The following is a 144,179-nucleotide window of genomic DNA, read 5'->3' as shown; positions in this document are numbered from 1 at the left end:
TTTTGATTTTTGGCTATCCATTTGCAGTATCTCATTTTGTAGTTCAATTTAGTGAGCTGCTATATAGGTACACTTTGCTCTTTATGTTTTTGTGTGTTTGCCAAAGAGAACACTGATGTATTACATTAGTTAATGTTTTGAAATCACTCTAAATCCTTTAATAAAATAATCAAAAAACAAAAACAAAAAAAAAACAAAAAAAAAAAAACCCAGAAAAACAGAAGTGATGCAGTTTTTGCAGCTCCCAAGGAGTTATGCACATCAAAACTCCTGTGATGTCTTAGGACTATTAGAAAGACTGTATTTGAAGAATAAAAAAATCATATATGTAGTTAACACCTCTACTTGAATCTGGTTGCCCAGAACCCAAAGAGACCAGCTAACTGGCCCACTTTGCTCTCTGTGGTTTTGACCAAGTCAATGGGTCCTACAGAATAATGGTTCAGCTGAACTGAGACCTTTTTCTAAAAGGAGAAATGCCTGTTACAGATTCCAGTTCTTTTCTAGCATTTTATGCATGCCTTCAACACTTTCTGTAGACCAAACAACACTTGAGGCATTTTCAGGTTTAATTTCAGGTTTAAAGGGTATGTACTTTAGGATACGACTTTAGTGCCTTTAATTGTCATTTCCTTTATCTAAAGTAAATTTCAATTAAAGAAGAGGTAGTGTGTATGTGTGCATATGGAGCTAGGAAGACACTGCAGTGTCTTCCTAAGCTATTCCTTATCTCTGTGTGCTGCCACACAGTCGTTATAGAATAAAATTCACTTTGGTTCTTTCCAAACAGGTCTCACGAGAAAAAGATAAATTTCTCAGAAGTTTGATGCTGTAAATTACCTTCCTGACCCAATGAAGTGAAGAGAGCTTACCATGACTGTATCTAGAAGGTATACGTTTAAAAACAAAACTTAGCGTGTTCTTTGTAGCGACTGTTATTCCAAACAGGGAAGGTGTAGAAAACTGACATCCAGAGGATTTTTCTGTTGCTGAATTTGCTGTCCCTCTCCTTTAAGTGATGTCCCTGATGGAGCTGATTGATAGAGACATAGATGTACTATATTGAGGAAGAGTCAATGTGTAAGGAGAAGTCTTTTATCATAAGCCTATTTGAAAGAATTGCTGTTCCAGTATTTGATCACCCTAATAGTAAAATTCTTTTGTTATGCTTAAACAGAGTTTCCTGTATTTCAATTTGTGCCCTTTGCCTCTTATCTTTTTCACGTGATCCAGATTCTTTATTTCTCTAAAATAATGTTTAAGATGAACATAGACGTTCATGATGTTTTGTTCAAAGTGGTGATCTAATGGTTACAGAGGACTTTAATTAAATGGATGCTGTCAGATATGAATGGACCTATTCGGAGAAGGAACAAGATGGCTAAAACACATTTTAAAAGTAAAGAAAATCCCTCAAAAAGTCAATTAAGCCTGTACAGTTTTTAACTAGGAGCACATCGGGTAGGACATAGTCCCCACACGAGGCAGTAACCTACCTGCAGGACTCTGCTCACCACAAAACAGCTCTGCTGGCTGCACTGATGAAAGGAAGAGAAATTAGGGGAGATTTTTCAGGGAGGAAGAAACACTGTCCAAAATGAGAGTTGAAGAGTATCAGCTGCAATATTTATCCTCTGCCATGGAACAAAATGTACGCTTGGGAAACGGGCTATTCCGTCTCCAGAAGTGCTCCTACGAAAGTGTCCAGCCTCCGAGGGCACCCACAGGCCTCACTGTCCATGCTCACACCCCCGAGCCTCCCCCACCCTGCCCAGCCCTCACCCCCATTTCAGCCCACCATGATGCTGTCATGGAGCCAGTCTCCAGCACCCCCTGACTCTGACCCTGACCGCAGTCCTGTGGAGGTGCCCAGTGCCCGGGGCTACCCCCAGCTGCTCTGCTCCCTTGTGGGGTAGCAGGACAGGACCTGTCTGCTAGCTTTGTCCCTGGCACTGCCAGAAGCCCCCACAGCTCCTGGCTCCTGACCCCCAGGGAACTGCTGGCCCCTGGGGCCTCCTGAGGGTTCAAGAGGTTAAAAGGGCCAATGCACCTAAGTGTAACCGCTAGGTTAATTTCATCTATTCTCACCACTGAGAAGCAGACATCATTTCTTGGGGGCTTCCAGGGGTTTAGAAGCTCTTCAGCACTCAGCTGTGAACCTCCTCATGGCACTTGGCCGTAAGTATGCGGCAAGGGCTAGCACGCATCGTGTAGAGGTACACACAAAATTTGCACATGGTCAGGCATAAGGGCAGGATGGAGCAGTCAACTGCAAAATCATACAGACAAACCCAGAGATCCTGATGATCTACCAGAAGGAGGACGTGCCTGAAGCTGGTGCCCTCCAGCCTCGTGTGGCAGCATCCCTCTGCCTGTTCAGAGCTATCTCAGGAGACTACAGAGGGGTGGCATTTAACTGGGGAGGAGTGGCTTTGGTGCTTTAGTGAGACTGATACTATTTGTCAATATACATTGAATTTTGCAAATAGTTTTAGATTAAAAAAAGAAAAAGCACATGGGGAGAGGGGTGGAAAAAGAGTTTTAACATGAATGGATTTTTCATTCAAAAATTTTTTAACGTAAAAGTACTTTTTATGAGAAGTTTCTGCTTCTTCTTCTTTAGCTAAAATGAACCCAGAGATTTCTGCTTCTGTTCAATTAAAACAAATTATTTTCACCTTAAAATCTTTCAGCTTAGTGCAAATTCATTTTTCACCCTTCTAAAATTTTAGACTGAAGGGAAACACACCACCCAGGTTTTATTATTAAATCTCCTTACAATTTTAAAGAATATATTAGTCATTATGCAAAGATATCCACTCACCAAACAGCAAAAAAATCTTTCTACGATGTGCTTATTTGATCCAAATTATTTTGCTATGATTAAAATGGCATATGCTATGTACATAACATATGGATCTTAGAGATACTAATCAGAGAGCCTCTAAAAATTGCTGAAACCAATGGCACTGCAAGATTCCAGTGGGCTTTCACTTTTAACCCTACCAAGACACCACAAATCAGTACTTATCCCAAGTAAAAGGAGGATTCCTATTGCTTATCAGGGAATATGTTAAAGTATTGAGCTGTATTAGTGCACCCACTGATGACAACAAATTAATAATTTACTGGGAATGCAATATCTCTACTATAAAAATATAAATTATAAAAATATGATTGCTTGCTAAAGAAATCATAGAATCAGTAAGGTTGGAAAGGACCTCGAGATCATCTAGTCCAACCTCCCCGCTCAGCAGGGTCACCTACAACATGTTAGACAGGGTTGCATCCAGGCGGGCCTTGAATATCTCCAGAGAAGGAGACTCCACAACCTCTCTGGGCAACCTGTGCCAGTGCTCCGTCACTCTCACAGAAAAGGAATTCCCCCTCACGGTCAGGTGGAACTGCCTGCAGTTCAGTTTCTGCCTGTTGCCTCTTGTCCTGTCACGTGGGACAACTGAAAGGAGTTTGTCCCTGTCCCCTTGACACCCTCCCTTGAGGTACTTGTACACATTGATAAGATCCCCCCTCAGTCTTCTCTTCCCCAGGCTGAAGAGGCCCAGCTCTCGCAGCCGTTCCTCACAGGGCAGGTGCTCCAGCCCTCTGATCGTCTTTGTAGCCCTACGTTGGACTCTCTCCAGTAGCTCCATGTCTCTCTTGTACTGGGGAGCCCAGAACTGGACACAGGACTTGAGATGAGGCCTCCCCAGGGCTGAGTAGAGGGGCAGGATCACCTCCCTCCACCTGCTGGCAACACTCTTCCTAATGCACCCCAGAGACCATTGGCCTTCTTGGACACAAGGGCACCTTGCTGGCTCATGGTCAACTTGTCATCCACCAGCACTCCCAGGTCCTTCTCTGCAGAGCTGCTCTCCAGCAGGTCAGCCCCCAGCTTGTACTGGTGCCTAGGGTTATTTCTCCCTAGGTGCAGGACCCTGCACTTGCCCTTGTTGAACCTCAGGAGGTTCCTCTCCACCCAACTCTCCAGCCTGTCCAGGTCTCTCTGAATGGCAGCACAGACCTCTGGCATCTCAGCCACTCCTCCCAGCTTGGTATCATCAGCAAACTTGCTGAGGAGGCACTCTGTCCCCTCATCCAGGTCGTTGATAAGATTGTTGAACAGGATGGGACCCAGCACTGAGCCCTGGGGGATGCCTCTAGCTCTCACTCTGTATCCCTTGTCACCAGGTCCCCTGCCCCATCCAGTAGTGGGCCCACATTTTCCCTAGTCCTCCTCTTGCTGCTGATGTATCTGAAGAAACCCTTCCTGTTGTCTTTGACATCCCTTGCCAGACCCAATTCCAGTTGGGCCTTAGCCTTCTTTGCAGCATCTCTGCATACTCCGACTGCATTCCTACAATTCTCCCAAGTAGCCTGTCCCCTCTTCCACATTCTGTGTATTTACTTCTTCTGTCTGAATTTGGCCAGGAGCTCCTTGCTCACCCATGCAGGTCTCCTGCCCCCTTTGCTGCACTTCTTACTCATAGGGATGCACCGCTCCTGGGCTTGGAGGAAGTGATGTTTGAATACTAGCCAGCTCTCCTGGACCCCTCTTCCCTCTAGGGCCTTAACCCATGAGACTCCACCAATTAGGTCTCTGAAGAGCCCAAATGCCTGTTTGAATATGTATACATAGATATAAAGAAGGTAAGGTTATAAATGCAGAGGAGAGAGAAAGAATGTATCGGGAGATCTGTATAGTTATCTATCTGGAAAAATCAAATAGTCAAGACATTTTTAAGGAAAAATCGGGATATCACCAGGCTCACGGCCAGCAGCAGCTAATAGGATGGAGTTCAGTCTTCTCTTCCTTATCCTCTTGAGTTTCCTGCTAACCTGGTTTGGCTATATCCATCTTTATTACTCCTTCTTGCAATTTTGAGGAAGAAGTACAAAGACTTCCATTTCAACCAATATTTTTAGAAAATCCTTATTTTTGATTTTTTTTTTATTTATGCCTGGTTTTAGCAGAAGGTTTTCCTCAAACAAAAACTGCAAGAGTGTCTTAGTAGCTGAAAATGAAGTAAAATCAGAAAAAAACAGCCGCAGAAGATCATGTGTAAAATCAGGAAACTTTCCCAGATGATTTGTAAAAGCAAATTTTGAAGAGACTCTATTTTTAAAAGTCAGCTTTTTGAAAGACACAGGGCAGAATGAAAAGGTGAGCACCTTGAGGAGGCAGGACATTTGACTTGCAAAGTTTGCAAACCTTCATCTTTTTTAATAAAAAGGTAACATATAAATGTGAATAGCTTTTTATTAAATAACACAAGTCCAAATTTTGATGAATCTTAGACTGAAGCAGAAGAAGGCCATTATGTCCTAAGCCTGGAAAAGAACAAATGGAAGAAAAAGCCTCCAGCATTCAATGATACTTTCCCATCGTCTGCAGCTCCATCAATAACACTGCAAATTTTCACTCCTTATTCTGAAAAGCAACATGGGTTGCCTAAGTGCATCTATCATATTGTATCAGAGTAGAAGCAGGAGTACACTGGGATACCTGTTTGTTTTTCAGTATCATTTGGAAAAAAAATAGCATTTTATAAAAGTATTGTGTTTTGGTAATTTTTGTTCTCCAAAATATGCTACGAGTGAAAGCAAGCTGTAAAAATTAGCCATAGGAAACTACATAATCACAAGGCACCTGCACACAACAACCTCTAACAACTCAGCATATTCAGGGTTTAAAGTGCGAACATTAATGGGTATACATACAACATATGGTTATATGGATGTCTTGTGAGCTGGTCAGAAAACTCATGGCAATATTTTTGGTTTTAATAAGGATATGACAGATTGTTCTGTTATCTACATTCATTTCTTCCCAAGTTGCTATTACAAATTCCTTTTTTGCTCGAATAATGAGGTGACCACTCACATGACATTGCCCTCACAGGAAACATGCGGCAAAGATCCAGAATCATTAGCTCAGTGATGTATTTAGTCAGAGGAAATTAACCAGAAATCATTCTCCTGCCTCAATCCAACTTTCATTTTTCATTTATAAATGTGAATTTCATCAGAATCCGTTGACCTAGGTTGTCACTTTTAAAAAGAAAGTCTTCCATGAGTACAGTGATGGTCTGGCCATTTGGAGGGAGGAGAGTGCAGTACAGCGATTTGTGTGGTTTTGCTGCAGCCCTTGTAGCCTTCTTTCCCATGAAGATAAGGTTCAAAATGTTACCTAGTCTGGCTGTCCATCTTGCCACAGTAGAATTGCAACACTTTGGGCAATTTCTTCTGAATTGCAACACTTTGGGCAATTTCTTCTAAATGTGATGGAGAGGTAGAGGTCTCAAAGTCATGAGGCGTCTCTCCAGATCAGTGCGGGGGGGGGGGGGGGAGAGAAATTTAATGCCCTGCGAGGGGCATTTCTCTGTGAGAGAAAGGACGGGCTGCGCGCTCAGCTGTGACCTGTGCTGTCTCAGGAGACACATCGCATGGACTCAGCCGCAGCACCCTGTTCCTCGTGGGCTGCAGAAACACGGGACGTTTTGGAAAGAGATCAGCAAGACGGAGGGGAAACAACTGGAGTTTTGTAGGAAGCCCAGGAAGGAGTTAGGATTATTAGAGTAGGTTCCTGGGACACAGGACATGCAAATAACTTGGAAAATAGGCTTGACAAGTTGAGAGAATCAGGATCAACATTTCTTCTCACTGGAATTATCTTCCTGAAACCAGTGCCAGAAAAAGAAGAAACAAGCCATGCAAATATCAAAATTGTAAGCACAGGCTTTCTTATATTAGGCAATACAAGTCACGTTTTCCAATAGGTTTTTTTCTTTGTATTTTTGTTCTCAGCCTCTTCTGGTGTTCTAACAACAAAAAAAGCCCATTTTTTTGAGGAACTACCCCAGATTTCATGTTGCACGAAGGTCACATTATTAGATCGTTATTAGATTCTGAGGGGCCCCACTTCTCTATAATCATAGTTTCCTAGAAAAGATCAAGAAACTAATTATCAGATGGGCTCTCTTCTCCTGTGTCAGGTGTGGACATATTTTTTTTAAGGAAAAACATCTTTACAAAGTGATAAAAATTGTGATTACATTTCCTAACCGTCCTGAAGCACCTCTATGCTAACCTTAGTATTCTATTAAACCTTCCTATTCAAATGGTAACGTTCTGTGTTAAAAACGTGTTCTAAAGTGTTAAGAAACAAAAAAAATGAATCAGATACTGTTAGGGAGAAGATGAAAATGCTATGTTTTTATTTCTAAACAAGTCAAAAAATTTATTTTAAGAATTAGCCTCCATATGGGCTTCATTTCTAAATGTTCTTGGGTCATGATTTGTGAAAGAAAGCATACCAAAAGAGACCTGTCCAGTCTCTTAAGTTAAAAACATTTTACTAAGGATATATCTAAATAACCTTTCATCTGAAGTATTACCTTTTTTTCAATTACTTTCCGTAAGTGCGTTCCACCCATGAGCATTTTGGTACCATTATTTTGGTGCCAGCACTATTGCATTAGTTGAGCTATGTAAATGGCACACAGTTACCACATACTGCAACGTCTTTGAAATCATCGCAGCAGATGAAACAGAGTGAGGAGGAGATTTGCCATGTGGGACAGAGAAAAGACCTTGTGAGTTACAGCAAGCAAAATTTTATGGCACTGTAATGGGTACAAGTATCTTTCAGATGAGCTTGTTCTGCATGACTCTTGGAAACACTGAAGAGAAGCAGAGATAATTATTGGAATGCAGTATATTTCTATGCTAAAATCACTAGTTATTTCTGTTGGTCTTCCAGTTACTGTCTTTTTTTTCAAGGGGCTGGGGGAGAGGGGAGGAAATGTTTCCCTTTTCCAAACATCTGAAAAGTAAATCAAACAAAAACATCTTATGAAGGCAGGAATTAATTTCTTCTGTTCATTTCTCTCCATTGTCTGCATGCTTGTATTTAAGATAGCAAGTATTTATCTAAGCAAATCCTTTCCCAGGAAAAATACTTAAACCCACAGACTAAGTGAGCCCTCCTGCAGGACCCTCCATCAGAAATACATGCAAACAGAGCATCTCTCATTGCTGTGGAGCTTTGTAGTTGATACCGTCAAAACACACCCCATTTCCCCCTCCTAAGGATACTGGAGAGAAAGAAAAGGGGAGAAGGAAAGGATATGGAAACTGAAGGATCCACAAACTACAACTTCAATTCATCTCTAGTCTGGCGTGAGTCTAGAGGGTCTTTATACTCTAAATAATCTCTCTCTGAAGGACCCGAAATCCCTGCATGTGGCCTCCCATTGAACAACAGGGTCTGTCTTTGTATTCATTATGATTTTTCATGGCAACTGCTAGTAAAACAGACAATCTTAAAATAAGCCATCACCAGATCAGGATTTCAGCAAACATTGCTAATGCACTCTTAAGGGACAACAAACAGCAGAAAATTGCATGGGAGAGCCCTTTCATCTCTTCATACTGATGAGTTTCTTCTTACACATGCTGTCCAGGGTGAGTATTCACTCCTCCAGAAGAACATTAAAGCTAGAAAGCATTCATTAACCAGCTGTAAAGCATGACTTCACATCTGGCACATCTGTCTCATAGCAAAAACCCTAAACCCCTATCCTGAAGAAACTCAATTAAAAAGAAAATTAAGAATGATTTCCAGGACTTTCTCCACAACAAGGTCTGCTCCTGTTAGCTAAGAACCTTCTGTCTATTCTAATGTCTACTCTGAAGCTCTGTTTGTCTTCACTTCACGCCAAGAAGCGGCAGGGAGTGTGGAACTCAGAATACCAAGAGGAACTAAGTGCAGGCTGGGAAGAGAGAACGTGCAAGCAGAGAAGGCAGCGGCTTTCCACTCATTTTAGAGATGCTTTTGCCAGAAAATGGACAGAGGTTTATGAGAACCATTCATCTGTAAATAGAGAAGGAGAAATGCAATGAAAAGATCAGCCTGAAGCAGGGGCAAGGGTGGAAAAAGAGAGCTCCCTTTTTCTACTTGCCATTGTAAGGCTGACTTAGGATGACCCATGGCTGGTTGATGAAATGGTATTACTGCCTTCCCTTCTTGCTCTTTTCTATCAAACATATATGCCACATTCACCCACAGTCCTCATTTTCATTCAGCCCATTTCTGAAAACGGTGCCTTAAAATTCTAGTTACCCCAGTTTTGTTTCTTCTTAGCGGGAGCTCTTGTTTATGAAGGAGTATTTTTTCTATCAGCCTGCAACATTCCTCTTGGGTACTGTTGACGAGTGTATGGAATAGCCTCCACGGCTGCCTTCTCTTCTTTTTCAAAGCTAGGGATAAAAGCAGGACACAATCAGGACATGAGATGATAAAACTTTCACAGGCAGCTCCTTCTAAAACAAAAGAGATCTGACTTCCTTAAGAAAATTGCTCACAGCCTGTTGGCAGAGTGGAAGGCCTAATCATAAAAGAAACATGAATAGGCTGAAATTACAATGTATTATGCTGGAAAAAAGAATAAATACTGGGGAAAACTGGAGTTTTCCCTCCTCAGAAGATACCATTGAAGAGAACTGCAACCTCCTAACACAGAGAAGGACAACATACAATTTTTTTTTTAGCATCTGAACAATGTTCTGCCTGTAGTCACTTCTCTTGAAAAAAATAAGTTTCAAAAATGATTTATGTATAATGAAAACATGTGAGTGAAGTTTAGAAATGCCTCTGCTTCGTACATGTGCAGAAAAGCATAAGAGAATGTACACTGCTCTCAAGAAAATACATCAAGCTTCAGTGGGAAGGAAAAAACCACATTAATTGTTACAACTCAGTGAGACAGCTACTATCAGCCATGATTCAAGGCAACTTATGTTTGAACTTCTGCTACAGAAAACTGACAACAGCGCAGTTACAAACAAGAGATGATGTTTCAAAACACAATCTCCTTTTGGTTGCCTTGCTTCCTGCTCCTCTCTGGCTCATGGAGTGTTCTTCATATTTGTCCATTTGCCATATATTACTTAAACTTAAACAAAGGTTTTCGTAAATAAATATTTCCAATATAGCTCCTAAAGTCAAAAAAAAAAAGAATTTTCATGCATTCATTGAATTGCAGTTTGCTCTTACATCCAAAAATCAGTAGGCACTGTATCAGAAGAAACATTAAAACTCATTTGTATAGTAGACTAACTACATGAATTCCTATTTTTAATCTCAGCATTTTGTTTTAATATTTTTAAATTCTTATTCTGTGATATTATCATCCAGAGAATTAGAAAAAGATTTTGGAAGATGTTACCAAAGCAACAAGACTATTGCAACATCCTTCCTACATACCCTGCAGTTCTTGTTATCTTCAGATTACAGCATTCCAAGAGCAGAAGTAATGAATGTCAAAAGCTTTGGTTTTGCTCACTAATACACCATTTTTTCTCATATGAGATTTCAAATTCTGCTCTAGGATCATGCTAAGGCTGCCATAACAAGTAGATTCAAGCTGACGTTGTGCCTGCCTGCCTAACAGAGTATATTATGGTCTATACAGTAGTACAAGCCAGGAAAACCTGAGAAACTTCGAGGTTCCTCTTCATTACCCTTTAGGAAACACAGCCCCAAGGAGCCCTGGAGATAATGGCCTGGAAGTGCTCCCCTTGATGACTCAAACACAGGTCTCAGATGGGTGAAAACAGGCCTCACAGTCCTCGCGCAGCCCTGCCTTGGTGCGCGTCCTGCTGGGCAGTTCCCCAGTGACCCCCTGCCCGGAAACTAGCAGTGAAAAATGAGCCCTGTGCTTTGATTTAGTGTTCAAACCAACTGATAACTTTGGCAGGAGGAACCACAAAAGTGACTGCCACCAGTGACTGACTTCCTCAGGTTTATTTCTTCTTTCTCATCACATTTAAGTCTTCATGTAATAAAAAAGTGGAAATTTTATTTTGAAACATAATATGGCACTTGGAAATTTTCAGACGTGCATGATTGATACACAATTTTGGGTGACTACAAAGTTATGTTTAAAACACAAGAGTAATATAAAGGATATATATTTATGTATCATCTAAAAAAATAGACTTGTCTTAAAATACAAAGCGTTAGGCTGTCCATTTTTAATGTCTATTATGCTCCAGTTCTACTCTTTGTCTTTTAAACAAATTTCTACCAATTAAACAAAAAAATCTTGTTGAAAACACCCAACAAGGAGAATGCTTCAAAAGTATTATCTTGTTCACCATTAATTCCCCAGATAGTCAAACAATTATGTAACAGACTTACATATATCTTTCACTCTGAAAGCTGAGACTGCTGCACTTTGCTTTGAGTTCTTCTGGTGGGTAGCTATTGAGGTCACCTGTTCAGAATATGATAAGAAAATTCATTAGTGTTGTGGGATTTAGAAGATTTTGGCAATCAAGCCTTGCCTGATATCCAAGCATAACTGCAACTCAGGTGACTTCATTAATTTTATACACATATCACAAACACTGCATATAGTAAGATGAATGCCATGGAGGTTTGATTCTTCACTCATCAATAAAAAAAGTGCAATCCACTTGAATGCAAAAATGAAGGACCTGAATATACTTAAACTTAAGTGAATATGAGGACTTGTTCATGTATTTCCTTAGGAAGTTATCAGACTGCTTATCTAAAAACCACTAATGAAGTCTATAAAAATTGTAATGATGTCAGGTGTCTTTTTACATGGTCTACTTTCACAATGTAACTTGCTTTGTAGAGTTACAATCACTCACTTTGTAGAGGCAATCATTATCTGTTCTCATTTTCATTACAGATTTTTTTTTTTATTTTTATACAAGCAAAAAATCCAGGTCTGGGATTTCCAAGGGTGAATGATGAGGCAGAAGTGCCAAGATCCCACTGAAGACCAGCTGAAATTGATCTTTAGTGGGAGCTGGGCACTTCTCAATATTCCACTCCAGTTTTCCAGTAAGGCAGAGAGCATTTATCCTGACAGCCAGTTCTCTCCTCTAACTCCTAGCAGTGTAGCAGGATTTCCACATACACATTACAGACTGAATACTGACTTCAGTTCCCATTTGCATTCTGCTATGGCATGTATTTAAACAACTCTGATGATGGCTGATTTTCCTCTTTATGTTTTCCTTTCTGAATATATAATGTGCCCAGGACGAAGTTACTCAAAGAATTGCACTGAGGATTTTGTATCCTGTTAGAAGCCACAGATATTTCAGTGATGTTAAGATCTAAAGACAATGACAAATTCTGTCTGATGGCTAGTGTTCTCTGCACGAGAAAGTTAGTGGTGTCTGTGCTTTTGAAAAGAACATATTTATAGCCATACATTTATGTCTCAAAATCAGGGATATTTTTAGACAAAGGACAGGGTTCCTGAGGGTGCCTGAGACAGGCAGCTGTGCTGTGTGGCAAAGACAAGTTCAGTAGGGCTTATTTCAGTATCAAAGTCAATTCCATTGCATTAGCTGTTCCTCCTTAAAACTCTCTGTGAAACAGACAGCAAACAGGCCTCCTAGATACCTGTTGTCAAACTAAAGACTCATGGAATGAAGCAGCAAGGATATAATCTCTAGTTTTATGCAAAGAACAAGGTTGAAGACCTCTGGTAAAGGCGAATGGGGAGTAACTCCCATGAGGACACTCATGGGTAATCGCACACATCCATGAGTACACATCCAATCTCATCCATCCAGTGCTTTTGTGGAACACTGAAATGTCACAGGAAAACAAAAAAAAACACCTATGATGTAATGACTTACTCCTGAGGAAATATATGAATGGCTTCAAGAACCTCGTTACGTAGTCAAGTGCTGGCTTGTGGATTCTGCCAAGCTGAACCAGGTGCTGTTCCAGAGGAGTGCTTGCAAGCTCTTCCAGCTCATTTCTGTCAAAGGACTTTCCTAGGGAAATGGTGAGTAGTGCATAACCTTGGCACTTAGCTTCCAAGGAAGTTCTCTTTAGTGTTTCCCTGTCCCATTGACTTGTTTTTCCAGCAGACACAATGATGATGACCTTGAGCTGTCTTGGATTGGGAACTCCTGAGAAAATATTAGCAATTGTCCATTTTATGGCATAGCCTAAAGCAGCCTCTCCATTCCGCTGTTGAAGAGATTCTTTAAGATATTTTCTTATTTGCTCTCCACTGCCGTAGGTAATCAAGTCAAATTCTTTCTTTATGGGCTTTCTCCCTGTACCTGGTTTGAAATCTGGTAGTGTATGGCTCACCACAGCTATTCTATCCCCTACAGTGGAGGTCTTGGGATCAGAGGAAATGTTGAATGTAGTGACTGCTTTGCTTATGAAGTCTTTGACTTCATCAAATTCAGCACCACTCATTTTCTGTGAGCTGTCTAAAACAAATGCAGCATCCACATATGCCCTTGGTAAACGGCGCCTGGGACGTTCACAAAAAGCACCTGGGTTACATTTGTCTGCAAAAGAATGTAAAATTAGTTAGCTTTTTTTGACAATTCTGAAAGTAAAGCTGTAACAATGAATGTGGTTATAGATATGAAGCGTCAGAATAGCTAAATAAAAAAAGCAGAAAAAGAAAAAAAGAAAACTCTTAGAAAGTTTTCTAAGTGATGTAGAAAAAAAAGGCTAACTCAAAACATAGAACTATGCCCTAGGTTCTGCAAGACAATTGGCACTCTATTTCCCATTGAAATCACAAAGGATAAACCATGTTACTCAAATAAAGATCCAAAACAAGTCACAGGATTAAAGTTAATTACATTATAATTGTTTATTTTTTGGATAAGTATAAAAATAAAGCAAGATCTAGAAGAAAAACATGAAATTAAGTCCTTGCTTCCCATTACACCACTAAAAAATAAAACCTGTCCTGTTTACTTCATTGGGTACTTGATAAAGGCCTTAAATTCTTTGTTATGACAGAGATCACTACACACAACAACTGCAGCAGCTTTTTATCTTTCATCATACATTCTGAACTTGTCATAATGTATTTCATTGGCTATTTAAATAGATATTGTAATTATCATGAATATAACTGCTGAGAGTTTTTTTTTAGGAAACCAGATCTCTTCAGCCTTACATACTGATGGAAAGACCATAAAGAATCATCCTAAGAAGAATGGAGAAAAGGATGGTAAGATAGATGTAGGCACTAGCCCTAGCACCTTTCCTCACCAGTCTGGGAAGATTATTTGTTTCACAGAAGACAGCACTGATTACCACTGCTACAGCTTCTTAAAGACTAGTCATCTTTCTAATGCACAGTGTTAAAACTGAAGGTAATTGGTAATCTTGCTCTGTTATACTTAACCAACATTGCTTTTAGGATACTATTAAAATAATTTTTTTCAAGAAGGCATTCTCATCAGACAAGGATTCAAATTATGTGGATGGAAAAGCAGATGTTCATCCTAGGTAGAAGGTCCTATTCCCTCGAAATGGATTTGGCAGCTGTGATAATGCAGATGATAAGCTGCTTGTACATAATGATGAACTGCAGTATTCATAGGAAATGCAATCTATCCAGGGAATTCAACACACCAGTAAGAACCAAGAACAATTAATTGTTTTAGGGTTTTGCAGAATCAGAGGAAAACCTCAGCCTTCTCTCTTATCTCACTGCTCTTCACCAAGGAACTCTAAATAATACTATATATCTGCTTTATTGAGAATTTAAAATATTATATAGGTCTTACCATAGCACAGAGTGCAGAGATGAAAGCTTTGTAATGTTTCGTTATAAGACCAACCACGAACATTTAGCACCTGAAACAAGCCAGAATCATCCATCTAGAAACAAAAAATAAAGATGTCAGGTCAGTACAGCTAGAGTACATACTCCATGACTTCTAACTGCTGATGAAAGTTTAGTGCACAAAATTGGTCCAGAAGCTCCATTTAGGGAGGTATGCACCATCGACAGTTAGCGTATATCCCAGTTCTGGTAATTTTCTATGGACTTATTCCTAACTATGACTTAAAATGAGATAAAAATCATTTTTCTAGTGTTAATATACATGTACAAAAACAGAAGTCCTATCTGAGTTAAATATAATCAAAAGTAATTTTGTATGATTTTCTCAGCACAAAGTGCCAGGGTTCCTGCAAATTCCCTTGTTTTGAAACTAGCAGAAGACTTCAGATCCATCTGTGTGTATGTTAGGTCCTCACCTGACAGAGCCCAATGGAAATTCTGCATTCTCAAAGTGTGGAAAAATGTGTGAGACATGATTGTCATACAGAAAATATTGTAACACAGTCAAAATTTCTGGCAACAGATTCAAGTAAAAAAATTATCAAAAGTATAGGCCAACTAAGAAATCTGAACTGATGGCTATGCCTTTAAAATACAGAGAAGCCTTACAAAATTGGGACCTATCTGAAACACTACTAAGAGTTTGTGATATCAGATTTTTTGTCCTGTTCTAAAACATTGCTTCAACACTTGGATTCTAATAGTTGTTTCTTCCTGAAAAGAAAATCAAAAAGCTACCAATGACACAAAAAGAAAATCATGAGAAAAGTGAGAAAAAATTTACATATTTCATAAATGTCCACACATATGTTTAGATATATACCTTTATATATGCGCATTGCTTCCATACATTTATATATAGTACTAAAGTGTGAATAAACTGTCATGAAGTCTGCCAATGAAGTCCAGCATACACATGAAGCTATGCACAGTAAATCTGAAAAAAGTGGCAGGTCAGATCCTGCTGGGCTTGCTCTTGTGAGCAAGACATTTGCACAAAGCCAGAAATATTCTGTAGGCTTCAGTCTCACATCTGTAAATCTCTGAGTTCAGCATAATATTTGAAGAAAAGCAAGTTTTTCCTTTCCAAAAAACTCAGCTGCAATAGAAACCACAGCAATGGGACTAAAAGTCAGTCAGTCCAACTGAGAAACACAGTTAGTCTCCCTTTGGGGGTTTCACACAAATTGCCACTGCACCTAATATAGTCTCTTACTTACACGATGCATGATGTGGGAGTCTTTGTCCCAGACACAAGTATTTAATTATTCAAGTCAGAATCAAAAATAATAGGCTAAAATAATCTTGGGCATTACACCATGAGTTTCAACTGCGTATTAGAGAAACAAAACCTAACTTTAAAAACTAACAGTTCTACTTTGTAAAGTAGGGAAGAAAGGGAAGAAACAGCTCCTTCAAATTCTCGAAGTCCTTCCTATGTGGCAGCGTTATAATTTCTGCAAGATCAGTTATTATTTATATTTTCAGCCTACATTAACAAAACCTAAATCAATAACTCCATAAACTTAATGTAAAAATCTTTCATGTCCCACTCGTGATTCCTTTTTTGTGTAACCTTTCTTTTATTCCTTACTAGACAGAAAACTAATTTACTCCTAAACCCAAAGTTATTGTCACTGCATATTCTTTTTTTCATGCTTCCATAGAAAAACATCCTGCTTCAAAAGATTTTTTAATGCCAAGTACATGTCATTGACTTGGAGTCTTTCTATCTAAAATGAAATCATATGATTTCTTAGGAAATTTTTAATACATAAATCACATTTTTCCTGCAGGGCCATTTGGCAGCATTAAATGAAATTATCGGTTATGAAAAAAAAACTCAGTTATGAAATCACTTCTGACATTTCTTCTTTACAGCAAGTGACCGCAGAATAATATGCTTTCAGAAACTAGACAGCCGAATAACAAAAATTAATGCATACTTTAGTGAGTTTTCAGTATGCACCAACCCACTTTAGAGGAGAAAGTGTTCTTGCAGTACTTGTACAAAAGCCCTATTAAAGGGAATGTGCCTACTAATAATTCTGAGCTTTATTTTTTTAAAATATAAAAGACAAAAGCAGAAATCACCTCAGAATAGGCTTTGAATCTTAATTAACTGCTCTATGAGCACCCTTGATTCACCTCATACTTTTCAAGAGGAAGTTTGTTGGTTGGATGATTTTAATGTCATCATGATAAGAGCCATCTACCTTAATAGCATAACTCTTATTTCATAGAAAAATGAATTCCAGCAGATGAGCCTTTTGCTGCTGTCAAGAGCAGAGTGCTTCTGAAATACTTTGCCAGGAAGGTAGAGCTCTGAGTCCTTGGGAAAAATGACCATGCTCCTCTATTACTCTGTGTACTCACATTTCATTCATTTTTAAGAAAGTACACTCTGAAAGGATGATGAAAAGAAATCTCAGTAAAAGCTTTCAAGTCCCATTGGCTAGAAGCCGAGGTTTGTTTTTTAATCAGAGATGTTTTAGTGTCTAATATCTAGCATCCTCAGCGTTGAAAGTGGATGTGCTTTACTAATGCTTTTTCTTATCTTTATTAAGATTGTTTATATCTAGTAACAGGGCCAAAGGAGGAGGTATGAGCATGTTCCAAGTGCACTGGAAGAATTGTCAGAAACCTCCAGTGCCAAAATACTACTTTTTTATCCTCCCAAAAGTTAACTTATGAAGTCCAGACAACAGGAAAAGTTGTCCTTGTTGTGTGTGACACAGAACGGTCCTAGTGTTTTAACTATTCTTGTGGTTAACTCTTGAGAAAACTGAGTATCAAAATATGCCAGCATCAGACACTAGTGATGTTTTACATAAATTACGCAATATCATTTTTGTTTTTAAAATTTTCTCTTTCTATTCATTGCTCCATGTATTTCATATAAATTAAAATTGTAGAGATCTTCATATGGAGAACAAGAGGGTTTTTTAACTCTGTATTTTGTATCAGAAGCCTTTTGCACAGTTCCAGCTTCTTTTGGTAGCTTCTTTGCTAAGGAATAACATGCGGAATTTGCACCTGGTCAGTGTAGCCAGTTACTGTATAAAACTTACTGGTTGCCCTGAGGTTATTTATACTAAACAGGTTTTACTGTAGAATGAACCATCTACTGAAAGCTGAGGAAAAGACGGCCTCCTGTTCCACGGTCTGCCTTTGAGGCCTATAGCCAGATGGGAATAGTCCCAGCACATTAGAATTGTAAGACATGCTGCAATAGGTAGGTTACTGGGCAAGAAATATCCCCTCCCTCCATTTATAAAGTTACCCATGTAACTTTTATTGTCCACACATGTTATCTTTGCTGAGGTCTGCTAAGATATGCTTACCAGATCTCCAGTATTTGCACACCTTTCATTAGCATCACTGAAGATTAACTGACAGAGGGCAGTTTGCAGAATTTGGATCAAAGTTTAATACAGATGAGTCACTATGCTTATCTCACACATAACACTGTTAAGTGTAACCTAATATGTTTAAACTTTCTTGTTTTAAACTAATTCTACTGAGCATAAAGAAGAAAAGTTTGGAAAATTTCTTACCAGGAAAGCTTGAGAGACAGAGGGTGTGTCTTGAAAAGCAAAAACTACTGGAACGACTTCCATCGCACTCATCTCCAGGACAGCTTGTTTAACAGAAGCTGCATTTTCACTTGGCCCATGGCTAAAAACCACAGCTATTTTTCTCACATTAGGACCTTGGATAGTTCTCTTGAAAACATTCCTGGCAACGAACGTCATCGCATTGCCAATATCCCGTTCACTTGAAGAGCTCTCATAACGAATACTTTTTAGTGCATCGAGAAGCTTATTCTTGTTGCGAAACTCTGAGAAGCGGATCAGGTGGTGGGCAACCGAGCTGTAGGAAATGACAGCAACTCTGGCTCCCACTGGGCAGTCGCTGTCTCTGATTTTGGCATGATTCAGTATTGCTATCATAATCTCTCTCATTTGTTCAAACATCTCAGGGGTGACAGTCCTAGAGATGTCTAAGGCAAACACCAGATCTGTTGGATGTAATGGGCATCTGATTTTTCCTAGAAAATAAATAAATAAATAAAAGGGCAATTATTTATTTATTTCCCTTAGATCTCAGATATGGAGAGCAATATATAAAAGATATATCTGCATCTCAGATATAGAGAGCAGTATATAAAAGGTATATATAAAGTGACATAATGCCAAACAACATCTTGCGCCTCATGGGTGCACAAAGAAAAGAGGGGGGCAGATAAAAGTCTGTCCAAGATGATACTGAAGGTAGGTATAGAAAAATATGAGTTCCCTGTTCTTATGAAGTGGTTTTACAAAGATGTTTGTAAAACAGTGCTAGACTATGTTGGCCCTGTTTTTAAGCTGGAGTAAGGTGCAGCACAGAGAGTGGAGTGGCTTTTTCAGCATCACCCAAGCAGCACAGGAACAGTGCCAGGAGTAGAACATGATCTTCAGTTTTGTTTGAAGTCCGACTAGTGCTGCCTGTACCTGCACCCCGAGCCAGCAGGATGTGAGTCAGCTGCAGTCCAGGGCCCCTGACTGGGCACATCTGCGGAGGTTGAACCCATGCTGATGTGCTCAGAGCAAGCTTGCGACCACCTGCATCAGCTTGCATACCGGTGTCCTGTATCACCCGCATACAACATTCCCTCTTAAAGCTCCTGTTGGGCACAACATGGGCCAACATGTAGTACTGCAGTGCTGCTCAGGTGCTACTGATTTGATGTTATTATTACCACATCATTCTCTCAACAGAGTATTTTAACCCCTGTGAAGTGAACAAGCATCTCAGAATCAGATGAATTAAGTAAGCACGGTTGCTTGAGTAGAGCCTAAATCCACAAAGCCAAAGTGTTTCACAGTTCGTGAGGTCTCTGCTACGTCAGTTTTACAGATGAACACCCCCATCCCATCTACTCACTAATAACAACATAGGAATAAGTAGTACTTACCATCCCAGCAACCTAAGAAAGAAAAAAAAGGAAGTTTAATCGAAAAATTTTGCATGTGAATAGGTTTAAAAATAGAAGGTGAGAGGCTGGTGTCCCTGAAGCCACTGGTGGACCTTGCACTGAATTCAGTTTCCCCCAGTTCTAAAGACCTTAGGACTTTCAGTGACTTACGGTGCATGCATTTTTGTCTTATACTGCATGTACGCCTTCAAAACTCTTTGAGGTTTTACTGGAGAATGGAATATAAAGGACAAGCAGGACTTGGCCCCACTCTAGACCGAACATTTTCACAAGGTTTCCACCAGAATTCAGAGATATAACAATAACATTAGTTGTGAAAACTCCCACCATTTGGCATTGGCACTAGGATAGAGAGAATAGGAAAAAAACATCTAGCAAAGTTATTTTGTGGTTATATTCTAACAAATGTTATTACAGTAGCTTTGAGAAAAGGAATTATCCTGAATTTAAAAAAAAACTAATATTTTTTGCATACCAAACCCTAACATTATTTTTCAAGGATCTACCTGCTAAGACCGAAAACACCAAGGAATGCTGAAAACAGAACTAATAAGATATTAATATGACAGGGTAGGAAGTAAGTGCTGACTGTGAGGCTTGCAATATCAAAACAAGATTAAATGCTTACGGCTGTGTCTGCGAATGTAGTCAATGAGTTCACATGGCTGCAGCACAAGAACAAAATAAAGACAAAAATAAGCAAATTATTGTGAATAGAAATGGTGCATTGTGCAAGTCTGCAACACAGAGTGTGCTAGAGAATACATACAGAATATAAGGTTTTCCCCGTCAATCCTTTACTCCCCTAAAAATAGGAAAAAAAAAAACAAGTTATAAGAATACCTTATCTTCATCTCATCTAATTGCTTAAGCTATTTTTCCAATTACAGGAAGGAAGAATTCACAGAATTAGACAATTATATCGAGCAGTAGCTAATTGCATTACACATTTTGTATTTTTTATATAATATGTACCAGGACTTGGAATTATTGAAAGCCTTTACTGCAGAACAGGAGGTTTCTGCTACCTGTTACCTGTATATGTTTTTATTTCAGGCAGGGTGAGAAAAGACCAATTTCGCAGTTCTGGATTTCCAGTGTTTTGAAGAATTTTTGTATATGGTTGTTGTAGCTAATTACAATTATGATCTTATTTTGAAGGTATAAGCTATTCACAGCACGTCATTACATGTCTGATAATTTTTGACAAACCATTTTTTCCCATTTTTGAGTGGGAAGGGTACTTTTAGTGTAAAACTCATTTCTACAAGGTGGCTAGAGTAACGACATTTCTATCAAGAAATCTATGTAATTGTTGTGGTCAAAGTCACATCTGTTCAGTCCAGGGCCAAAAGTAAGTTTCTGCTTTGTTTCACTTTCGCATTGCGGAGTTTACAAAGCAAGAAAGATGAGCTCTTCATTATAGTGCTTATTTGACAGAAATGACTCCAAAAACTCCAAAAAAGGCAAACTTGATATAAATGAATATAAAAGAATGTATTTTAAAGGACATGCAAAGTATAAAGAGTCTAGGTCTTACCCTGCGTCCCGGAGATCCCCGGTCTCCTGGACTGCCTATCAGTCCTGGAGGACCTGAATTCCCCTACAAATATTGGCATATGTTACATACATGGTATTCAAATAACATTAACAGCAGACACAAAATTTACATTTTCTAATGGAAATGAACTAACATCCTTCTCTTTTCATTTACTTACTAAATGCTTAAGTTCCATAGTCTTGTGTGTAAGTGAGAATTAGAAAAGAGGAGCATCTGGCATGATATCATTTTCATTTTTAAAAGAGAAAAACTACCTGGATAGTGCCATACCACCAATTTTCTTCTAATATTTCAGCTCATTTTTGTCAAGCATGTTACTCATTCAGTCAGTTCAAAGCCCATTTAGAAACACAATCCTCAAAATAAAAATAGTACCTGCCTATCTTTGCTTTCGGTGGCAATGGTCTTGTTTAATTTCTGATTTATCTTGGTGGGGTTAGTGTTCTGCTCTTTTGATGAGCAAAGTCAGCTCACAGTAACACTCAGAAAAAGCTGAGACAAGATATAGAGCAGAAAGGAAGGGTGAGAGGTGGGGAGCAGGACTTCGGACAAGCAATGAGTTAATTCAAGTCCCTCCTTACTGTGAAGCTCCTTTTTCCTGTTGTGGCCCCACTGGCCCGACACCACCAGCAACGCTTGCCCTGCCTGCTTTTGTCACGGCACACTTGCGATTGACAGATTCACTGATGCTAGTTAAGATGCTAGTTGAGTCCAAGCCCTCAAGCAAAAAGTGTTAGAAGAGAGAAACACCGATTTGCCCATGTTCTGAGTGAGTGCTGTAGACCACACATTTCTGTTTCGGAAGGTATTTAAAAAATAAATGTGTAAAAGACCTCTTAACCAAAAAGATCAACATATAGGTATCCATTATATATATATATATATATATATATATGTATGTATGTATGTATGTATGTACGTATGTATATACACAGGCAGGGTTAAAGCTCCAAGTAACATCTGGAGGCAAAATCCCATCTACCCGAGGCCATATCACAAGATAATTTTAAGGTTTTCTCACAGGGTGGCATGTGGTATTTTTGCTGCTCGTCGCAGAACTGACAAGACCCACCAGAAAGCCCGTCTGACAGCACGGCAGGACCCTTAGCACACCCCCCACAAGGGGTTTGGTGCCGGGGCTCAGGGCCAGCTCCGAGCCAGCACAGCTGGGTGCTGCCACCCTTCCTGCTGGCACCACGGGGAGAGGCTCCCAGGCAGCCCCACCACATCGTGGCCTCTGCCTGGCCACGGCAGATCCCGACTCCGATCCGCAGACCGCCTACTTGGCCCAGCCCTGTCACCACAGCTTTGCCCAGCCATCCTGGGGCCGCATCAGACCGTGTTACCACGTGGGTATCCAGACCTGATCCAGCCCCCAACCTGTGGGCCAACTGCCCCAGCTTCAGACCAGCTCCATCCACAGAGAGGTGACCGAAGCCCAGGACTGGAAGCTGCCCCTGGTTGCCCACCAGCCTGCCCTGCTCCCTTGCTGGGGTGGTGGGACCAGCTCCTCTCGGTGAGGGCACTGCCCTGCCTGGCTTGTTGCCACCCTCAGCTCCTGGCTCTCCTTCCCATGGGAAGCAGCGGGCCCTCACTGCTCCCTGTCACAGCAGAGGAGATCTCATGTTAATATAGAGTCATGGAAACTTGGAGAAAAAAAAGGAAGAAACACACAAGAACCTGGGGAAATTAGGACAACAAAATTAAATGGGGAATAAATGCGGATCCTTACAACTCTCTTAAAACAGCAAATTTCTTCTAATGTAGCTTTTTATCTAAAAGACACAAAAGAAAGGCGATGTGGAATAGTAGGTAGGACATTCATAAGTGGTTATTGCTTCTGATTAGTGCGACATACACAGGCAGAGAGTAGGGGCAAGATTAGCAGCCTTTGAAAATCAAAGACATAACATTTAAAATCAATACAAGCGTGCAATCAGAAAGGACTCCATTAAAACCAAAACAATCCATAGAAGAATGACCTATGATAAGGTACTTGCCATTCTTCCTCTATATCCTTTCGGTCCGTGTGCCCCTTTAATTCCTTTGTTCCCAGCTTCACCCTAGTTATTTGGGGGGAAAAGAATTAAAATATAAAAACAGGTTCTTCTGATAAAAAAGGGACTTCTTAAGACATTATGGCAGTATTTTCCTACTGAAATGAATGCATATGAAAGGCTATGCAGACAAAAGATTAGACATTGGCTCATACAAAAGAAAGAAGTACACCTACCAGGGAAACAGGAACTGAGATGCAGCCATTACTTTGATGAGGCATCGTAAGATAATAGAAAACTTACAGCATCACTTGTGAAAGCACTTTTCTCTCTAGTCTGCCAAAACCATGATGTTGATGGCAGTGTATTCTCTATATATAATACCCTAGCAGAAGTGCACTGCCTCTAAAATGTGATTTATCTGCCTGTTTACCAGACCACACATTGATTTCCCAAGAGACCATTAAAGAGCCGGCAGCTCAATTCATTTAACAAACCTTCCAAACAATTTAACTGAAACAGGATCACACCCTAATTACTGTGCGAGTAAAAATATTGGAGAAAATATTACCAAATAGTTTCTGGCAAAAGCACAAAGCGGGAAAACACAGATTATTTAAGGTAACTCATGTGAAAACCTCAGAACTACTGAGAAAAAAAAAAAAAAAAAAAAAGATACCTTTAGTCCAGAATCCCCAGGCAATCCTCGATATCCCTATAACATAGAGATTAGAGATAATTAAATTCAGTGTATCATAGCAGTGTTGATTTTCCATTGACATTTGAAAGAAATATGCAGTCAGATGTGTATATGTATGAATATATGTATTATATATATAATACCCATGCGTAAGTATACATATATATATGTGTATATATGTACACACACACCATACCTATAATATTCATACATATATATACATATAAAATACTACTGATAAAAATCTACTTGAAGTTTTATTTTGTCATGGAAACTTGTGAAAAAGTGAAATTTTCAAAGCACTGTAGCTAAAGGGAACCAAACTTAGCACATCAAAACTCTCGAAGCATGTTTCTGGTAAATCTAATATAGGACAAGAGCCGGCAGCTTGACTGCTGTGATATGACACGCTGTATTTTTCATTCCCAAACAAGAGATTAAACGCACTAACGAGAACTTAGCGGTGGCCAGGAGGTAATGCTTCTCGGAGAAGCAATATGCCACTGAGCAGCATCTCATCGCTGCGTGAGCCCCAGCTCCCAGCTCTGCTGAGTTCTGGCTCCTGAAGGAGCCTGGAGCCGATGCCTCTCCTGGCTCCCAGCTGCCACCCCAGAGTTTGTCCCCTCCTGCCAAAGATCTGCCACTTCACTGGTCCTCAACTTCCTCTGACATTTGCTTCAGTAACACAGAAATGCACTTCTCTTGCTTCAGATGAGAATTTTTATAAGCACGGATACATCCTAGAAACACTGAAAGCTAATAACTAAGTGTAAAATGTTACAAGGGTACTGACAGTGTCAGTTGTTCCCTAGTTTTCCTATGCTGAGTGACTCTTAGACTGAAGGAACAGCATCTTATCAAGTACCGTCAGTGTATAGGACTAGCAGATGGTACAGGAATAAATCCTCCGGTTTCAGGTTTCGGCACTACTCCTAGCAAAAGGTTGTGTTATTTACAGTCAGTAAATAACTGTAAAATAATAAAATAAATAATTTAAATTAACAAATAATAAGTAAAATAATTAATTATTTAATTTAATTTAATTTAAATTTAAAATAAAAATAAAAATACACTTTTGGCCTAGCTGGTTGTTCTGTAGGATGCTTCTGTAGGAAAAGACATTGAAAATGGGCTGGTCAGGTGGCTTCATTCACTGTTAGTTATTTTTAGAGGATAACAGTTTCTATTTTTTTTAATATGAAAGACAGAGTCATGGTTCATTTGGCCAGCGCTGGATCCAAAGTCTCTCTTCCTCCATTATGTTATTTCTCAGGGTCAAGCTGTTAATGCTTCTGTCAGCGCGTCACACGAGCATCTCCAGTTTGTCTTCTCATTCCCACACAGAGCTCACACACATTTTCACCAATCAACGCCGCAGTCTCTGACTCTTCCCAAGGAAATCACTGAGGCCAAACAGTGCACTTCTCATCAGGACCTTGTTAAAGACTTTTTGAATAGCATTACTTGTGTTTCAGCTGTTTGTCCAAAGGAGCTTAACGATCCCTTTAGACGTATTCTGAATAAAAGACAACTTTTGCAGCTACCAGCTCTCATAAATTACAGAAATGTAAAACTAGGAGGAACTTGCTATGTGATTTGCCTGACGTTTCTGCCAAAACATCATATAATTCTCCTTCTGAAAGTATCAAGCCCCGTTAAAACCTACTGAGGCCTCCCAGATCCTATAACCAGTACCAGAAATTCATTCTAGGACCTGAATGAACTAGCTTCAACAACATGCCAAATGATGGCTCTTGGCCTTGGGACCTTATAGTCTAAGGTGCTTAAGGACACAAAACCCGCAACAATCCGTACCGATTTCAGCAACGCAGTGTTTGGGCTCAGGCATGTGTTTAAGCAGAGCAGCTGGCAGAAGGAGGATCTCAGTCACAATGAGTGATAATTAGAAATATAAATCAGTAGTTGTGCAGAAGGTTAGAGTTCTACTTGATATGGCTTGGGTTTAAATTCAAGGGTCTACAAAGGACCCCTGCTGTCTGCATTTCCCCCAGCTTTCACCCTTGTTGTAAATGGCTTCTAATATAATGGTGAAAATAATAACAATTTTCTTAGGGTTCCTGTTCAAGGCCTACCTTTACTCCTTTTCTCCCAGGTAAGCCGTATGCAAAAGCACCATCTTCTCCCTGTAAAGAGACCATTTTTATTTAAATATTTCTATTTGTACTCTTTTTGTGTCTATCTGCACCTTAGTTTACTGACTGGGTGTTAGTTCAAGCGTCTTAGAGTGCAAAAGTTACGGACCACAGAAGGTGCAACGTAAGGGATTGCAACGTGTTGGGGAGGTGCAAGGTGTCTGCTACTCCTTCGCACCCCCCGTGTGTGCGCGCAGTGCTCCTGAAGCGGTTCAGAGAGAACCTAAATCGCTGCAGTCTGCTGGAAGCAGGATCTTAAAAGCGAACACAAAGGTGGATGTTTGTCCTGATCCAAGCTGCAAAGACAGGAAGGTACGGGAAGAGGGAACACGTGACGTTGTCTTCAAAGCTGACCCGGTCTAGCTGAAGGGAGGGTGTTATACACAGAGGAAACTCAAGTTCGCAAAAAAGCTTCCTGAGATCATTGATTACTCTGAAAATGCTACTGCGCTGTTTCTAACCGCACCTCAAAGTAAATCTTTGGGAAAATCTAACCCGAAAAGAAAGTTTTTATATTATTACTGATTATCTGTCAAGTTCCTGGTTATGTTCTCTTTACAAACAGCACCATTACAACCCTGGTCCAAAACCTGAAGCGCCTGATCACACTTTATTTGCTAATTCCGATGATACATGTTCTCTCAAACAGTTACGCTTATTATCAGATCTTAATTGATCATCAAACCAAAATTCTTTTTGATTTATATGCCTTTTACCACAGGTCAGGCTTCCTGTGTGAAAATCTAGGGTACCCCAAAACAAGCAGCATAAGGAAAATGGAAGTACAGACCCGTCTTCCACGCAAACCGTATGGACCTCTTTCTCCCTTTGGTCCTGGATCACCAGGTCGTCCCTATTTAATAAAAAAAAAAAAAAAAAAAAAAAAAAAGAGTAAAACATTCCCATACTCATTTGAGTAATGCTTGGTTAAAGGCACATTGTGGATTTCAAAATGAAGTGCTGTAAGGGAAAACTGAAATACTGCATCGAACACATAACATAAGGTTCGTCTTCTGCTCTCTAAAAACAGGCAGCTAGCCAGATTATTCAAAGAGAATACGATTTCCAAATCAAGGAACAAAATGTTTTTAGCGTCAGATCCAACAACCCTTTACAAAAAAGGTTGGATATCATATAAAAGAAACCAAAGTACTGGCTTCGGAAAGTCTGCATGAAGTCTCGCAATTCACTTTCCTCACCCTGGGGAATAGCTATGTGGCTGTAGCAACTACAGCCCCTCACACACTCATCCACAGACTCGAAGGAACTTCACTGATCTGAAAGAAGGTATAACAGCTCTATGACTTTCAGGTTGCTCTCTTATAATTTATGAAATCAGATTAAGCAGCCCCCAGGACTGCAGGCAAAAGAAGTACCTTAAAGTAACAACTTTTATGCTAAAAGCCATTTTGTATTTATCTTGTCTTTAGATATGCAAATGCTGGACCAAGTGATCCAGCCCAAAACTTTTTTGTGTATCATTACAGAGACACTCATATCTACACCTATGAAAATTGTAATTATTTATTTTTAGGATGGCCTGCCCATCCTACAATGCATAAAGCAAGCATTTCAAATATCTCACACTTTCATCCTAAATATTATTTCTCTTTTTTCTAGACATTTTGCCTTTTGGAGTCTGAGCTTACACAGCGTCATGATTCCACAAAGTCTGAGTAACAAGTGAGCACTGAAACTGTGTTATAATGGTTTTATTGGAATCACTTCTTCTGATCTTCGTTACGTGAAAGTTTACCCCCCACTCCGTACACCCCTTGCTGTTAATAACTATTTTAATCTGGCACAGAGCTTACAATTTCTTTCAGGAAGAATAAATCAAGTAAACATCAACTATGAGCTCCTAATGGAAGAACTGTCATTTCACATGGCTCAACATGCAAATGGTACCAAACTTACAAGGCTCATAGCAGTAACTTATCATTTTACAGAATCAACAAACTAGCCAGAGTGTAAAAGTTACATCTACAGGTTTAAGCACAGAATAGACGAGACAAACTTCATTCGCAGGTCTACTGCCTTGGAACTTCTGCATCACACCCTGACAGGAACAGTGATTTCACATTTTTGGATGATGTGTTATGATCCTTTTGATGAAACATATGGCAAATCATTCAGATTTCTAGCAAAATCCTTATCTACATATTACAAGAGAGTAAAAATAAAGTAAAATAAAATATTTGGTGTTGTTCTAGAGCAATGCCAAATACCAAGGGCAACATGAAAGCACTAACTGCTTCCAGACTTTTCAGCTAAGAGAAAGTCTAGATCTAAAAAGTACACCTTCATAAAGAGCTCTGTGCAGCTGCGACCAGAGCCATTACTGACATTCCTACTGTGCTGGTTGTGTTTGCTTATTTTTTTTCGAAGGAATTTAAGTACCAAAGATATGAAGCAATTCAAATGCTTCATAAGAAACATGATAAAGCTTACTTAATCATCAACACATAACTGCTACCAAGGTCAAGAGGCTGATCCTGCAGACATCCCCAGGACCTTTGCCTGGGAAAGAGTAATGATCAAATTCCGAAGGAGGATTTATCAAGGACAGAATAGGCAAGCATTTTTAAAATCTACTACATTAAGGGATGGGGTGGGAGGAAATGAACAAAATTAATCCAGTAATTTAACTAGGGGAACCTTACTTTATTTCCTGTTTCCCCAGGAATCCCAGGACTCCCTGCAGGACCCACAGCTCCTGGTTCTTGCTGAAATAAATAGGAGGAGACAAACATTACGATATAAATTAAGAAAACAGGGAAAATGGATTCTTTCCCAGGCTGGACTTCCATTTTTATAGAAACTGACTGATGACACAATCTATGTAGGTTATATAACCATTACCTACCCCTCCTGACAGCCCCACAAAGGGTAGGAGCCAGCAGGGTTTCAGGAAAAAGTTGATCTTTCAGTTAATACACAGAACAATAAATCCATATGATCAGCTTCTGCCCCCACCTGAAGCTTCTTGGGTTTCCTCTGCAGTCCATGGTAGAACAGAATGGCTGAGGAGGATAAAAACTAAATAGAAGAAAACTGTAGGTGCTATGCTTTTACTTGCAAATAGAAATTAAGGATATTCACAAAATCTGTCCTGAAAATGGTCCAGAAAATAATATCCTAGCCACTATTTTTTCCAGGAATTTAATCTAGATATTTTGATTTAACAAGAGTCTGCTTAATCAAACTTTGCCATAACCTTTAGCATCTCCTCTCCAAAACACCTCGCTGCAGAATGACAATAATCAATCTTACCAGTTAAATACTTTCCTCCATACATTTGGCAGGGATAAGTCAGCCAAAGAAATAAAACTTAGCTCCCTGGTTGCAAAACAGCACACTCGGCTGTTGCTTTCCCCTCCCTGATACGACACAGGTCATGGTTACTTTGGTTAGGAAAGAACATACTTGCTAGTCTCAATCCTACCAAACTTTTCTTTTGCCAGTTCTGCTAAGTACTGCTACATGTCCTTTTACTCTATCCTTTACCAAAATGTCTGAACAAAATCACTAGCAACTATCCTTTCACCCGGCCACCTACAAACCTTCAGGGCGCTTCAGAAAAATATCGTAATGAAAAACGTTAATATTGAGCTCCCTGAGTGATTACATTCCCAGTACCTTACAGTTAAGCTACGTGCCATGTTTTTGGTATATTACTTACTGGAGGACCTTTATATCCTGGTCTTCCTTTCTCTCCTTTCTGACCTTGAATTCCCCTTTGTCCCTAAAAAGCACATTAAACATAAGAAAGCCCAGTTAACACACATAAATTAATGGTGTGAAATAATACCCTGTTTGTTCACAGCGTTTCAAATTTAAGAGGTGCTCTAAATCAAATAACCTGTTAGAGTTCACTACCGTGATATTTTGATGCTTTTGTCATTTTACAGGGGCATTTGTGTATACAATCAGAACCCCAAACTGGGAATAAAGACACTATGGGAAGAATGGAGGAAATTTGCGTTAGGCAAAGTGACAGTAAGACTTTCCTCAGAATATACTGTGACTGGAAGTCGTAACAATGTTCACCTGAGGTCCTCTGTATCCTTGTTTTCCTTGCAAGCCATCCTGACCAGGCTGTCCACGACTACCCTGTTTTGAAAAGACAAGTTTTTAACTTGTTAAAGTTTTCTCATGTGACCAAACAAAAAGTAATATATTAGGATTTATTCTATTAAAAATACTTTTTCCCCTTAATTCTCCCTTCTGTGGAAAGCATATTTTCTTGCATTTATGGATGTCAAAAATTTCCAAAAATTCTGTGTATCCAACCTGATTTTCACACATTGAACACTGTAGTCCCAGAGTGAATCAATGCAGCAAAAACAACAAACATTTATATATAGTTATATTATACATAGTACTCCTAAAATCATGCAGTAATAATGCACTTGAAATAAAATCTTGTATGCGGACAATATGCAAGGAACTAAAAATCGTCTAATGGTGTAGTTTTTAGGAATGACTTGCTCAGCACTCAAAGCAGTGCCTTCTGTTTTAACAGGCCTACTGCTGAAAAAAAATGACAAATATGAGAAATGTAATTTTATATATCTAACAATAGCTATGTGCAAGTTAAAAATAGCCAAAATTTGCAGTTTTCTCTATGCGATAGTTGGAATATACTCCTACAGATGTTTAGTGTAATAATACGTATACACACACATCTACTGGTACAAAAGAGCAAACTCACACCTACACACTTCTGTGAGTTTTCACACAGACGCGTGGATGCTAGTGCTATATATTGATGCTAATGCTTAGGGAGGAAACACAAATAGTATTTGTAAGTAAAGCTTGTTTTCTTTAGCTGCAGAATGTATCACCACCTCATATTATTCAGAGGGGAGACTTTTGAAAATCAGTTTACATGTCACTGCATCCAAGGAGTTTAACTTTATACCAAAGGTGTCAATACAGTGAAGCAGTAAATGAGAAGCATCTTTGTTGGTGTTGGATTTCATGAAATCTTTTAGTTTTTTTTTTATTTGTTACACAGATGTCTAGCTTGAAAGTACATAAAAAATTATTTAGAAATATCCTTCACATGGCATTAAAATACAGTGCAACAGTCTGGATTTCTACGATGTTGTTCCTAGAGCATCAAGACCGGTTGTGCCTACTTTATTCACAGAGAGAGCACCAAGTATGTCAGTACCACTAGTTACATAAAAAGGCGAATAGGCTCAGGCTCCTGGTCAATACAATAAAATATTTCTTGAACTGCAGCTATTTTGAATTCTCTTTTTCAAAATTCTTTAGAAAATCAGTAAGCTTCTTTGCTGGACATATAGTAGACATAAGACAAGAATAGTTCTTACCTCTGGTCCTTGTTGTCCTCTTTGACCTGGTAGTCCCTAAGACAAGGTAAAAAATTTGCCTGTAAGGTTTAGCCAGGTGTCATCTGAGCACTATTTAAGAGTAGATAACTTGTTGCAACTATATCATTAAACCATTTCAGGCTAGAAGCTAAACAAATATAAAATATAGGTGAGATACTCCTAGCTTCTTACAAAGTCCCATTTATTTTCTTGTCAGTACCTGTGATGTATTAATAGATAGAGGCTAGAGCTAGCAAGGCAGGATACGTATTCACACAGGGCTTCCAAGTTCACCTTTGAGGCTTCCAAAAGAAACACAGAGCTGTGACTCAACTGGCTGACACATCACTTTAAGGACAGTCTGTGGCATGATTCCAGCTTTAGCCTCCAGTTAAATTCTGGATGTCGCTTAAGAAAATGTATTTTTATTTAACAGCTAGTGTGCTCAACTCACCAAACTAAATGTTGCTATGAAAAGTGCATGCAAGGTAGATGCAAAAAGGCATTCTCCTACTAAATCAAGCCCCCAAAATTATGGATAGTTTTTCATTTTCTTCACTGTATACAAGCTTCTTCAGTTAAGGAAGCTTACCATATTGCCTGCTGCTCCTGGAAAGCCGTCTGAGCCTTGTTGTCCTCTCTCACCCTGTGCAAGGAAAATTTAATTTAATTTAATTTGTTTAGCATCATTGCAGCTTCTCACGTTTTCACAGGCTTTCAGATCCATTTTTGCATGGCACATCTGTAAGCTGACTACAAGTGGGACTTCCCCATGGCAACATTTTCTGTCGAAGTCTTTCAGTAAATGACATCTACCTTCAAAAGCAATCAGCTATGTATCATTAAATTGGCCTGGCTTACAGCACTATTTAAGCACTGGCAAACACCATTTTTCTTCTCCTCAGAAAGACTCCTGCAGGCCCACAGTAAGTGCGCAGGGCTGGGGATTAGAGAGATGGCGCATTTCTGCCTTTCCTTCTGGTTTGCTCTTTGATGGTGGGCGATTCACTTCCTTGCTCTGCACCTCACGTCACTCACTCGTAACGACGAGGATGATGACAGAGATTGCTAGTGAGGGTGTACTCTTGCAGAAAAGTACCGCACAAGAAGTAAGCGTGTGTCACAGGAGAAAAGGCTCAGCCAGTGCCATCACTCCCCATGAAAGCGGCAAGGGGCTTACACCAGGCCACCCTCTCACATCTCTCTTGCCAATGACAAAGCCTGTCTTCAGTTCGATCTAAGCACAAGTTGTGCTGTTGCTTTTCTGTTGAGGTGGCTGGGCCCAACACTCTCAGGTGGTATCATCCTACCTGCTCCAGCTGGGGAAAGAAGGCGCCTGGTTCCCTTGCTCTCCTTGTTGTTTCTTCCCCTACCCAACCATTCACTTAAAAATCCATCCTTAAAAAACCTACCTGTGCGACATGGGTGGCTTCTGGGAAGACGAGGAGAATGTGAACTCCCTTCTCTCCTAGAAGGGTGGGTTGCTTCGAAGCCCAGGGTTTCAAGTATTGTAAAACATGTTAACCATCAACTCAGTGCTATGGTCCTGTTGCCCTTGCAAGGCCAGATCGCCCCCAACCTTGCACTCCTTCAGCACAGTTAGAGCAAGGCCAGATCTGGGACACCTGCGAACGGTGTCAGCGTAGCTCCACAGAGCTAATTCGCATGGACAATAACATGCTCATGAAGACAGGCCCATTCCTAACACCTCAGTGTGGATTCTCGTACAGCTCATTTGGAGCTGGCTCTAATATTTCACAGCACAGAGCAAGCCCATCACTGCAGTCTCTCCTGCCTTTTTTACTCATTTTGAACAGATGTTTATGCCAAGAAATCATACTGAAAAATGCTCTTTTATCCTCTGTATGTGTAATGCAACTTTTAAGAATGACAGTGACAAAGTAATTAGAAAGATTTAATAATAACCTATGGACCATGTCTCCGACAACCTCTGATTCATTACTACATTTGATTATTTTGGTTAAAGACTATTCAGTAAAAGATGAAGAGCAAATAACAAGAAAAGTGATAAATGGAACCCAGAGAGCTGCAAACAGTAGTGAGTAATGACAAAGAGCACAACTCCCTAATCAGTGATAGACGAGCCATTAAAGGAAGTTCTCAGGCAAAGGCTTGTGGAGGGTCAGCCCAAACTCTGTAACTGTGTAATGACTATTGTAGAATATTTGAGGGAACTTGTGGGATGGTTTGATACTTACTACCAGATATCTGAAGGGGCTTATGGGATTGTGTAAAAAATTATGGAAAGACTCAAGATCCGGCCAGAGGATCTGAGCCAAACCTGCAAATAGGAGCAGTAGTGTGGTATCCATCAAACTGGGACAGAAAGTGGTCCCAGAGTCTGTGGCTATACCATCACATCCTTAACATTCCTCCTTTCTTAAAATTGGAAATTTATACGATTTGCATATTGGAATCAGATGAGCTTTTTGTCATTCACTTACGGACCACTTACAGTGGTACTCTTTCCTCTTCAGTGATATTTCTCATCAAAAACCTTTCAGATCATTTTTAGCCTCACAGCTGATAAACAGTTAGCTCCCATACCCTTAACACAGATGTATTTAAAATATTGTAGATAGCAGGGGGAATTGTGTAACTGGTAAACAGATACCTTATAGAAATATCACATATTTCTAAATCCATACCTGCTCCCCAATTTCTCCTTTAAAACCTTTTTCTCCTGCTATATCATTGTTCAGTCCAGGGTTACCCTGAAAAATGGAAATATTCCCAGTAAGAATGCTTTGTCTTAGAAAGTCACAACCCTATTGATATCTTGAAATAATTTAACATGTTAAATAAACAAGTGAGTCCTTAGACAATGCATATGATTACTATGAACATTAGGAGGAGTTCTGTTTGGAGAGAACAGATCAGGCTTTCATACCAAATATTTTAAAGTTTCTTTAGCAAAATAGTAGAGAGATTTACATATATGAAGGGTTAATAAAAAGCCTATGTATTAAACATGCCACAGTCACTGCAACATGATGTGAACACACTGGAAGAACAGAACTCTTTTGTCCTGTTGCACAGGAGACTACTTCTAAATTCTAATGACTACCTACAAGATGTCTGTTCCTAGAAAATAGTGTTGCATTAGAAGACCACCTACAAAATCTCCTCGAAACCCCTTCTGGCCACGATCACCCTGTGGTCCTCTTGGCCCTGGAAAGCCCTGAAAGAAGAACGTATCTCAGTAAGAATCTGAAACAATCCTTTCATGCAGGAATTGCCAAGAGATGGTTCTCAGTCCCAACTTTCCAATCTTCATTTTTAAGTGGTTTCACACAGTTTCTTCCCATTTCCATTCCAAATAAATAAATAAATAAAAATATAAAAGAGGGCAGATCTTGGACAAGTAGCAATGGGGAAACAGCACAGCGTTCTACATTTTGTTTCATATTTTATTGGCTTTTTAACTAAAGAATTAAGTTCAAAATACTGTAATGAAACAAATATGATTCCAAATGTCAAAGAACTTTGTAGAATATACTTTGAAGAGCATAGGCTAACATACACTCTTTGTTTTAAGCGCACTAGTGCCTTGCCTATGAATGACCAGAGTCTTCCGATAGCACAGTCAGCTCTTTGCCTCCTCAGGCACCTGTGCAAGGGTGCCCAAAGGGGCAGAAAGGTTGAGACAGCTTCTGCTGGACTCCAGTTTCCTCTGGCAGCAAGATAGGTACCAATCAGTTATCTCAGAATACTGTTTTCCACAAGCATTTGAAACTGGTATCCAGTCTACTGCTGCTGGGATTCAAACTATACATGCACAGACCTGCTGGCTGCGAACCAGCCTGCAATCCCCAATAGTAGGCATTGAAATGCAGAGGTTAAACCATATCTATCCACCTGGATTTCATGTTGTTTCCCACCAACTGTTTTTATTACATAGAAAAAGGCAAAATGTCAAAGGGTCTCCCAGGGTGATATTTTGCTTCATTTCATCATCCTAGAAACAACCACCTCGTAAGTCAAAAGATAGAGGATCAGTTGTCTAACTCTCTACTGAACTTCCCAAAATCCAGTGTCTCTCATTGCCCTTTGAAGTCTTAAGTTACCACTGATTTCAGACCACAAGGTAGCTGGGAAGGCAAACGGGCTGCCTCATGCTTCATGAAAAAAGTTATCTTGGTAAACAGAGATAATGAAAAACTTCTGTCTTGTGTATATGAAGCATACAGGAAAACTGCAGGACAAGGCACAGGTAGGGTGAATTGTATCTATCTTTAGGCAAATAAAAATTAATCATATGGAGGAACTACTTGAGCTCAAGGTAATAAGTGAAAATGCTGATCTACAGTACCATAGGATACAGATTTGATTTTTCTTTATTTTCTAAATAGAGACATCCTACAGAAGAACTTCTTTCTGGGGATATACTCTATTTAAAAAATACTTCCTGGCTATTCATCAGTAGTTTTCTCCTCTTTAGATGCTGGAAGTCTTATAATGACTCTCCTGATGTGTGTTCAAACAAAAAATGTGCTAATAACTTGGTGATATTGAGCTACTCTTTGTGCTTGAAAGTTTATTAAATGCATTGCTCACAGGGACAGTTTTATGAAATAGCCATAATATTGTTCTCAAATCCAATAAAGATAACAAGACATTACCGGATAGCCAATGTCACCCTTTTCTCCTTTTTCTCCAGGAATCCCAGGAAATCCCTTAAAGATAAAATGTAGTACATTACTTCACTTCTATCACTCAATAACTTTGAGGTCAAGAGGCAAAAGAAGCAAAATAATGTACCTCTGCTCCTCCAATTCCATCAATCCCATCATCGCCTTTGTCACCCTGAAATAATAAAATATACATGAATGGTTATTCTCCACACAACCAGCTGCTGCATATTTACAATGTACACCAAGAATGGGATCTACATTGCCTTCTGTGGTTTTTTGATCATGAGCACAAAAAAAAAATGAATGCAGGAATCAATACTTTAAGCTTAATTTTTCATGTTTTACCTAAGAACAACTATAAAATGGTTATTGAAGCAGACATCTGCAAAGCAGCCTACAAAGAAGTAACACTGCCTTAGTGCTCACTGACTTCTATGTCAAAGCTCTCAGAAACTCCATTTAAAGCAGGACGAAGCCCTAAAGAATACTGCATTTACAAACATGGGCTCTCTACAGATGCTAGTCTACTAACTAACCTCTTAGGACTCAACTAGGTTTCCACAGCTGAAGTGACCAATGAAACAATTGGCATACAGAAAAAAAACCCATCTGCTAATGTAAAGCACATAGTAAGACTGAAACTCAAATTGTTATCTTTAAGTCATATTAACACATATTAACACTGAATATTTTTCAGTAAATGAAGATAGTCATACGGTACCATTTTTCCAACAAATCCTCGAAATCCCTAAAAAGAAAAGAAATGGTAAAAGTTACAACAATATGTAATGAAAACATTGAAGTTTTATTTTAAGTCACAATGAAAACAAATTTCAGAACTTTTTTTTTTTAACCTTTTGACCCCTTTTGCCTGGACATCCCATGCCGCCATATCTTCCTTGTTGTCCAGGTGGTCCTCTTGGGCCCTGAAAGAGGGAAAACAGGAATCCAATTGTGGATATTTGTCTGAGGTTTACAGAAGCCAGCAGCTAATTCATCTGCTAGGAAGGTCTGGTACTGTGGTCCTGCAAAGGCTTCTTCTCAAGAAGTTTAGCCACAATAAAGTCCCTTGCTGACTGCAGATTATAGAGGCTACAACAACAGAGAAATGTGTGACCACAAGACCTTCATAATTCAGTGATCTCAAATGAAGGACCAAATATATCAGCAAAATCCTATCAAATGTTTGAATATTTTGAAAATGATATAATTTGGATTTCTTTTTAGCCATGTGCATCATTCTGTTACATCACACTTACAGTCCCAAAGTCTCCACCTGCTGTTTTGATGAATCTGACTCCCATAAAAAGGTATCACTAGGCCAGTGGATCTTAAATTCGAAGCTGCATGTAATTACAAAAACCTCATGGTGTAGAACTTACAAGCTACATTTGTGGGCCTGGCTGATAGGTTTTTTATAAAAAGTTCCTTCCTGAAAAGTATGATGAAAGTGAATCAAACACAGTCACACAGCTGCAGGCCTGAATTTGGTGTACTGCATCTCGATGTGTGAGAGAATAAGACTCTTCCAGAGCAATGTGGTCTGGATGGCCATAGAAAATCTGCATCTAATTTTGATACAACTGAAAATATGTAAAAATACACACCTAGATTAAAAAGCTGGCTTTGCCTGCCCAGAAATGGTTTATTAACAGCCCCTTCTGTGGAAGATGACTGGTTTCGGCTGACGTGTTCATTTTTTGTTTCTCTATACAAGAATTGTTTGATTTTTCAGTAAAAACTTAGGAAAAATATTAAAAAAAATAAAACAAAAAATGGTTTTTTGTAGATGTCTTGCACAGGAATAAAAATATGTTTCCAAGTAGCTTTGCTAAGTGGCAGTTGCCCACCTATGTACATGAGCTAATCAGGCAGTTGTAATGAATGTCTCTTACCTCCCAAGAAATGTTACTCAAATTTTTATGATCTTGCCTCTGTTTTATTCAAATTATTTGGGGGAATTCTCATCTTGAATATGGAATAGAAGTTTGTAAGTTCATTACTGAGCTAGCTTAGGTACTCTCTTTTTTTTTTTTTTTTTTTTTTCCTGCTGAAAAGTTTTTGTTTTCAGAAACAGAGGTGTTTTAAAGTCTTAGAACTTACTGTTTCTCCTTCATCTCCAAAATATCCTGCGTGGCCTTTTACACCATCAGGTCCCTGAAATTAAAAGTTAAGAGAGAATGCTATAATATTTGGTTGACCTTTAGAAACTAATGAGGATCTTTGGAAAGATTAAATGGGTCAATATATTTGCTCTTTGTATATTCTACCCCTCTGTTTATTGTGTGCTTCAGATACTGCTGAAACAATGAACAACTTGTTTTCTGATCATTTTTCTCCTAACATCCTCCCCTGATATCATCAACAGATTAATTCATTGCTAATTTGTCCCACGTCTGAATTTGAAGGTAGCCCAACACCCTGGATGCTCCAGGGTGAACAATTGTCTTCCACAGAAGGCCTCAGGAAGAGCTTTTCTAAAGATGGAGAAACTCTCCAGCAACTAATCATACATTTCAAGACAACATTGAGATATATATGCACTAACGAATCTTTTAAAGATGATAGGAAAAAAAAAACAAAGAATTTTGTTCAAGATCATAAATTATCACACATAAATGCTTATTTTGCCTTCTTACGAGGAACGTTCATTGGTTTGGGTAGAAATATTCCTCAGTTTCACTGTTTCCTTCTGCTCCAAATAATTTTCATCTGCTCAGAGTCGCTGCTTGAATGTCTTTTGTAGCAAGAGCTGTCAAACATCCTGTCTTTAAGGGGGAGGATTGGAGCTTCCTCAGCGACACAAAAATGATTGCTTTAATGGATCTCTAAACAGCTCAACATTCGTCAGTGAGGATGAGCAATAAAACATACTTAGAATGACCAAAGATCAATCATCACCCATAAGATAAAATATACCTTCTCATAACTGTGGAGGTAAAGCCCATTACTTTTGACACAAGCCAGACTGAGGATTTGATCAGAAAGGAAATTTGACCTTGCAGGAAAGGAGTCTGCTTTAAAAAATAAGCCACTTGCCTCAGGTAGACTTTAGCCAGGAAATATTTCTAATCTGAAGAGTTATGGTGGAGACTTGGAAATTTCTGTGTAGAGTCCTTCTTTGTGTAGCTCTTTGTGTAGATTTTTGAAAGAGAATCTCTTCCCAGGCCTTGCAGCCACGTAGAGCTCCAAAATGTCTGTGTTTCTGATTTAACATTGTTCTTTCGTGTTAGTTTTTATTCTAGACCAACCATTTTTGGCAAAGCTTACGTAACCCCTCCTGCAGCATTTTATAAGAATAGAAAGCACAGTGCTCACCCTAATTTGGGAGCCCGGTAAAAAAAACAAATTGTGGGAATAATATTTTAGAAGGGAACTGTTTTAGGAGTGATCTAATGAACAAAGCGCACCGTTCTGAAGCCAGGGTGGACATCTCCTTTGTCCCCTAGCTCCGCAGAGATGAAAGCTGCAGGAGGAGCAGCTCTCATGGGCTTTGAATGTTAGCGCAGGCTTAACGAGAGCTCCGAACGCTTTGGTCTGAAACAAGCCTTGCTGAGCGGAGGGCGGTCTTTCAACCTCTCCTCCCATTCCCCTGCGCAGCAAAGCTTCGAGGGCAAAAAGAAGCACAGTTTCCACTCAGCTCCCGTCTGAATTCAGAGGCCCCTTTTGCAACAGGGTAGGGTCTGGAGCGTGAAAATCCAGGCAGGCCCCGTTGCCGTGGTACCGCGCTCTGAGGCAGAGCTTCGTGCGAGTGGCTGTTTTCTTCCGCTCGGCTAAGGGTGCTGCCAGGCAGGGGAAACGCTGATCCTGGCACGATGTTTTGTGAGAGCTTTCTGGAAGGTGGAAAGCCTTCACATATTCCCTCACCTCAGAGAGAAATGGCAAAAGGAAGAGCGTTAACATAAATATATGTTAACTAATGTATAAGCCTGAGCTGCCTATTTCTTTGGCTGCTGGAGCTGGAAAATCTGAAGCCTCCAGCAGCAGTGGTGATGGCTGTTGAAATCCTAAGGAGCAACAAGTGAGCAGCAACATCCATTAGTGGCCAATTAAGATGCTGAGCTACAGGAAGCGGGAAAATCAGGATTGTATTTAAGGTAATACTTTATTTACAAGAGGGACATTCTTTCCACCACATTTGCACTCTCTATGACTGGAAGAAATACATTCTTCAAATGTCCATATACTAGAGCATGGTTTTATTTAGAATTAGTGCACACATTTGACAGCACTCTCCAAATTGTTTTGAAATTAAAAAAAAATACATTAAATTGAATACTGTTTAACATTACAATAATGTACTTCCATACAGCGTTTTCCACCGTTTGGTAACTACACTAAAGCAAATGAATACAGCAAAAGTGACAACCGTCTGATGTTTAGGAGGGCTTCACTGCATTCCTTAACTAGAAATCTAGTTAGTCAAAAAATGTAACCGATTATTGTTAGTTTGTATGTTGTATTTATGTATTATGGATTTCATTGTCCTAATCGATTAAGGTAGTTGTCATTAAAGCAAAGGACAGATAATTATGTTTAAACTATTTTTGCTTGTTTATATTGGTTAATTTTTAAGGCCCTTGCCTGTAACATTTCACTGAAATTAGCTGGTATCTTCCCATCGACTTTATTGGAAATCTTTACAACTTAAATGAAATGTAACACACTCAAGAGGTTTTGGTCCTTTGTGAAACAGATTGCTACCCTAAATCATTTCAAGAATGTTGGAAAATGGGACGCACAAGCCTTTATTAGCTACTTTCTGGTGGCCCTAAATACAGATCTCTATCTTAAAGACCCACATTCTGGGAAAAAGCAGGCAAGCTGCTAAAGCAAAACTAGTAGAGCTCATAAATTATGAAATCTTCTTCCCCAAACTCCATACTAATCATAACTAATGGTTGATTCCTCCTCCTACATTGCTAGGCAGTGAGCTATAATGTCCTTTTGGAAGATTTATCAGTCATCCCTTAGAATATATTTAGATAGTTATCTCACTTCACTTGCCTTTTTCCAAAGCAGTCACTAGTAGACAGCTAAAACTGAGAGAACTGACTGGCTTAGATTTAAAATTTACCAACACAAATAAAGGAGCTAAATCTTTAAGACAAGATTTTTCCTTTGTATTTATCATTTTCTTATATCCCCAAAATGGGCAGTCTCAAAAAACTGGTTTCATTTTCATCTGAATCACTCAGTCCAACTGAATGGGACTATAGGAAATCTATATGCTGCTCCATAGAGGCTGAGAAAATGAAAATCTGCCTCAGTTACCCACAGCTCTTCCTGTTGATCTGCAAGGTTATAATATCAGGCCTTCCCAGATCTCCGCAGGCCTTCCCAGAGGCAATACGTTGATGAATAGTGATTACCCTCACCAGAAGCATTGCACTCACGTGCAGAATCGTTCTATGCATCTCACACATCATGAGTTGTAGCAGAGGCACTAAGTACTACCTGCGTGCTGGGTCCCCAAGGTGCAATTTTTCTTGTGTGCACCTAGCCTATCGTTCCAGTCACAATTCAAAGCTTGCAATACAAAGCTAGGATGTATTCTTACCTTTATCCCTTGTTTCCCTCTATCTCCAATTTCACCTTCTTCCCCAATGCATTTGCAAGCCACAGAGCAGCAGGTCCTCTCTGCAATATTGTTCTTGAAAAAAAAAAAAAGTTACCGAAGATGAAACTATATATTCCAAAAATATCCTCATTGCTCTGGTTCTGCTCCCACTGGAAGCCTTCTCCATGAGAATATGACTGCACTTTATGCTCTATTAATAGGGTAAGTCCTTCATTAGTCATATTTACAAAACTTTTTAATTATGGTCTGATTCTACAGTTCTTTAATCCAAGGTCTAACCGTATATATTGGTTCTTTATCGAATAACTTACCAGCATCTTGGACAGCCTGCTGGCAATATCAGTCATGTCAATACTTAAGTGAGCGTCATATTCAAATCCTTTCCCAAACTCAATGGATCGAAGTTGCTTAAAATTGGAGGCCCCTTCCAGAGCAACAGTTATAAGTGCATCCAAACCTAATTAAAATAAATATTAATGTACATACCAGTTCCATGGAAAAACAAGGAACTATTCTGTGTATATATACATATATAATGTATATATGTCATATCATCATATATCTGTACCAAATATATATATATATACACATATATATGCATCATGAAGAAGGGGAATGATGCCAGTTAAGACTGCAAACTGTAAAAGCTACACTCTTAATTGTATACAATTCTGTAAGTGATTAAAATGGAGGAGCCAGTAAAGGACTTAACATGAAAATCTTATTAGTTGAACAATGACTAATAACTCAAGGCTATATGGTTGATTTGGGTTATACTTCTTTTTAAATTAAATAACAAATATTGGTGGGTGGAGAAATGCTTAAATTTGAGGCAGCTCCAAGTTATTTCACCTACTACAGTAGTTGGTCTAGAGCTGAGGTAGACTTCAGAGAAATTGCACTGGGGTTCTAGGGTGAAGCCTAAGGAAAGAGGCAAAGCCACACAGGAATATGCTAGCCACAGCAACAAGCAATACTTTTCCAGGATTTCTGACTGGGTCTTGCATCCCTTTTGTATAATTGTACAAATACAGCTAGCAATATCAATAGATTCTAATCCAAACAGACTAAATTTACTCTGATTTAAGTCCACAGAATCTAGCAGATTCCTGATTCACTCCAACAGAGCAGAGAGCAGTTTCTAGCTAAATGATAGTGCACAGTCCTAGCACATGAAGTTAAAAACCAAGCAAGCAAAAAACCCCCACCCAAACCAAAGGCCCTAACATATTCTAAAATCTTAACTCAATCCCAAACTGCAACTCACTCCTAGTACCCAATTTGTTTGTTGGCACAGAACAACTGACCAACAGTACAGAACTCCACATGGAAAAAAAATCTTCGGTAAGGTGAGCTAACCATTTAGGTATACCCATTTTCTCATCCTTTCCATGTGGCTGCCATAGCGTCAAAGGGGGCCTCACGTCCTGCCTGCTGTTACTGCTCTGCAGTTAGCTGCATCTTTGCTAAAAAGGCTGTTCTGCTCCATCTGGCTACCTGTGCCTGTCGCTCTTATACTCTGCCATAGCTCTTCTTGCCTGCTCAGGTAGCTCATTCTTTGCAAGACTGTTGCTGGGAAAGAGAGAGAGAGGCAGCAGACAGCAGATGTCTGTACGGGATGAACCACAGGCGCACGTCAAAGGGGGCAGGTGCCAACTGAGAAGTCCCTTGTGTCTCCCATTAGCAAATTTAGGCCTTTAATCACCACCCTGTGACAGGACAGGCAGCTGACTGTGCATCTTGAAAACAACTCTTGCAGCCAGGCTCTGCAGTTTCTTTCTCTTGCATGGCTCTAGGGAACAACCACTTGCTATATGGGCTTCCACTTTTCAGTGTGTGACATGATCTCCTGTACATACCAGAAAGGCTTAGCCTATGGCAGCTTCTCCATTCCTCCTGCCGTACCTCTTTGGCCCTAGGCTCTGAAATCAGCTGGCAGTACAGATACTGGAGCCTTAGGGGCAAGGTGGCAGACAACTACGTCATCTATCCTATTTCTGCTCCCCTGGGTTTCTGGGTGACAGCAGATTGTGGGGACAGAAGACTAATCAGTGAAACACAACAGATTAGTATGACCTATGGATGATTTCAAACGCGGTGCAGAAGCTCGATAGATGCGAGTCAGCGAGGACTTCCCCAGTATTTGTTTCGTAATGTGTTGTCAGTTTGTGGGAAATTTAGGTAACTTTATAAAAGAGATATTGTTTCACATCATGAATCTTTAAATAGGGAAGCCAGTCTCCCTCTCCCCTCTCTGCAAATGAAATGAAATGCTTCTCATCCAATTATTAGGCCATGTGATAAATGAATCATGTTCTTACTTTTCTAAAATAGATTATACCTTTCTTTTTAAGTTCTTCTGATTTTTGTTCGAGAGCTTCTAAGTCATCATCCACACCGTCTGAAAAAACAAGCAATACCTACAAAAACATTGAAGATAGATAGAATTTAAATCACGTGGAAGCAAAGAGCAATAATTGTATTTCAGCCTTTATTATACCATTTTTAACTAAAAGACTTTGCCTAAATCATCACATTACCTTTTTTCGAGTGTCATCCACACTCTGAAATGTTTCCCAGAGCGACTGCAAGAACTCAACATTAAGCTGGGATGGTCCCCTGATCACAGCATCTGTCAGGTTATTTAGCACAGATTCCCTGTCAATGCGGAACTTTGCAGATACAGGAGTAATGGTATTCTCCACCTTAACAGCCACACTGCTCTGTGCCTTTGACCCAACATTGCAGCTCACATCTCCTAGGGACAGGAGGGCTTGCAGAATCTCAGGGAGATGCTTTTCCAGTTTAGTCTGTCCATGAAATAAGTAGTGGCCTTCCCTCTGTGACGAGATGTCAAATCCCACCGTGACATCCACAAAACAAGCAACTGTTGGGAAAATCATAAATAAGTGCATTAAACAACATTCTTTTCAGGAAAAGTAAAACAGGAGAAGAAAAAAAGTAGAATGAGGGGAGAGCACGTGCATCACAGAATTCAGGTGACCTGGCAAGAGCATTTGGCGCCATCTGCCATCTCCATCTCTCAGGCAGATTATCTTAAATAAATCTTTAGGTCTCTAATTCATTTAGATAAATTTTTTATTATTTCTGGAGACAAAAATCTGGAAATGCAAAGCATGTATAAAGTGTTCCAAAATCCCTAAATGCCTTCAGCTGGAAAAATTTTACAAAATAATCAATGTGTAACAAATCTGAGGGTCTATTTTTCAGTTCTGGAAGTTGTTTTAGTGGAGGTACTTCTTGGCTCAGCAATTTGCCTCGCTTCCTTCCCCTTATTTCCCAGCTATAAACAATTGTGCTGGTACCTATTAAAATGTCAGAGAAACATTTATTTTTAACATGTTGTGCTGGAGAGTTAACAAGAACTGCTATAGCAATCTCATTACTTTAAAGGTCATGCTGTGCCTAATGTTTGAGATTTGGGTCAACACTACTTCTCGTCCTTTCCTTGCTTCCTCATTATGCTCTCTGCCTGGCTTCACTTTTGCTGTGGCATCCGGAACACTGCTACTAGCAGTCAGAGTAGGGGACCCAACTCCCAATATGCATTTTAACATATTTTGTCACTGCATGTGAGTTAACTGGAAAAGCAGGAGGGAAATGAAAGCACATACCATAAAAAGGCCAGTGCTGCCACCATACCCCTCACTCAGCCGTGTGAAGTAAAGACCATGTAGTAAGCTGTACTTTGAGTAACGAAGGGGATAGCAGTGATGCACTTTAAAACTCAGAAATGCAGAAGCAATTAAAACTAAAATCCTCAATGCTGGGTTGCATAATGTCAATCAGTTCAGATTTGCAGAAATGGGAACATAAGTACCCAGGTAAGTTAATGGGAAGCAGAGTGGGTGTGAACTTGCAGCACACTTACCAAATTCACAGTAACTGTTCCTACACAGCCTTTTACCTTGCCTGAAGGAGAAAAAGGGGGAACTACCTCAAGTACCAAGAAAGGAAAGTATTTGCATGGGAAGCTGCAAGGGAGCAGCCAATACAGCACAAATGGATATGGGTGGTTATTTGTTTGTCAGTTCAAATCCTTTATTCTAGGGAGGGAGCAGAAAGAAAAAAATGCTGGTCATTTCTTTCTGCAAGTTTAGAAAGATCAGATGTATATAGCTAATTTATTCCACATAGATCATTCTCTTCATCTGAGTTAGAAGATTTTTTTCTATTCCATTTTCAGAGGGGCATAGAAGATCGGTCTGAACCACTCTAACTGGGAAGCATACTTAAAGCAGCACCCCACAATCTTAAAACGATTTGGTTCAGGGATGCTTACCTTTTCTGCTATCATCTTCACAAATAACATCAACCAGTCTTTTTTCTATGGTCTTCAACTTAGAAAAATCATCAACAGCAAATTTCCTACTTGATGTCCCAGTTATCTGTGTTAGCTGAGAGTGATCGATGTTCCCCACACCTATGGCATATATATCAACACCTCTCTGTCTCAGGCTTTCTGCTGCTCTAGTAGCTCTACCAATTTTTCTTCCAGTAGTGATTACCAGTAAAATCTGTTGGATATTTTCATATATTCTGCTACCCCTTTCTGGTTGGAAGTATAATTTCACTTTCTGAAGTGCATTTTCAAGATCACTTCGATGTCCTTTAATTTGTTTGATGCTTTTAATTTTAAATTCTAGATCTGATCTGTTCGAAAAAGTGCCCAGGCTGAACTCTTCTTCATAGTCATTGCTGTACTGGGCAACGCCAATTTTGGTATTTTGAGCAGTGACAACCGGATCAGCCACATTTTTCACAAAGTCCTTCATCTTCCTGAAGTCTTCCTTGTCTATTTTTCTGGAACCATCGATTAAGAAAATAACATCTGCTTGCTTTGGACAGTCTGCAGAAGGCAAAGGAAAATACATTACATTAACAGAGTACCAGATTCTATTTCTATTTTCATTACAGGATAATCCTGCCTGTACCACCCATGTCCTACTAGTCATATTGACAAAAAAAAAAAATCTATAAAAGTTTCAGTGTGTAAAACACAATGTAGACGAAAATTCAGACATCTAGGTCTAGAACACAAAATATACTGCTGCAAGCACTTACATCCCAGAGTAACCATAGTTACTTTGTCAGAGGAAAGTGTAACCTAAGTTATGTTGGCCTAACCAAACATCTACAGGACAACAGTATACTTCATTTCAGCATCATGCAAATACCTAAAATGGTCATGAGACTCACACCCCCAAAATGCCTATTTCTTTCTACCACTGCCTAAAAAGGGAAACTACAGTGATTAAACATGACAGCTACAGACAGCTGAAGCTAGGTAAGAAAAATCCCATCCTTTGTGTATAAGACACATAACCAGCCTGCCTTCCTGGCTGACCTGAGCACTGTCATGTCTATACAAAAAGACTCTTTAGGCTTCATAGACGAGGTGCCTTCCCGGCTGAACCAGATTGCCCTCAGCACGCTTAACGCAGCCTGAAAGGATCAACTTCCGAAAAAAGCACAGCAGACACAGCTGCTTCCATGCAGAAGTGCGGTGCGAGGAGAAGGCAGCGGAGAAGCAGCTACACTGCCAAAGCTGAACTGAACAAGCAGGGAACAGAGATGGGTGTAAGTTAAGTCACGCTAGTCAGAGCAGGTGATGGTGTCTGTATCAGCCAGATACCTATCTGGCTTTGCAGAAGCTTCCTTCAAATACAGGTGTAGGGGAAGTGGAAGTTGAGTGTAAACAGCCAATAGTGAGTACACTTACGTGGTGGTGAAAGATCACATATGTCACGCGTTACATTTGCAGTTAAGTTTCTAAGTCCTTCAAAGGTATTCACATAGAAACATTTATCTTCTGATCCAGCCATTTCTAGCAGCTCCTTTTGACGTGCTCCTTCTACTCCCACTGCGTAGATGACAATTCCCTTGTTCCGTAACCGCAGGGCCACGTCACCCAGAACGGTTTCGTCGTGAGATACCCCGTCAGTTATCACGATCAGCACCTGGGGAACTCCTCTGCTCTTACGGCTGCCGTGTGCCTCAGCAAATAACATTTCCGAGTGGGTCAGCGCCTTCGCTGTGTAGGTTCCTCCTCCTCTAATGTTATCGCTCTGGATAGCCTCAGTAATCTCCAGTTTTGTAGTGTATTTACTGAGATGGAAGAGTATTTCTGGCTGATCAGAATACTTTAATGCTCCAAATTGTACTCCGTCTGGGCCAACATCCGACTTGTTCACCAAAGCAACCATAAAGTCTTTCATGGTCTGGTACTGTGAGAAGTTTATGCTTCCAGAGCTGTCTATCACAAACACGATGTCTAAACGTTCCACCCTTCTGCATGCTGTAAAAACCCAGAAAAGCAAAGATTTCATGTGTAAAATTCTACAGATTATTGTAACTCAAGCAAAGCATATTAACATAGATGGCTTCTTGGTAGCATCTTGATAACAGATATTACTAGGGTTTGTGTAATATCTGCTTTGTAAAAAACAAAAAACAAAAAACAACAAAAAAAAAAAAAACAGAACAAAACAAAAAAGGCAGATCCCAAGAGCTTAATTAATGCCAGAATTGCAAGTCCTCTAGAAGTTTTCAAAATGATCAAAAATCCACTGGACAAGGGAAGAAGTGCACAACGAGGCACAACAATACCAACTGTCATTCATGGGTTTTGTCATAAAACATCGTATGCAATACTGTGAATAGCTTAGTGCAGGTGAGACTCCATTTACTGCCATATGCCCCCTTCACATATTAGGGTACAGAGTTTTACTACAAGGCTAATAATTTTCAGCAGAGTCCATGCTTTGAATTTACTGAAACTTTTGTTCCCTTTTTTTCTAGGGAAGATGCACCTTTCCCTGTCCCCCATGAATGCTGCAGGTCTCCCTTTAGGATAAACAGCCCCTTAGGGTCTCTGTTTCAGGAAATGAAAAGGGTTGGAAAGTTATCCTTGAAATCACCCGCTATTACTCAAACTGAATGCCAACATAAATGAGAAGCAAATAATAAGATAATTAGCAGCTTTGGGAGAAAACTCTTATGCCTTTAACAGTAAACAAGTTTAGGACATATGTTTTTGACATGCTATATCCTAGGTTCAGTCCCCAGAAATGGGACCTACAACCCCCCCAAAAATCAAAGAAAAAAAAAAGAGGAAGTGCTTTAGGGAAATAGCATAAAAGCTAAAAACTAAAGCAGATGCTTTATTTCATGCTTTATGCTGGTTTGTGTATTAAGTTCTGTCAGGAGAGAGAAAGATTACAAATAGCTTCATTCTTGTTTAAATGTCCAGTCAAGTCTATTTTTCAGTGTTATATGCAACATCTGGATAACTTTGCTGACAGACTAGTTTGCATAGATAGCTGTATTGTTATCAATAAGCTGTATATATGACAGCTTCTTATTGCTTCTGTGATGGTTAAGCATGAACTGCATGATTGCACTAATCAGAGCAGAGTTAGACTAAACTGAACATTTGCATAGTTATTAAAAATGCTACAGTTTTGCTCTGGATGCTACAGTACGGAGCTTATAAAACAAACAAATTATGTACTTAAGTTAATATTGTGGAAATATTTCTATTAGCTTACAATATATAATGCTATTCTTCCACAAGATATTAATATTCCTGAACCTTTTCCCCCCACAATCTTATGTACAGCATTTTTTTGTCAATGCGTACTTCCATCTAGCAGAAAAAAATCTAAATGTTTATGTCACACCTGAGTTAACCGTAGCAGCAAGTCTGCCTCCTGGACTCTGTATGCATTGCTTTGAACAAGCCGGGATGACTTCCTTCCTCCAGGTTACTCCTCAGCTTCGAGGATCGGCTGCTCCCTCTGAAGGCAGCATTCTCGCTGCCACAGACACGTAGAGCAGCACGGATTACACCTGGTGACTCATTACATTTCAAACTTCCCTATTTGCACCTGATTTCTCACTGTATAAGCTACTGCTGCCCTTTTAAAAGTTGCTGAGAAGGAAAAAAAAACGGTGCTTAGGGGCTTGGCTAATTGTGGCAGAGTCTAAATTGCAACGGCACAGAGTTATAGGCATGTGCCTGAATGCTGGCTGCTTGGACCTCTCAGGACTCTGCCAGGATCAAAGGCCTTTGCATGGCTCATGCTTTGCTCTGGCCCCCAGCTCCTGCTGAAAAGGGGGAGTTTTGAAAGCTCAGGAACTGGATGCTGGATAGGCTTCAGTAGCGAATTTAACAGTTCACCTCACCTCATTTAAATGAGCACAATTTCCATGCCTGATGCAGTTAGCAGCTTTGAATTTCAGTTTTTACTATATGTTCCACCTTTCTACAACAGAGATCAAAATGTTCACCCACTTTAAAGTCTTTTGCAGTGTCACAGCAATAGAACAGATTTCAGTGCAACTGAGTTAGAGACAGTGCATAGCTGGTACTCGAATGTTTTTTGACTCCTATCTCATGTGTGCAAGCATAGCTGACATCTATGAGAGCTCAGAGGAGCAGGACATCTCATCTACTTCCTTCTGCAGCCCGGCCCTTTTCCCATGTACATCCTCAGCTAAAACTAACATCCCAAGTACAGAATAATCCCGTTCAAGTAGTTGGCCAAGTCTGTAAATATTATAAATACTAAGTGCAAGCCTGAAAGAGAAGAAAAAGAAATTGAAGAAAAAGAAATTTCTGGTGGGAGTACAGACATACTCTTGCCAAAGTCGTTGGTGGCAGCCTAGTTGCCTCTGGTCGCAGAGATTTGAATTCTGAGACCCAGTGGGCCCTTCTAATACTGTTATTCAGAAAAAACAGTCTGAATCATCACAAGTTCCCCTTCTTGCCTCGCATGAGGAGTGCACAGAAGTAGCAGCTGAAAGGCAGACATAGCAAGAAGATAGTAAGGAGGAAGGAGTGCGTGAAGCTTTTTCCCCGTAAGCTTTATTCCCCTTGCAAAATGACTCATGTTTTTCCAAGGAAGGTCTCCAATCTCACATTTCCAAGAAAAAAAATGAGAGACACCGGTGGTCAGCTAGACCGCCAGGGTATAAAGAGAGGATGCTCAGAGCACCACAAGCTGGAATGATATCCTGGGAGACTTGTGAAATGCCGCCCCCAGAGAGAAGGGGCAGTGGGGAGCAGAAAATGTGCACAGGACAAACTGATGCAAGGACAGAGAGGCAGTCAGCTCTGCAACTCTAACACTTGGTCATAATGAGGTCAGAACAAAATTCCCACACATGCTCACTCATTAACAAATTACTAAATTGCCATACTTACGAGCTTCAGAAGGAATACTGCAAATGTGAAAAATTAGGGCATCTTTAATCCGTTTTAGAATATCAAAATTTTCAACATAAAATACCATCTCATGCTTCCCACTAATCTCTTCAAGCTGAGTTTTGTTTGCATTAAAAACTCCAACAGAATAGATAATAATGCCTTTCTCTCGGAGTGCTGTGGCAGGGGCTTTAACATCATCCTGTGCTTCCCCATCTGTGATCAGGATGAGAATTTTTTTAACCCGGGGACGTGAACCAGTACTAGCTTGAAAATATTTAGGCATGAATTTCAGTGCTTGTCCTGTCAAAGTAGTGGATTGAAGGGGAGATATCCTGTCAATAGCTCTGAAGAGCTCTTTTTTGGAGGAGTAGGTATTAAGCTGGAACTCTTCCTTTGGTTCGTGGCTGAACTGGACAACGCCAATCTGTACTTTGTCTGCACCAACATCTGTTCTGTCCACTAGCCCTCTCATGAAGGTTTTCATTTTCAGAAAATTCGTATCTCCAATACTTGCAGAACTGTCCACCAAAAACATGATATCAGCTTCCATTTCCTTGCAGGCTGTCAAGAAAAAAAATAAAAAGTCTTTCAACTTGGGCTTTACGTTTTTTTGAGGAAAAAAATAAACATGATAGAATAACCTCAGAAGAGGAAAGAAAGAAAAAGAAAATCAGTATAAGCCTTTTTGAACTTTATCTTTTAATAGTTCATTGTTACATTATGATTGTGACTAAAATACTTTACCCCCTCAGATCTGACGTAGGGTAATATTAACATCATCATTTGCAATTTCATCAGTCAGTATTAAATCCCACAGCCAAGCAACTGAACAATAACAGGGGTTTTAGAAAATAAAAATCTAAAGCCTGCTGCTGGCCAAGTTTTGAAGCCTACAAAACCTGAACATTTTCTCTTCACTTCAGTGAGAGAGGACACAGGAACTTTGCTCAGCAACTTGTGTATCTGCCCTACAGGAAGAGGTGACCCAATCAACAGATGGCTACACATGCAGAGCCTGCATGCTGCCATGCCACGTTTCAACACATTTTTTTTCATTCGTGTTTTATAGAGCTGCTAGAAATAAAATGGGAGTGGGGATATTTGTGCAACACAGGCTTTTACTTGTTTCCTGATCAATGCTGGCCAAAAAGTCACTGAAAAAGATAAAATACAAGTAAACCACCAGTTGGAGAAAACTTGTTTCTATATCATTACTTTAAACTTGGAAAACACTTTGTTTGGACTTCACTTCATCTCAACTCTAAAATATTTTTTGAGAGATTTGGTATACCTGTCTATGCCCGATAAAAGGGGCTAGTTTGTTTGTGATAAGGAAAACAGCATGCTCAATAGACAGCTTTAGGAAAGATATGTTCAAAATTAGATACATTTACAGGCTAGGTGTTCAAGAGTGATTTGGAGTGTCTTTTACGTTGTTGGTTCAGACAGAGGAATATGATAAACAGGCAAGATGTGCTTGGTGTTTCAGGAAATAAAACTTTTCATAGTATCTGCCAATACTTAAGGTACACAGAAATCACTATCGCGCTCTGAAAACTTCAGCTGACATACTGACATTGTTCAAGCTAGGAGAAGATATCATAAATTATTCAGGAAATAATTTGTCTATCAAATTAAAAGCAATCTATTTGTTTCCTGTCTTCTCAGGAGAAAGTGAAAGCGTGGTCTTACCTTCTTTGGTACAGATCTCTTGGATAACTTCATTTTTTATGTCCCTCAGTAAGTCAAAATTGTGTACAAAATACACCCTCTTTTTTGCTCCTGCAATCTCATAAAGCTGTGTTTTATTAGCTTCTCTTACACCAATGGCATAAATGTTAATCTGGTCTTCCCTGAGTTCCATAGCTGGTTCCTTCACACTGTCCTGCGACTCCCCGTCCGTGAGAACCACCAGATGGTAGGATATTGTAACTCCACGCTGCTTCCTGGCCTTTTCAAACAACGGCTTCATGTAAGCTAGAGCTTCCCCCGTACTGGTATTTCCACCTATTTGCCGGACATTTTCAATGGCTTTCATTAAATCACTCGTTGTCTTGTATTTATTAATTTCAAATTCCAGTTCTTTGATGTGTGAGAACTGCACAAGTCCAAATCGAACTCTATTCAGTCCTACGCTAAAGTGCCTAATCACTTCTTTCAAAAAATTCTTCATGTCCAAGAAGTCTGAATAGTCAAGACTCCATGAACCATCAATGAGAAAATAAATATCAGCTTCTTCTGTTTCCTTGCATCCTACATCAAACGAGAAATTCTGTTACTTCGCTGTTGAATGCATGAACAAACATCTATTTCCCTCCCTTTCCTAATATGTAAGTAAATGGATAAACTCTCTATCTGGGAAAAGAAATAATTGGCAAACTTACCTGCCAGGTGTCTGAAGCAGGGCAGTAAGAAACGTAGCATCATTTACCCGTAACTGTATCACTGCTTTCCCCACAGAAAACAAAACCAAAAGCTTGGAGTTTTCAGCCACATCTGAAATGCTTTTAAAGCAACCACTTCTAGTATATCCTAGACTTTTCAATAAGACTTTTATCAGCCATCAGAATTCATCATGCATCTTTCCATAGCCATATTAAACACTTAATCAGTATGATTAATTTTACTATTTAATAAGGTTCCATGGACCAGCTGCAGTCCACTTAATGGTCAGATAGACCACAGCCAGAAAACAGACTTAGTGCTATTAGGCACAAACCCATTGGCAATTTAAATTAAAATGTTTAAGGCTGCTCTGTTGTTATTGTTATTAATATTAGTTTTACTATTATTTCTACACTGGTCTGAAAATTTCAGCCACTTCATTTTGCCAGGACATTCACCCTTAAGATCTGCTTAAGATGGCTTAAGATGGCTTAAGATCTGCCAAAAAAACATAATGTGCACATTCTACCTTGTTTTCTAGGGCAGACTGACTGGAAAGTTAACATCTCTGCAGAAATGTCATGCAGATGCATCATCTTCCAACAGATCAATCTCTAATGGTGCCTCAGGAGTTTTTTAACTTACTGCCTAACAGGGCAGTTGACATTTCTGCCAGCATTAGTCCTTCTTATTAAATAATGGTGTAAATAAACAAGCTTTTAATACGACTGAACTTTAGCAGTATGCTAAGAAGTAAATTGTGAATTTCCTTTCAATTTTAAATACACATTTCTCTTCTCGAAAGTTCAGGATTTGAGAAACCTCAGTCATAGTTCATGATAGTCTTCAGTTAAAACCTCTTGACCTGGAGAGACCCAAAGTTATTTGGAAAGCTTTACCTGTTTTGAGAGTCATTTTTTTTTCAGACTGGACATAGAGATTGTTTTGTATTTGATTCAAGATCTTCTTTTGAAAAAAATCATGCTGGTTTTGCAGATCCGAAAATGTCTTGAGACTGGTAACATACTGCTCTTGAGGATACGAGGCAATCTGGACCAGCTGTTGGTCAGAAGCACTTTCAATGCCTATGGCAAACAACGCCACCCCTCTTCTGCGCAGAAGAGCAGCAGCATCGCTCACGTTGTCTTGAGAGAGTCTGTGAGTAACCAGAACAGCTATTTGCTCTACCCCTTGCTTCCTCCTACTTCCAGCACGTTCACTAAAGAGTTTTAGCCTCGTGGTATTAATAGCTGCACCGGTGTTGGCTTCTCCTGGCTCAGCAGGAAGGTCCTGTATTTTCTGCAGAAATTCAGTTTTGTGCAAGTCTGTGTTCAGACGAAATACCACTTCTTGTGTATCGGTGTATGTCATCAGGCCAATTCTTATGCATTTCTGCTTCACATCAAAAAAGCGTATTAGGTTTTGCAGGAATTTTTTTAGATCTTCAAAGTTTGACTTCGATGTACCACGATCAACTATGAACACAATGTCAGCAACTAAGTCTCTATCACATGCTGTGTTGGAAAAAGGATGAAAAGAAAGCAATGTTAGCAGCTACCTTCTAGGCTGTTTCTATAATTAACTAACTATGGACTGTTCTGTTTTCTCAAAGACAAGGTTTTCTTCTTTATTTTAAAGTAAAACAGATTTGTCAAAATTAATTTTCAGCCAAAGTTGACAAATTGCAGAAAAATGAAGAACCTCATTTTAAGTTGAATTAAATTACACCATTACTTAATACTTTAATATAAAAAAATCTAGGGGATACTTCATGCAATAATGGCAGAAGTATTTATGGTTTTTGTCTGAAGCATATTCTTGTAAGCTTCAATTCTTTCTTACATTTTCTAGTGTGCTGATCTAGAAGACATACCCTTAGGGATTGGGTTGGACAATGCATATTAAAATCTTTTTTCAAATATGGATTTATTTTTAAATTTCTTGATAACTCATCTAGTACATTATAAAAAATATCCCTATACACAAGCCAGTTTTCAATGCTACATGAAAAGTATGAGTTTCTCAACTACACCCTTAAGGATTGGATAATGGAGAGTCTAATAAAATTCTTTTAATTCATACTTGCTGAAGGTCTTCAAAAACTATTCATTAAAATGCTATCTGTGGAGAGTCCATAGCCTCATGGAAAGCTGTATTTCATAAAGAGACACTTGTTGTATCAATCAATAATGCATAAATGCAGTGATTATTTAGAATTATACCGGGTGCCGGTATACCGGGTACTGCCACGATGATGCCTTCCCTGCTTTCTGTCAGCCAGCGTATGATAACTGTGACTTTTCCATAAACATTAACTTTATAATAAAGTATTGAGAAATATTCTTTGGCTCACGGCTTCTGGTGCTTTACAGGTGCTTTGTGGACACCCTGAATTAGACACATTTTGAGGGGTTTCCTGAGACTGCAGAGGACTGGATTCAGCATCCTGGCTGCTCAAATGTGTATGATCCTGCGGCACCATAGTCCAGTTTAATTGTATGAATCAGTGGTTTTCTACTGAAAATGAACAACAGGGAAATATTATCTTCCCATTTTGTCTATGGGAAAATGAAAGCTCAGAAACTGATTCCTGGAGGCCTGAGAGCTGGAGAGAAGCCTTCCAACTTGTGTCTCTTGCTCATTTGGTCTGCCTAGCACAGGCTCACCCTGCTTCCCAACAAACAGAAATATCAGCAAAATTCCCACCTTGTTTCCTATGCTTCTTCAAAATTGCTAAAACAGCAAAATCATTAGGAAGTTTACAGATTAAGCTGTGCCCTTTCTGATACACTTATGAGTCAGTGGTAATTATAACAACTACAGAAATACCTTTAGGAGTAGAGGCAAAATTCTTGAGATGTCAGCTTGTGTTTAGGGGAAAGGATGTCAGTTCACGAGCAAAGAAGAGCAGTTCTATTTATTTTCATGATCTTAGCAGTTGTACTTATTTATTTTAATTGCCACTCTTTTTCTGTTGCTCCCATTACGATATTTTTTTATCTGATAATGGGAGTTCAGAAAGATACCTTACGACAGCTGTGTGCAAAAACCCAGCGCTGATTCTAGGTTTGCTAGGTTTCCTTAGTGCAGTAAGTTGGGCCATATACCACAGACCGTCCCACAGACGGATACCGAAACTCAAGCTGCATGTCTGAAAGAAAATAAGAATCCCTCCCCTTGTGGGACTTCTTGGTCTCCATCCTTTTTAGTGTGAAAATGTACAAGCACATCACACACATACACGAAAAAGCACCAAGTTTGCAAAATATTACCGTGAAGTGCAGCATTTCTTGGACATAAGAGCGTGTCCATCTTGTCTATATTCCCAGTTCACTGTTTTAAAACATGCTAAGGATAGTCAGAGCTTTTCCTTACCTCCTGCTTCTGCTGTGTCCCTGTCCATCTGGAATCCTGCAATCATGTTGGAGACGTTTTGAGAAAACATAGGGAGTTCCCATTCCTTAGGAAAATAATAAGAGAAGGACTGTGTAGCAACCGAGTTCAGTTGTTTTTTCACAGCTTCATGTATCCCCAGTGCTATCACTTTTACTCCACTGTCTTGTAACATTTTGGCTGGCTCTTCCACATCATCACTAGAAGGCAATGTAGACAGAACCACTAAAACCTGATTTCTGTCTGCTCCGTCAGCTGATTTTTTGAAATACCTCTCATGAACGTGGCGGAGCGCTTTGCCAGTTTTCACCGGGCCACCTTTCAACTTTTGCAGCTCTTGCAAATGCATCAGCATATTCTTCTTTGTTTTATACTTGTCTAGTGTAAATTCTTCATACACATCATCATCATCATCATACTGGACAATTGCAAAACGGGATTGGCTAGACTCCAAAGGTAGATAGTACATCAGTTTGCTAATGAAGTCTCTAATGTACGGAAATGGGTAATATTCTGGGCCTTGCTGGCCAGCAAGCAACAGGACAATATCCACAGTATCTGTAGAGGCGGCAAAAAGATTGAATTAATGATTTTTAACTAAGTTTTCAGATTTAGCATGAACACAATGTTAAGGCAATAAAGCAGCATAGTACTCACTTAGCAGGAGTCCAAGAACAGAAATAGAAAATCTGAAACAGTTTCTGTAAAATCTACTTAGTTTTTACTTTTTTAAAGCCTTTTAACTGTCTTTTCACTGTTAAATAACATTTGTCTAATGGTGTTCTAAATAAATACTAATATGCACAAAACATGAAATTCCTGCAGACTTCGAAAGGAGCTGTCACATTCATGACTTCTCAAGAACAGGTTGTATTTTTGTTTTGAGAAAACACTCAGGCCTATCACTCCTTTTCAAGAAAAGGAATTCTTTATATCATCCTTGGTAAAGAAAATGCATTAAAGTATTCAATTTCTTTCAATATTTCACTACTTGGAAACAATTTCTTTTGTGCATCTTCCTTGAGTTACAAATATCATGGGCCTGGATTCAATTCATTATGTTTTATAATCCAGCACCAGAGTTCTGCTCCAGCTGACTAACTACTCCCAGATCCTTTTATACCAGTTGTTATGGAAGAAGATACAAACAACAATATTTTTAAAAGATTGCAACAAGGCCACAGAATCCATCATCTGGCATTTGATGGATCCAAAACTGATTTCAGCATCAATTCTGCCACATGCACACCCTATAGCAGCTCTTTCACACTAGGTGGGAAAACAGCTTCTATCTATCTATCTAAAGTCCTATCTAGATTTAGTGAAGTTACAAACAGCTAAAAAACAATATTTATTTTCTCTTGCTACCAATCCCAATGAGAGTGTAGGCAGTTGGATGGAAAATCTACCAAACAGTAGCTCCGTGAGATGCAGAAGCTACACTGTCCCCAAGCAGCACAACCACGCTGGGCATGTCTGGAGATATGGCACTGAAGTGGGAGATAACACCACTTCTGGTTTTTCTCTTTTTCTCCTGTAACAAACCATAAGTCTTCTTCTTCTCTTCCTAGGGTTCTCCCGGATAGTAGAATAATAAAACAGGATTTAGGGCTCCCTAACTGAAAAAATATGTTTTCAAAAAGTAATCAAAAGTTGCCATTATCTCTGAGCAACATCATCTAATTCCCTGCAATTGCATTCATCCTGAAGCACCCTAACAGTGTAACCATGTAAGCTGTCATGTCAGAGCTAGAGATAGGAATCAGGGAAGGTTTATAGGCAACCTTAAATTGAGTATTTCCCAAAACTATTTACTTTTGTAAGCAAAATAACTATTTTAGTATCTACTTTTAAATATCAAATGTGAACATTCTAAACTGTCCTGGCATCTGTAAGAAGTTCCCTTTACCAGCAATGCTCCAGCACAGAAATTTACTGTGCCTCTCAAGAGCCTCTGAAAAACCTGTTGACTCGCCTGCAGCTCTCACTGAGGATGTGGATATGGAAGAAACACTGCTTGCACCGAAGCTGCAGCACAGAGTCAACTGCATAAACCAAAAACTATAGCTCAGAGACACAACGCAAACACTGGAAATCCAAGTGGAGTCTAAAGAGGAGGAGATGATGAGTAACGAAAAGCAGTCTTCCCATTTTGTCTGCCACAGAGCTAATGCCTTAATCCAGCTGAATGGTAAGGAGACTTCTTCAAGAACGAGCTCACCGGTGAAGCCGCACTCCCTCCCTTTCTCTCCTTTCCCACCTACCCATCTGTGTAGCTGCGTGATAGGCACGTGACAGATTATACATACACCACTAACCTAGTATTCAGAACCTGATATCTAGTTGCAAGTCCAGAAGAAATATTTGTTAACTTATTTTGTGTTTTTGATGGTACACGAAAGATATCTTAACATTTGGAAATAGACTGCAATAGAATCCAACTTCTGTGGGATCTTTTTTGTTACAGTGCTGGAAACGATCGTCATGACCTATGGCAAAGAGATGACATGCAGTAGCACAGCTTACCTTCTTGCACAGCTGTGTCAGAGAAATCAATTAGGTCTGTTCTCATCAAGTCACTGACTTTAACTTGGATAATATCAGCAATGATGTGGGGCATATTTTGCGAGAATTTAGGCAGCTCCTCCATCGCTGGATTTTTGTAATGAAATGGCGGGGTGGCAATCTCAAAAAGTTCATTGTGCAGAGCTTCTTTTGTCCCAATAGCTATTATCTTTACTCCAAGACTCTGTAAATATGTGGAAATATCTTCTACATCATCTTCTGAAGGTGCCGATGTCAAAACCACCACGATTTTTTGCTTTTCTTTTCCATTAGTTGACTTCTGGAATAATGTCTCATACGCTGCAGCGAGGGCAGCTCCAGTTTTCACTGCGCTCCCACCAGTGAATGTGAAGTTCTTCCTGATATGGTTCACCATGGCGCTCTTTGTTTGGTAGGTGTCCAGCATAAATTCAACGGAGATTTCATCACTGTACTGAGCAAGTGCCAGGCGAAACTGGTTAGGCCCTATTGGGAGGCTGTTGATCATCTGGGTCATAAATTTTTTCACGTAGGGGAGAGATGAAGACTCCATAGCTTCAGAGCTGTCAACTAAGAGGACGATATCTGCAGGGACTGAAACAGAGAATTTACTTTGTCTTCGGTACCGCTCCTGCTGGGGAGCAAGGCCAGTGCCCCCCGAGCCAGCCTTGGGGTCGGCTCCCACATGCCACACACAGGGCTGGGGAGTTGGGAGCTCCTCCACGGAGCTGCGCGCCCTTGCGCTGGGGGCCACGTCACGCAAGAGCTCCAGGGTTGTGCGTCCTCTGGTGCCTCATGCAAAGCCAGATCCTCAGACATGTCTTACATATACCTTTGCTTTGAGCGATACCCCCACCCTGACCCCACGCCGAGGCTCTCCCATCTCCTCCAGCTTCCATTGCTATGTTGCCACCCTCCAAACTCAGCTTCAGCTAGTGTGCATGCATGCAAGCATCTTTAAACTCTCAAGCTTCGAATCGGGATTTAATACAAAAATGGCAAGTAACGTTTTTCTTCCCGTTAACAATTGTATTAAAAACGAGATAATAAAATACCAAAGTTCTGGGTCATGGACGTGTGGGTCCCAACAAGGAAGAAGAACAAAGCCAGCAGCATCTTCATCTCCAGGCAGAGTCCCCCAAGTATTTCTTCAGAGGGAAGTGAAAAAAAGGCCATAGTCAGAAAGTTGAAGAAACGTTTTTTTTTGTTTTTTTTTTAATCATGTATCTGAATCAGGAAAAAGGCAGAATTAATGAAGTCTAGATATATCCTGCTCTAGTTTGTTTCTTTTAATTTAGAGTAAACTAGAGAGCACTTAATTAACTGTCTACTAATAAAACAGTAATTATTGCTACAAAAAAAAAATGAAGTGTATTTTGAATAGCTATTAAGCCACAGTGAACAGATGTGCCTATGATTTCAGCAAGGTTGGGTATCTCACAGTTAAATATTACTATTCCCCATGACAGGTTTTAACTTCATTTGTTTCCTAAAGTAATTGTGGTGTGGAGTTTTTTACACAAATATTAAGACATGATCCAGCTTCCGCTCATTTTAGTGGGAGCACGATCGCACTCTGAGGCTTGACTCTTGCCAGCATATTTTAGCTGATATTCACTGTGCTAATCTTGCCAAGGGAAAAGCAGCTCCTTTCTGGCCGGGTGTTAGGGTTGCTGACCGGCCGCATCAGTGCCAAAAGGGCAATGCCCATGAAAACATAGGAACATTTCACGGACCTGTTTATATCAAATATCAAAGAATCAAGTGCAAAATGTTCATGAAAACGAACTCATGTCTAAAGGGGTCATTGCTCTCCAGAGCACTGCTCCTGCTCTCGATAGCCACAGTGGACAGGCAAATAATCAGGACTGGTCAGAGGTCCAGATTTTTCTTCACTGTTTTGTTCTGGGTGATGCACAAGTCAACGTGGCACAGCGTGGTGTGAGGTTTTGGAGAACTTTTTTCTTTCTCTCAGGAAGGAGGGAATGAGCTGAGCTGGTGGGCTAATAACAAATGCCTGATTTGACTTCAGCCTGAGAGTGATGTTGGGTGCTGGTCTTTTGGGGCTGTGGGGACTGATGGCAGAAACTTTTGAATGAAACTCCTCAGCCCAAACAAGGTCCCACCTGGCACACACGAAAGACCCCCCCCCAGCTAGGCAAAGCCTACCCTCTCAGCCCCTCCTCAGTCTACAAGAACTTTCCGCCTTTAATGCTTCAGCACTTCTTGGAAATACCACCTTCATGTCAAAAAGTGATGGAAATACTTGCTTTTTGCTTCAGGTGCTTTGCATCAAACCAGAGGGGGCAGGCATATGGCCAGGATTATGCTCAAGGCAAAGGACCCTTGCTTTGGATGTCAGGTGCTGGTGTGGTCCTTCACAGCAGCAGAAAACAGCATTACACGCTGTGCACACACATAACGTGACACTCATTTTGAAAAGACCTGGGATTGCCTTCTTAGGGCAAAGATGCTGACGTCACCGAAAATGATACGACCAGTTCTTCCCAGCAAGGAAGTAACCAAATGGGATATGTTTGCAAAAACTATTGGTTTAATTATGTCTACACATATTAGAGCACCTAAAATATTTCACGAAAGTTTAAAAGTGAGATCATACTCCTTCATGTCTAATAAAAGATATCTATCTTTGTCTTGCCTATGCTTAAATCATCAAGCTAAACAGAACAATTGATCTAGGTACAAAATTTATCATTCATGAAGTTTAGTGTGTTAAGAAAATATGTTTATTTTAAATGAGAGGGAGAAGCAATTGTTTTTATTTGGCACCACTCAGCTTTCATAGTTTATTTTTAAAATTTTGAAAGCTTTAAAACTATGCTTTTATCACTGTTATTTTGTATTTGGTGGATAAGATGAATCACTAACTACAGTAAATTAGTGGAAAAACTGGATGTGTCATTGATGGTTTAAGTTTGATATACAGCACAGTAGTGAAGCACTTTGCAAGCCAAGAAGGATTATAAAGTTCTTGTTCGTATTATCATTTGGCTTTCACTTCATCCCTCAAAGAACTGGATCCTAAAAAATACAGGCTGAACACATCACTAAAAAAGAATATTTAAAATACTTGAATTGATCTAAATTTTGTCTCTCCAGACAACCATATTTTTATATTTAGTTGCTAATTTTTTAATTTTTAATATTTTTATTTGAATTGAGAATCCCTAACAGATGGAGACCTGTGCTTGCACAGTGACTAATTCATTGTTTGCTATATACAACACATTTCCAATGAAAGGCTGAAATGTCTGGCACGCTTTTCTGAGCACTTCCAAGAAGTTCAGATCAGGGCTCTCTGTCTCCTGGTCTCCAGCCCGTGAAAAAGTTTAAATCCTACCCTGGTGAAATGCACCCAGCAGCAGCAGATCGTTTCACCATATCAAAATGAATTACAGCGGAGGAAACCATAAGGAGGGGGAGTGCAGTCAGGCAAAGCAACCTGGATCATTCAACAGACCGTACTCATTCAAACCAGACACGCTGTAAGACAGTCAAATGCAAAAATGGACAAGCAAAAAAGCCTGCAGAGCAAAAGCCTTAACAGCAGGTCCTTAAAACTAATGAGCTCTGATTTCACATGACAGTATCCTTCTGATGTCTATTAGGAAAAATTATTTGGGGCCTCTTCACTGAAATAAAAAATATGATGGATATCTTTGGAAATAGATAGCTTAATTGCTGCAAATAAGCTTGCTTTCTTGTTAGGACCAAATGCTCTGGTCCAAACCTGTCTGGAGGCCAGATTTCTAGCCAAAAAAAGAGAGCAACCCAGTATAAGAGGTCCAGGGTTATTCCCACCAGTAAATGCAACAGCTGTATCACACGTCTTCACATGTCTGCAGCGAATTGAACCGGGGAGTACATTTGCTCCAGAGTGCCAGGAACTCAAAAAGCCAAGGCTTTTGGGGCAGCACTCTGGGCAAGTTTGCCTGATGGGCTAAAAACAACCAACCCCGGTTTCCTTGGCCAGAGAAGTCGGGGGCACCATCCGTGTGGCCCAAGGGCCAACACCTCCAGAGCACAGCCTGAGAGCACTGACTTAGCACAGCCCCAGCGAAGCAGGGGGCAGAGCTGCTGTACCGTAGCCCTCACCAGTAGGAAAGACTGCCAGAGCACCGCATGCGCGGAGGACAGCGGTGCGATCGACTGGACAGCCTGAGCGGTTAGAGAACACTAAAAACATCCATGTCATCAAAATAATCACACATCTGCTTTTATGTGACGTTCTGCAGTTTTCACAGTACTTGCTATGGTAACGATGTTTAGATAGTTTCATAGCACTGTATCGGACAAGTTTTCAGACGTTATTATAGAGGTTCAATAAATCCTAGGAATTAAATTAAATTAATCCAATTAAATTGAAATTCAAGGAACTTACAGAATTGCCACCTAGTCACAACACAGCCTCACAGCTTAATTCAACAGCAAGCACAGAGCCACACTGGTCACCTTAGTCTAATGATACTTTCTAACTCTTTACAGATGAATGGGGAGATTGTATTTCTCCTCCATAAATGGCTGCCCTGAATGCTAATGATTGCATGAGATGCTATCCAGAAGGTACTGAGCTGTCAACTTGTTACATAATGATTAAATCAGCCACACATCTATCACTGCAGAAATTAAGCCAATTTTGAAACAATTCACGAATGAAACAGATATGTTGATACTAGCCTAGCTCCAGTGACCATTACAATTATTTAGATGTTCATCCAATGTTGATAAAATGTCCATGGGAGTTAGATATATATAGCTATGCTACTTCACCAGTCTAATCAGTGTAATTATAACAGCCTATTTCCCCTGAGACCTGAACTATAATTCATACCACTGCTTCTTCAACCACTGATAGGAGCATAGCTAGAATTGATAAGCAAAAAGATACTGTTTTTTAAGAGATTTATTTTACTTCCTGCAACTTCCCAGCTGCTGTTTTCCACTTGCCAAAGGCAACAGGGTCAGAGGGAGCTGCTGCTTTATGCAGTACTGCCAAAGTCCCTCTGACACCAAAGATCAAAACAAAACTGATATTCAGCAGTAGACAAGCTACTGAGCTACAGTACAAGCTCTGCGTTAGAAAGAGTTAACATCAGTCTATAGAAGGCTCTGATAAATTCTTAAGACTTGGCAACCTAGAGATCAAGATATCTATTACTAGATAAAGATCCCAGCTGGCCATGCTTGGCAGTCAACGTGGAAAAGTAATAGACTTCATTTCTCTTGAGTAATCATCACTGATAATTGAATTTTAAAAAACTTCATGTATCGGGAGGTTCTGCCAGTCAACCTTAACTGGATGGAGAAATCAGCCTGGGTAGGGACACCAAGATGAGGGGTAGAAGAGATATAACTGAACATAAAAAAAACTCCTTTCTCTAGTTACATATCTCAAACGATCTTCTTTTTCATAAAGACTCTCTTTCTCTCTTTTTTTGTCCCTTTCAAAATTGTCTGGACCTCATAAAAATAGTGAAGTAGAAAAAGGCAGAGAGAACTTAGAAACTAAACAAAAGCCAGTTTTAATTCAGGCCATTCTAAAAAAAAAAAAAAAAAAAAAAAGGCATTCTTTTTTGTTTGTATCCTTTCCTCTTTATTTTCTAACTCTATCTTTTGCTTACTCACCACCGAACATAAATATGATTTACTTACACTGTTAGCCATTTATAACATGGATTTGGCTATGAAAAAGTTACAAAGTAATCTTCTGCGAGGCAGACAGAATTCATTGCTCGCTGGACACCACAAGCTGAATATTAACCTGAATATTGTTATCTGAAATTAAAGTGCCATGGGTATAAGTCTATAATGCAATATTCTAATATTTTAATATTCTTCAGGTACTCATTTACATAAGTTTGTACTGTTTTGTTTGTGTGTATAAATGTGCTCCAACTATACAGATTTACACTATCAGCTCCACAGTCATATCAAAAGAGAGATCAGGATCACACCTATAGATGAGTTATTCAGCCCTCATATAGTTTGAGCATGACTCAAAGATCTTGATCCCTCAGACAGTTTTTCCCTTGACCTTCTCACTTGCATTCAAGCTACAAATTTATTTGAATTTAGAAATATTTTGCATCATCCTAGAGCACATAGGCAAACTTTCAGAGGCAATACACTTTTTTTCTTAAAGCCCATTTGGTAGCCCTCCTTAGCCTAACACTGCTTTCCTCTCTGCCACCATTTTCCATCACCTGATGATACCTTCCCGCAATGTAGAGAAGGGAGTGGTCAGTGTCAGCTCATTTTCCCCATGCCCTGTTGAGATAGATATGGTACAAGTGATTTCACTTTGGTTGAGGCTATTTCTCTAAAAACACACAACAGAAGACTGCCTTTAGTACCTCAGATAACACTTTTGGTGCTAGATCAACAAAGCAACTTCCTTCATCACCGCTGCATCTGAAGAGCCATGTCTCATCAGCATCTAATCCTATGAGAAGAAAAAAAAAAGAAAGATATTTATCTTAAAGCCAAAATACGGGACACATGGCAGCTCTTATTTTACGGATTAGGTAATAGGACAATGAATAGGGGGGAAATCCCAGAGGATCTTATCTACTCACTTTAACCTGAAACCCCACCAGCCCTTTAAGATGGAAAAGAGAGAGCAATGATTCAGGAACTGAATGGCCAGTGCAGTTATCAGCTGGTACAAGGGCATTTCAGCATATTTGTCATAGGGGCTGGAAGACATTCTGCTTCTTGATGAGGCTGTTAGTCTGAACGGGGACCCCAAGGGGCACCTCAGCATGTGCGCAGTGTGTGCCCTGGCAGCAAACTTTAATTCAGAGGAGCAGTTCTTTATCTGCAATTCTTGTCACCTGAAAGGCATCCCAACAAAAGGAGCACATGCAGTACTTTTTCACTGTGCACCTCCTTGACAATACAGCCGAGAGGGTTCAGAGGCTTTTCTCATCCCAAGATAGCTTGATATCCAAAGATAGTTATTAATTTTTTGGTTAAATACTCAACAGTTCTTCCTCATGAATAGCTGTGACAGCGAAAAGTCTCAGCCAACATGCATTAAAATTGTATTTGTGAAATAGCCTTCTCTGTTCTGTTCTTCACCTTTCCTTCTCAGTGATTCCATCTGGGCAGCCAGAGAGCAAAATATGACACTGTGGAGAAAGCAAAGGTGCCACAGGCTTGAAGAGGAGGATAGTGTCCCCATAGGCACTGCAAATGGCACATGCCAATGCCAAGGGTTGGCCTGGAGAAAGAACAATGTAAAAGAAGACATAGAAGAAGGCTTTCCATCTTGCAACTTGTGCAACTTCATGTACAGATGGTCTTAATTCCTGATGTCCGTTCACGAACAATCAGTGATTGATGTGACAAAAATGTGAAAGTGTTAGTGAAGTTTGGTTGCCAGCTAACAGGCTTTTTGAAAACAAAAATAAATGATAGAAATCCTTTCCAATCCTTCACAGAAAATCCTTTAAACATTTCTCACAGCCTCTGGCTCTGATCTGTCTATTCCTGTAAATGCCCTGTTTATGGATCTACTGCACTTCAGCAGCTCTGCAGCCTCCCAGCTCACAGCTGCCTGTGCACAGGGCCAGCACTGGTGCCAGTAGCTCTCTAACCCTGAATCAGGCTCCTGGGAAATCAGCTAATGTGCAAGGAACTGCTGAGCAAGGAAGGTCTTGGAGAAGCCTTAGCTGGGTCCTCCGCCCATTGCATTGGGGGCTGCAGCCTGGCACCTCCCGGACTCTGACCTCAACTGGGGGCAAAACTGCTTGGCTCAGCCTACAACGGGCCTCATTGCCAGGGTCTCGTCTGGTCGACACTGAGCTGTGGCTGACCGACATCAAGCATCACCAACCTGCTCTGTTCATCCCTTCCTGGTGGAAGGGGCTGATCAGCGGGGCCACTGCTCTGCTGACTGTGATGCCAGCCGGGCTCCTGGCCCCGTTTGGAGCAGCCAGTCCTGCACCCTGGCATGCTGCCTGCCTCCATAGATTCACATTTGCTGAATGAAATGTGAATCTGGCAGCTGCTCATTGACCAAAGGGATATGTTTACTTCTCAGAAAGGAATATTCTTTTATTTTCCCGCCTCTTCGCTTTTCAGATTAAAGGCCAGGCAGAAGAGGCAGGCACTGTACCACTCCCTACTATAATAATAAGCAGCAGCAACCATATATGACTCTTCAAGACAAATTTTTTCCTCATCTCAACTCAGCCACAAGCTGGGGAACTCCACAGCCTGGAGAACTGGAGTAGGAAATCTCAAATCTCAGCTAAGGAGGATTTTCCGTATAGGTAATATCAGAAAACAGAAATTTAAAGGGCTCAGCCCAGGCATCAGCTCTCACACAGCAGCTATCTTACTTACCTGATCCTGACCACCAGGCACTTTGGGTTGTTACGTCCCTGCTCCAACATACACTATTTCTAACAGACCACTTGGTCTTTTCATGGGCAGCCTTCCTCCCTGTTTTGTGAGGGATGGAGGAAGGGAGAGGTAAGTGGAGGAAGAAAGGTTATCATGCTCTGCCTGCTTTTCACTCAGTTAAAGCTTTTGGGTAGGGGAAATTAGTGAGACCACATTTGTTTATCAGGTTATCCCCAGCCAGCCTGAGTCCCTGCAGGGGGCCAGTTTCTGCTGCTGATAGTACAGAAAGTCTTGGTGAAGATGAGCTTTCATGAGAGGGCTTCACACAGCATGTTCAGAGGGAAGCTTCCTTTAGCCTGATGAAACTACTATGTTGAGAAGCTTAAAACACCTCCGAGGACATGTTACCCTGGGATATAGTAGCCCCACTGTGCTTGTGGTGCTCATTCCAACCATTGACAATATTTTCCCATAACGACGTTTTTGGGCTGTGTAGTTAAAATGACTATTCAATCTATGGGATCTTACATGCAATCTTTTTTTCTGTTGATTATCAGATTTTGGACCATCTGCTGTTTTCCTGATGCAAAGCCTGATGTTTGGGTGACAATCTTGGCAGTACTAGAAAGGTAGATGTTCGATTTTGCTAGGCAAAAGCACTCAAACTAGAAGCAGTAATAAATATTTTTTTCTCTCAGCAAGAGCAAAGGTGTAAGCAGTAACTAGGAATAGCATCATGAAAATCTTGTGAGAGCAGATGAAGGAAATGGTGCTGCTCTAAATAATCTGATACTTTCTCTAAAATCATGAAAAGCCACATTTCTTCCTCTTTCTGATCACAGTGATGTAGCACAGTACAGCTCAAGAGAGCTAGCACTCAATCCCTGCCTTTTAAGGACAAATATCCAAAAAAACTGATGTTGACAAATCTCTTTAAAGCCAGTGGGAGCGGTTACTGTCCAGTATGAATGGAAGATCGGCATCTCTGGGTCCAAGTGCTTAGATCTGAATGTTTTGGCATGTAGCACTATAGGAAATCTTTGCTGTCCCTTCAGATAGCTGAAATGGGATACTGTGTTTCATAAAACTCGTTATTCTTGTCTTTGACTGCTATTTCACACAGGGGGCAAAATTCCAGTGACTGCCCAGCATCTTCTGTAGAACTACAGTAAAACTGAGAAGATTGGCCCATGTTTGCTCTACGAAAGTTTGGAGTATCAGTGAAATCTCAAGTAACAGTTGAAAGAGTAAGTGTGAACTGTGCCGGTTTTCATTTTATCTGACAAGCCATAAATGTTCCATCTATTTCATCAAAAATAATTAGCTTATGTATTAAATATCTGAATTGAAACTCTGCTCTTCAGCATAGCAGAGTAAATGCAAGGTTGTCAGAAATACACTTAGACTGTTTCCCCTGTGAACCGAGGTAATTATCAAAGCTCTCAAAAAATGCTGTGAGTGTAAAACTTCAAACTAATTACACATAAATGGCTAAAAAAAGTGTGATTAATTAGAGATGCCTTCCCCTCTGGACACAGAGAGCGTGTACCTCACATCCCTTGATACAGCTACTTTTCTAAAGCAAAGTTTTTTTAAAAGGCTTCTTGGAGGAGAAGTTTTATATTACTGATCAATGCTTGTAGGTACAAAGCAAACTTGCCTGAAGAAAGGCAGTTTTGCTGTTGAGAAGCAAAAAGCACCATGTCTGTGCTGCCCTCTGCCGCTGCAGGAGCTAGGTCCACCTGCCAGGATAGAGTGAGTCTCTCCTCCAGAGAGGCTGAGAAGCTAAGAGATGCTCTCTCCTTCAGAAAGATCTTAGCAAGCTGGTACAGAGCTGTTTTATAAACTATTATCCTGGGACCAAATTTTTGTGAAGCCCTGCCGGCCAGCGAGACAGCACAGGTCTCGATGAAGGGTGATCAGAAAGATATCACCAGCATACAACAACCCATATAACTTACTGCTGTTCTTGCACTGCCCTTGGAAGTGTTTTTTTTTTCCAGATTCTCCATACATACATACATACATACATATATATATATATATATATATAAAAAGTTTATTTCACTATTACTCATAAATCTTAGATTTATCATTTTATATTTATTCTATTTTTTTCATTCAAATGCCTTGGAAAGTGATAGACATCATTGACTTTCAAGCATTATTGTAGTAAGATAGACTATTCCCTGTTCCTCCCACTCACAAAGCTAAAATTTATGTATTTGTCAAGTCTGATAATCTTTCAGTTAGATTTAAATATTTAAATTTTCAAGAAAATGATCACCCAGCATTGCCATCATCGCTAGGCCTTTACAATAAACTTGAATAAAGCCAGTGGATGTGGTTCGTTTCTTATAATAATATTCCTGATTGTTGGAGCTCCATGAGATTTTACAAAAAATCATACAGAACTACAGCAGTGTATATATAAGTAATCTGAAAGACTTTATTTACTTTTTTAAAGAAATCACCTTTTCACAATCCTGAGTGTGTAGTGTTAGCCTGTGCATGTATGTGTTCACAGTTAGACACGAATACGCACGCACAATATACAGGAGAAAGAGATAAAGAGAAAACAACAAAAAAATACTGCCCCCAAACCAAAAACTAAGTCCGGTAGCTTCTATGGGAAAATCAGTATTACATTCAGGAACTCAAATCAAAACTTCTGCAGATTCACATATTAGCAAATGAATACAAAGATATAAATTTCTCACAAGGACAAAAAATGTAATTTTTCTCTTGCTGCTGTTAAAAGAAGAGAAAACTTTTGCTGATGATTAGAAGAGACAATTTATGGCACTTACCAGACAAGGGGAAAGGTGCATGAACTGAATGTTTCAGACCATCAGAGTTCCCAAAATAGCTTAGGGAGACAGATACTCTTTTATAGGGGTTTAATTAGCTGACCATATAAAATCCTCCCACAGTGTTAAAAAAAATAAAAAAAATAAAAAAGATACATTTGAGTGGTTTAGAAGGCTGTTAAAAAACCTATTTTTTGTCTCCCACTCCTCCCATTTCTTTGATTTTCCCATCTTCACCTCCCACCCCATTTGCACCAGACAGTGAGCCAAGCCGGTCTTCAGGGAGGAGCTGCTTCCAACAGCAGCTGCAGCAGCCCTGGGATTCCCGCTGGCTCCCGCGTAGCATCGCTCTCCTAGGACTGTGGCAGCGCGGTCGCACAGAGCATCCCTCAGACCTGTAAATCCACAGCAGTGAGACAGTGAGTAGCAGCTCCTGGAGGTTGCTGATGCTCTCTCCCATGGTTGGGACTAATGCCGTAATGCTCCTGGTCACCACATTTTTCCAGGCTTGACCAGGCTGAGTGGAGGACAGGGTGCTGGCACAGTCACATTGAAGTATATTAGGGAAGATAAGTGGGCTGCTACAGAGATTCAGTGGCTCTGAATACATTATTAGCAATGTGTTTTTTTCTGGCCTTGTTATGCTGCATTTTTGGACTGAGTTTCTATTTGTTTCACTTTACGAAATTCAATACATCTGTAATACTTCAGTGACTTCTTGGAAATCAAAGGCTTAGCTTTGTGATATACAAAGAACAGTTGGTTGAAAGCTGCATTTGCTCTGTGCCTCATTTAACACATAGCCAGCCATGGTCTTTAAGACTAAAATTGGGTGCTCTGATGGGAAAACATTAACTGGTACATCTGCATAGAGCCTTTATTGTTACTCAGAAATATTTGTGTAGTTGTAGAGAATTTTTAGACAATTGGGAGTTTTTTTAAAGCAATCTGCTGTTCTCAAATTTTATTTCTGCTTCAGGTTGCTAGGGGATGATGTTGTAAGATGCAGAAAATCATCCTTTTTAAGATAATTCCACAGGGTGATGGGATTGATAGCATCAGCTACTTATTTAACTCCATTGATTTCAAATGAGTTTGTGCCATGTTAAGTGCAATTTGATGGTAAATTAGAGCCTGATTTCTGAATCTCACTCTCCATCCCATCCCCCTAAGCTTTCTCAGAGCCTGAAACTCTTCTTAGATCCAGGAGCAGCTGGGGCAGAAGTCATGCAAGCCACATCATCTTCATTCATGGACCTCACTTGACTTAGAAAAAAGCATGGATCTCCAGGGTGCTTATGGAGGAGATATGTGTTTTCCCATGGTTATGTTTCACCTGGATACACACAGGGCCTTCTCCAGCTCCCTTTGAAATCACATGAATATTTTCTAGTGGCTTTCATAAAGTTATACTGATTTACAGCATGACATTTCTGAGAAAATTTCATAAGCCTATAAAACAACTTATAGTGAAATGTAGCTTCTGGATTTTATTGCTGGTTTAATTCCTTCTAAATGAAAAAGTCTTCTTGGATTGACTGTCCTCACCATTATTTATTTAAGAAAATTTAGGAATAATAGGAATAAATTCTGATACAACAGTGTTTGTCAGGAATGCTTCCAGTCACGTTCGCTTGGCTAGGAGATTCTGCTCTAAGCCGGTTGATTTTGGAACAATGTTGTCCCAAATATGTGGCTATTTAGTGTCTCTACTGTAAGCTAAAGCAATGAAATATTCCTGGAGATAAAGCCATCAGCTCTTAGGAAACTCCAGCAAGCACACAGCCATGCTCAGCTGTGCTCTCCTGAGGAGCTTGGTCTCTGCTAGTCTCAGAAGTTTGGCAGTCTGCTGGGCTCACTGCTATCCACCACAGATCCTGGGAGTAACATAGGCTTATCTGAGATGGGGGGACAGGATAATTGCAGGATAATGATCACTAAAACATTTTCTTTGCCATGGCTGGCGGTCCTGAGACTCAATAGTAAATATCTAGAGTTGACTTCTGATGGACCTTTAGACCTGTCCTTCTGAGCCATGGCTGCTAGCGGACTGGCCTTGGGAACTCTGGATTTTTCTTATCACCGCAATCCCAGGAAAAAGAAAATCTTTAAGAACTTAAATCTGTGATTTAAATTAGCTCAGAAAACTAATTCAAGAAATGAATTACTAATTCATACGACCATATTACATTTTTCTTAAATTCACCTAGAAAACATTTTTTTTTCTTCATATTAACACTGTTACAGTAAATCTTTGCTCTTCCTTGCTATGGATCTAAGGTAATTAGTTGTTCATAAGTTCTCAGTTCAGTGCAGGCTCACTACAAGTATTTGGAAAGATGCAACCAAACATGTTATTAAATGCCCTTTTAGAGACACCTATTACTAATTTCTTATCCTTTTCCCAGTGGTATGGCACTCAGTATAACACAGACAGCCTGTGAGACCATGGTGACAACTGCCTCATCCAACCTCGACAGCTATCAGATGTTTCACAAGAGTTGCTCTGGGGCTCTGAAGAGAGGCTACCAGTTTGGATTCTGTTAACATGATAGGACAGTGCCTAGATATCATACTCCCCACTGCTTGCTTCTGCCTATGGCGTTGTTAGTGCTAACTGGAGAATGCTTTGACTAGGGGCAAGTGCCGCACGGCTGAGCGTTTGTGCATGTATGTGCATGGGTTCCCTAAAACAATTTATTTGTAGTAGAAATCTTAGATTTGCCACTGCAAAGAAAGAAACAGGCAATGGGGCTAGTCTGGGGCACTACAGCCCTTTGAATGGAAGGCAAAGCAGCTGAGTGTGGAGATGAGTGAATCATGCAGAAATCCTGCTTGCAGGAGTTCTCAATATGGGGTCAGTCATGTCCCTCCACCAGATACTCTTGAGTTTGGTCTGTTGCACACCAATGAAGTACTGCAGCCACCTCTTCATGGGCTTCATTACGTGTCCTTCTGACCCTTGTTCAGAGTTACAGAAAACCCTGCTAAAACTGGTTGCTTTTGCCAAGGCATGCAGAGCCTTCTTGATGAAATGTAAGCAATTAATGTAAATATTGTTGTGGGTGTAATCAAAAAATGCTATTTAGCAAGAATTTTTTAAGTGTCTTTTATGACAGTGGTGGGATACCAGAACACACAAGTGCTGCTAGAAGCTTGCTTTCCAGATGGATTCATTCATGCAACCTGACTGCAGCAGCAATTATATTGGAGCAAACAAAAGCATGCTTAGCTCAGAAGGTTGATGTCTTGAGTGCTTATATATATATAAGTATGCATGTATATATGTGCAAATATATATAATTTGCTGAAAAGCAAGGGTGGAGGGGTTGTGTTGCACATCCTGCACAGTATAACACATTTTATAAATTTGAAAGCAAACCCAGCTCCTTGCAAGCCCTCAATTTGTTTTAGAGGCCTGAGCAGCTCATTCAGGGCAGTCTTTGAATGATACTGCTTTTCTCTGTCTTGTTCAGCCATGTTTCTACATAGTTGCACATGCTTTACAGGTGAATTTTACTTGATACAGGAGGCTAGTTTGCTCCATTGTAGGCATGTGGAGTTACTTATTAAGTAAAACATATCAGGGTAAGCCTCACTGAAAGAGGTTAAAAGTTGTTATATACCCCAGCTAGGTCAGACTAAAAGCAAAGGCACAATTCTGGAAGCAAAACTGAGACGCAGCAACTTTTAACACACTGTGACTCAACTGTGCTTGACACAACACAGTATTTTAGGAAAGTTTTTAAATGGGTACTGAGACTCTTCATGCCCTGATACAGATTATAAATGTCAGCTTATTCCAGCAGAAGCCCTCCTTTGCAGGACAAATTGAAATGTTTTTCCTACCAAACCAAAATAAATACTATCTCCTGCAGCAAGCTGCTATACACATACAACCTGCAGCCTCTGGGCCAGCAGAGAAGGTCTATTTTAGAGGAAGAGATAGCGCTTATTTCAAAGCAGAAAGACCCAGATAGAGAATGAATGGTCTCCAATCGTTCAAAGTGAGTAAAACTAGCGTGGTTTAACAGCAGATGTAATAGGAAGCCTTCTGGTGAACTGGTAAGAAATGTCTTCTTCTTGATGTAAGGCTCTCCCCTGGCTTCTTGCTTGACTACATGTAGCACTAAATATCTATTAAGGCTGTCAAAGTAGCAATAAAAATGGATATGGGGGAGTGGAGAAATGAGATATAAGAAAGGAAAATATTGACAGGCCTTGTGGTAAAGAAAAAAGGGCTCCCTGACTGCCACGCACAAGAAAAGGCTTTGTATTCATTAACTAGGCACAAACCTCTGCTAATTCAAAGGCTTCTAATCATAATAACTAGTTTATTTTCACAGCAAGATGTTTCAGTCTGTCTCTACAAGACCTAGCTTCCTATTCTGTTCAAAAATAAGCTTCTGTTGTGTATTTTGGCAGTAAGCAAAGGGTTCCCACAGGAGCAGTAGCTACACTGCTGGGAAAGGGCAACAGGCCCCTATGAGCAACCCTGCAAATGCCAAGGCTCCATGGGTCATTTAAAATACTTCTTATGCATCAGTATTCCCATTCCTAATACTATCATGCCAAGGATAAAAGAAGAAAGAAAATCATGTTAGGAGACTTTGAGGGTCATTCCTCAAAAAAACCAGCTGGCTTGTTTTATCCTGTGTTGCTCCAGGAAGACGACCATTAAGCAGCCTGCCTGAGGTAATGGGGTGGATGATGTGTGTAGAAAGCATGAATAGGTCAGCCCACACAGACATTCACATTTTACACATCAAGGAGAAAGGATCCACATACCCAGATTCTCCTCTGACTGAAAAACAAGGATTTAGAGCTAGCAGTAAGACTAACTAGCCCCAGATATCAAGAGCCAGCTGAAAGGAAGAGAGGAATTGCATGCAGCTGAGATCCAGGGGACTATACGTCTCTTGAGCTGAAGAGAAGTACCTGAGCTATAAGCAACTGCTTCTGATACAAGAGCAGAGATGCCTGATTTCTGACCTTTACTTTCCAACTAAGAGAACTGTTTACTCATCTCATCAAAAGGAGAATATTATTTACTCATTTCAACAAAAATTGATCAGGAGATCACATCACCAATCTGTCCTGTCACTAGAGACAAGAGTTTCTGTAGGTTTCAGAGGTGTTCCTGTAAAAAACTGAACCTCCAGCAAAGGCAGATTCCTTCCATTTGTGTACACATGACTTAAGGGAGGGAGTCGTTCCTTTTGAAAGAGGAAACTATTGCCAATTATTACATAGAAAATAGCACCTCCTTAGTGATATTCACAACTTCAGAATTAAAAGGTCCTGTGAATAATGTGGCAAAAAGCAAACCCAGGTTCAATTTATCGCTTGACAAACTTATTAGATCAGCTCTAGCCCCCAACGAGAAACCTAAGTGGCTCTCCTCAGGTTCCTATTATAATATAATAATTAATATACCAAGGTTCCTAGTCACAAATGTAAATATACAGAAACAAAGAGTAGAATTTTTTCCATTCCGCTGTGGTAACTTTAACAGTTCCATTCTGTCACTTGCAAGAAAATCCCAAGGTGAAAGATCATAGGCTTCAACAACTCACCCCATCCCCGTTCACAGTTTGGGTCACCAGTAACCCATGAGACATTTTGCAGACTTTTAAACCAAGGAGCACCCTTCCTCGACTGAGCTAAGGGTGGCATTATCTCCTTTAGCAGTGGGTTGTTCAGCATTTTTATGGCTCTGAAGCTGACAGGGCTTCACAAGAGTCCACTCTGTTCAAATTCCTCACAACAGGGTCCCTATGGGTAACAGCCAAAGGCAGCAGTCTTTGAGAAATCATAGCTCAGAAAATCCAAGTTCATGCCTGTTATGGTGACTCCCTAAAAGTCTGTCTTGTAGGAATTCTTGGTCAGTAGCCCATGCAAATTTCTTAGAGATATCTTATCTATCTCACTGTAGACAAACACAGAGCAGAACAGTACTCTAGGTGAGTACAGCCACCTCTGCGGAGTGGCCAGAGGTGACAGAGCTAAGCGCACCATGGCTTCTGTAGTTGTAGAATGGGCAGCAGTGGAGTTTGGGTAAGCAGAGTGTGAAAGTCCAGCTAAGTCCCACTTCGCTGCAAGCCACTGCATTAATTATCTTTAATCAGAAAATATCCTTGGGATTTTTATTCTTTCCCTCAAAAATAACCACCAGAATCTAATGGTCTAAAATGAATGAACTTGCCTAACCTTTGGCAGTAAAGGAAAGGGAGCAATGCTGATTTACATGAGATGAGGAGCAAGCCTATGAAAATGTGATGACATCTGTTTGAAGAACTAACAGCATACATATTTCAGAAGGCATGATTTTATTCACATGTTGGATTACTTGGAAAAAAAATTAAGAAGCTGAAAATGATTCTATGGTAGAATAATTCTCTACATTAACACAAAGTAAGCTTTGGCAATTTTATGTCCTTTGAGATAAACACTTTTGGTACTCTCTCCAAGTAGAATAAATGCAAGTAAATGAATCAAAGCATTTTGACATGTTATTTTTCTTTCCATCCAATGTTATTTCAAGAAAATGAGGTATTATTTTAATTTTATTCAGTACATATAAAAAGTGCACATTTTGGTCTTTATGAAAGAAAGTCAAGTTTCAATATTTTTATCCCTTTTAAACAATACAATATTGGCTATGAAAGCAAGTTTCTCACTTCCCACCTTCTTTTACATTGGATCAGCTGAGTAATAGTTTTAACTTTATTTTCACTATTAAGTTACTAGATAAAACCTTAGCTAAAAACTATTTCTCTCACCTGAAATCTGGAAGCCAAGTAGTGTTAAGCATTTCCTTTTGAGCCCTTCTCCCCATCATCTTGATAGTGTAATTAAAGAATTAAAGCAATTTAACTGTCTCTGTACTAGAAAGATTCTATACACAAGACTTTACATTCTTCTTGCGTTTCAAATCTATTTTTGTTGCCTCCACAGCCCCCATACCAAAACTGACCACACATTTTCTGCCCTTTGTTGTAGTACCACTTCAGAACATAATCCTGACATTCTCCGCTATCCTGAAGCAGGTCACACGCATCTGGAAAAGCCAAATAAGAAATAGAGTTAATAGAAGAAAGAACTACCCTTCTTAGCATTGGAATTTCAGTGAAAAGTAACATTCAGTGCAAACTGGCAAAGGAGAGAAGTAGTCAGCGTTTAAGGTCCTACAAAGATTCACTACGTGTCCACCCACACACCCACTGGGCTAGGGTGGCAAAAAAGCTCTTCTCACTCTGATTGATTTAACCAGACGGAATTACTGAAACAACTAGATTTTCAGTTGCATAAACAGAAGTGAAAAAGAGGAAAACTAAAAGGTGTTTAGTCTTCTAATACAGAGTTTTACTAAAATTATTGTAAAATGATTATGCCTCATTTATAGGGACTAGTGAAACGAAGTTAGCACAAACTGCTCTTCAACCTTTTCAGAATACCCCTCTAATTAATTCCAAGTTTTTATCCTAGTAAAATTTCTTCAGTATCTTATTTTCAGTAAAATTTCATAAACAAGCATACACAGATAACTAAATTATTCATGATAGTCTCTAAGCCAAATCTCAGGGTCATAGAGAGTTGAATCATATTAATTGGCCAAAAAGTAGATGAAAGTAGCACTATTTGTAGTAATTTGGTATTCAGTAAGTAAAGATCTAATCAACTTTCACCAGTGTGAATTCAGAATTATTCAAATGAAGTCAGAAAAGCAAGACACCAAAAGGAAAGCAAAGGGAAGGAAAGTAAAATATTAAGAAAACCACGCAACCTAGAGATTTAAAATAACATAGCTTTCTCCTCCTAGTCAACTGAAAAACAAGAAGATCAAACAGTAGATCTATACAAGGTACATCTCTCAAAAGGAAAGCTCCAAAACTGTGCTACATGTTTTTAGAAGTAAACTTCAGCAGCACAATTACAAATTAAGACTGATAACTTTCGTTTGTACCTTTCTTCTAAGCAGCTTATGTTACACAACATCAGTAGCATATGTTCACGCTGCAGACTTTCTTGTGTGACCACAGAGGTCATGCACTGGTTAATGGAGAGCGCTGATGCTGCACAGGGCGTTGGGCCAACACCAGACCAATTCTGTACATGCCCAGCAAGTCAGTAATGTACTGTAGATGTCTAGGTTTCCCAGAAGTACATCAGTTCTTAATTAAAGATCCGATAATTACAACAGCTGTGCAAAAGCATTGGCCCTTTCATCAGGGATGGGATTATCAGATAGTCTGCAGAATCATTTTTGGTTGAGGGAAGATGAAAAACAGAGGGATGGCAGCTGTCATGATAAGCAATCACACTAACAGCTATACAGATACAGCTGATTTTTCAATAAAATTTCTCTATAATTGCGGTCTAAATAATAACAACACTTGATAGTGCTAGAGGAATGTTGGTAAGAGAACTGATCTCATAATCAGATTACTGTATACGCTGTAATAAATGGCAAATCTGAAAATAAATATGCATAACTGGAAAGAAATGTAAAAAACAGGAAGAATATGTTTTTGATAGGATATATCTAGTGGAGGGTCCAGTTCCTCCTGCAGGAATAGCCTGTAGCAGAGACATGCTTAGTTCCTCCATGTAGAGCTGTGTTAGCAACAGGAGTAACTCAGTAATTACAGTGCCACTAGGTGATTTAATATCATCAGCTGCTTTTGTAAAGGAGATTACAAATTTATGTTATATTATTGTTGTAAATCAAAGCTAAAATCTAAATGACACCTACAATTCTGCTTTTAGATACAAACCCCTAGTATATAGATTTGGACTGAATATGATCACACAGCAGCACGAAGATTTAGAAGGTTTACTAAATGGACATGCTCCACACTGAGTAAACATTGAAATAAGCCCTTTACAATTAAGAATATTCCTACTGAATTCAAAGAGCTTTTCATACTCTAAAATCATACCATAATCCTTATAGGCAGCTCTAGCTCCTACTGTTGCCTCTAAATTTTCCTCATTCTCCTCCTGAGCTTCTCCATACTCTTGTAGCTTTTTTTCTTTAGTATCTTCCTGTGTGAAATACTCATTCTCCTCATAATCATATCCCATCTTTGGCACTGTGGATACAAGTTCTGTGGTAGCTGTTATAATTTTCTCCAGAACGCTATTTTCAGTTGTTTCAACTTCTTTCAAACCATGACTGTAAGCAGCTTCATCCGAGCCAGGAAAAGGCACACTTCCAAGAAGGGGGAAAAAAAAGAAAAAAGGGAGGGTTAAGCACTAGTATGTAACTACTAACTCAATGAGAGACAATTCTATATCGAAAGATAAATGTTAATACACAGTTTTATTCCATACACACTGAATAACTTTAATAGGCAATTCCAAACCTTTCAGTAACAGATACTTCTTGTTGTGTGTCTCCCCGATCTAAATTTTCACACTCTTCTTGAAGTTCAGGAGAAGGGTAACTGTTCATTTCCTCTACAGGGAAAGCACAAGAAGTGACAGCTGAGTTTTGAAGTCCTCCATACCTCAGTAAGTTTTATAAAAAAAGCACTATGATAATTTTTTTTTGTGGAGTATGTATCCTTGAAAGAAATGACATATGACACCTAGAAGGAATGGCACTATGACCAAGGAAATGAAAACAATGTAAGAGATGTGCTATTTATCCTCCTATAGAAACTTTGGCACCTGTAAGTATGTGCTTCTGATGGGGGTTTTAAAGCAGTGATATCTTCATTCTTCAGATTTCTCTTCTATTTATTTCAAAGCAGCCAAGACCTGCTGATCTATATGTATGTGTCCTGGAAAGTTCAGAAGTGCTTCCCCTGCTCTATAGAGGAGGAATAACTGCAGTAAAGAGAGGTTAAGGCCAGATCAGCTAAATGTTTGAACTAATAAATAAATAAATAAATAAGCATAAGCTGCTAAGTAAATCTGGACCTGTCACTAGTCAGAAGAGAAATTAAGGCCTAACTCAGGAACAGAATTGCGTTTTCTTGGCTGAAGAGTGGAGTCAATTAAGCCACACACTAAATGCAAACTAATGGGGAATTTTTTTTAAGACTTTGGCCTGAAACCCTATTAAAATATAATGTTGTTCTGCAGTTACTAGCATTTCCATTAGTGTCTAGCATCTGCTGTGAACTACAGATGAAAGACCAACTAGTTAGATTATGACTGGAAACAGAACGACAGGGGATACACAGACAATATTTGACTAAACAGCATTTCTTATTCTTTCCATACATAAGCAAACCCTGTTGGATGCTACTTACGTTGTAGGAGATTTAGGAATGCCCGGCTGAACCTCTGAGCGTATGCTATCTCAGATGTTGAAACCCTGCCCAATGACAGTAAGTGCTGTTCTGTGGGAGAGCTGGACAGCTCTGTCAGCTCGCTGTCGCTCACATCATTGCCAAGCGCTAAAGTGAACAAGGTGAATCCTTGGCACTTGGCTCCAAGCGAAATCTCTCTCAGCCTCTCTCTGTCCCATTTGCTTGTCTTGCTTCCAACTATTGTAAATATGACCCTGTGCTTTCTTTGCCTGGGGGCCTTAAAAAATACGTTTTCAACTGTCCACTGTAACGCAGAAGCAATGGCTGATGGTCCTTCCAGTCGGTGAACAGCCTCTTGGATATGTTTCTTCATCAAATCTTTATTGTTGTATGTGACTAGATCAAACTCCAGGGCCACGGGGCTTTGGCCTCTGTCAGGCAGAAAGCCTCTTGGAGCCTGTTGCACCAGTGCCACTCTGATGCCTTCATATGACTCGCTTGGCTGTGGGGCAATGACAAACTGATCTAGCATGTTGCTCACAAAGTCTTTGGCTCTCTGAAACTCTTCACTGCTGATGCTGCCAGAGCTGTCCATGATGTAAGTGATATCCATATCCATCAGAACAGGAGGAGGAATAGGAACCTCACAGGTGGTACTTGGTTTGCATTTATCTAGAGAAGAAGAAAGAACAGACAACATACTATTTGAAGAGTACAACAACAACAACAAAGTTTAGAAAGAAACTCTACTTTACTTCTTAAATTTTGATTTAAAATTCAATATGGCAAGCAGAAATTTTGTTGCGAGAAATTACGGACGAATCTTGCTGAATAAGGCTTTAAGATATGATGGGAAATTACTCAGACATAAGAGCAAGAAGTGTTCCTAAAGTAAGACTTAAGAGACAAGAATTCTGTTCAGTAATTTTCCTCCATTAAAATCTAAACAGGGCAAAGTACACTGAAACAAACCTTTTTTTTTTTTTTTAATCTCAGACAACTGTTCAGCTTTCCTAAATATTATTACATGTAGCAGCACCTTCTCCTCCCATTGAAATGTAGAATTTACAGGAAATAAGCCTGATTTCCGAGAATCACAATGCTATTTTAAGTATGTTGTGTTTCAAAGAAAATGCCAAATATAACAAATCATTTTGCATGGCTGAGGCAGGAACCAATTAAACAGCTTTTGTGGTTTTGAGCTTCAAACTCTATTCACATTTCCCAGAAGAATTATTTTATTGAAATATGTAGAATTTGTTACTGAAAGGCTAAAAAGACCAATAAAACAGTTTGTAGAAAGTCTTACCATAGCAAAGAGTACAATACATGATGCTCTCCAAACTTTCACTCTGTTGTCTTTCCCAGATAAATAACTGAAATCTTCTGGTATCATCAATCTGTTTTAAAGTAAATGCAAAAGTAACATTATATACCCAAAATACAGATTTTTTTCCCCTCGGTTCTTAATACTTAATGCCTGTACTATTTCTCTGCTGAAACAGATGGAGTCCTTATCTGGTAGTGGCTCTCCCTCCCTGCTATTATAATATCAAACAGGTACACAGAGGACTCTTCCAATTGCCATTCTGGTTGCCCTGGAGCAATAAGGAATTAACATTAACACCCGATGAACGAAGAACTCTAAACACTGAGAATGGAAAGAAAGCAACAGAGTCAATCTCTTTGAGAAATACATCAGCACCCAGATAAGCTTAGAAGGTTTTGCAGTTAAGAAGTTGTATCAGCAGCCATGATAGTGGTGTTCTAGGCTACATGCCTACATCTCTACACTGTGCCTCAGAGATTACGGTTAGTGCAGTTGCTAATGCAAACCCATCTGTGTCAGCTGTGGTCATCCTAACTAGGAGATCATTATACGTTGACGAGTTAGTGATGCACATAACAGTCCACTCGAGTAGGCGCAGGCCTATGCTGTGCTTTGACGCACTATGCTGCACCTACAGCTTGGCCTTCAGGCCTGTGTTGCAGGGCAGAGTTAGCCGGCTAATTGCAACGAAGGAGCCTGCAGGCAGCTCCCACTTGGCACCAATGATTATACCACCTGTGTGGCTTTATCTTCATTTAGAAGTGCAGCAACAAGTTCTCATGTGAACCTTCTCTTTTACAGTAGAAATGATTAATAAGAAATCTAAGAATCTAAGAAAATCCTATAAGAGCTCAAAAGATCAGATGTACGGTAGTCTTTAGGCAGACAGGGTCTGCTGTGGCATGCTGTACCTGACTGAAGGCCTATTCAATGCAATACAACTTGGGGTTCCCAGCATCTGAAGGGACATAAAATTATCTGTACTATCGCCATTTTCCTTACAGTGTTAGCTCCAATAAATGGCATTTTTAGAACTACTTTACAGAATCTGAGTACCTTTCTTACTGAGATCATGATGAACACTAGTCCCAGTGCATTGAACTATGGGACAACATTAGCACAGTTCATTAGCCAGCCTATCACACTAAAGAAGTTATACTTATTCAAAGCTAGCTAGACCCAGACTGTAGCTTGGTGTTTGTGAGGCAAATATTATTGATTCAAGTCATGTTATTAACTCTATTCCCACTGTTGAATGAATTGCTTATGGTACAGGTAGGGGGAAACGCATCAGCCTAAGTACTTTTTAGGAGCTGAGAAACAAAAATACATTAGCCTAAGTACTTTTTAGGGGCTAAGAAACAATAGATAAAACTCTACAATCTGTATTTTCTATCTTCATTTGGATTCTGCACAGACAGCAGTAAAAGTCTGCCAGAGGGAAGAATGGAGGAAATGACCCTGTATTTCATGTGCAGCATAGCTGAAGATCTCAGATTATCGAAAACACTGTAACTGTATGCTCAGATTCTTGTGCTATATCTGTTACTAGGATGCCCAAGAATTATCTACCTGCCGATCTTTGGATGATACTTCAATTTGGAGCCAGAATGATTTGATAGAATCCATACTTCTGTCTGCTAATATCAATGAAAAGATTGAAAAATATTCCCAGTATAACCCTAGTGTGTGTATAAAATATATAGAAATACAAGTGTGTGAGTGTGTGTGTGTTTAAAAAAACGTTTATCTAAAAAATAAAAATGCAAGTTTAAAGCACCAGGTCAAATTGTTCTCCAGAGACAATGGGAATATACAGGTCAACTGGAAAATACCGTATTTTTACAATCTTTTCTATCCTGAAAATGATTTGTGGAAAGTGGGCACCTTTGTAAATACCAGATGTCTTCATTATATGCAATCAGACTCATAATCTGCTCATACTAAGTAAAATAGTACCACTTACTGAGAAGGCACGCCTGACATTTGGCACTTCACTGAAGGCAATAACCACTGGAGTGATATCCAAGGCACTCAACTCAAGTGCAGCTGTGCTGACGACATCATCATCCTGTGATGGACCATTGGCAAAAAATACGGCAACTTTTCTTGTGAGGATGCCCTGACGAACCCGTTTAAAGACATTCCTTGCCACAAACCTCATGGCTGCCCCAATATTACGTTTTCCACTGGATCTCTCTAGCGGTATTCTCTGGACTGCTTGTAGCAGCAAGCTGCTCTTTTGGAATTCTGAGAATCGGATGAGATAGCGCGTGTTGGTATTGAAAGAAACAATGGAGACGCGAGCGCCTGTTGGGCAGTTGCTTTCACTGATCTTAGTGGTCCTAAGCAAAGACATGACAATGTTCCTCATTCTTTCAAATGCAGCCGGAGTAACATCTTCAGACATATCAAGGGCAAACACCACTTCAGTTGGATAAACTGGACATGTGTCTGTATTTTGAAACAAAAAATACAGTGTGAGAGACTTTCTAAAATTCAAACATTGCTGGATTTTTCTTCAAGTTCATGAAAGAAAAGCCATACAGATGGGCTTACCTGATGAGCAAGCTGAAATGAAGAGATGGAGAGAAAATAGATTATTTTGCAATCATATTTGTGAAAACACTGACATATTCACTTGCTTTCTTTAAAGAGCATGATCCACAGCTCAGACAACCATCAGAATCTGTCATTTATGGGCAACCACTCTCCTCTACAATCAAATGCTTAAAATAGTGCAGTTTCACTGGATAAGATTTAAAGAGACTGTTCTGTGTTCTGCTGAGTAGAGAAGGCTGAGAGAGAATGAACACTCCAAATAGGGAAGAGAGGTGATAAATAAATACCGTCTTCTCTCCCTCACAGATTCTCCCAAAGGGGCTTTGGCATAATAATAATAATGAAATTGAGGCCTAAATAAGGACCAGATAGATTTGTTATTATTTTCATAACTGACAGGAAAAATAAGCAAAAAGTATAAGCTTGTCTTATACACCTGCTGAACCACCACCACAGTTAACAACTACTAGTCACCATCAGCCTGGTCAGGTTCAGTCTATTAACCTCAAGGGTTTCCAATGCAGACTACTCCATTTAAGAATGATGACTAAACGAATTCAGAGATAAAAGGAATGTTTCCTACTTACGGCAGTTTTGTCGTGTAAAATTCACAAGTTCACAAGGCTGCAAAGGCAAAACCAAAAAGCAATTAGTGGCAAATCTCAGTCCATTCCAGGCTGGGAATCTTACTATCGATTTGAGCTGAAGATCAGATCCCAGTGCCTGACCACACATTCCAGTTCCTCCCTGTTTCAAATAGTACAGTGGACTTCAAGTGCTTCTCCTACCACAGAAACTAAGGTTTTTTCAGACATGCTCTGTGGACACTTAACAATGTCCAAGAGGATGAAACTGTGATTTATCTGTTTTTCATTTTGTGCAATAATCTGATCTAGAAGGTCACAAGGAGGTCACAGGGCAGTGGTGCCTCTATAGAACGATAGGCAAGAAGTTCTAAAGCAACTCGCTAGGACACAGAACATGTTTACAACAGTATTGCCTGCAGGCAGTTGTCCTTGCAAGGGTTAGATGAAGCCTTTACTCAGGCATGTTCATCCCATATGGGGATTAGAATTCTGGAGAAATTCTGCCCTGCTATTTCCAGTGAAAGCAGCTGTGGCTGAGAAAATGCCTCCCTTTGTAAGAGAGTAAAACATAACCGTAAGCCTGAGCTGGTGCGTAAACTAATCTGAATGAAATAACAGAGAAAGCAATGTTAATAGTCAAATAGTTTGTAAATGTTTGGACATGAAGTAAATCCATGTTCAGAGTTATTTCTCATCTCTTGATTATTTGCAAGCAGAAGGACCCACTCTACGCTAACAAGTATTTGAAAAGGATGTTATTTTCTAACAGCTAACAGTGCTCATTGCAGTCCGTGCTTTGAATGGAAGAAAACTAAACCTGCTAATTCCATGCAGTGTGCAGTTAATTCTAAGGTAATTACTTACTTCCATTGCAATTGTGCCTCTTGGTCCCTTGGTACCCTGAAATAAATTAAAACACATCCAGAAAATCAGCCTCTAATAATGTATTTCTATCACAGCTCTGAAGCCCAAATAAAATGCAGGCATACAGTGTTTCCCTGATGACCATTTCTGAACTTGAAATGTGGGGAAACATCATTGCCCAGCATGGATTTCTGTGGACCTGTTCCTGACATAAGTGCAGACTTCTTCTCAGTAGGGCTTTCCTTCCTGTTTTCATGAACGTTCAATATTTGTTGCTCTTGAGGACCAGTATCATTAGGAATTGGATATTCCTTTTAGCCAGCAACTTCTGTTAGCAAAAAAATGCTGTGGTTCAATTATCTACACTTAATGTCCCTTTCAGCCCCCAAAAGGCCCTCTTGCCCACTCTTCTCACAGGGCAGAATCCCCTGGTTCTGCTGCCTTAGGTAACCTGCAAACCATACACTTACCACAACTGCTCAGCAGGTCTAGCTGGCTTTGGCTACTCAGTAGCCTTCTGTTTAGGAGCTCTGTGCAAAGGCCCCCACCTTCCATCTCTTGCTTGAGCTCAGCTTTCTTCATCTCTTCTCCTCCCTTTCTGCCAGCCCCATCACAGCCATTCTACTCCTTTTTCGTCTTGTGTTTCCCAGCAGATTCCAACTCTGCCTTGGTACTATGGAGCAACAATTGACCACGAATTGGCTGAGCCTTAATGAATGGTGCTTGTAGCAGCTGATCAGTGGTGACTGAGCTGTATAGACATGACCCATAAAAATAACCATATGGCTGATAGCTGCTGCATCATAGGAAGGATGGGTAAAATGAGCCTATTTTGGCTGGACCTGCCTGCTACCTATAACTAGGTAGGGTTCCTGCAACCCTCTCTCTTCCACTTTTTCCAGCATTCCCACTTTCCCCTTTCATTCATGCACTGCTACTACAAAAAATCCCTTCAAACTCATACCTTCTAAGTCTCCCCCTCTCATTTTTGCATCTGAAGAGGAGGTTCTGAGCTTGCAATCTCTCTTCAGACTTCCCGAAGCATAGATGTGCAGGGCCAGTGGCTGTGTGGCTTGTCAGCATTGGCCCTTCTTGTGCTAGCACCATAAAATAAAGTGGGCCAGATATATTCATCGACCAGCACAGTGTAATGGACAGAAAAAAAAGTATTTTGTAAGTTGCATGTATCCTGTGGGCTACGCTATACAGGTAAAACTACTCTTATCAATATTGTTCCACGTTTGAACTAAATGAGTGAGTTCAAGAAAGTTTAACGAAGAAACAATTCATGCTAGGGGGTTTTTCTGATCACCATGGGTGGATTTGAAAAATTGCTGCAAGACAAAGATGGACACATACAGGGATTTTCTAAAGTATCTACAAGGTTAGTCCTAATTCCTTCTGTCGTTTGTGATCCTTTCCCCTGCTTGCATACAACACACAACTTTTTTTGCTGTACAAAGATCACAGACACTAGAGGAAAGTACATTAATACATTTGTATATGAAGATTAATAGGTTACAGTAAATATAAGCCTTAAATAGGTGCCTGTAATTGCAAATTTAACTTTAAATGACTTCCCATTTTAAATGAAAAATGTATTGGCTTTCAGAAAAACAGTCCTGTTTTACTTTTTAAAGTATTCTCTTTTTTAACTAGATTTTTATCCATCCTAAAGACCACATCAAATACTGTAGATGAGGTTCTGGCCTGCATTTTATCAGTACAGTTACAGTTCCAATAACAGGTGCCCTTGTGCATACAGTTCCACAGGCAAAAAGTAGCTCTATACAACTGTCAGGCTGATTAAGTGCATTTTATCAGATGAAGTATTATTAAATATGCCATTAATCTAACAGTAAATTTAATATTCCCTTTTTCTAAAAATACAAATATGTTACCATAGCTCCTGGTGGCCCTTGGTCCCCTGGATCTCCGAGGGAACCTGGTGTGCCAGCATTACCCTGAAAATAGAAACACTAATTATAATTGCTCCACATAGGGGTAGATTTTCAGCACAGAAAATCTTATATGACTATCATTTTGAGCTGAACCTTGCCTTTACGTAATGATGGACTAATATTCCTGAGGAGATTCCACAACCTCTCTGGGCAACCTGTTCCAGTGTTCTGTCACTCTCACAGTAAAGAAGTTTTCCTCATATTCAGGCAGAACTGCCTGTTTCAGTTTGTGCCCATTGCCTCTTGTCCTGCCACATGGCACTACCGAAAAGAGTTCAGCCCCATCCCCTTGACACCCCCTCTTAAGGTATTTGTAGATATTAATAAGATTCCCTCTCAATCTTCTCTTCCCCAGGCTAAACAGGCCCAGCTTTCGCAGCTCTTCCTCCTAGGACAGATGCTCCAGTCCCCTAATCATCTTCCTAGCCCTACGCTGGACGCTCTCCAGTAGCTCCATGTACTCTTGTACTGGGGAGCCCAGAACTGGACACAGTACATGAGATGTGGCCTCACCAGGGCTGAGTAGAGGGGCAGGATCACCTCCCATGACCTGCTGGCAACACTCTTCCTAATGCACCCCAGGATACCATTGACCTTCTGGCCACAAGAGCTCATTGCTGGGTCATGGTCAATTTGTTGCCCACCAGGGCTCCCATGTCCTTTTCTGCAGAGCTGCTTTACAGTAGGTCAGCCCCTAACCTTTACTGGTGCATGGGGTTATTCCTCCTTAGGTGCAGGATCCTGCACTTTGTTGAACTTCATGAGGTTTCTCTCTGCCCAATTTTCCAGCCTGCCCAAATCTCTCTAAAAGAGAGATTTCTGCAAGACCTCTTGTTCAGGATGTGGCAAAAAAAGGTCACAGTTGGAACCAATTTCAGAATTCTGTTGGTCAGGAAACACTCAAAATCTGGGGACTTTACTTATAGAACCCTTCAGAGACTTAGCAGGTTTATCATTCTTACCCTTCTACCTCTAACTCCTTTGGGTCCTTCAGCTCCTGGGATACCTGGATCCCCATCTTCTCCCTGAAAATTAATGAAATCCAGAACTTTATAGGAAAGATGACAAAAAAAAAAAAAAAAAAAAAAAAAAAAGGAAAGAAAAAAAGAAAGAAAGAAAGAAAGAAAGAAAGAAAACCAGAAAAGCAGACAAACAAGTGGATTTGAAAAATTTCTGCAAGACAAAGATGGATACATACAGGGATTTTCTAAAGTGTCTACAAGGTTAGTCCTAATTCCTTCTGTCGTTTGTGATCCTTTCCCCTGCTTGCATACAAAACACAACTTTTTGTTGTGTCCTTCCAAACAAGAATAATATAAAGCAATATACAAAGAAATCAAACGTATGTCCATTCTTGTACCTGTGGACCAGGATATCCAATGAATCCAGATTCTCCCTGCCAAAAAATATAAAAAGACTTGATCAGAATGTAAGACTCTGTGATCTCCTTAGTGTTTGATCGCTTTAATCCAAAAATAATTATGATAACACTGTTAGCATTCCAGTCTGTTCAAGTAACAGTGGCTACTTCTAAAACCAATGTTATCATCAAATGACACCATTTTAATACACTTATTTAAGGCAAGAGCATTTTAAGAATTTCCAACAGTTGCCATTTCTTGAATAAGTGTTTTATCAAATCTTACTTATGCCTCGTAGTTAAATACAGTAGAATTCAGGTTCAGCAATCATGACTACAATATAGCATTCAGAACTTTGTTTTTAAAGGTGGTTTCAAAATGTTGTACCCTCCACACTAAGCAGTGATGCCATAATGTTTTGTTGGCATATTAGAAGTCACTTACTGTTTTCAGTTAGTTCTGTTTCTGGTGTGCTCTTTGCTTATGTATGAGAAATATCAGAAATCCCACAAAGACCAATCAGAATTGAAGTATAACTTTCCTTGACATTAGAGGAGCTAGCAGAATTCACAATGCTTTTGTACATCCTTGCTTTAAGAGTTCCCTCCCATGAAACCGACCACTGTTGTCAAACATCGCAAAACAATCAAAGGTCTCTCAATAGATTATCACATAACTCTACTCTAAAGCTTATAGAAATTTGCATACACATAGACACCAGATTGGACTTAAGAGTGCAGTTTAACTTCTGAGCCTGTGTAATTTATGGTGGCTTTAGAGAGACTATTTTAAAGGCTATTTTCTTAATTATTAGGGGGAAAACAACTTTTTAGAGATCAGCATTTTGGGGTAAATTGCTTTTTAAATCACTTTAAATTCAAGCCCTGACAAGTTTTGTACAGATACATCAGTGTATATAAGTCAATCCTTTAAATCAATGAATAATGACAAGAACAAGAAGATTTAGCAGAAACTTTTGTTCCTCGTGTCTTATAACACAAGCACAAGGAAGATGTTCCCCAAAATAAACAAGTGGGAGATTCCAAGAGATTGAAAGAACTAGTCTGTCATGTAACATATGTGTAACGTGGGATTCTTCCATCGGAGGGAATTTTGGGGGCTAAGAAGGTAAGAAAAGGGATTAGGTGTTTCCCTTGGATGACAAGAATTGTCAAGCATCATTTTAATAACGAACTATTCTAGAGAAAGGAGCTCATCAGCTAGAGAGGCTGCTGGGAAGCTTTTGTATCTTTGCTGCTGCTTCTGCAGCATTCTGCTTCTCCCACAAAAAGCAGAGTGAAACAGATAGGCCTCAGATGAGACCTGCCAGACCACTTCTGTTTCAAACGCAACAGGAAAGGACTCCATACTCTTTGCAAGGGGGATTACAGCTGTCACCAACAATATTCTTCCATGAATATGTAAACTGTTTTGATATACAATCATACTTATCCAACTATATACAAATTCTATTATTTTTCTATCTGATTTAGTGTGACAAATCCAGAAAACATTGTTTTCACAGTGGGAATCCAGAAAATATTACTCATAGTCTACATTTCTTTTCCAGACTTAGTAGCAATGAAGATTAGGAGAAAAGTCACTGTATTTTTATGTATTCTATATTATTTATATAAATAATTATTTACAATATTTTATGTATTTATGTTTTTTACTACCATTTGCTATTACAAAATGATGTGGGATTTTTCCCTCCTCCATAACAAAAGAAACCGAGTTAGACAACGGCATGAACTCCATTTTGTTTAGATCCTCCTTCCCAATCCTGAAATTAATTACCAATATTTTGATAGAAGTTTTAAACAAACGATCAACCATTAACCTACTGTGGGTCACTGACTGAGTCATTTGAATTATAGATATCTGTGCATCTATAACTGCTTTTGAGCCCACACTTTCTGTGTAGTTTTTATTTTAGCTGGATTCTTGTATGTTTTTAGAGGAATAGGCATTTCACTCTTTCCTTTTTTTTTTTTTTTTTTTTTGGTTTTTGTTGTTTTTGAGGGCTATGAGGGGACTGATAAGAATTTGTAAATAGTAATTAATTTAGAGGTTAATCCCCAGATTCTATTTGCTGAACATATGAGCACAAGGATGAGTATTTTCATTAAAACAGCAAGGATATTCAGAGAGTATTGTCCTCTCATCCTGGCAGTCAGAGAATCACTCCTCGGAAAAAAGAGGGAGTGAAAGGTGGCCAAAGTGGCTTTCTCACACCCATATTTATCAATAAGAATGGCTAGTCTGAACTAGACTAGTCTAGGCTGAAGTGGGTAGAAAGCAAGTTGTACTATGAAAAGTACAACTTACACTCCCATATCCTTACACACACTAACATACACACTCTCCAAGGGAAGAGTAGGAGAGAAAGGTTCTTCTCAAGAAGAGAGAACTTCTGACTTCTCACAGTCACTCTCAAGTTACGACACCATCATGTGCTGGTGTCAGAATGGGGGTATAATTCTCAGTATGGATATGAATATGGATGGTCATGTTAGAAATGACCTTGTAGAATGGAGACTGTGAGATGTTCTGACTCTCTGCACTCACCTTTGCTCCTTTGCTCCCTTCAGGACCATAGACATCTCTGCCATCCATGCCCTGCACATGGTGAACATACCATCAGTTAGATTTTAATAGAGGACTCGATTTACATTCAGTTCCCTCCTCGCCCCAAAAAACTCCCGTTACGATGCTGCACTCTGCCTCTTGAGGCTAACGAGGTAGGGCAAACTGTCACAACACAGTCTAAAAACTGTGGCAAAAGCTGGGGAACGAATATATGGACTAAGACCACACTTTCTCCCCACTGTGTGGCCTACCTCTAGTACATTCTTCCTCTGTTGTAGAGGATCTGAGTGGAAAGATATTATCTCTAGCCCACAAGGAATAGGGCATCCACGACGAAACTGAGAACCAAATACAAAATAATTTTAATCACACCAAAAAGCGGGGGGGAGGAAAGAAGAGGGAATACACTACATTGACTCAGCTGGATGAGAGTTAAACACTGAAGTTAAAAGCCCTGAATTAGCCCTGAACCACAGAGTTAAAGCCCTGAACTAGGGCAAAAAGACTCACCGGCACACCCCTCTGTCCAGCTGGTCCCACTACACCCTTCTCTCCGGGGTCACCAGGCTCACCCTGCCACAGTTGAAATACGAAAAACATGAGTTTGGCTTATCCGGCAACATTCTTCTTTCTGAAGCGGGAATTTGTCTGCTCAGCGGAAGTGCCCTCACACATTTTCGAGACAAAAAGTGTTCCGTGACAGACCATGTTTACGGGAGAGATCTTACAGGTAAAATTGGAAAGTACTGGTCAAATCGGAGTATGCTGAGCACTGATTAAGCTAAACCCCACAGGCCTTCCCTGAACAAAACTCCCACTGTTACTAAGAATTCCTAATGGTAAGGGCATTTTCTGAGAAAAGTTATATAAACGGAAGTAGACTGGAATTTTACCAGCCTGAAGAATCTGTTGGCAGCAGAGTACATTTCTCAGGCAGCCTGCCCAGCCTGTGCTCTTAATTCTCGCACAAGTTTTCTTTTCTTAGGTTCCTTTTTTGCTTTTCACTTTCTTTATGAACTCTTTCTTCTAACAAGAACCCCAAAACGAAACAGCACAAAGCCAGATTGAGAAAATGGAATGTACAGCGGAGATGTACATCTCTTTGTCACTAACGGTAACAATACACAGAATGTAATAATCCTTCAGAGATACTGAAAGGCTTAGTTAAGTGGTATTAATTATGCCTCTTAGATTCTTAGATGTAACAATACCTAAAATCAGTCATTTTTAGCTAATAAAGTAAGTCTCCTATATCAAATGCACATTACTGAAAGGAGGGTAAGCAATAAAAAGTATTACAAATAAGTGAACCATAATGTGGACCACCTAATTTTATAAGTCATTTTGTCTAAGTCCATGTCGACTTAGTTCTCAAAATACTAATTCCTGTATAATAGACATTGTGTCAGTCAGAACTTGTTCTTCTGAAGAAAAAGGTTAAAATGAGCAGCTAAGCTTTATTAGCTGGTACACATCTTCCATGGTTTGGACAGAGTCTAGCAATCATAAAATCAGTACAAGGGCCTGCACTACCATATCCATAGCGCATTTTGTGAGACACTAAGCCCAGTGAGAACCATGGCCATAAAAGCAATTAAGACAGCAGTCAGAGGTGGCACTTGCAACCTCTTAGTACAGCTCTGACACCTGAAAGGTTATCTTGAACACATCACTTGCCTTCTCTTACAATCTACAAATGTCTATAAAATTTGTCATTCTTCACGTTCCGTAGGAGCACCACAAATGCTGGTTCATGCTTCCTTAGTCAGATTCTTGAATGAACGATGCTGTGAGATTGCTGCAATTAGGTCCTTTAAAAAAAGTTTACCTTTGCTCCCCTTGCACCATGCTTCCCAGCAGAGCCTGGTGGACCTGGGGGTCCTGAACTAGCCTGCAATCAGAAATATGCATGGTGAAAAACTCAAGGGCTCATTGCACTCAGCCTAAGGGTTCATCGCCACTTGCAATTATTATAATATCATTATAGACATCTAGCACGTTAACAGACTTCCCTAAAGCTTTTGAGGGCCACAGTAAGAATTATGGGTCAAGCTATATTCCAATTATTTTCTGTTTTCTGTCTGACTACTTTAAAATTCCCAAATATTACTAAGTATGACATAAATGCTACTTTCCATCTGTACAAATATTTAAGTATGATAGTGAATACAGATATGCATGAGTCAGCCACATTCCAATCCTGAGTTATCCTGGTGTAATTCCAAAATAATGCCCCCAAAATCACCAGTTTCACACAAGTGAGAAGATCAGCACTCAGTAGCATCCAATAGTTACAATTTTGTCATACCTCAGCCTTAAATTTCATTGGCCTTATTCAGAAAAAAATATTGACTAACTTATTACCTAGCTTTGCTCTCAACTACACCACTGTACTTCTGGACTTAGTTGTGCTGCAAGCCATGATGCAACTGCTCATATACACTATAGAATTGAAAGTGGAATGTAAAACTAAGGTTCTTCATTGCAACAATAGAAAAGAACTTGGTGTAACTGAAGTTCTCCTCTTATTAACCCACTTAAACTTATTTTCAAGGTTGTTATTTTCCACAATCCAGATTGGCAGTAATTAACTTCATATGGCCATTAGTTTCCATAAATACTCTATTGAAAAATCATCCATTTCTTCTTGTTTACATAAGTTTAAAAAAACAACTAATTAGAAGAATAATACAAACACTGAGAAATGAAAATCCCTAACGTGCACAGCAGGGATGTGTTATTTAAAGCTAACCGGAAGGCCTGGCATGCCTTGTGGTCCTGGAGGTCCTCTGATTCCTTCTGGTCCTCTTGGGCCCTGAGGTTAAAAAAATCATTAAAAAAAAAGTCAGTCAAATGCTGATTGCCTTTAACTGAAGATCAGATTAGTGCAGTGACTAGAATACAAATGCATATTTTGCAAGATCCTCTGCAGAGGTGAAACTTCTGGCTGTTTGTAGGGATATGTCCATGTAAAGCAGCTACATTCCATCATTGCTGTCATTTGTATTTGCCAATGCAACTGTCATTGTATGGTAGTCATATTCAGAGAGCCACTTAGGCACCTAAGATATCAAGGGCGACATAACTAACCCATAACCAGCAAGGCGCACTTGCTCCAGATACCTATGTAGTCAATGGATGCATCTTAAACAGGAAAGTTATGGTAAAGAGTTTCTGGCTGTAACTCTCTTCAAATTGACTTCATCAACCAGATTTTTGAAATACAAAGCTTTTTCATTAGTCTTGTCAATCAATATATCATTTTCACCATTTCAATGCACCCTGGACATACAACAGATTCAATCATGCAACACATTCTATGTGCTTATTGCCAACTATTTCTAATAAATTCATTTTGAAGATATCTGCTTGAAAATATCCTGTAGGCTGGAAAAGTGTTGACTAAATTACTTCTTACTAATATTCACTGTCCTCTTTCAGTTTCAGTATAAGCTTCACCCAGATAAATTGGAAGAGAAACTTGGCATATTTAATTCATCAGGGTCTCAGAAGAAATTTGCCAGTGAAGAATATTCCTCATAATATTTATAGTTGCTGTAAACAAAGCATTCCAAAAGAAAAACAAAGGATCAAGACTGACAGCTTATTTATTCTGTAGCTAACATACAAAAGCAACTGAGAATTTTTTTTAGCTACCTGTGGGCCTGGAAAACCAGGGTCTCCTGGGTAACCCGATTCCCCCAGATCTCCTTGCTCACCCTGCCAGAACATAAACAAACATACGAACAACAAAATAATAAAAACAAGAAAATAGATTAGCACTTGAGATGTGTATATCAACAGATACTCATTCCACATCAGCACAGAACATTAACTGCTAAAAGGCTTTCTGTGCTTTCAGGCAGCACCTTCTGCTGAAGCAAAACCAGATGAAAAGCAAAGGGCTAAGTAACTCTTTTTTTGATTTACGATTGGTGATGAACATAAGATCTGCAGTGGGAGAGGTCAGTTCTATTTGCTTTGCATTTTGATGGGTGTAAAATACACCTCAGTGTCAGCACTACTGCTGCACTACCTTTGTCTTTGGCCACAGCAGAGACTTTGACAAGTCATAAAGTCAGGGCCACGAAGACAGATCCTCTTCATCCTGTCAGTGGAGAACTACTAAGAGAGGAGGGCAACCATACCTTCATAATTCATCCCAGAAAAGTTTTTCTTTGTACTCCCTAGCTTTCACTCAGGTCACTCAGTGAGGCAAGTCAAACCTTGAGAAAAATAACTTTTCAAGCTCTTCAGCTCATGACTATTAAAAGTTGCCAAATATGAATGAGTCAGTTTAGCTGACATCCATAAGAAATGTTTTTTGTGTTGATTTTTTTTGTTCTTGATTTGAGTAAACTAGAGGTGCTTAGCATCCTAGGCTCGCTGAAGGTTTCCTTTCACTAGAGAGATTATAAATATACGTCTGAAGATTCTCAGGATGTTGACAGTTCTGGAAAGAATCTCATGGAGAAAATCATATTCAAAAGGCTGTACTCCCTAATTCTGTATCATACGAACGAAATAAGAGAGATATCAATGCAAAAAAATAGAGCCAGAGTATCATAACAGGGAACATCAGTCAGTAGACTTATGCCAGTTTATGCCGGCTTTAAAAATAGATTTTCACAGAAATTACATTGATTGCAACGCAAACAGAGACAAATAGAAGAAATCTTTTCTTATCCACATTGTGTTGGATTCCAAAATGAGCAGATACTTTCCAGCTTCTTCAATGAGCTTTGAATCAGGCATAGAATACAAGTTGTTCTTTTTTGTTGCTGAATGCTAAAATGTTTTTATTTTCAAGCACATCAGAATTCCAGTGCTCATTAGTACCACAGAAAGATAAGGGATAATCTGTTTCCTGCAATTTTTGTCATTTCATCCTCATTACTTACTTATATTATTATTATTACTCATACAAAAATGTAAATCAAGATTTTGAAAGTCCCAAGGACAATAAATTTAGGAAACCCCTGAAGAGAGGGATTTCTGAGCTACTAAGCAATAGGTGGGAGATGGATTTCTACTCTAACTAATAGACTGGATTGATGATTGTTGTTTCATTTTTTAATTTAAAATGTCTGAAAAAAACATCAGAAAACTTGTGAGACAGGAATAGGAAACAATAACTTTAAAAAGGTCAGTCTTTCAAGTTATTTTTCTCCCTATGAATAGCCAGAGCATAGTGCTTTCCCTCTGTTGGTGGGTGGTATCAGTCTTCCAGCGTTTGTTCCTACCTGGGATATCCTAGACAGCAAAAGATCTAGACTCTCAAAATGAAATCCAAATTGGGCTTTTCAGAAACCAGATGGGGCAGAAGTTTCAGAACAAGGTTTAACTGCATGTTGCATGAAGCTGAGATGTGACTGGGGCATAGTTTGAGGAATTTACTAGACACTCACTTCCATCTGTCATTTCCCAGCAGAAAATAAATTTGAATCAGAGAGCTGTCAAAAACCTGTGTTACCTGGGTACAGCACACAGTAAGGTAGTGATAAACATAAAGCAAACTCTGCTTCTTCAGAATTGCAGGAGAGGGCAAGAAGACTAGAAAAGAGCATCAAATCAAAGACTGATGCTGAAGAAATATTATTTCTGTAAAAGATCCTTCCAGCAAGTCTGTTTTCTTTGCTGAAAATGTTATGTTCTACTCCCCTATTATGGCCATCAGCTTAAATGTTTCTTGTGGCTGCAGAAAAAGCACTTTGTCTTTTCAAAAGTTTAGTGAAAAGTCATGGACATGCTGCCAGATTAAGAAAACAGCAAACACTTCGACTTACACACTGTGCCCACAACAAAAATGTGAGAAATACACTAAACCCAGCGAGCTGAGCAAACTGTTATGAGGTGACAAGCAACGGGATGTTTTGTACAGGCCAAATATGTGCTCATACTGTGAGCTTTGAGAAAGGCAATATGGCTTTGGCTCAGACTTTGAGACAATTGCTACTTGAGGCCAGCCATAAGGAGTCCAGGCACTTCATCCTGTCTTGTCTTTGCTATTAGGACTACTGGAACTGCATCAGTATGACTTGAAAGAAGGAACTTGCCTGTGTAAATCTAGACTGATTTTAGTCCTGACTGTGCTTGGGAGTGAAAAGTTGCCTAGAACAATCTCTACTAAATACTTTTTTTAACATTCGTTCAGGAGCTACAGCTCTGCCCACTCCCCAGATTCTACCACAGGGCAGGATTTTCAAGACACAATCCATCCTGAAGGTACTACCAGCGTACACATGTGAAATTGTGTTCCCCCGGGTTTATTTTCACTAAGGCAAACAGGAAATCCAAATCACTGTGTACATGAGCAAATCTGGGAAACTCCTACTGGAAACTAGGAGAATGAGCAATCAGCAAATGGGAAAGAAGTCTGAGCAGCCAAAGGAAATCAGTATATCTGCTGAAGCACCATGTTAAGCCAAGGTATATACCACTTTTTTATTTGTGTTAGCAATCCTGAAGAAAGATTTGGTCAAATGTGAATTAGTTGTGCTAATATGCTAATGCATAACAATGTGTTTTCTGGTATAATCACGTAACCTATACTTAAGAAATAAAGCAATAGGATAATCTTGCAAGTTACAGTTTTAGATGTTCTTACAGTCGCATTGCAGGGAAATATTTTACCCTGTCTTAAAAATAATTAAAAAAATGAAATCATAGTCTTCTCAGGTTCCTAGAATTCTACTTTTACTTGCACTAGTCCATTTTTTGAATACAGCTGCTTTCAGATTTGCTTTGGTAACTACATTTTGTAATCTACACCTTGACACAAAACAAGCTTTCCTTTCCAAGAATATTACCTAAAAGTTTGCTCAACAGAATGGCAGTGATGTCTTTAGAAATTACATCTCTGGAGATAGCTTCTTTTCATTGTGGCTTCACAGGAGGAAAACCAGCTCTGGGAAAACTAGGGCTCCAACCTAACAGTGATGTTTGTGATAATGAGATAATTTTCCCCAAATTATTAAAGGATCTTTCTGGAAAGATCAGTCAGCATCCATGAGGGCTGATCTATTCCTTATATCCAATACAAGCATTTAAACTACACTACAGTCTCTTGGAGATCTACTTGGGGAATTCAATTTTCTTCTAAATCTTGACTCATTTCTGGAACTCTCCTCTTTTTTCACAGAAATAAAATCTTCTACATGCTTTGGGCTAGTTTTCAGAGCTGTAGTTAACTCCATGTTCTGTTTATATATTAGAAAATCATCTGTTACAAAGAGCTTTAGTTTTGTCTCTGCTGCACAGCTGAACTTCCCCATCAAGACAAAAATGAGTCAAATTACATACTGTCTGGGGCTCTTTTTGAGGCACAAAAGCAACTTATGGACTCTTGGCAACTAAGGGATTGATTGTGTACAGGGCCAGAAGTGCAAGTCTTGAAAGAGCTACTCACTTCAGTATTTCTAACGTCACACAAATCTGGTCTGATTTTGTGCTGGATTTAAGAAGCTTAAAATGAAAGAACATTCTACTTTTTCTCAATCATCAGAACCTGCCTTTCCACAACTTTAAATTTCTGAACAATTTGGAAAATGTTTTAAATAACTTATCAGGCAGCATATTATAATCAGATGGTTTTAGTCCTTCTGAGGATAAGCAGAGGGCAGAAAAGCTTTGGCTGAACAGTGCCAATCTATATGCATTATTCCCTTGTGTATGAATATGTCATAATTTCCAATGGAAGCTACAAATGTCCCTGGAAAGAAACCCAAACAAACCATGTGGATTCTTGTTTCCTGAAAAATCAAAGCCAGCATAAGTTTTGTTTTGCATAAGGATATTGTTCAGCAGTTTGTTTCCTCTCTGTTATAACACCACCACACAGGACGGCTAGCCTAAAGGTCAGAGGAATACCAGAAATTTAAATCTTTTCTATATTCCCTATGAAATGTAATAATTCTCTGCAGGAGAGAGTTTTACGTGTGTCCTTGCACATCTGTGTGCACGTAGGGAAGGAGGAAATCATCCAACTTACAGCCTTGTGCTTCACAAATGGAGCATGGCTGCTCATTGTTTTCACCATTAGTGACTCTCTTCCACTTATGTTGCCACATTTGCCTTAATACTAAAAGAAAATGACCTTTTATTTCCATGAAAGCTTTGATTCTCCTTTCCAGCTCTAAAGTCTTCAAGTCTGGAAGGCCTCTAGTACATCCATTTGAGATCCAAAGGGTGTCTTGGCTTGAAACTAACTTTTGAATGTTAAATAAAACTGAATTCAGTGTCTTGTATCACACTGAAATTTCCCTTTTAAGAGGACCAAAAGCTCAGGCGGGACATGTAGTCGCATATAGACAGGGAGCACCAACGCTAGCAACCCACCTTTATGCCTGGAGGGCCTCTTCGACCTTCTGCACCCTAGGAAGGAGTGGCATGAGAGATTACAAACACTGAGCAATTTGTGAAACATCTGCTTATAACCATATACATTCAGCTCATGGAAATCAGGCATCATTTCCAAACAAAGGAACAAAAATCCCATTTATTTAAGGTAAAGATGAGGAATCAGTGATTTTGGGATAGAAACACTTAAACTAGTAGTACTATTATCAAAGAAAAGGCTTTAGACCCTTAGTGCAGAGGGAAGACATCCTCCTCCTGTCCCACTGTCCCATAGCCCCCCAGCAAAATTCTGGGAAACATCTTCCCAGCCCACTGCCCCTTGGCTAAAATTAAAAGAACAAGAGCTCTCTCCTCTCCCTCTGAGCTGAAAGGTCAGCACTGCTTCCCTCCACATGCAGCACTAGTGAACACGACCATTCAGCCATCACTAGAGTCTTTTAGACCGTTTCTGCAGCCTGGCTGCGGAGTGATGAGCACTCCAGTCTTTAGCATTAGGATCCTTTCTGACAGACGACAAAAGACGCCTTCATATGTTCCAGTCTTCAGGAGATTTAAAAGAGCAGCTCAGCTGCCTTTGAGAATATATAGGCTCAGATGGGCATATGGAACTTGCTAAGGCTCAGAGGAAGGAAGAGGGGATAGATTTATCTATGTTGAAATTTCCAAGTAATTAAGGCTTTAAGAGAAGGCTGGCTCATCACCAAGTTTTGGGCTTGTAGCATGAGTCAGATATTTTGCTGGACAGTATATTCCTGATTAAAAAAATATCCATTGCAAGACACATGAGTTGCTAAATTTGAAGCTGAATATTTTTTGCTGTGTAAATTTTAGAAGATTTTTTGCCTGACATTTCAGCTGTTTTAACTATGAGATAAAAAGAAAAGGGAGGAAAAATGGTCTTCTCAACAGAAACTTCACTGTGTCTTGGATCAGTTACTTCCACCCTACACTGACTACCGTTCTTACATCAGCACCAGCATTTCCTTGCTCTCCTTGGAGTCCTTGTGGTCCTGGATCCCCCTGCAAAGCAAAGGAATGAACAAGCTCTTTAAAAATCTTATTCTTCTACAAGAATCTTATTCTTGTACTTGCACATTCTTATTTTTATAATTCTTATTTGATTCTTTTCCTAAAGGAATAGTTCTCCTAAGTAATTTCATTGAAATCAATTGTATTATGCTAAACTTTTGATTCTTGTTTTCTGCAAGTTGTTCATAAACAAAAAATATAAACAAGAGAGATCAAGCTTGCTTTAAATTTCTAATCAATAGGTACAATAGCTGATATTTGGTCAAGGCTTTTGTGAGATCATATTTGTTGACTATAGTCTTTCGGTTGGACTTCTCAAGACAGATTGATTAGACAGTAGTGATGTTTATTACCAAAGCATCATCAAAATACAATTCTTCTCTGGAGAATGCACTTTGTAGATTTCTGCTACTTTCAGCATAGTCTATGCACACACATATGTACACATATGTATGTTTGTCAGAAAATATATGCACTTGTTTCTTCAAACCAAATCAACTTCCACAAATAAGGGATTTTTCTCACACGTGTTTAGGTCTCACCCTCACAAGCTTTCATCCATGATGACTTGTATATTATTTTCAAACTACATATCATTTTTGTTTTTCGTTTTTGGGGTTTTTTTAGAAACTAAGTATGATAATAAAATGGGCTATGATTTTTTATTACATTTCTTTCCTTGCAGTATTGTTCAAACATCTCATAAAATTCAGACATCATTTTATTAGCACATACAGAAGTTCTTATGTTCTAATACAGGCCAGAACAGAGTTCATCTGCCACTTCAAGGAAACAGCAGCTAGATAACAAAATATGTACAATGTGTTGATATCCAATGCATTTCCTCCCCAAAACATTTTCAACAAAATCCCTATAATCTATGACTAGAAGTCTCGCAATTTATGTCAGTTTGTGCTAGAACAATGTATTTATCCATATTTGCCAAATCCAGGCAAAGATTGCAATGTATATTCCCTTAGATCTGACCCAGTTTGACAGTCTAGCTCATGAGACTATTAAAAGAAGGACTGTAGTGAAGACTATGCTAATTATTTATTTACTTATTTTACAGTATCAAGTATTTCTCAAAACTTTCTGTTTCAGATACTTTCTGTTCTGAAACTTTCTGTATGTAGACATACACTACAGACTAAAGTACAAAACGAAAGAAAAGAGCTGCTTGGTCGGTGGACAGCAATGTCCTTTACCAGCAATCTTAGAAAACATCCAAATCCTCTCTCTTCGTAATGCAGAGCAATATGCTTACCTGCTGTGCTGGGTTTCCTTTTTCACCCATAGGACCAGAAACATCATTACTAATTCCAGGATCCCCCTAGAAAGTCAAGCAGAAAGCTCAGTGTTTTGTGTGACTACACCTTTATTATTGTAACTACACAGGCAGGGTATGGAAATAGGATTAATGAGATTTGTCTTTGTAGTCAACAAGAAATACACAGACTATTTTAAAAGAAGATATTTACAAGAATATTATGATGTATGCAGTTCTGCAAAGTGCACAAATTTCTTTTGCAAAAATGTGAAGAGAAATATTATCAATAGGCAACAAATCAAACTCTGAAAATGCGAAGCTGTTCTGGCTGCTTTTGTATAAAATGAGCTAAGATCATAACTGGCTGGTGATTTTCAGCAATGGGTTATCCTCGAATGGAGAAATATTCAAGCACTTAATGCTGCAGAAAATGCAGCTGGACCCAGACGGCTGAAATTCTGAGCTTTCAAAGAGGCCGTGTTACTATGACACCTGACTTCTTGTATAAACATTAGACGAGAGGAGTCAACATGTTATCTTTGGTTGTTTGGAACATAGGTCTCCAAGATGCATGTGAAAACACTTAAAGTTATGATACAAGAAGTATGGTGCTTCCACTGAAATGGCAATTTACATTACAATTTACATCCAGAGCAGGGTTTGCTCTGGAATATGCAAGGAAGAAATGTCAGCATGAAGAAGTAACTTTCTTTTGCATCATTATAAATTTCTAAGTGTTTATCACATCTGCTTTACACACTGAAGGTCCTGGGTTCAAGCCCCAGTGGAACCAGCACCAGGAAATCTTTGGGAGGCTGGACTAGATGATCTCCAGAGGTCCCTTCCAACCTTACTGATTCTGTGATTCTGTGAATAAGTTTATGGGGTTTTGAAGTCATTCAGAAATCCCTCTGCAGGGCAGGAAACATGACAGGACTAAAGAGCTCCAGAAGGAGCTATGTTACCCACAGAAAAAAAAAAAAAAATCAGCGAACAACCAGGAGACCTTTGACTTAAACATCTGCTTCCAAGCAACACATCAAAGCATCAGTCTATCTGCAGCTGGAGAATTCAAAACTTCTGTAATACACTATACTCTTTGCAAAGTACTGTGCTGTACAGGATCCTGAAGAACTCTTCAACACATACCATATTTCAGGTAAGTTCATCACAAAATCAAGACAGAAATCAGCATTTGTTGCAATGAAAGCCTTTTCAATCTACCAAAAATGAAGGAGTACACTTACGTGATCTCCTCTTAGACCAGGCTCTCCTCGCTCACCCGATTCTCCTCTGGGGCCTTTTCTACCCTTAAGTCACAAAGACAGCACAAACAATTAGGGTATAGGTAGAGATAGTATCTGGAGTACAGGAAGGTCAGATATCAGCGTAGGGCCAGGAAGATGATCACAGGGCTGGAGCACCTGCCCTATGAGGAACGGCTGCGAGAGCTGGGCCTGTTTAGCCTGAGGGGGGATCTTATCAATGTGTACAAGTACCTGAAAGGAGGGTGTCAAGGGGATGGGGACAAACTCTTTCCAGTTGTCCCGTGTGACAGGACAAGAGGCAACGGGCAGAAATCGAAGCACAGGAATTTCCGCCTGAACATGAGGGGGAATTTCTTCTCTGTGAGTGACGGAGCACTGGAACAGTTGCCCAGAGAGGTTGTGGAGTCTCCTTCTCTGGAGATATTCAAGGCCCACCTGGATGCAACCCTGTCTAACACGCTCTAGGTGACCCTGCTTGAGCAGGGAGGTTGGACTAGATGATCTCCAGAGGTCCCTTCCAACCTTACCGATTCTGTGATTCTATGAACACAGATAGGTTTAAGTCAATGGAGCTACACTGATTTACACCAGGGAGTCACACTGTATTAGAGAATAAGCACCATGTAAAAACAAGTCACAGACATTACAGATTTGTCATTGTATTTTGGAAAGATGACAGTGGTTTCCATGACATTTAAACATTACCATAAAGGATACCTCACCTGTTTTCCTGGCCTGCCTTTCTCACCAGAAGGACCAGGAGATCCATGTTCTCCCTAGACCCATGAAGAGTTAAAAAAAAAAAAAAAAAAAAAAAAGAAGAAGAAGAAGAAGAAGAAGAAAAGAAATGCAAATAATTAATACATGTTCCTTCTTGTAAGTATGGTTCCCAATTGTCCATCAGGATCCAATTTCTGTCAGGTACACAACCCCAAACATTAAACAACTGATTTTTGTTCAGGTTCAAATCCCACTCAAAGCCACCACAATCTGTACTGCTGAACCTTGAGGTAAGCCTCTTTAATTGCATTACATGTTTGAAGTAAAAACTACCTGTTCTCCATCAGTGCCATCAAATCCATTCTCACCATGTTCACCCTGTAGCAATATGCAAGAAACATCCTATTAGCATCAGGAAACTTTCCTCTTTGAACAGGGAGGAAGTCTTTATATAAAAAGAGAAATATTCACCTGCTTTTGGAAATTTGAGTAAGTGGTTATTAATGGCTAGTAAGAATAGCTAAGAATAATAATTAAATTTAAAATAAATAATTAAGAAATTTTAAAGAATTATTAACTTCTAAAATAATTCATAGTTAAGAATAGGTAATATTATGAATAATAGTTATTAAAACTATAGGTCTCTGCTAGAATTTAAATTCAGCTTTGTCATCCGTTAGTTTTTCAAATATTTTTCCAAGCTGTAGCATTTTCACAATCAAAATATATTCCAATATACAGCTGTTAGCATGTGACCTAACATACTGATAATCTTGCAGTTCTGATTTCAAATCATGCATGTTTTTCTATTCATTAACAGAGGTTTTTTTAATCATTTCATACCATGAATGCTGTATTTAAAAGCTGGAAAGAATGGTTGCGATAGGAATAATTATAGAAGATTTCTCTGAGGTCTTAGCACATGTTAAAAAATTTTATTACTGTGTCGGCAAAGTGATGCTTGGTTTCACCAGGATTGATTTTGACATTTGCAATCTAAAACAATGTTTTTCAAAAGGTTAACGTCTCTAAGACATATAAAGGCCAGGTAGCCAAGCTATTCCTGGAATCAGCGCAGTAGCTGTTATAGCACCGAGACTGCAATTTGAAAGGACAGCATTATGAATGCAAATGTGAAATATGAAACGCGGAGGGCTGCTTCTGGCTGACCTAGGAGAAGGGATCAAAGACAACGAAGTCAGCCTATCCTGCCTTTTGCGCCGCATAAACAGCAACCCTCATCCCCACGCTGACAGACACGCTGCTGCCCTCCCCTTCTTTTGCCTGCAGAAACAAATCATCAGATTACAGCCACTCGAAGAAGCCATTTTCTCACAGCCCTCCAAACCTTAGGAAGTTTGCGATGTTAACTTGTTGTGCAAATGAGGAAGGAGGTTTTTGAACAGATTTGAAGCTATGAGACATTTGTTTCACTAAGGTATGCCCTAAAATGTTTCAGACCTGGCCAAATATCGCTCAATTTTTAAGGACACCTTGAAATGCCTCTTTCCTCTTTCTCCACTGAAATAAAAATAAAAGAATTAACCACGATGTTCTCAGTTGTAATAAAGAATGAAATTAGCAGGGACCACAATCATTTTAATACCCTGAAAGCTGAAAGGATAATTAAGAAACCATGAAAGTGGCATAAGACCATGTTCCAGACGCTAGTTAAATCAATAGGAGTCTTAGTCTGATAGAGCTTACAGATACAACCGTTTTGTAAGTTTTGATCTTAAATTGAATTGGGCAAAAACACCCAGTAAAAGTTCCTGAGAGAAATTTCACTTATTTACAAGAGTTTTGAATGTACTACCAGAAAAAATAACTGGCTGTACGTTTTGATACTGATGTTATAAGCAAGCATTTCTTGATTAAGTATTCCAGAAGAATGTTGAACGATGAGTAAAGCAACCATGACTTTTTGTTCTAGTCTTAATTTTTTCCTGTCTCTTTTCATACCTCAGCAAACCTGGGCCAAACTTCACAGTATTAAATACTCAGTATTGCTTTTATTTCCAAATCACTTTATTAAAACCCTTTTCAGCCTTCAATAAATGGTCTCAGTCTTACTAGGTTACCAGTACTGAATCACATTTTTCTATACTGAAAGTTTTGTATTTTTAATTAAAATAAAATTAATGGATATAGTGACACAACATAGTGAAGAAATTTCATTTTTCTTGGATTTCAGTATGGTTTGTGCTGCTGAGGTTAATTGCTCTTTACTGTACAATTCAACTTGAACAAATCAAAAATCAACAACCGGTCTGACTCTCACTATATGTTTCAGATATTTAAGGAAGGACAAACTAGTTAGGGAAAATGCTAGAAAATGAAATAGGAAGGAGTAAATATATGGGAGGATTAAGAAAGTCAGTAGATAGCAGTGCTTCAAATAGAGCTGAAAAACGCTCCCTGAACTTTCCCGCATGTGTAACTGCTCAGGTTTGGAAGCAAAAGCTGTCTAGGAAACATTTAGGAACCTCGAAATCTCAGGAGGGTTGTTATCAAAACACCTGATATAATGTGAATTCCTTTTCACTACTCTGGCTTGCAACCTAACATTATTGTTATAATCTTTCTCTTCCAGACTTCCTATTGCATTAGTAAGTTAATGACAATAACTTTTTGATGAGCAACAATGTTTGAAAGGCTAAATTAGTGGAGTTGTGAGATCTGTGGTTGACGAAAACAGCTGACAGAGAAGTTTGAATAATAAAAAAGTGTCAGTAATCACTCAGTGAAAATGATGTCCAAATCCACAATAAATATTAGTCACAATCTTTCTTCCCCCCTTCTGCTCTGCTTCTTCAACATTTAGAATATAAGATTCATCTGACTTAACTTTAGTCACCCCAAACTTATGTGTCTAGTCAAAACTAGTTAACTAGGATTTCTCTAGTCAAGTGAGACAACCAGATAACAACCATTCCCATTTCTGTTTAACATCTGAATGACTGTCTTGACAGATGATTCCAGCTGCTAGTGAGCACTCTTCCTTTCCTGGGAACTACACTAAATCAAGTGCTACCATGTTAAAAGTTCGATACAAATAAGACTGCGGTTTTCTAATAGTGTGGCACTTAACAGCTCACACTTAGATCCATTTTTATACCACCACAGGAAAAACACGTGAAATATCCTGATGGTTTTACACTGTTTCCCTTTAGTGTTGTTATTTTCGTCTTACAAGATAACATGAACTTAGTAAGGAGCAGAGCACTGTTCTCCTTTCAGAAAAGTGGCCACATGTAAGATTACATACCTGGCTTCCCTGATAGCCTCGGGACCCCTGAAATGAAAAGTAAATATGGATGAAATTTGGTGAAAGTATTTTTTTTGAGCTTGAGAAGCACCCTGCTGCATAGGGGCATGTAGCATTACATTGGCTCAGTATTTGCAGTTCCTACTGGAAAGACATATATTGCCACACAGGGAATTGAGCCCTTTCCTGTAGGAAGATGGTGCAGCCATCATTTTCATTCCTGTCCTGTGAAGCTTTTTCATTTTTACCCAAGAACAGCCTGGAGCTGGTGGTGGAAAAGTAACCGGCAAGTTGCTGAGTCAGCAAACTCCCTAGCCATTGGCCCATGCTGTGGGTCTGCAAAGTACCTCTCAAAAGAAGACAGCAAAAATTCTCTGCTATTCTGACAGTTGGGTCCTGCTCTCCATCCATGCTCCAGGAAGAAAGCACAGCCATTTGTCCTCACTACTGAGAACAGGTTTGTGTGAAACAAGATTAAAAAATTTTTCAAAGTGACATACTTGCCTTACGACCTCTGGCACCTGAACATCCCCTGTCTCCTCGAGTCCCATTGAAACCGGCTGGACCTCTCTCCCCCTGAGGAGCAAGCAGAAATACAATGCTGGTCACTGGTTATATCTGTCATGAGATTAAGATTAAGGCAAAACAGAATTAAATATCACCATTCACTACACTAAGGACACACTTGGAAGTCACTGGGAATTTTTATACTGACTTTAAAGGGCTTTGAATTATTCTCTGCAGAGATCAGTGCACTACCAGTTTGAGTTGCACAGTGGTTGTCTGCTCTATCACGGCATGTTTAGACTGTGGTGCCAATTTCTGACTGAAATGTTTGAACTCGAAGGTATGGCACTTCAGTAGTTTGGTTTTAACAGAATATTGAATGCCTTCCCTTCAGTCACAGATTTTTGAAGGCTTTGAATGCTTTTATTCCCTGTACTTAAAAAAATTTAGAAAGAGAGCAACATCTCTGAGCAGCCTCCAAAATTTTTCAGAATCTCTTAAAATTTCTGTCTAAAAAAATGTAAACAATGACAGAGTAAATTACAGCGAACACAGAGCAGGCATGACAGCTCCTATGCTAGTATGAAAAAGAAGATAAACCTAGAGAGCCTAAGATCAGCAGAACAGGGACAATTTCTGCACTGTTTTTTCTCCTCTTTCAAAGAAATGCCTCTCTCTAAAGTTGCAAAGGTACAACATGGACCACATTGCAGCCTCAGTTAGAAAATGATGCCACAGCACCACACTATGGTATTAAAGTCCAAAAGCCAAAAAGGCCTGGCTCCATGGCCTATGTGATGCTTTAAGACTAATTTCTGAGACGAGTACTACGGCGTGATAAACCAATGCTGTCAAGCGTTGTTTCCTCAGTCCCTCTCCTCTCGTTTTGCCATCTTCTCCAGCCTATTATCAGCACAGTCTGCTTTTTGTTATGTATTTTATTACACACTGTTGCTTTGGATGCTTAAAATTCTTTCAGCAGGAGAGAAGGTTAGCCCTTAGTAGGGAAAAAGTGCCATATGAAATTCACTTATTGGCTTCACTTCCAGGAGTTGAAGGGACTTTCCGAAAGCGTGGCAATGGCTTCTCTTCATCCCTCCACAGTAATAAGAGGGAAAAGAAAGGGACCAAAAAATCAGGAACAAGGTTTCTGTCACGTATCTTTTTCATTAGGTTGTCCTGGATTCCCAGAATGTCAACAATAGAATTTCAATTCCTCCCCCCCCCCCCCCAAAAAAAAAAATCAGAATTATTTTCACCTCAGATCACTGCAAAAGGACAAGATTTAGAATCTTCTTTCAAATCAAAATGCAATGGTGAAAAATTTGTGGCACTCATATTTCAAGGTATTCAAAACATTTTACACTAAAAAAAAAAAAAAAAAAAAAAAAAAAACTCTCACTTATCACATGGCATTCATATCTGGAAAGAACTGTGAAAATAATTCTATTCCTGAGTAAGAAAGACAAATATTTTTAAGTCACTCTGGAAATCACTTATGTGGGACTTCATCATGTCAGTTAGCAAATGAGGCCCTTGGTTAAGAATAAAAGATTTCTAGGAAAGCAGTTCCAGAAGCAACAACTTTCCAATGAAACTGCTAAACTACTATTACAATGTGCTTTCTTGATAATCTTAGATGAGAACTGTTCTTTCCCATTCCTGCCTTCTTCTGAACAGACAGCTGGCTTGCCCCATGCAGCCTCACCAGGGCAAGTTCAGGTTAGCCAATCTACACTGAGAACAGGATTTTCTCCAATGTGGATTGTATACTTTTGTATAGAAGAAAAATCCTAGGCTCCTTCTTCATTTGCAGGCTTCTCCCGTGTAGTTAGGAGTGATGTTCAAGTCATATGGCTGCAATGCTGTAGATCTACTTCTTTGTTTAGTGCTAAGAAAATTCTCTCTCGTTCTTTGGGGAATTTTTGTTTGCTTGTTTGCTTTGAGAAGCAAAAATGGAAGAAATAAATATTTCCAGTGGATTGGGGTATGGCTTGTGTACATTATGCTGAAGTTTATGGAAGGATTAACTCACTGCAAAAGATTTGGGAAACGCATCAAAACAATAATCACAAGCTACAAAACTTAACTTTGTTATTCAGTTATAAAACATGCATTCATGCTAAGAAGGGAAGCGATGGTCTTTTCTGTGAGAACTGCCAGCACAGAATCTGGCAACTGTCCACTATGAGAAATAAGTATATGAGTTAGCCAAAAATATGCCAGATAAAAGCTGTTGGATGATTCTGTCTAACCAAGTCTGATTCCAGATGAGGAGCTGTCACTAACTATGGTAAGGTACAGGCACACAGAGAACTGAGCGCATATATTTTACCTTCAGCTACATACTACTTAGACACACTTGGGTTAGTATTGACGAGCACTGAATAAGTAAGTGCAGACAGATTCAGACACCAACTAGTATCACCTTATCAGGAAGAAACTGTTTACTTACAGTCCCACCTTCCTCACCAGGATGGCCAGGAGATCCTCTGTAACCTGTACTTCCCTGAAAACAGGAACATAAGAGATAAGTAATACTGCTCTCCAAGCATACTAACTTCATTACTCTGCAGATGCAGACAGAAGAAAATTCTTGAAAACTAGATCTGGCTATGCCGAGGAGAGCAGGCTCCACCTATTGCATTTACACAACCACCATGGACAGTCCTGTATACTTGACTTGACTGTGGAAAGAATAATTACAATAATAACAAATGACATTATTTCAGGGAACTGTCTGGTTAACAGAGCTCACTGCGATATATGGTCATATATCCTTTTTAGGGGGCTGGAAAAGGAAGCAACACATAGTGATGAAATTCTAAGGTGAAGCTATAAAAACCTAAGGAGCTGAATATTACTGAGGACAAAGACATCATAATATTTTACAAATAATTTAGGAATATTATAACTTTACATTGGAAGTGATGCAAATCTCATCCTCTCTGGAAAAAAGACTTCTATGAACAGACAGAAAAGTGAGCACAATAATCCAGAGATGTCTAAATAAAATACAAAGGTGTTAGAAGATTAACAGGAGCAATGAAAGAAATCACTACATTGGTTTATGAATAAATACTAGAACTACACCTTTGCTAACAGATAACTAATAATAGATTTGATTACAACTAGATAAACAAAAAGTGTGAATTGCAAATATAATTTTTTTAGACTGCCATTGGGATATAAGTAGAAATAATGGAATGAAACAATGGAATAATGGAATGAAATAAAGGAATGGACAAGTGGAGGTTACATATACTAAAAATCTTAATAACACGGTCTATTAGCATGCTGTAGAAGTAGTGAAATCTGAAATGCTTCAACGGCGTATAGCAGACAATATAAACATTAAAGCAGATAATGTGGATTTTTGAAGTGCTGTCCTGGATGAGGAGAGGATATTTGAAATTACCAGGACACACAAAAGAAGGATGGGGCAGGCATCTAGTGAAGAAGGAATTTTATACTCTCAGATTACCAGCTGCAAGTATTCAGTTCACAGCAGCTGATAAGGCTCTTGGTTAAGAATTTATTTTTAAAACTCTTTCCATTTTTCTACTGTCGAACTGGTGAAGGAGAACACTCAGTGACCATCACCAAAAAATCCACAATGCCACTTACTATGCATCTTACTATGTATCATTATTGTGCTAAATGACTTTCATTCCAAAAAAATTTTGCAATAGAACATGCAGCAGAGAAATGATTGTATTGCATGTTTTCTTCTTTATCTGTCCTAACAATAAGGGCTGTGAGCACTTGCATATTCACTCTAAGTTTTTACAAAATAGAAAATACCTGGAAAAATAAAGCATTTCTTGAGCAGTGTCTGTCTTAGCTCTCCTACCTTCCTTCCAGGGTGTCCCCGGCCACCGTGATCACCATTTTCTCCAAGGCATTTACAAATAACATTACAGCATTTCCTTTCTGCAATAATATCCTGAAAAATGATAAGCAATATCTCACTTATGAATAATAGATTACAAAACAAAGCCTGGCTTTTTTCCTTTTTTTATATATAACAGAAGACTTACGAGGTTTCTCTGCAAGATGCTTGCAATATCTGCAAATCCAACACTCAGAGGTTCGTTGTATCCAAACCCTCTGCCAAACTCTATTTCTCGAAGTTCAGTCAAGTTCTGTGTATTGTCCATGCCAATTATTAAAAGTGCATCAAGACCTTCAATGTAAGCACAGATTTAAATTATTGAATGCCTGAACTATATTAAGTGACACTATGATTATATATGAAAGCAGGTCCCTAAAAGACTCCTAACAGGTTTTATGGCTTCAACTCAGTATGCTGAATGAAAGCCATTGAGAACAACGTATGAGACAGAAATCCAAACCAGAAAAATTTCTAGTTAACTTCCCTTTCCCACTTATTAGACTTGGCTGACACTTTGGCCTCTGAGCTAACTTCAATGCCAAAATGGTTGTTTTTACCTTGCAGAAGCCAGAGGTGGGTCTAACTCAGGGCCTGTCCCAGCTGCTACTGGCACTCACAGGCTGGGATCATCCCAGGCCCTCTGGCATCATTTCCCAATCATGGACAAATGAGTAGCGGATGAAAAGGGAAATCAAAGCTCTGTACTTGGCCTAGGACATTTCCACAGTTGGTGATAGCCTCAGAGGATTTCTGTCTGCCTTCACTTACTGGATTACATGTCTATACAAATGGATTTCAGGGATCCTCCTACTTCCATTTATTTGACCTTTTCCGGCAACAAATAAAGACAATTTCATTTTAGCGCCCAAGTGAATTGTACTATATTTTTACAACACATTTTAATAGGTCTTGAAAATTTTGTTTTTGGTGTAGTTAAATCTTTGGCCTTTCTATATTACATTTGTCATTGGAGTAAAATATCTGCACAAGAAACTGGGTTTGATGCAGAAACCTAAGAGCAGAAAAGAAAGAAATAGCAAAATGGTGCTTGAGATACTACAAACTGAGGCCAGTTTTTCTCTTCGTCAACTGCTGTTTCTCTTCATAAGAAAATCTCTGCCCCCCTTTCCCTCTTAGGTGGACACCTTTTTTCCTTGCTTTCCACTCTCCTCACCACCTGCACTCTAGACAGTGGGAATTTTGTACCATGTAGTGATCTGACTAAATGGCCTCTGTTTGATGGAGCAGTGCTGGGAAGGTTCAAGCCAGAGGAGCACAAAAAAAGGAGTGATTTTCTGTAGTGAAATTCATTTGAAGGCCCATTGCCTCCTGAAACCCTCTATCTGCCCAAAGCTTAGATTTAGTCTCTGTTTTATTTCCACTTTAGGTCAGCCTTGCCAAAGGTTCTGACATAGATCAGAAATACAACTTAAATAAACCGCAGGATTAAAAAAGCCATCTCTTTTCATTCAATATACCAAAAATATCAGCTCAAGAGCACAACCAAGATGAAAACCTGCTTATCAATACTTGGAAGAGACAACAGTTATGAGTCATCAGGAAGACTAGTTCACATGGAGAAGCAAGCACTCTCCCAGTGACTCCTGAGCAACGTCGTGATCTTGGAGAGTCATGATATGCAGAGAAGTAGCAGTGTGGGAGCAGTGCCCTGGCCAGTGGGGCAGTAGGATTTTGGAGTGTCAACACTGTGCAACAATACCTTTGAGGCGAAGGGAGTTGGCTGCTTTTCTTAGATTTTCCAGTGAATCATCCAGCCCATCCGAAAATACTAACAGAACCTGTCAGGAAAAGGAGCAACACTGAATTACTTGGCAAAAGAGATTAATAAATAGGGCCACTATAAAAATTAAAAATTTGCATTGAAATCTGACTATTAAAGAGTTCAATTTACAGTAAACCATGCCTTAGGTATGTATGGCAGGAAAAGTGCTCAGAACAGCACATAAAAACATTTTTTCCCTGACAGCACCCTCATTTGAGGGATTTGTCTTGCTGACCACAGTTCTTAGCATTGCTATTAGTTGCATTATACCTACCACTCCCCTAGAGTGCTAGGCTGAAGGCCAATTCTGCTGTGACTTATACCTTGAAGTGTTTTTTCTTATGTCACAGGAGTTCTCTTATATGTGAATGTGCACAAGAATTCAGAGCAAGAATAATTTCCCTTTCTGGAAAAAAATTCCTTTCTGCAGCCCCCAGTTGGATATGTCACCTGAGCCACACCAGGGAGTACATCCTGTCATGGTACTATCTTCTCTCCCCACAGACTTTTGGGTTGCACCATCCCACACCAGTCTCTGTGGACTTTTTCCTGTTAAGGCGTAAGGCTTAGCTCACTCTTACTAAGGATGCTAATGTTGACCCTCTGTGTTCATAGTGGAGAACTGGACTATAAATGTGCAAATACTTTACAGATTGCTGGAAAAAAGATTGTAGATCTGAACTTAGAATCAAAGAATCATAGAATCAGTAAGGTTGGAAGGGACCTCTGGAGATCATCTAATCTAACCTCCCTTGGTGATTTTCTAACAATCTCTTCAATTTAAAAATATGGTGGAAAAGAAAAGAAAAGTGTTAGCTCATTTTACATATATACGTGTGTATGTATACAAAAACATACATACACTCACAGACACATTTACAAAGCTTTTACTTTTTAAATCTCTTGCTGGTATACATCTGAGTCTTGCTCTGTCAAAGATGCTGGAATTAGGACCAGATTCTTTACTGAAAATTAAATAACAAAAGAAGAAATGCAAGCAACAGAATAATCACTACACCTGATGAGCTTTAGAACGGATAAACTTCGGAGAACAAGTGTTCTCTAGCTCAGGACCCTATGAAGATTAAATTGTGATTTCAAGTCTATTCTAAAAATCTTGTATTTACAATTGGCACATAAATAGTATCACAAAGGAAAACTAATCCACTGTGAGATGTACATTCTATTCATTTCTAGTAATAATGCATGAGCAGAGAGGAATCTTGCTTAACTCTGATCCTCCCTGGGGATTTAAGAGAATTGGCAATTAGGAGAAAAAAAACACTGTTTTTATTTGTACATCAAACAAAATCTCTCTAGCAAGACTCAACAGAAGCAGTATCTCATATGGCCATGTTCCCTATTCAGAGGAAAAATGACATTTTAAGAAATATTTGGAAAAAAGTTATATATGCTGAAAAATATAGGATGCCCACTTTCATCTGAAAGCAAAGGAATTTTTAACAATTCCAGGAATTTCAGGTGTTCCAGGAACACCTCACATCAAATTAAAAATAACACTTAAAAAAAGAATTAAAACAAGGAACATCATAGAGAAATTGCTTAATGTATTGACAAGGGCTAAACTGTCTTTCCTCAGTAGAAATACATTCTTGGATGGAGACCTTTGTAAGCGATCATATCAAAATAGCTATTACTGCACATACACTGTGCTTTACTGAGTCAGTGCTTTAATAAGAATAAACTACCAGGGCAATGATCCTGAAAAATTATAATGTGATCTAATTTTCATTCAGCTAAGTGGAAAGATCCCCCATTCACTTCAGCAAGACTGGATCAAGCCCCATACTTCTCCCTTTACCTCATTTCAAGATGGATGAGATTAACAATGTCTACATCCATTTTTCTGACTGCCGGTTATCTCTGGACAGAACTTGACTCTTATTTGGAATTATTTAACAGATTAGCTACACAAGTTAACCTCTGTAAACAAAGTTCTTGGATTATATTTTCTGTGACTTCTTAGAGCTCTCACTACTCAGGACAGGGAATGGGGATCAGGATTCGGAATTTCTAAAGCAGAACTGTTTCCACTACACAAAGTGCAAAGGTTCCCAGGCAGAAGAAAGACTGTTTCCTGTGGGAATGCTTGTGATCATAGGTATTAACCCAGATGTTATCATCTCACTACAGGAATGCTGACGGAACAGGAATTGACATATGCAGTTATACGAAGATGAATGGAAGAGCTTATTAGACTTGCCAGTTCCCGATCTATCTTTTTCCCTCGAGTACTCAGTATTAAAGTCAGCAAACTTTAAACTCTAACAGTTTTTCAACACAGAATCACATATATTCACACATTGATTTACCTTCACTTTAGCAGAGGTCACACTAAAGAACTTCTCCCAAAGTGCCTGTAAGATGTCTGCGTTAAGGTAGGTGTCTATAGTAGTTTGTGCATCTAAGAACTTATGGATGATCTCTTCATTATAGTCTTCAAAATCAGAGTCAAAGATGAATTGGTTGGTCTGTGACAAAGCTTGGAACTTGAACCTAACATTAACTGGAGAGCCAATATTACAGCTGACACTGGGCAGTGATTTCATCTGGAGTAGAAGTTTGGGGAGGAATGTTTGTAATTTCTGTTTTAGATGCAGTGTGGATACTGGCCGTACGCTCCCTGAAATATCAATTCCTATAGAAAGATCTATGTTGCAATCTGTGAAGAAAACAGAAGAAAACAGAAACCATGAACATATGCTATTTCTTACCTTGTCTTTTGTCAGAACCAAGGCACTTGAACAAAATTCAGTATGATGGATTCAAAAGCAGAAGTCAGAATCAGAGAACCAGGTGTTCCACAAATATAAACTGCTGTCAGCCCACCTCTATCAGTGCGGCTATGTCACTTGCAGCTACTGATGAATGAACCTTTATTACTTGATATTTGTACAGATTTTTTGCCGATTTTGCAGATTAGATTCTCACCAGAGGCCTAGTCTTGCAAATGTTTCTATGGGCTTTGCTATTGGTTGTGAACGTGCAATACATATTCCAGTTGCAACAGAAAGCTTGCTGGCTGGCTGCACTTCGTCACAAGATGAGACGATGCCCATAAATGAGAAACAATAGTCCAGAGAAATAAATCTAAGAGAGAGGAGCAGAATGCAACATCATATACCCACTGTGAATAACAGCTGCTGTAAAGTATGGGCTACCTCAGTTATGGAACTGCTTGCCCAGCTGCCAAAAATAACAGCAAATATTACAGTGTAGTTATTTTTTCCCCCTAGATCATATTGCCCTGGTCAAGCAACTAAATTACTTGGCTAGTTTCTTCTGTACTTTGATTCTTCATGTTTTATGCTGAAGTTTATTCTGTGCCCCTAGCTGCATTATCATCAATCATCGTTGTCTTTGCAAGGAAGGCTGAGGTGTGCAATTTTATCTGTAAAACAATGCACTCCCTAATTTTGTTTCTTCTTTGCCCATTGGCCCTGGAATACTTTTTAAAGACAGAGTTGTTTCCTGTGTTTGTTCGTTTGGGTTTGTCCTTATTGATCATATTTCCCCATAAGGTTTGTTCCAGTTCTCTGTTTTTTGCTCTCTCATTCATAGCTCCCTTTGTGGGAGGGGAACCAAGCAGATGAAATAAATGAATGCAATGGAGAGAGCACACATATAGACTCTAGAAGAGAAAATAAAGGGAATTGTTTGGGGTTTTCCTATTTGCTTCAGTCACTACAGAATCAGAAAGAAAAGGCCCAGGAAAGGTGAAAAAGCATTCAGCTATTTATCGCTTCAAATAAGTCTGGGTATGATTTCATCTCAGAGTGTTTGGCCATGATTATGTTTCAGGATTTCCACCTGCAGTACAAACCACCCTCTAGAAAGCACAATCTGCTGTTAAGCAGAATGAAAATCTTTAAATGCAAAAGGTCATAGTGAATGAGTTCTCAGGGCTATGAAATCTGACTTGCCTTAAGTCTTGGAGCAGAAATCTTTATAGCTTTCATTTATTTAGGCAACAACATGAAAAAAACTTCCCCTAAATAGCTAAATACATCTTTAAATATATATAAATATATATAGAGAGAGACACACACACATATATATCAGTCAGGCCCTTCAGCTAGGCTGTAAGGGCTGCATGTCTTACTTTCAAATTCACAGAACATCTGCGATGGAAAGATCACCATCAGTTCAGGGACCTGTGCTATTCTACTTGTATATCAATGTTTCTGATTAAACATTTCCAGGAACTTTAAATTCAGAATTTTTCTTCCAGCATGTGCTCATGCCTAGTACACACAAAGTATGTTTTCACAATGAGGTTTTTCTGAGGTCTGAGTCTTTTCAACCAGAGTTTGGAGGCAGTGCAAAGGGCAACCATGGACTCACCAGTTTAGTGTGGACAAGTGATCATGCAGACCACTTAGCTCTTGACACACTCGTGTGCCCTTGCCATTGCCCAGTGTACCAGCAATAGTGATATCAGAACAGAAATAAAGCATTAACTTTTGCGCTGTCACACTGTGTATGAGAATGTGCAAAACACTTTCCTGAAGGTATTCTGTATTCTGCAGATGATTTGTATTTATTTTCAGAAGAAAACACCTGCTTTGTATAGCTAATCTCTTTTTTCTAAATCACCTATTCTCCCACACGCATCCATGTTATTAAACTAATCCCTCTCACTGCTACCAAAGGTATCTATTTTCCCCTGTCAATCTTCCACACCTGCAATTCAATTCTTTTTAAAGTCTAACAATTTAAAAGAGGGTGACTGGCAGAGAGTGGATTTATTACAGGAAAGAAAGTCAGTGAATACAGGTAAACAGAAGACAGAGGCCAAAATAAAACAGGTTTCACAAGAAATTTGGTCATCATTTTATGAGATGAATTTATCCAGAACTTAAAAATAAATACATATATTAGTGAGATTAAACCCAGCACGTCTTCCTCAACTTTTTATCTCTCTAAACTACTGTGCCTGTATACGTCAAGCTTACTGCTACATCTCCTGTTAACAACAGGAGCTGCTACTGCATCAGCCATGGTCATGCTGTTCCATAGCAGTGCACCCCACTTTCCCAGCAACAGTCTCTGCCTCTGTTTCTGGAAGACAAGGGACGCCTTGTCAGGTAGAGGCTTGCTCAGCTCCAGATGGGAGAAAGGGGGGATGGGGAGAGGCTGGTGCAGAGTTTACTTTGATACAGGCCCTGCTGTTCTTCTCCTTGAAAAATCTCATCCATGAAGACCACCTGAGCAGAGACTGTTCATACAACGAGCAGTTCCTCGCTTTGGCAGGGAAGGCTCCCCTCTCTTCAGTTTGCCTCCAATACCCCAACAAAAAAGCAGCCAGTTTTGATGTGTTTAAGAACTCACAGGCCCAGGGTGCAGCAGAGGCAAAGCCTCCTTTACCTGTTTAGTTGTTGTTACAGAAAGTCTTCAACTAGCAGTGTCATCACCACAATTTGCCTTTCTGACAGTGGATTTGTGATCACTAAGGGAATGAAACCTGGAAAGCTGTGGTGAACCAGTTTTAGAACATGTATCCAACACACGTAAACCATGATATATATAGTGAAAGTACAGGGAAGACAACACAAAGGTTTAAAGGATAGTCCTATGAGAATGGAAACATAGGAAGGACAGAGAGAGAACTGCTCCAGCATTGCCTCTTCCTGCTGTTCCCAGGCAACGCCATCAGCTTACCCACAGCAGGTCACCCTCACCTTCAATAGAGGAAGAACTCAGCTTTTTAATTTGTCATTCACTACATATTTCTCTTGCAACTTTGCAAACAGACCTACAGTTTTATCTTTTAAAATTCTAATGTACGCATGCCAGTTATATAGTAAAGACCAGAGTGTGTGTGTTTCTTGCTTCAAGCTTCCCACGTGACAAGCTGATTGATACTGCAGCATCAAGTTGGACTAAATTCAGATGCAATAGCATCCGACATCTGATAAAAGTCACTGCATTAATCGAAAGTACACCTGAGCTTTTATTTTCTTTAGGGTTGGGAGCCTCTCAGTCTGTGGAGCATCCTTGGAACAGCAACTAAACTACTATTACCACCAGGAAGATGTAGTAAAAGGTATCACATTCCTATACAGAGAGAGTCTTTTGCTAGGCTCTCAGCCTTATTGTGGATTTGCTCTTCACACTTTGCCAGCAACTCCCGCCCTGCAGGTTGGATTTTCTCACACACTCTCCCTGCAGTGTATTTCTATTGGAAATAAGCTTTGTCAACAGCTGCTGCTGCCTCAAGTCTCACTGAAGCAATAAGATCAGATTCAGCTGTAGATGACTCAAAGTTAGGTTTTTGAAGGTTTTAAAATGCTGCTAAATTGGCCATTTTCTCTTTTGCGATTAGGATGTCTATGGTGAGTCTGCTCTGGATCCTTTTAGACAGTGAGGAACTACAATATGAGTGCTAGATGCGAAGCACCGTCTCACCTCGGAAGCCATTTACTATAGCAGAGTGTAATGATTCTTGACTGAATTAAGGTGTGAGACAAGAAAGTTGCAAGACAGTAACCAGAGCAAAGCTCTTCGGTAAAACAGTTGAATTGCTTCCAAGCTGGCTCTGGTACCTTTACCAAGGACTGTATGTAGCCATATGGATACACATTATCATATACCCAACAAAAAGGTTATGTTGCTTACCCTGGCTAGGAGAATCTCCAGATTCACAGACCTCATCAACAATATTTCTCTTGATGGTTCTCAATGCATCAAAGTTCTCCACTGTGAACACTCTCCTTGCATCACCAGCTATTCGAAGCAGCTCAAAATTGTTTATAATCCCTATGCCAACTGCAAAGACATGTATCCCAATGGTCCTCAGAGCCAGCGCTGCATCCTCCACATTGTCATCAGAGTACCCATCTGTAATCACAACAAGGCTCTGTGAGACTCCTTGGCTATTGCGGCCTCCATTGGCAGGCTCAAAAAGGCTCCGGACAAACCTCAGCCCTTTGCCAGTGAATGTAGAGGACTGCAACTGCTCAATGCTGTCGATCTGTTCCTTTATGATGGCGTTGGTATAGAAGTCATTAAGAGAAAATTCTTTTTGGGGGTCTTGGCTATACTGGACTACCCCAACATGTACTTTATCCTTAGAAATAACAAAACCGTCCACAATTTCCTTCATGAAGGTCTTCATGATTGAAAAGTTATTTTTTGATATGCTTTCGGACCCATCTATCAAGAATACCAGATCTGCCACTTGATTGCTGCAAACTTAGGAAAAAAAGAGAAAAAAAAGAAAAAAAAATTAGCAAAGGATGTAACCTTGGCAGCATTTAGCCTTCTGCTTGTGCTTTTTCATGTAAAACTAGCCACATGAGCTATTCAATGACAGGCCATTCAAGGCCAATCCTCATTTATCTTTCTTCACCTCTTCATCCTTTGTGCAGTATCAACTTGCAAAAGAAATCAGTTCTTTACATGCTATCTAATAAAAGGCTGAGAGAGACACAAGACAGAGCTTATATCTGAAGTCAAACCCTCAGATGAGGAAGGTCAGACTTTACGTACCAATGAAGTAAAGTTAGATTAACCACCCCACTCACTGCTCTCTATCGTCTTGCTACCTAAAGGGCCACTGCGAAGAAATATCACTTGAACTGCTTGACTACCACGAAGGAAGACAGTGTGTTAGTACCCTTGAAGCTGAAGCAATTCTCACACACCATTTTCATTGCAGAAGCAGAGCTACCCAATGCTTTGATTGGCAGCTTCTCTTCAAATTGTCAGAGTGACATTTAATTGGATCTAAAAATTCTTTGTTGGAGAGAACCTGATACTGTATATTGTGGAAGAAAAAAAGACAGGGTGTAAGAGAAGCCGTCTTTCAGAGCAAAATACACTAGGGAAGGGAAATCTTTCTACAGGTGTTGTAGCTGATTTGATAAATGGCCGTTCTCCAAGCCCAAAGTGTACTTGATAAGAGATACACTGGGAAGCATGTGTCAAGGTGGGGGAAATCATACACTTTATACACTCTTATCACTGAGTGCCACATGTCAGTAAAGGAAAACCCTTTGGATTTTCAGCAGACAATGTTTTCGCACATATTGGTTACAGCTCTGGTTGCTATTACTGCAATTTCACATATACCATCCTAAGTGATATTGTGATATTTTTCTCTTAACATAGGTGAACCTCTAAATCTTGAAAATTTACATCTTAGAGCTTAATTTTTACACAGTACAAATTGTCTGTCCAAAAATCAGACACAAGTGTAGAAATTCTTAGAAGCTCTCACAGCAATCACAACAAAGAGTACGGAAGAAAAGTGTTTTCATTAAGAATGTACAAAACTTCCAAATGGACAGTTCTGGTGCAAGCCTGACTAGAGGAAAGTTTTTATTTCCCATAGAGCCATAATGCCTACCTTTACCCTGGAAGCGCAAGAATTTACATCCTTTTCATTTTTGTTCAAAAAGAGAGATGCAAAAGCTTTAACTCAATAGCATTCCCTTGTTGCAATGTAACGGAGTAACATTTGAGTGACATATCCTATCTATTCTAACACTTCAGGAAATGCACAAGGCATCACGGCACAGAATCCTGTTCATTTAGGTGACTATGGGAAAGAAATCAGAAAAGGGAAATGAGTGGAGAGGAGCAAGAAATTCTTTGACTTTGAAGATTAAATCCATCAATTTCAACCCCTTTTCTGTCTACAGATCAAAAAACAGTTGATTCTGCCCCAAAACATCTTTCTATGCAGGAAAAAACATCATCTAATCTCCAACGAACTTTTAATAATAAGTTAATAACACTGACATTGTAAACTTCATGTCTTCTAAACAGAAAAGGAGAAAAATAAGAAGGGTGGAAGAGAGCAAACAGATACAGAATCCTCCCTCTTGAAGAGGGTCTCTGTATAGCAGAGGACACAGGTCACACTGAAGTGGAAAGGGTGCATTCATAAGGAACTCTCTCTCTTACAAGTGAAGGAAAAATCGCCAAGATGACTTAGATGACATCTGCCTCCATTCACCAGCATAAGCAACCTCTTGAAAATAACTGATGGAAGCACATTAATAGAAGGCATCTTTTGAGATTAGATCTTGACATATTCTGTATTTCAAACAGGAAACTCTCTCTAAACTTTTCCACCCATCCTCCCATTGTCTCCACGCGCTATTTTAAATACAGTTCCTGTTTTGAACAGCCTACACCAGCTGTAGAAAAAAGACATTATAGCTGTGTTCGGAAGTTTCCTTTACCTGGCTGAGATTTCTCACACACTACTTGCTTAAGGTTTTCATGTATGCTTTCCAGTGAATCATAGCTTTGTGCAAAGAATAATTGTTCTTGATCTCCAGTAATCTCTTGAAGTTCTGCTCTGCTTGCTGTGCTCACTCCAACAGCAACCAAGTTGATTCCATCTTTCTTCAAAGCTTTTACGGCTGCAGGAAGGTTGGCTCTATCTGATGGTACAGTTGGTTCATCAGTAATAAGAATGAGGATCCTGGTGACAGCAAGAGAAGATGCACGCCCACCACAGTTCACACCAAATCTCTGCCTGGCAAAGCTCAAAGCTCTTGCTGTGAAGGGCTGGCCTGGCAGAGGCTTCAAGTTCAGTATTGCTTCTCTGATCTGAGACTTGAAGAAGTATGAATTAAGTGAAAAATGCACCTTCTGTTCAGAGCTATACACCAAAACACCAAACTGAACTTTGTCCACTGCAACCACTGAGTCATTAACTACTGCTTCCATAAGACGCTGCACATTCTTGAATTGCAGGTCTGTAACGCTGGACGATCCATGCACAACAAACATGATATCAGCAACTTCTGCCCTTTTGCACACTGTTATAAGTGGAAATAGAGGAAACAAAGAAACAAGGTTATAATTCTATAATTCTGCCTCTCCCTCCCCCATTCCTGTGTAGGGATTTTTGTTCCCATATTCCAGCTGAAACCAAAAAGTGCAAACACACTGAGGAAGCCTAAACAGAAATGCTTAGATGTTTTGAAATGCTTAGAAAAAAAGGAAAATATTTATCTATTGGCTTATGAGGAAAAGAATAAGATTATAGCCTACAAAAAAAAACAGGCCCATGTTCTGATATCACGTTTCATGCCACTGTAACTGTATATTATCACAAGGGGAGAGATGTTAGAGTCCATCATAAACATGGAAAGCAAAACCTGTCCTTATAAACACTTAACAGGAAAAATGACAAAAGCAATCTAAAAAGAACATACAAAGTGGGTTACCACCATCACTTACAATTTTCTAGATTGCAAATTTCAAAGAGAATCTGCTTCTCCAGGAAGTTAATGTTATCCTCAAAGAACACTTTGTCTTGAGTGCCAGCAATCTCCACAAGCTGGGAATTGTTTGCCTGGAGCATACCAATGGCATAAATGGTGATACCTTTGTCCCGCATGGCCCTGGCTGGGGTTTTCACTGGATCTTGGGATTTCCCATCAGTGATCACTATTAGGTACTGTTTTAATTCAGGACGCCCTCCCCTATATCGGTCAAAGCAAGAGGCAGCAAAGCTCAGTGTTTTCCCGGTAAGTGTTCCTGATTTGATCTGCTGCATTTCCTGAATGGCTCTCTGCAGATCACTCATGGTGCTGTATCTGTCAAGCTGGAACTCTTCTCTTATTTCAGAGCTGAACTGCAGCAAGCCAATTCGAACATTATCAAGCCCAACATCCACTTTGGCCACAAATGACTGCATGAAATCCTTCATCTTCTGAAACTCAGCTGGACAAATACTCTCTGAACCATCCACTAGGAAAACAACATCAGCTCTCAAATTCTTACAGACTAAGAAACAAAGGAGAAAAGAATAGGTTAATATCAGAGATCTCTTTTCACCTGCACTTTTAACACCTTAGTTGCATCAACATCCAAAAAACTGTGAATGACAGAACAGTCAGACAGATTTCTCCTCAGCAAGTCTGCCCAAAAGAATTATATCCAGACAGTGAACAGTAAATTTAATGTAATTTAACATGTGACCACAAGCTGGAGACTACTGGAGATAACATGTCAGAAAAACATTCCGTGACTTGGCTATTGAAAAGCATTGCATTGTCTTCCTGTGAAAGACAATGTCCTGCAATGCATAAACTACTCTTCTGGTTAGAACCACAAGGATCTTGGTGTTAGACTGTAGGCAATTCAGGATAGGCGTTATCACTGTGTCCCTTATCTGTTCTCACAAAATGGGAATGGCACATGTCAAAACCTAAGTACTTAGATTTCTACATTGAGCATTTTAAGGAATTAACTGTTATTTTTATTGTTTCATTTTGTTCAGACTGGTGAAAATTGTACCTTGAAAGAGGGTAACCTAGCCCTGACCTCATTCTGAGACCATCCGCACACAAATTTCTAGTTATTTCTGTTTATGTAGCAATATCCTCTTCAGCATAACCAAAATTGTATGAGCACATTCTAATACTAGGTGCTTGGAAGGGATCCAACTGTACTGAGAAACTCTTACCATTTGTTGAACAGATATCTCGCACAATGTCATGTTTAATAAGCTTCAGGGAATCAAAGTTGTTCACAAAGAATACTCTGTCTTTTGTCTCCGCTATTTCTGCCAGCTCTTTCTGAACAGCCTCCTTGACGCCAATGGCATATACAGCGATCTTCTGCTGCCTCAGCTCTTCTGCTGCCTGATTCACCGTATCTTGGGATTTACCATCTGTAATCGCTATGAGGATCTGTGGAACATTTTCCCTGGCAGCCATTTTGAATAGACTTTTCATTGACCTTAAAGCATTTCCAGTTTGGGTGCCTCCACCTATTTGATCAATATTCCTAATTGCCTCTGTTAACCTCGTCATTTGGTTATGCTGGCCAAGCATGAATTCTGTCCTCGACTCGGCTGAATACTGAACCACGCCAAAGCGAACAGCGCTGGCACCAACTTGAAACATCCTGATCATCTCATTCATGAATGTTTTCATGTCCTCGAAATCAGATGGATTTATGCTGTCAGAGCCATCAATCAAGAAATAAATGTCAGCTTCCTCTGTGTCCATACAAGCTAATCAGAAAAAAAAAATGGTGGGATAGCAATCAGGACTGGAATTAAGGTATTAAAGGGTATAAATCATTTGAGAAAAACAGAAATAAAAGTAAACATGGTGGAGTACAGTAACAATGTGACAGACAGTAAAGACAAAAGAAGGGAAAAAATAAACACAGAAATCAAGCTATTTTGAGAGTGGTAAAATAGGCTTTTAGAGGACAGCTTGGTGTGATTTAGTTACGAATAAGTAAATATTACCAGGATTTACATCATTATGCTTCTATTCTAGAGGCATTACTAGCTTCTCAGAGCAAACTATTTTAAATGGCATGGCTCAGCTATTCCTGGAGGTGACTGGATGACAGTGTACTTCACAACACACTTCACAAAACTTGGAGGCAATATCAGCCAGGACATGATTTTGGTAAGCACAAAGAAAATTAAGTTAGAAACATCAGAAAAAATAGCCTGGATTCAAGTAACTGAGAAAATGATCCCATTTAATTTTAGTGGAAGCTGTAAGGGTACATTCATTTATGGGATTTCAAAGAACAAATGTTATTAAGCTGTAAGAATTAGAATGGACAATTAACCCAAAGAATCCAAGGACCTGAACATGAGGGAGACTGGGAATTTGTTAAAGTGGAAGGGTTAAAGGCCTCCTGGCAGGCCTGTCCTGATAGGGCAGGAATATGTAGGGGACGGTTCCAAGCAGGGCAAATCTTACTTGAGACTAACGGTGTCTCCACCCCCACCAGAACTCTACAAACCTCACTAAAACCTTTCTGAATCTTATTTTCCTCCTGCATTAAGTGCCAACTGGGCATATGCCTGCATCAAGCCTGGCAGCACAACATGTTTAAATAGGAATTATATATTTACTTCTTACCTTCTTTCAGACTCTGTGATTGTAATGGGACTACAAAGGTTTTTGTCACAATCTCGTTACAAAGTCGTTTTTTAATTTTCCATCCAATATTTGACAGCTGTAGAAAAAACTTCAGGCTGATGAGGTGTTTCCTTGGGGGATAGGTTGCAATTTTATCAAGCTTGCTACTCTCTGTGACATTTTGGACACCCACAGCATAGACAGTAACACCTTTACGCCTTAGTTTAGATGCTGGTTCGGCGTAATCATCCAACGATTGGTCATCAGTGATAACCACAGCAATTTGCTGCACTCCATGTTTTTGCCTGCTACCTGCTTCTTCAGTAAAAACCTTCTTCCTCAGGAAGTCAATAGCTACTCCAGTGTATGCTTGCCCACCTCGATACGGTAAGTTCTTCAAGTAGGTCAGGATTTCTGATTTGTCCTTGAATGTGTCCAGGGTGAACTCTAGCCTTGGTTCATTACTGTATAGCACTAATCCAACTCTTACATTACTTGGGCCAATATCCAGGGCATTAACAATTTTTAACAGAAAGGCCCTAATCAGCTGAAAGTTTTTTGACCCAATTTTGCTGGATTCATCCACAAGAAAAACAATATCTGCAATAGTCGCACTGGAACACACTAAAAGCAAAGTAAGTAAAAGGAAGATAAGATTAATGTAGATCGCACTGAGATAATTGGCAGGTACAGTTGGAGTAAGTTATTTAGAAAAAGATTATATGCAAGACAGTGCCAGTAAGGCACCAAATCTAAATCCCTATCAGCCCGAACAGCTAAGATTTTTTTTTATTTATTTACATGGTAAAAGACAGCCCTGAAATAAATACTAGATCTTAAATCCCTTCTTGTCCACACTACAAGGAATTCTGCAAGACAAGTATCTTTTCTCACTCTACTGCAGAGTGACTGCTAATCAAAACACCCCAGGACATTTGGGAAGTTGTTCTGTGGTTAAATACAAACTCTCTTATGGCTATTTTCTAGAAACAAAATTTAGATAAAGTTGTTGCCTCAGTCAGAACAGGTATTTCACTACAACCAACCTCGCAAAAGTGAAGTTCTGTTCCTTTCGGTTAAAACAGCTAAATGCTAAACTGTGCCTGGGCAAGTATTGCCTCAAGACAGCAAAAGATGGTAAATATTTTGTCAATTCAATAACTCTGTAAAACACAATCATCAACTGTTTTCATTCTGCTCTTCCCTCACAGCTACTTGAGAAGTTGTTCTGGATTACCAATGGGTTAGAAGTTACTCAGGCTGCTGTTTTTTCTCTGGTGACACACCATACCTGCTGGCACACTTGGATCAAGGTCATAAAGCTTCTGAACAGAGGCTTCCATATCACTGACAACATTTTGCTGCACGAGATCAATGCTCTCTCCTTCGTAAATCTGGTAAGTCATGGTGAAGGGGGCTCTCACCTTTGCTTCTTCTTTTTTAGAGTTTCCAATATCAACTGAAACAACTTTTACCCCCATCTCTTCCAGTGCCCAAGTTGCCTCCATGATATCGTCTCTGGATTCAGAGGGTGTGATGACCACTACAACTTGTGGAGTGCCTTCACTGAGCCGGCTTCCAGCACCATCCACAAAAAAGGTTTCCTGCAAGAACTCCAGGGCATTTCCAGTCTGCAAGGAGCCTCCAGCAAATGCAACACTGTGCTGAATGTGGTCAAGTACCTCTTCTTTATTTTCATATGTGTTCAGTAAAAACTCCACCTGTCCTATCCCGCTAAACTGGGCTAGGCCAATACTGTACTTATTAAGCCCAACGTCTAGCTGTTTGACTATCTGGGAGATGAAATGTTTTACTTCCTCAAAAGCTGAAGGCGTCATATTCTCAGTGGAGTCAATAAGGAAAATAACATCAGCATATTGTTTTGCAAATGCTGCAGAGAGGGAAAAAATGTGATAAATCAGTAAATCAGCTGCAGAAAGGAACACTGTCAACCTGTACTCAGACTTGAATATAAGCTAAACTGCAATTGCAAATATTTTGTTGATCTCCACCATTTTAAGCTCAGGCCTCAGTTTTAACTCTATAGTATACCATTAAACATGAGATATAATTGCTATAACTTTGTGTCTTAACAAATTAAAAAATACTCTAGTGAAACTAACTCTGCAACAAATATCTAAAGAAAAAAATGGAGAAACTCTACATTTGACAATATTCAGGGTGTTTCATCTTTCTCCTACCTAATCTTCTACTTGTGACTATGAGAATGAGATTGCATGCTCTATTATCGCCTTCTTTTGATATTCCACTAAACAAGGTCTTCTATATCACAGTTGGAATCTATTTTGCATCTAAGAATTGGATCCATCTAAGTACTTCAGAGTATATTCACCTTCATAACAACCCCATGAGAAGTTGCTTTATTGGGCAGACAGTTCCCTTGAAAATATTGGAGGAAGCACCATAACGTGAACAAAGTGATTCTAGCTTTTCCTATAGTCAAAGGAAAGAGATACGCATTTCCAAAGGGTAATTCAGATGCAAGGCAAATAAAACTGGGCCTAAATATAGAGCCTTCAATGTAGCACAGTTTATGGTGAAGAAGGAAATTAAGGCCAAGTGCCTAAATACCAGCATAGTCTCTAACCTCTAATCTTTCCTTTTTTTGATCAGCCAGTTGAGAAACTAGTGGGGGAGCCTAACCACTGAAAAAAAAAAATCCTTTGATTTTTAAACACAGTGACATTATATTTTAAACATTTATAATTGTTTTTAAACCACTCAAATCTTTCTTTGATTTCAATTTTACTACCAAGCTTCTTTTATATCCCTCCCTCTTTCACCATTCACCAATGACAGTCTCTAACAAAACAGGGAAAATAAATATACTTTCTGTGGATTGTGCTGCTCAGAAAATATATGGAAAGGATGAGAAAACATGGCTTCCCTTCATTTTTGCTGCTCCTAGAACATGAGGGGAAAGTCACCATTTCAGAAGCAGGTTTTTGAAAGAATTTTAAAAGTGTCATCAAAAACAGCTTGATCAAGAAATAATTTTCTGTTAAACTGTTAGGTGACATCAAAATGAAAGAAAATGTTTTCTGTAAAAAGGTTCAACTAGCTCTAATGAGATGGAACTGAATGTACTTCACAGATTCTGTGAGTCTGACCTTGATTTTCTTTACAATAGCTTAAGACTCCAGTCGCAGAAAGCACCAAGCATAAGCTTATCTTCATATTTTAACAACTAAACCTCATGGACCTCAACATAGACAACTAAATATATGTTAAAAAGAATCTGGATGTAATCCTGAGCTGGGACCTATCTCAAAATTAGCCCCATTTTTTTCAATGGAGTTACATGAAGGAAACATTGGTGTAAACCATATCAGAATCAGGATCACTTTTCTACATCTTATACCTTATGCTCTACTTATTTTCATAATTATACAGTACAAACAACTGACATGGCATCAGTATAAGGACAATTTCTTACCTTCTATCTGGCTTTCAACTGCAAAGCAGAAGTTTCTCAAAAGTCTTATGGAGAGGTCTTGAAGATCATCAAAGCTATCAACGCTGTACAGAAATTTATTAAAAGGTTTGCTGGCTATTTGCTGCAGCTCAGCTTTATTCTGAACACCAACTGCAACAACGTAGACAGAGATGCCTCTCTCTCTCAGCTTCCTGGCAGGCCCTTCAACTTCATCTTTGGATTCTCCGATGCTGATTAGAATGACTACCTGCGGGACATAATCCTTAGCTCTGCTACCAGCAAATTCAGTGAAGTACACAGTGCTGACAAAATCCAGAGCTGTCCCTGTGTAAGTTTCTCCCCTCCCATATGGCAAATCTTCAATCTGCTTCAGCACATCACTTTTCGATGAATACTGATTCAGCAAGAATATTCGGTAAGTCTCATCACTGTACTGTGCCAGCCCAACTCGGATCGCATCAAGGCCAATATCAAGGCTTGAAACAAAAGTGGAGAGGAAATCCTTCACCTTCTGAAAGTTTTCTTGGCCAATGCTTGTTGATGTATCCACTAAAAAGACAATGTCTGCCAAAGTGGCTTTTCTGCAATCTGCTCAAGAAAGATGGTATTAAAGAATTAATTACTATTGTTTCTTCTCCAGCTTTTAATTTTTTATCAGCAAAGAGGAGCCGACTGTCCTTTGTCAACCAACACCGAAACACTTTTCAAACTGAATTTTACATCTTGTTATTCATGAAATACATTAGAACTGTGTTGCAGGTTTCTGTCTCATCCTTCTCTTGTCACACCTTCCCCCCCACCCCATTATCATGAATATTTTAAAGGTAGGCGATATTACTGAAAACTAGTTAAAAATATATTAAATACACATGAAGTCAAAGCCCATATTTTGACAACACACTGCAATTTCATGTAGTTTGACTGTGAATAGCAAAAAGAAAATAAGAAAAAGAAAGGGTTCTTGCTGTGGGTGACTGTCCAGCTACCTTTTCTACTATAATACAAAGCATCTGTAGAATACTTTAAGAGAGTTCCTGCAGAGCAGCAAAGTCTTTCACTTCATAGATATACTTAACAGTTGGCTGACTGGTTATTTCTTGAAGCTCAGACAAAGCAGCATCTTTAATGCCTACAGCACACAATGTGATTCCTGCATCTTTGACTAAGTTTTGACTGTGGCTAAGTTTTGAATATTATCTTAAGCCTGTCCATCAATGAGCACCACAGCAATTTGGGGAACTCTTCCTCCTTTCAGCTGCCAGTATGTGCTATAAAGTGGTTTTTTCTAGCATGAATTGGAGACTATTGCCAGTTTTGGCACCCTCCCCCCTTTTATATTGTAATTTCTGCATCTTCTATAAAATATCTTTCTTATTACAGTAAGTGTCCCAAAAGAACTTGGTGTGTGGCACATCACTGTACTGAATCATACTAACACGGATTTTGTCTTCCCCAGTATCAAAGCCATTGACCATTTTGTACAAGAAGTTTTGTATGATCTTGAAGTTCTATGTCCCTACACTCCAGGATTCATATATGAGGAAGATGATGCCTGCCATGGAAGCTTCCCTGCAGACTGAAGAAACATTCTTTAACTTTCCTGTTTCCTGAAAAGGGTAATCTCACCTCCTGTTTGATTTTCAGAATCCAAGATCTGTCAGCCTTTTACAAAAAATATCCTTCTATCCAGCCTGGTAAATTCTTGGTATTCATTAGTTTGTCCTTTCCCTCCATTCATCATACAGAGGAAGTGAGACTACGTTCATCTGCAACTCCATTCTTAGGCAGAGGAGGGAGACTGAACTCACACCAGCACAATCTCTACATTCAGCCTTCTCCTAAGAGCCAGTACACACACATACAGTGAATGCATACAGTAATTGCTCTACACACTTCTGTAACTATACTAAAGCCATAAGAATGTTGAGCTGCTGTCAAGTAAACTCAAGGGAAGAGTCACTTTGGCACTTTGAGCCTACATTGCAAGCACAGATTATTAATAAAGTATTTATTAGCTTGGGGAAAAAAATCACACTGGCTTAAATAAGAAGACTAAGCACACTTGCTTGTAGTAAATACTGGGCTCACATTTCCACATCTCTCAAAAGTAAACAACGCTACCTGGACAAGGTTGAAATGGTCATGATTTTCCCCAAACTGACAGACATGCAGGAAATATTTTGCAACTGGGCAGATTATTTCCTCAAGCACATTCTCCAAAACTGACTATCAAAATGAAAATGGTGAGCCCTGTAACATATCTTGCATTTGGCAGTCTTGCAAATAACATCTAATTTGGATGGCAACAGTTTTAGAGGACAATATGAAGTGTGTATATAATTTAAGAGTTTTTCATTGTTTTTGAAAATGTAGATCAGCATGCATGAGCAACAAAAAACTTTAATGAGCTGTTCCAGTTAATTTTACTGGTTAGGACACCTGTCCTATTCTAGTTCAAACATATACTTCCTAAAAATATATCACAGCATCCCTACTTACACAAGGAATAAACTATCACCAGTTTTTCACATCTCTCTAGCACTGGGAACAAGTGGGAAAGAAGGAATTTTGCTATGATTTTAACGTGAAAAAGAGTCATTTCTTTAGTCAGTTACCAGTCTGCTGTGCATCTGTACAGCAGCAGGTGATTGCAAAGAGAAGAATAAGAAGTGGCTTCCAGTCCTCCATGTTGAGAATATCCCTAGAAAAAGAAACAAAGCCGATGAGAAATTCAGAGCATAACTTTCTCAGAAGGAACTTTTTATTTGTGGGGGAAAACGGTAAGTGCATTTTAATCATTGATATTTTCTAGTCACATACAATTTAACATAGTGCTTTAAATTTGTATTTTCTTCCCTCAATGTGTAGCAAAGTTTTTGACCATGGAGTCATTACAGTTTGATACTGATGTACAGGATATCCCCAAAGTGAACTGTTAATGCTCTGCTCTCATACAGTCATGCTCTGCTTTCACTGGTTCATACAGTTACATTTACCACAATCAAAAGTTCAGCTGAAAGCAAGCTGTTGAAAATGCGAGATTAATGGTTGCTACACTTCTAAGATTCTCCTCTAGTCTTGAATCTCCTTATAAACCCATCTATTTAACAGAAAACATTGGTGATGGCCTCTATATAAAATAGGCATAGATACAAAACATGCCTGTTGGCCAACCATGAAGACACTTGCTGTATTAAAGTGCCACAAACTCATGCTAATGGAAAAGGGAATGAAAAAAAAATCCCTCTCAGCAAGAAAGTATAAAATTAAGCAACATATTGAACATAGGCACTCTAAACATTAGAGAACAATACAGTTTTGAAAAACTTTTACATTGTAGAACGTAAGTACACTACACAGCTTAAAGAATAAAAAGGATTAATCAGTCAGAGCCTTGGAGGCTGAACATGCAAGAATACATGGACATGAAAATATTGCAAATGTTTTTCTCTGAGCTACTGATGTTCTCTCTGCTTTCTGACCAGTTCCAGCTGCTTCTCCCCTATTTCTACCCTTGCAGTCTGTCCCAAATAAAACTGAGCTGTACAGCACAAAGCACAGAGTGTTACCAGATGGAAGGAAATACTCTCGACAAAATCCACAAACACAACAGCCAAATGCTTCTCTGTGGTGACATGAGTAGCAAAGAACCAGGCTGGTTGGATCTGTCTAGCAGGGAGGGTAAGAAAACCAAGTGTAGTGCTTATTAATTCTATGACCTTCAGTTACTGAAGTATTTAAAATAGATGAGTAAAAGATACCATTGCTGCATTTCAGCCTGACAAGTCCTTCTCTTACCAGCCTGTATAGCTGAGCATCTGAGGATGTTTTCTTTCCCATTACAGGAGAAAAAAAATAACTTGATACAGATGCTATCTACGTTTTACTTCTTTCCTGTGGATGTGCATATCAGAGGTACTGCTGTTCAGCATTACATGTAATCTCTTCCTTAGGCCTCCAGAACACAGCTATTGGCAGCAGGGATTCTGCAAAAACTAGGCTAGGGAGAAGGGCTGAGGAACTAGTCATTGAGGAGAGTGAAGCAAATTCAGCAATGGGGATAGATGGAAGAAGTGTTTCCCCCGACACTTAGATTTCTCCACAGCCCAGATCCCAGGCCATCTTATACACTAAAGCCCTTACACTCTGAGGGGTGCTGTATAAAGGAACTGCACAAAGAGAGCAGCTTGAAGCCCTTTCTTCCCTTCTTGGGGGCTTCCCACAGTGGAGTAGCAATGGTCCCAAAGCCTTCTGTGTGCCGTATTTGAGGCACTTTAATGACATGCTCAAAATTCCGTGCAAGCCCCTCATCACTTTTTCAGGGGTACAGCTTTGCCACTAAAATTTCTTTACCCAGACTTACAATACATCACTCTTGCACTAGATGAAAGCTGGGGTACATGAAAGACTTTTGCCAAGGAGTCTTTACATGTTTACAGTTCCATCAAAGTGGTAGTGCAGGATACTCTGTAATATAGTACAGTTATTGCTGCTTCCCAATAACATGTGGTTAAACCCTAAAACATTTATGAAATACAAACTTCTTGCTCCTCAAGCACAGGCAGACAAGTGCAGGAGCCAATAACGAAAGAGTTGTATCTAGTCCCTGGCAAATCATTGTCTGGCTGCTTAATTCATTCGTAGCTTTTTCCTATCACAGCCTAGAAGAAACTGGAGGACCGAGATCATTCCAACAAACTATGAATACCATTTGGTTGCTGCTTGGTGGTTTGGAGAAGATAAAAACAGATGTTGTAAAAATGGATGGTGCAGAGTTCTGGATGCTGAAGTTTCTTCCAAGAAAGGGTGTCTCTTTTAAATTATTTCTTAAGGAGTTGATGCTCACAAGTGCTGTTAAGGAGCTGGTTGGAGATGTTCTATTTTTCTTTCCTTCCTCTTTTTTTTTTTAACCCATCAAGGGTGACTGCAATGAACCATGAAGCTGACACCCCAACTTCAAGAAGAGCCATTCACTTTCCTGAGCGCTACTCAGGCAGATAAAAAGAGAGGAAGTTTGAGGAGTTGGGCATGATGGAATGAGCAAAGTCACAGCAGGAGCAGAAGTATTATTGATCCAAAATCAGCACCTGCAAAGTTTTACTGACCCTGACCTGTTAGGTCACAAGACATGATCCAAACCGTAGCATCTCAAAATCAAGCAAAGGCTGCAGCCCACTGGTTAATAAATACGACAAGGATGATGGAGAAGGATCAGCATAGACATTAAGAGCCAGCCAAACCTCAAGATTATGAATTTATAATCTTACATAAAATTGAGCAAGAAAGTTTGGCCTGTCACTTGCAGGTACTCTTATTACATATTGCACGTAATAATAAAACTTTGAGAACATCTCCAAGTGAAGGTTATCCCTACAACTACACTGATGAAGAACTATAATTGATGGTGGAACACTATGCTGTCAACAAAGAGGCTCCAAGCAAGCTAAGATTTTTAGATAAATGACTTTCTATATTGAGGGTAGGTCTGAAGACAAAACAGGGTTAAAATGGTTATCACTGCACACAATGCTTTAGTGTTAGTATAGTTTTACATAGTGAAGAAAATAATAAGAAAAGCATTAACCTGCAGATTAACAAAAGTCAGCAAAGTACAACATATGCCACAACTCACATACAGACATGTCATGGATAGCACAAAAAGAAAGGTAAAGAATATTTTCATAGGAGGTCATATTCTATTTTTCATTTCAGTAGCATTCAAATGAATACACTGCTGATTATCTATGAAAAATGTAAGCAGAGATATGGCAGATTAGTGGTTCAGAATTAATGACAGCAGCCAGATATGAAGAAAGATCAGTAGAAAAAAACAACACAGCTTATAATAAACCAATTAAACTTGGTCTCTTCAGAAAAAGAAAGTTTATTTCTGCTCCTGCCAATACAACAGCTGCACAAAGCTGAGCTCAATACAAGTCACACAAGAAGGTTCTGTTCATGTGTCCCTTTGGCTTTTCTGATGCTATAAAGTATTCCACATTAAAAGAAAAGAAAAAAAAAGAGGCAAACGGAAATAAAACAGGGAAAAAATTCAAAAAGAGAATGGAAAAAGAAAATCTGGAATATTTATGCGGAGGAAGAGTAGCTCAGATGTCAAGATGTAGCTTTTGCAGCTTCTGTTCATTGTAAGCCTGCCCAGAAATGGCCACAAGGTCTTTGAATGTACCCTAAATGTAGAAATCACTTCCACAGCTAAACTATTCTAAACTGACCTTTTAAAAATTGAGGATTTTGAGGAAGATGAAGCAGTCATCTTCCATCTGCAACTTACACAGTGGCATAATGGTGGTTTCTGATTCACTACATATTCCTTTCCTAGCAAAAAGTAACAATTGTTTATTTTTTCAACGCTACTTAGCAATGAGCTGACATGTTTATGAGAGTATTTATTTTAATCCCCAGATCTTACAGAGAGGTCTTACATTTTACATGACAACAGAAGTAACTTGGATATTATCTTCAACTGCCACTGAGTAGCTCAGTAACAGAAAAGACCTCCCACTGTAGTTACTCTAAGAATCTTATTCTTAATATATAGCCTATGTTAGAGATGTATTGGGCTGGAGGGGTCATAGTTATCTTTATGTTCTACCACCTTGCTATAACCAGAATTTCACACAGAACACTGTTGAAGCTACCAGTAAGACAGAGTAATCTAAATGCTGATCTGGCTCAGTATGTGATTTGAACCTGTTGGTTGATTCCTGGCAGATACTAGGATTAGAACAAAAAGACAGATGAACCACTTGTATTCCAGTCCTGGGTTTGACACTGAGTGCAACTTAGGCAAACCTAGGATGCTGGCTCAGCACTTTTTTAGGGTTCAGGGCTTCTGGTACTCTGATGAGAGTGGGACAACATCTGGAATTCCATCTCCGAGTTGAGTTAAACACAATCTCCCCAGCAGGTGTCTCTGACATTGTTTAATTCATAATAATTATGCTGGCATGAACACTGCCTAAATACATTAGAAACAGAGAGGAATGAGTGTGTGAGGATACACAGAAGCAATCATGCAAGAATAAGCCAGTCCATCCTCCCAACAACTTCCATTCATTAGAATCCAGCAGCAACCTTCTCAGAAGCAACCAGGGTCTCAGACATAGCCAATTCTTCTTCTTGGGGAAGGATCTCAGACAGAATCTTTAAAGAGAGGGAGGAAATTCAAGCTATGGCTACAGCACAAGTTAATTCACACACTAATCTTTTCAAATTTCCAGAAGGAAACATTTTCGAACTCTGAGCTGGAGGGTGGGAGGGTGGAGGCAGTCTATCAACATGTGCATGCAAATTGCTTTTCTATTTCTGTCATTTTCTTGCATGAACTTCTATTTACCCCACTGACCCACATGAAAAGTCCTAGTAATCAGAACAAAAGTCCACCTTGCCCAATCTCTTGTCTCTGTCAGTGGCCATCAGCCTAAGGAAAGAACATAGAGATGGAGGGATCTTCTTCTTTCCCATACATTGGTTTAAAGGTTTCCCGAGACAAAGGTTGCATTTCGGTGAAGAATGTACCATTTGTAAATTCTTCTCATTTGAGCACAGCCAATTTGATTGTTTATCCTATTCTAAACATTGCTTATATCCTATTGAAAGAGCAAGCCAAGTATCTGTGAAGAAACATATTGTTGACCAAATGCTGATATTAATAACAGTCATTATATCTTGGTTCTGCAAAGAAAAATTTAGTGGAAAGGCTACAGCTGCTCTAAAATCTTAGCACATGTTTAGTTCCAAGTTCCTAAGGTAACAGTATTCAGTATTACCCTATATCTTACAAATTACAAAAAAGCAATGAAAAGAAAAATATTCTGTCATATTTTATCCTCAGACAATAGCAAAACATCATATCCAGGTAGCACTATATCAAGCCATATTCTTGCTTTTAAAGGGTTTTTTGAAATGTCTTGGGGGTGAGGTTTCCCTTTCCCCTAAATCAGCCAAAGTAGAGTCTCAACAACATTAATGCCGAGTGCTCTTACCTATCCTTTTATATAGCCCTAAAGGTTCACCACGACACACATCTGAATTGCAAGCTAGCACAAGAATCAGAAGCAGGGCAAGGATGACAAATCGTAAGGATATGCTTATTCTCAGAATGTGTTGAACAAAGTCGTCATTACTATGTGGTGAATTATGGAAGTAAATATCCTTTCTCCCTATTTCCCCACTCTATGCAGTGGTGGTGGGAGTCACACTAACATCCTTCAAGCAACAAAATCCATTTCATGTAAGGAGCAGGGGGCAGGTTCATGTCCTTCTTATCAGTAATGTCATGCCCAATGATTCTTCACAGAGGAGGCAAATAAAGAAGCAGGTTGCAGAAGTCAATTTAATCTCCTAGAAAAATCCAAGTTTACTCTAAAAAGCTGCATGAGTGAAACATAAGAAAACTTGACCTCAAAACTAAATTAAAATCCACCATGAGTTCCTTTCTTCCGTCTACATGTAAGTTGCCACAGCAAATCAAGTTATTGTGAGTAGCAGTTGGACCTTCACCTAGACTAGTTTCATGTAGTTGTTGCAGATAAACTGTAACAGTGAAAATACAATAATGTAGACATTAGCAGTCAGAGTATATACTCAGGGTCTCCTGAGAATTTACACTGCAGTTCAAGGTCATACACTGGATTATTCTTGTTCCATGTTAAGTATGTTGCACAAATGTAACATACTCCTAGTAAGAGGAACACATGTTATCTTCTCTCAGGGAAGCACCACTAGAGAATAAACATAACAGACAGCAACATTTAATCAGCTAACTTGCAAGAATGACTCAAGTCAGCAACTTATGCAAAATGGATATTGCAAAATATGGATAAATGGAAAAATGGATATTGCATTGTCATGCAAAATATATTAGCTATATGCTAGATCAGAGAGAGAAGGCAAACCTAGAGGAGGACAGCACAAACCTGGATATCTTAACTGAACCTTTGCTAAAATACACCCAAAACTCATGGTAAAAAAAAAAAAAAAAAAAAAAAAAAAAAAAAAAAAGTTGATGATGATTTGTTCAGTCAAACAGTGTGGCAGGGGGAGGAGAAAGGAGTAATGGGCATTACAGGAATTAAAGGGGTGTGATTAAGCCTCAATTTCTGGAAAATGAAAGCAGCTTTTAAAAGCTTAGAAGTGCTGCCTTGATAAATAGCAGTAATACAAATTCACCATTGCCACTAAAATAACAGAATATTTCTTGTGGTGATGCAGAACATTTCAAAGAATGAAAAGCACAAGAGACTTTAAAGTCTCCATGCATGGAGAACTGAAGCAAAGAAAATTTGCTGGAGACTAAAATAGAAATACAAAGGCACGGACTGATTTACAGATATTATCTTCACATAGTACCTGCTGACTAAGTCTTTGTGGCAGTAAACTCTGGTGGGCTTTGCTTCTCTGTAGCTATAATGTTGGAAATTTTCAGAGCAAAATAATATGAGTGTATGGAAAACTCTAGAGTACCAATGCCATTATGCTTCAGGGGTATATGTGGCTGCTCAGTCGTACATACAAAATGCAGCTGCTGTTTTAGCAAGCGGCTAGACATTCCTCAGTAGCGTACACGTTCAAATTTTGTACAGAAGTCTAGTTCTCACCGTTATTCCATACACAACAAACAGTGACTGTTGAACTATACAACTACTTCTGTGCTGCCTAATGTAGTCCCTATTCGTCTACTTCAGGTTCTTCCAACCTCATGGCTCAGAATGTCCCCTGCTTTTAGGACCAGATAACATACACCTGCAACACATCTCCCACTGCTCCTAAACAGTGGATGCAGATGGGAACACGTTTCTAACTGGCTATTTATTTTCTCCCATCAAGAGCCCCAAGTGACACCAGTCTGCTTCAGGCTGCTTCTTTAAATAATTTAAACGGGTACATTGCAATTTTAAAACATATGTAGACTAGTTTCTCTACTTACACCATCTATTTTATCTTATCTTCACGAAACCACAGGGATAGGCAATCATGCATTACATGCAGCGTAAGCAAAGAAAACTACACTTCCTACCTGGATTCTTATTTCCTAAATTAAAATGAAATAAATAATTTCAAGGAAAACTCATGTCCTACGTCTCATATACATGGTGGTAAAATTCTAAGTAATCCACTCAGAAAAGATATGCAGTATCATACAGCATTACCAGTTCTGCCTACTAAGCTAACAGTCTGCTACTTCCAAAAAATACCTGAACATAACAAAGAATAAACAATGTTCTATCATAGGCTATCTAAATATGCATAAATACAGTTATTTATACAAATTATATGTATATAAACGTATACACACACACACAAATGCTATGTAAGACACTAAGACACTAATTTTCAAAAATCTAAGTCTACTTCTATGAGATTGCAGTATGATGATTATTAAAAGCCCTTAGAAAACAGTATACATGTTCTACAGCCCATGTTACTGCCAGCATTTTTCCTTGTTTGTTCCCAGAGACACATTAATATGCATACAACAAATCTCAAAGGAAGAAACAGATCAACAGAATTCCTATATTCTTTAAATGTTTCACAAGGACTGCTTGCAATTACACTTTGCTTCTCTTTTTTTTAATGACTAATGTCCCAATTTTACCTTCAGTTGCTTCAGTGCTTTATACATGTGAAAGACATTTGCTGCCAGAAGGAAATGCAAAGTCAAATGTTAATATACGTCTTAAGCACACTATCAAAAGCATGCAGGTTTTGAAGCAACATCTGTCTTTCACCTATAATTTAGAACCATGTTGCATGCATACAGTCCGTAGCATCGCCCTGCACAATCCTCCTGTGGGCACATTTTACCTCTCCTGATTGTGTATAAACTAAGAAAAGAGTTCTTGTAACAACTTCAAATTCTGTTTCCACCAGTGTAAATGAATGTGATTATGTAGCTTTCTCCTACCTACTGAAGCACTCCGGTTGGATTTCTTCAACTTTATACGCCGATTTCATTCTTCAGGAAGTCATTTGGAAAAGCCTGAGCCTTAGAGCACAACAGACAGACAACTTCAGCCCACATATCCAAGTTAGTTATCTCTTTTTTTCCACCCTTTCCTCCTCCTAAAGCAAATTTAAAGTCTGGATTCCTCCTGTGTGACTTTCCTGTTTTACCAAAACAGTAAAATCAGGAGAAATCTGTTCCGCCCCTGACCTCACCACCCTCCTCATAACGTTCATGTATTGAACTTTTGCCACTGAAACATACCAATACCAGAAGGATAAGTACGGTTACAAAAATTAATTAAAAGATTTTCCAAATGGCAGCTCTCCATGTAAATGAGGAAATCTTTTATCCTTTATTTCTCCTTTTTACAGGCATTTTTTTTTCTACAGCCTCTTTCTTGTTAGCACTCAAACGTCTCAGCAAGAGACTTGCAGCTTCACCCACTCCAGGTTTCTCAGCGGAAAGCATAGCTCCCTAACGATCCCAAGTACAGCCACATGGCCAGCCACTGACTCAAGCAGCAGTCCTAAGGAAGAAGAAACTCTTCCGAGTGGGTGATTTACCTGTCTTTGGAGCTCAGTGTAACCATCACGAGTTTACAGGCAATTCAGAAGATGCTTTTGTCCAAAAAGACAAAAGGCCCCTGCTGGATAGGATGTGGCCATGAGGATGGGATTCTCCTTTCTCCTCAAAGTGTCTGCACCTGAACCTAACTGAAGAAACTGACTGACATTAAAAATCATTTTCATTTGCTGTTAGACTTGGTGTCTTTTTGCCAGCTAGTGGGATTAAGGTTTACTTGCTGACTTGATTCGAGGAATAGAGAGATGGTCATAATGATTCTCTATTTCAGTATTTCGTACAGCTTTTATATGTTTGTTTTCTTTTTCCTTTTATAAATAGAATTTAAAGATTAGTATGTTATTTTTCTGCAAGTATTAAATATTCACAGAATCTCCACAACCTCTCTGGGCAGCCTGTTCCAGTGCTCCATCACTCTCACAGGACAGAAGTTTTTCCTCATGTTCAGATGGAACTTCCTGTGTTTCAGTTTCTGCTCATTGCGTCTTGTCCTGTCACCTGGCACCACTGAGAAGACTCTAGCCTCATCCTCTTGACACGCTCCCTTAAGGTATTTGTAGACATTGATAAGATCCCCCCTCAGTCTTCTCTACTCAAGGCTAATCTGGCCCAGTTTTTGCAGCCTTTCCTCATAAGAGAGGCTCCAGTCCTCTCATTATCTTTGCAGTCCTATGCCAGACTCTCTCCAGTAGCTCCATGTCTCTCTTGTACTAGGGAGGAAGTCCAGAATTGGACATAGTACTCCAGATGTGACCTCACCAGGGCTGAGTAGAGGGAGAAGATCACCTCCCTCGACCTGCTGGCAACACTCTTCCTAATGCACCTAAGGATACCATTGGCCTTCCTGGCCATAAGAGTACATTGCTAATTCATAGAATCATAGAGTCAGCAAGGTTGGAAGGGACCTCTGGAGATCATCTCATCCAACCCCTCTGCTCAAGCAGGGTCACCTACAGCATGTTAGAAAGTGCTATGTCCAGATGGGCCTTGAATATCTCCAGAGAAGGAGACTCCACAACCTCTCTGGGCAACCTGGTCCAGTGCTCTGTCACCCTCACAGTGAAGAAATTCCCCCTCATATTCAGGCCGAACTTCCCGTGGTTCAATTTTTGCCCATTGCCTCTTGTCCTGTCACACGGGACAACTGAAAAGAGTTTGTCCCCATCCCCTTGACACCCTCCCTTCAAATACTTATACACATTGATAAGATCCCCCCTCAGGCTTCTCCTCCCCAGGCTGAAGAGGCCCGGCTCTCACAGCTGTTCCTCGTAGGGCAGATGCTCCAGCCCTCTGATCATCTTCATAACCCTATGCTGGACTCCATGCATGTCTCTCTGGTACTGAGGAGACCAGGACTGGACACAATACTTCAGATGTGGCTTCACCAGGACTGAGCAGAGAGGCAGGATCACTTCTCTCGACCTGCTGGCAACACTCTTCCCAATGCACCCCAGGATATCATTGGCCTTCCTGGCCTCAAGGGCACATTGCTGGCTCACTGTCAATTTGTCATCCACCAGCACTCCCAGGTCCTCCTCTGTAGAGCTGCTCTCCAGAAGGTCAGCCCACAGCCTAGGGTTATTCCTCCCTAGGTGCAGGACCCTGCACCTGCCGTTGTTGAATCTCATGAGGTTTCTCTCCACCCATCTCTCCAGCCTGTCTAGGTCTCTCTGAATGGCAGCACAGCCTTCTGGGGTATCAGCCACTCCTCCCAGTTTGGTATCATCAGCAAACTTGCTGAGGGGTCACTTTGTCCCTTCATCCATGTCATTGATGAATAAGTTGAGGTTGATCCTTGCTAGCCTTGTCCCCTAATTCTGCGCATTGAGTAAGTGACTTGCACAGCTCAGTAGCTGTGCCAGAGTGTCTGTGGTTTTCTAGGAAACAGAGGGAGAGTCATTAAATGGATTATGTTAGAAAGGAATTTTTGTATTTTACAGAATGGAATTTAACTGTTCCATTGAAATCTTATTCATTATATCTATATTTTTCCTGCTGGCTTAAATAACATAAACAGCAAGGAGTATAGGTTAACATGATTAAAACTATGAACCCTAATATCCCACGTCCTCAAAGAGCTCTTACCTACCCCAAAATTAAAATTATAGGTCATGTATTTGGTCAAGATGAACCCTCCAAATGCAGAGAGTCTAACAGACAGCCCAGCTAATTATGATGCCTCATCTGAGGCATATCTACATGGTCCCTCCTGAAATCAATGAGTTGAATGTATTAAGCACATATTTATATTCCCTTAGGATCAGGACTCGAGTTCTCAGTACCTTTTAAAAGTCTTTCCTATTTACTTGTCTTCC

The 144,179-nt window shown here is 39.5% G+C and overlaps 2 protein-coding genes across 2 annotated transcripts; both read right to left on the bottom strand.

Annotated features, from left to right (window-relative positions):
- Positions 1-11,196: 11,196 nt before the first annotated feature.
- Positions 11,197-67,158, bottom strand: LOC134136561 (collagen alpha-6(VI) chain-like). The gene is made up of 38 exons (XM_062568476.1): positions 67,020-67,158; positions 65,556-65,644; positions 63,158-63,360; positions 59,164-59,966; positions 54,144-54,758; positions 52,552-53,112; positions 50,853-51,420; positions 47,371-47,939; positions 45,931-46,497; positions 44,168-44,514; positions 43,969-44,047; positions 41,939-42,084; positions 41,607-41,699; positions 38,150-38,203; positions 36,901-36,972; positions 36,768-36,794; positions 36,174-36,218; positions 36,035-36,088; positions 34,531-34,593; positions 34,061-34,126; positions 31,984-32,037; positions 31,392-31,427; positions 30,100-30,162; positions 29,732-29,794; positions 28,713-28,775; positions 26,840-26,902; positions 25,990-26,040; positions 23,876-23,911; positions 22,182-22,800; positions 21,575-21,648; positions 21,179-21,241; positions 20,408-20,443; positions 20,267-20,303; positions 19,618-19,629; positions 18,215-18,708; positions 14,599-14,692; positions 12,685-13,356; positions 11,197-11,276 (listed from the first exon to the last, which is right to left on the bottom strand). Exons 1-38 carry the CDS (start codon positions 67,156-67,158, stop codon positions 11,197-11,199), a joined length of 7,770 nt encoding a protein of 2,589 aa, XP_062424460.1.
- A 9,541-nt stretch (positions 67,159-76,699) lies between these two features.
- Positions 76,700-141,290, bottom strand: LOC134136559 (collagen alpha-6(VI) chain-like). Its single transcript, XM_062568475.1, has 39 exons — positions 141,241-141,290; positions 132,929-133,014; positions 130,314-130,904; positions 128,148-128,747; positions 126,857-127,480; positions 125,431-125,982; positions 124,200-124,748; positions 123,191-123,775; positions 120,618-121,193; positions 116,312-116,661; positions 113,916-113,994; positions 112,341-112,486; positions 112,154-112,246; positions 110,756-110,809; positions 108,298-108,369; positions 107,794-107,820; positions 104,859-104,903; positions 104,528-104,581; positions 103,785-103,847; positions 102,535-102,600; positions 101,205-101,258; positions 100,218-100,253; positions 95,538-95,600; positions 94,633-94,695; positions 93,709-93,771; positions 92,391-92,453; positions 91,860-91,910; positions 89,288-89,323; positions 88,890-88,952; positions 87,868-87,930; positions 85,967-86,002; positions 85,103-85,139; positions 84,513-84,524; positions 83,920-84,407; positions 81,933-82,023; positions 80,624-81,295; positions 79,730-79,823; positions 79,304-79,575; positions 76,700-77,421 (listed from the first exon to the last, which is right to left on the bottom strand). The coding sequence occupies exons 1-39, from the start codon at positions 141,288-141,290 to the stop codon at positions 77,249-77,251; spliced, it is 7,692 nt and encodes a 2,563-aa protein (XP_062424459.1). The 3' UTR covers positions 76,700-77,248.
- Between the last annotated feature and the right edge of the window lie 2,889 nt (positions 141,291-144,179).

The sequence above is a fragment of the Rhea pennata genome, chromosome 2 (genome assembly GCF_028389875.1).
Source record: "Rhea pennata isolate bPtePen1 chromosome 2, bPtePen1.pri, whole genome shotgun sequence".
Taxonomy (NCBI): domain Eukaryota; kingdom Metazoa; phylum Chordata; class Aves; order Rheiformes; family Rheidae; genus Rhea; species Rhea pennata.
Note: the sequence above shows the minus strand (reverse complement) of the source record. Positions and strands in the feature narration are given on the sequence as shown.

Coding starts and splice junctions, on each gene's coding strand:
- LOC134136561 (XM_062568476.1), bottom strand. CDS start 67,158: ATGCCAGGGTGCAGGACTGGCTGCTCCAAACGGGGCCAGGAGCCCGGC. Junction 34,594..36,034: donor AGGGTGACATTGGCTATCCG/GTAATGTCTTGT, acceptor TTCTTCTTTCAG/GGCTTTCCAGGGCCAAGAGG. Junction 21,649..22,181: donor ATCTTGTGATATGGCCTCGG/GTAGATGGGATT, acceptor GCTCATCAAAAG/AGCAGAACACTAACCCCACC.
- LOC134136559 (XM_062568475.1), bottom strand. CDS start 141,290: ATGAAATCGGCGTATAAAGTTGAAGAAATCCAACCGGAGTGCTTCAGT. Junction 133,015..141,240: donor CAACCGGAGTGCTTCAGTAG/GTAGGAGAAAGC, acceptor TTCTTTTTCTAG/GGATATTCTCAACATGGAGG. Junction 93,772..94,632: donor AAGGCATGCCAGGCCTTCCG/GTTAGCTTTAAA, acceptor TTCTGATTGCAG/GCTAGTTCAGGACCCCCAGG.